This window comes from Macrotis lagotis, chromosome 4, assembly GCF_037893015.1.
Source record: "Macrotis lagotis isolate mMagLag1 chromosome 4, bilby.v1.9.chrom.fasta, whole genome shotgun sequence".
Taxonomy (NCBI): domain Eukaryota; kingdom Metazoa; phylum Chordata; class Mammalia; order Peramelemorphia; family Peramelidae; genus Macrotis; species Macrotis lagotis.
Window position 1 is genome coordinate 61,773,458 of NC_133661.1, and position 144,179 is coordinate 61,917,636.

Genomic DNA, 144,179 nt, shown 5'->3' on the forward strand with positions numbered 1-144,179 from the left:
CCACCCTACCTTCATTGATTCTTAACAATGGCCTTGATATACAGATCTTGGAGACTCCCTGTCATCCCAGGGTAATGATTTGGGGGCAGTTCTCATTGTCCAGTCTTGTGTTTTTTGCAGATCAGAACCCTTTCTGAAACTGGGATTTAGAGAGTTGCCTGGGGCCCTGGAGGATACTAACCCTTGAGAGCTCTTTTGTTTGCTAAAGCACCAGCTTAAGCTCCTATAAAACAGAAATCAAACAAAGCCCATCCAGAATCCAAATCCTATCCCATGATTCAGACTGGCCTTGAGCATGTTCAAACACCTTCTAAACACTTACTCCATAAAAGAGGAGGTAACCCACTGAGTAGAATTCTGGGCCTGCAGCAATACCTCAGTCCAAATGCAATTTTTCACTCCCAACTGTGTGACCCTGGGCAGGACACTTACCCTCTGCTTACCTCAGTTTCCTCACTAGTAAAATGAGGATAAGACTCCTTCCAAGGGCTGTTGTGGGAATCAAATGGGATCATAATTGTAAAATGCTTAGTATAGGTCTCTAATAGAGAAAGCCTTATATACATATTAGCTATTATTAGAGCTGACAAGAAAGATGAAGGATTATATTATGGGACTCTTATGTGACAGTAAGAGATCCCTATTTCTGAAATTATTTGAGACTTAATCTTTTAGCACAACCAATAAATCATTTGGGTCATTAAGCTGGGGAGACTGGTCTCTCTGTAAAATTATTGAAAAGATTAATCAATTCTTCCAAGATGTCATCTGGATGCCCCTGCTGGGTAGTAGCCAGATCTCCCAAGTGGGCACCCAGACGTCTCTGGGGAGCAATCATATGTCCTTGCTGAGCAAGCAACTGTTCTTGGCAAGTAGACTTATGTCCCTGGTGGGCAGCAGATGTCCCTGGTTGGAAGTTACATCTCTCAGGGTAGCAATCACATCTTCACTAGGCAAAAACATCGTAGACTCAAGCCCAACCTTGAATAAATTGACTGCAGTTGTCTTTTCTCGTTAAAAGAAGCCAATGATTCACATAATTGTCCTTCCTTCAACAACCTTCCTTCTGGTTTTCATGTGCCCGAGGTGACAGAGAAGAGATGAACTGCTCTACCTGGGAGGTGTTTCTCTACCTCTCTAGATAATTTCTAAAAAGAGGAGGCAGCACCAGGCACTACAAAGAACTGGGTAGAGGCAGAATACCCAGGTTCCCATTCTAGTTTTGACACTTTCTGTCTGTCCCCTGGGCAGATCACCTTGACTTCTTTTTTCTAGACCCTAGGTCCTGTTTGTGTAACATGAGCAAGTTGCATTGGGTGACCCTGGATTGCCTTCCCACTCCAAATGTGTAATCCTTTAAAACTTAGTCTCCTGGGCAAGGAATTTCTAAAAATTGATGGCACAAATAGCAGTATTGTTATCATTTGTAAAAGAGTTCAGAGAAATCAAGGAAAACACTAAAAGACATCAGGACCCTGGCTCCATGGTAAAAATACTTGAAAATATGCTTCAGTGGAAAATTTGCTTCCCTGCCTTTAGGTGAGAAGGGGATGAATTACAAGAGGCTTATACTATCACACATCGTAAATATATTGGTTTCTTTTGTTTAATTGTCCTTTCTTACCACAGAAAATTCCATTTTGGAGGGGTAGAGGCAGCAATGGGAAATGGCAATGATCTATTAAGATCAAATATTACCTTAAAGAAGAAAAGGAAGTCCAAGGTCTCCTTCATTCCACAATGAGGAATTACAGAAAGACCTAATGAAGGTATCCAAAGGAACATTAAGCTACTGACTTGCTGTATGGAGAGAAGAGACAGTGTAGGATCCTCTCATGCTATCTGTAAGAGAACTTGAAAGACGCACATAAGTGTCCCCAAGGGATCAACTCTCAACTCATTCATCAGGATTGAGCTTTGCTGAATGGTCTTCCCTCGACAATGGGTAGGGGTTGTTTGCACAATGCTCATAAGAATAAGAAGCTTCTCTTCTGTAAATAAGTTTCTTTCCCTTCTCATTGACTCAGGAGATTTTTCTGGAAAAAAAGGAAGAAAAAAAATTTAGATTGAGATTTGGAGAGTGACAAGAGCATTTCCTCCCCTACTGGGATCATATCTGAAAAAGACTGAGCCACAGCCAGATCAGCCTCTCTGGAGGAGGGGACAAAACTTGTTCAGTGTTCCCTCCCTTATTCTCCCTAACTGATTTTTCTCCCTACCTTGTTACGTTCTTTGTCCTTTTTTCTTGTCTTCTTCCTTCACTATGAATATTCCAGAAATTCTGTCCTCCTGTCTCTGTAGCCTCCCTTGATGCTATTCCCATTACTTCCAGGACATCAGTTTTTCATGACTTTTGGCCTCCTTGATGCAATGTCCTGCAAAATAGACATCTGACCTCTACACCTATTCAGTGTACCCAGTTCAATCCTGGCAAAGAAGAAATTAAAGATGTCATTCCATTCCCCGCCCCCCAAAGGACCAAAAGGCCTTTGAAATGTTACCAAAAAATCCAACTACTCTGCCCTCAGTTTCCTCATCTGTAGAAAGAAGCAGAAATAGCTGATCCCTAAAGTTCGTTCCATTTCTCCTTCTATTATGACCTTCTTATCAAGTTCTAGTTAATCTGCTCTTTCTTTTTAATGACTTGGTCCTCAGACTTAGCCAGCAGTATCTTCCTTAAATTAATTCATCATCCTCCTCCTTGACTTTCCCTATCAATATCTTTACCTGTTCCTTCTTAGAACTGTACACCTGTACCAATTTCCTGATAGAATCTTGGACTATGAGTTATTAACTGGATTATCCATGGGAGATGCACAGGGCTAATAGGATTCTCCTTAGGGCCAAGTATAAGATACCGAGTAACTGTTTCCACTGTGAACCAGTAAACTAGTTCATCCAAGAGGTACTAAATGAACTTGTCCAGGTTGGGAATGGAACATGTGCCAACTTTCTAATAGTTTCCAACAAATGGATAATACTGTTCCCCCTCTTTACTTCCAAGGGTCCCTCTTAAATAGGCCATAATCATCATGATAAAAGAGTACATTTCTTAGTGATGCTCCTTAAATTATCTTTCATGCAAATGGCCATTTCAGCACTTTCCTTGCAAGTCCATACTAACTCATAATCCATTTCCCTTAACAAATGCCCCAGTTTGCACATCTTTACAAGGGATCCAGGCACCATCATTAATCTCACATGTATCTGAGGCCACCTATCTCAAAGTTGTACAGTCCTGAATTGATGTGTCCTGCTTCTGGACACGTCCAGATATTCGCTACTCCCCAGGCAAATATCCTGGCCAGTCAGTTATAAACGTTAGCCACCTCGAACTGACTCAGTCACATGCCACTGGTATCTCTCTCCTCTGGATCAGAATCCTGTGCCACCAAGCACCTCTGACCAGGGGCTGAGAATCTAGGCCAGACCCCGGGCTACCCAATGCTAATTCTCAAACTGCTGTGAACTATGCATGGCCACTCCAACAGTCAAACCAAAAGACTGGGCATTGAATTCTGCCAGCTAGACTCTCTTCCCACCTTTACTAACACCATGTTGTCTAAATCAGAGATAGGACTCATTCCCTATACAGACTCATATAGCTATATTAATGCCACCCAATAATCTCCCCCTTTCTTTCACAATGGAGAACATTTTCACCCTGCCTCGCCTCCTTTCCATAAGGAGAAGGGCATAAGTAGGGGTGTTACACTTACATAGTCAAGGGGAAGTTACAGAAAAACAATGTACACATAGGTGAGAGATGGTAGACACGAACTGGTCCAGCGTCTCTCCTCCCTTCTCCCTTGGAAGCATCCAATGTACTACAGCAGCTTCTGAATATGTTCCAAAAAGTCCTCTCTAGCTCTGACTCCTTGAGACCTTGTCTTCTGGTAGAGAAACTGCTTAACATCTTATTTAGATCAAAACACATGCTTCCATCAGTAAACAATGAGATTCTGGATCTTATTATAATTTACATTTTGCCTTATTGCCATATTGACACACCTAGGTCACTTCTACCACAAACTTCCATTAGCATTTTACTACATGAGCAAATTCACAAGCTTGAGTCAATGGGATCATTCTCATTGGGAGTTTGCTCCATACACATACATTCAACAGTCCTCTTTGTTCTAAGACCACCCAGCATTAGGCTTAAAATAAAACAGCTTTAACCTTTGCTCTCATTACAATAGCGATGCCTTAATGATATCCTTAACCAAAATGAATTTTTTCCCCCAAATATTTCCATAATTTCCTTTTCCTAGTATATTTATCTAAGTCTCACTCCTTTCCTTAAACTAGAATTTGAAATTGCCATTATCCTAAGAATTTCCCATTCTTCTTACCTAAATATCCTCTCTCATACAGAAACTAAGGAAACTTTGTTTGGGAACAGAAATGCCAATTAACATTGATAGAGGGAGTTTCCTCACCCAGGAGTTCCTGAAGTCATTGAAGTCAAAGGTCCCATCCCTATCACTAGGTTAAAGGTGAGATCCTTCAGCAACTAGTATCATTCCTTCAAGGCAAAATTCTTTGCACCCTCACCAGTTGGCCTAGGGCTCAGCAAAGAGGGAGCATTTCCTATAAGCTTCTTTGAATGAATTACTACTATATGTCTATACTAAGTTTATATAGACTATATGTCTATACTTAGAGACTTCTTGTGAATTTGAAAAGGGAAAAAATTAACCCAATCTTCCTCTTGTGATTGCATCGAATACACTCTCTATCTTGTTTGCTTGGGTAGAAATTTAATTTGGATTCCATTTCTCCCAGATCCTGCCCCGACTAGAATGGAACCTCTAGGAAGGCAGGAATGAAATTTTTCTTAATGATCTCAAAGAAGAATTTCTTCACCTAGTATCTACTTGTGAAGCAGTCATTTAAAAATTGTGTATTATATTAAACGGGAAATGAAAGTAAAGGTCACTGATATGGTGAACTTAGGTCAATGCAAAGATAAGGTAAAAGGGAGTTTCAGGATGAAGTATCTTTCTATTGGGATATTAACTGTGGTGACATTTAAACAGAAATTTTCTACACTGGTTGTCTTCATTCAGTTTCCAAGCTTGTAAAACCAGACTTCAGAATTGTAGAGATAGGGGCTGCACTTCCGATTTCACTGATATGGAGAATTCCTGATGAGAAGCTCTTTCTGCTAAGGTTGAAATTAGCACATTCTCCACACTTTCTAGTTTCAGGCTTATTCAGTTCATTTAGCCAAATTCTACTTTCCTTCCAGGAAAATTGTTGTTTCAGTTTTTGGGTGAGGGACTGAAACTCAAATCCAAGTTAGCAATTGAAATCCAAACTGACAGCTACTTTTCCTCACTGCTTAGAAACAAAGTTCCACCCTACCTTACCATGCTGTATTTACATAATCCTCTTTAATACATTCAAACACACACACACACACACACACACAAATATATATATATAGTGAACTTGCCTTCCCAAGCACCTCCAGAAAATAAAAGGAGGCAGGATGTCTTAGTCTCTATTAGTTGAAACTTGAAGGGAAAGAGAATAACTACCTGGCCTAGGCACTTGGGTGTTTCTTTCTCCATTACTTCCTAACATTTGGATTTGTTCTTCTGACTCTTTAAGGAACATGGACACCAACTCACCACCTGAAAAGTGGAAGCCAGGTTCTTTTGGTAAGTGAAGAGTAATTTGTTCCACAAGGAATTGCTGAAGTTTGGTTCCTTTCCTATGGGAATCTTTTGTTGGCATATCTACGGTATCCAGGACTTCCAGACTTTGAATGAATTTACTCTTTAGATGAGGAGATAGCTCCTGGGTTTGTTTAGAAGATATTTTACTATTTCAAATTTCCCAGAGCGTCTGCTCTAATCAAAGTGCCATGTCAGTGGTCCCTGGGGAAAAAATGATCAATGAATGAATGCGTTAAGTCCCTTGCTAGTTTAATTCGAATCTTCTGCATTTTATTATCAAATAATACTTTGAGACTTCTTGTGAATTTGAATTAAACCCTCTTCTCTTCTGCCTTATTAACATATACTCTAATCCAAATTATCTAAGACCTGTTTATCATTTTGCTTATTCTATCACCCATGGTGAATTAAAAGTCTTAAAGGAAAAGAACTGCTTCATAGGGTGGTGATTTTCAGGAGAATGCTTTGTATCCTTCACATCTTTCTTGGTCTTATGCTGCTAGTAGTTGGCAATGGTTGAGTTGGTTTTCCTTGATGCTTGGAAATATATCTTTAAAATATATTTTCAGAGCCATCATAGAGACTATACTTGAAATGGTTCCACCTAAGTGGGAATATCTTACTACAATTGTGTGGGACAGGTCAACAAATTTTTCAAAAGCTTCATAACAAATCAAGTCAGGAAGGTTTGCATTTATCTCTGGAAGGAAGGGGAAAATAAGATGATTTGACCTATTGGATATACAACTGGCCCCAGAATTAGGAAGACTAACCAGTTAATTAGTTTGCCTCTAAATACCTGTGTCAAGAGGTATGTAACCTATAGCACCATCTAGGCCTCACCTTGAAGGAATGCTTCACTTCTTTGAAATTTAGGTGATAAGTCTATGAAAAATTGCTTTTGGAGTGGGGGGTGGGTGGACTGGTGAGCATGGATGGATATGATATAATTAAATTATTCTTTGAGAGCATGGATGTAGGATATCCATTTAGGAATATATTACAATAGGAAAACCAGAAGTAATGAAAAATTGGATTGACCTCAAAGTAGGGGGGGGGGGGGGAGAAGGGAGTGCCAGGACCATTGTAGAGACTTGAGAATAGATCTCCTGGAATATTCTGAGTGAAGCAGGAAAAGGACGCTGACAAAGTGGAAGCTGGGCTGAGAGTTGGATGGAAAGAGGTCAGAAAAAAACCATGTTCGGGAGCACAACATCCCCCTCACTCAAATCCAATTCAGGTGTTTATTATCATCACCTACGTGATGTCATGACCTTCAAAAATGAAGGACAAACATCATTATTGTTAGGGAGGGAAGACTGAAAAGACACAGTTGTGTGGAATGCTCCAGAGGTAGATCTTAGAAGGCTCAAAGACATTATTACAAATTGGATCTAGTAAGAAAGGAATTGTTTCTGTTTCTGTCAACTAACTTTGCACGTCTTTTCTTTCCTCTTAATACAAGCTTCTGCCTCATCTCTTAGAAGGAAACGTGCAGTATTTAACAAAGAACATCTGAGAATTCTCATCACCCATTTTCAGAGGAACTCATATCCTGGTACAGAAGAAAGAGAAGAACTTTCAGGGAAGATCACTATTGATGAGTCTAGAATACAGGTAATTTGAGCTTTATGACTTTTTGTGTCTTCCGTCTCTACCTCCCTCTCATGTGTGTTTGTGTGTCTTTTGGAATCCAAGTCCTGCCCTCTATCTAGCTCTTTATCCAGTTGCCCAGTGTCAAACATCCCTTGTGGCAAACTGCTGTTTCAGTGGTTGGATGCAGGAGGGCAGTAGAGGAACCACAAGTGCAGTCCAAGTTAACACCTACTTTTCCTGAGTCCTTAGATAAGAGGTCAAACCCTTCTTTACTAACTATGGTTTTAGCCCACCTAATAGACTTTGTAGGAGGTCCCTATTCCTCTACCAATGGTGAGTCTGCTTTCAGAGAACATCTCCAGAAAATAAACTCAAGTAGGGCTTTTGGTTCTGAGTGGGAATTTGAAGGGACAGTATAAATATCCTAAGTCCTCAGTGCTTCTCCATTACTTCCTATCCTTGCTTCTGATCTTTTGAGTCTCCAAGAAAATGGCCAGTAGGACACCACCAGAGGAGAAGCAGTCAGAATTCTACCAGTAAGTAGCATGTATTCTGGTTTCAAACTCTGCTTAAAATTCCATTATTATTCCTCTGGGGATGGTGGGAAAGCTTCCCTATGGTATTTCTAGTTTCTTAATTTAATCTTTCTTCCTTCAGTTGAGGGCAAAGCTGCTGTGACAATTTTAGAGATTTTTAGTAGTTCAAACTTCCCCCCAGCTTCTACTCTAGAAGACAAGTCATTGTTTACCAATTTGCATACAATATCACCCAAGAACAATGTCAAATACTAAAAACAAAGAAGGGGTTAGCTAAGTGGCACAGTGGATAGAACACTGGCCCTGGAGTCAGGAGGACTTGAGGTCAAATTCCACCTCAGACACTTAATAATTACCTAGCTCTGTAACTTTGGACAAGTCACTTCATTCCACTACCTTAAAAAAAAAAAATAACTGGTTATGGGTGGAGGTGGGATTTTTGAATGGGGGTGCTTTCCATCCTTAAGGTTGAGTTCATTGTCTTGCAAATGGAAATTAATGCCTTGTTGAAGGAACATAAGTGATGATCTAAAACATTTTTTGTAAGAAACCATTCGAAGGTTACTACTTAGTAAAGACTAGAACTGGGTGATTTTCTTCTCTGGGTGTCTTGAAAAGGTTACATCCTGTTACTCCAGTGAACTGGAATAATTTACTGCCATCTTGGGGGATGGGTTGACATTGGTCTTCAGAGATTTTATAATAAATCAGAACAGTAATGGCACACATTGGTCTCTCCAGAGGAGGAAAAGAATGAGCATAGAGCTGGTTCCAGTGTTAGAAAGGCCTGAATAATAGAAGACTTGCCTCTGAAACATATTGACTGGGGAAGTGAAAGTAATAAACTCAAAATCCCAACTAACAAAAATATCAACCAAGTATGGAAAATACTGGATTTGGCAATCAAGAAGACCTGAGTTCTCACCCAGAGGCTGACACTTAATAATTCTGCAAAAGGGAGGGAGGATGTCAATCTCTAACTGATTGGGAGGGGGTTCCAGATATAGAGAATGCATGGCCAAGTTCACTAGGCTGGGAGAAAGAAAGATTACTTGTTCACTTGTGGAGTGGAGAATGTAGGAAAAAGCTGTACAGGGAGGTTAGTCACAAAGGATTTAGGGCCAAGTTAAGGAACTTGGTCAGAAGATCACCAGAGATGGTGAATTATCAAAAAACATTAGAGCTCATTTATTCCTACTCTTTTCTACAGATGAAAAAACTGAAGCCAGAGAACTTTATTGACTTCCTATAAACTGAAAAGGCCCCTTGACTCTAGATGCCTTATTCCTTTTTCTTCTCTCTCTGTAGGTAATGATAAATGAAAAAAACCTTTTCTGTTTTTGTTTCTTGAAGGTGTTTTGGGAGGGGAGCAGGAAGGGAAATGAGGCAGAAGGGAAGAAAGGGCAGATTAAATTCTCCTTTGCCAGTGTCCAGTGGGGCCTTTTGGATAGGTGTGGAAGCAGGGAGACTATTTAGGAGTTTCTTGGAATGCAAATAAAAAATAATGAAAAATTGATTAGCCTAGAAGTGGAAAAGAAGAAGCAGGATGCCAGTGACACAGCAGAAATAAATGTTCTTTTAAATTATTTTGGAAAAAACCCCTATCCTGGGATAGAAGAAAGAGAGGAACTTTCCAGGCTGACCAATATTCCTGAGTCTCGAATACAGGCAAGTAGAGAGCTCATGTCTACATGATAAAGATTTGGAAGTACTCCATCTCTATCTATCTATATGTCTGTGCATTGAAAGTTCTTTTGAAGATTACATAAACTCTCTCTATAAGGAAAAATATTATATTACCTCTACTTTCATGCACCAAGTTGATAGGTTAATATCTATTTGGGCACCTTCACTAGTCTTCTACAATTCATCATTGTAGAATGGAAGAAACTCAATTTTCATGTTTGTTTATTTTAAATGTATTAATTTATTGTCCAATAAAAACCACCACCATTTTTCCAGTACATCCTACTACCCCCCCAAAAAAAACAGAGTCCCTCCATCTTTCACATTATCCTACATTCAGCAGTTCAACCAAATTGGAATACTAGTTTGTCCCCTTGTAATCTGCTACTATTCACACAAACTGTGGCCAGAAATCCTGAAGATTTTCCCCTCCCAAACTAATTAAAAAAAAAAAAACCTAAGTAAGAAGTCATTCTTTGTCTCATTGTTACCTAACTTTAAACACTAAATGGACATTGCCTCAGTTAAACTGAGATATGGTAAAAATCATAGCTTAAAAAGATCAAAGCCACTCACTATATTTGGGGCCAAATCCAGCTATCCAGATCTGTCTTGCTACTGGATCCAGATGACTACAGAAAAGACTGTGAGGTTGGTGACTTTGCACAATCCTCCCTCATTTAAATCCAGTTCACTTGAAAATCATGACATCTCTTTCCTGTCAGTCCTTTCCAAAAGAAAGAACAATCAACAACCACAATTTGATAGCCAGTCTCTAAATTTTGTGCATTCCCTCCTTTCCAATGCTTTGTCACCACATAAAAGAGCTGCCATAAATATTTTTCTTTATATAGATTTCTCCCATCCTGCCTTATTTTTATCTTTTGGAGACACAGACCTAGCAGTGGTAAGCTATATCACTTTAAAGAAACAAAAACTGATGTCTTTTTTTCACAAGTAAAAATAAAATTGAAGTGACCTTGATGGAAATCATTACATTTTATCTTCTCCCCACTCAGGTATGGTTTCAAAATAGAAGAGCCAGACATCACAAACAACCCCAAAAGCGAGCATCTGAAGACTCTACCAGCTCAAGAAAAAGAATGCATCTAGAAAACGTGTCTCCAAATTCATTTGTGGACAAGGACTTCTCTGAACAAGAATTTGCAACATGTAATACGTGTAGGTGCCCTTTTGGATCAGGGGAGCCCTGTCAGGAAGCTGGCCCCAGGAAGAACTGTTCCTTTGAGAGGAGGAGTAGGGCTTCAAGCACTGAGGCTGCTTGTTTATATATGTATAGCATTTCCCAAAGGCCTTCAGTTTTCGTCTCTCAAGCTCTGAAAACAGCAAATGAACTTCAACCTTGAGACCTCCCTGGGTCAGTACCCCAGGGAATCAGTGGACATCTTCCTGGACCCTGCAGGAAAGTCGAGGGTCAGAGAATTATGACTCCTGCACCTTCTCTTCAGGAGTGAAGCCACCACTGAATCAGCAACATCAGACATCGACTATGGGTCAGTTGTACCCAGGGTATAACCAGATGCCTTTTCAATATGCACAGGAGCCCCCACATCAGCTACAGCAGCCAAAACATCTGCAACATCCCACATTGCAGGGACAACAGCTGACCCCATATCAGTCACCACAGGAACTTCAAGGTCAGACAAAGCTACCACCAATGGAGAGAGAAAAGGAGCTGCCAAATAAATTGTTCCCTGTTTTTGAACAGCAAGAACTATATCCCACTGATCAATGTCAGAGAACTGTTGAGCTTGAGTCTCCTAGGTTTCTTCCTAATGAACACATGGCAGCCTCTCTGGGAGATCTGACTGCCCTTCTGGGAGATCTTACTGAACTCCAGGGACATATGACTGACACCCAGGGAGATCTGACTGAGACTTCAGATGCTCAGTCTGTGAATCTTATGTTTCTAGATGCCTTGTCATTTGTGTTAAATGATGAATTCTGAATAGCATAGAGTTTACAGATTTTGACTTTCAAGGAATATGGATTATCATTCTAATAAAATAATTCCTAATGTTTTGAAAATTAAGGGTATTTTGAGTCCATGAATTCTTCAGCAGTTCTAAGGAGTGAGATGTGTTTGAAGTTTTGTTTGTTTCCTTAGTTTATGTAGGAAAATGGATATCATTTCAAAATTAAGTTGTAGCTTACATAACAGGATGTAACACTACTAGGAGAATTACTCTACTCAATGTCTCCAGACAAATCTCCAAGTCCACAGTTTTGGAAATGTTCACTTGTCCCTCCAGAGCTCCTTCCACTTCAGTAATCATAGGGACACCATTCCAGGATTCCATTCCAACACTTATCTTCCATATTTGAGCCCTCACAAATTTTGCATTGAGAGTATCTTAGACCTGGTATCAGACCATTGTAGAGACCCAGTGCAAAACACTGTGAGAGGCACTTCGGAGCTAAGCTGGATGAACTACTAGACCCCAAATCAAGAGTATTAGGAGACTGCCATTGTGCCCAAAGGACTTTTTGTATTATGACATGTTCAACCAAGCATGACTGTATGTGGCAAAAAAATATTAGAGGCTAGGTCAGGTGGCACAGAGCCTAAAATTGACTACCTTCTTTTTCTACCTAAAAGTGGCTATCCCTCAGATACAGACTGAGAAGTGAGATTTACTTCTTCCTTGATTTGTACCTGTTGGTCAGAGATGGGTAGACCTGGAGCATATGTGGGTGGACCTGAGCCTTTCCTTTAAAGCCTCAGATGCCTCTTCTTTTCTGTCTTTCTTCACATGATCAAGGCGACTAAACCATGATCCTGAGGTGAATGACTTTAGCCTTTGGAGGCTGCATCGTGATTGAAGGTTTAGAGGATTTTCTAGACCATAGACAGTGAGCTGGCTGTACTACAATTTTTATCAGAAGAGATATTCTTCCTCTCCTGAAGGGAGGGTATTAAAATTCAGAGGAGTGAAAGTCCAAATCAAAAATCCTGAAAGTGTTCCCTCTGGTGGCAGATAACCTGCTAATAGATGGCAAGAGTCATCTATGTTTCTTAAGGACAATGTATCAAGATTCAACCAATCAATGATTACAGAACTTTGACCATGCACAAAGCATTAATATAAACAATGATCTCTGGGAGTTTACATCTCAACTCAAAAACTCAGTCATCATTTATAATAACATTTTTCTCTTGTGGCCAAGTGCAGAAGAGTCTATCCAAATGGATGACTGTTCTTCAAGGACTTAACATCAGCTCTCCTGGTATCCCTTTCCTCAGGAATATCTCCAGGTTAGACATTTCAAATTCCTTGAAACAAACTTTTTAGGGCTAAATCTTCCATTTCAATCAATCTTCAATTTAATTCAATAAGCATTTATTAAGCATCTCTTACAGTACAGGCAGTTCCTCAAGAGCCAGGGCAGGGAATATCTGACCTGTGGCTGTGAAATCATTTGCTCTTATGCTATTTTTTAGGCAATATAGACATTCAAATGAAGTCTGAAATTTTTCTAGCAGACACAACACAGTTTCTTTTAACCTCATAGTCAACTAAAAACAATTCAGAGTTCTAGCTAGAGAGAGTATGTCCTAAACACAGGAAGAGTCCACTGACCTTAAAGAACATGGGTTCCTACAAGACAGTCACAACAGGATCATCTGACTTGCTTTAGCACTGTTGTAGGAACAAAGCAAAAAGATGGCAGAGGTGGGGGTGCTAATCCAAAGCTAAAGTTTGGTAGATAGATTGAAAGATGAAAGAACAAGTGTACAGGGAATTCAGTGGTGGTAAACTACACAGAGTTGGACTAGTTACCTACAGGCCAAACTTGTGAATTCAGAAAAGGCAAGATAAAACATGAGGGAGAAATAAAAAAGGAGAAAATAAGAGTCAAGATGAGAAGGAAGATTGTTTCAAGAGAGCTCTCTTCCCTTTCCTTTGTGAACTATTTGAGAGTAGTCAACTGTCTTTTGCTTCTTTTTGTGTCCCCAGTGATCAGTACAGTGTTTGGTACATATGTGCTTAATAATTCTGATTCACTGATTGTTCAGAAGTAGAGATGGAGGGGTAGAATCATGTGAAAAGAGATGGGTTTTTATCTTTGAAGATGATGAAGGTAGTATTTTTTGGTGATGATGACAGATAAGGACATTGGTCCCTACTATAACTGACTGGGGCACATCAGATGTCTGGACAATGGGATCTGAGGAAGGAGACAGAGATTTGGCCATTCTTTGTGCAGAGTAACTACCCTCAGAAGAGGTGGCCTAGGGTCAGAGCTCAAACAACATACATCAGAACTAAACAGGAGGCCCCTAATTTCAACAAAACATGCAGGAGCAGAAAAAAAGTTCTAATTTAGGAAGTAAAGTTGAAAATAGGAATAAACAGAAGACAAAAGTCCTTCTTTGTAGACCCAACATTTAGCATAATTCCTGCCCACATAGTAAGTACTCACATGAATTTGTATAACTGTCCTAGGTTTGGGGGAGGGGTGCAATGACAAAGACAAATTCTCCATCATGTATTTTTTTCCATATATCATTGTTGGATCACCTGGGTCCTCAGATTAACATATTAGAAATCAGTAAAAACACCAACGGATACCAGAACCCAGACTGATGTCATGGCAAATACTGAATAAAGAAAACTCAGGAAAAAGTTTTCCTGTTTTTGATGAAAAGGTAGCAAATTATAAGAGGAGTTTTGTGCTGTCACAATGGGTCAATGAGTTGAATTATTTTAATTGTAATTGCTTAATTAACATGATAAGTTATTTTTGCATGGGATAGGAGATAATAATTGGAAAAAGCAATGAATTTTTTATATTATCTTTAAAATATTACACTTTTAAAAAATGAAGCTAAAAGTTTTCTCCTCAAAGCTGGCTCATAAGGACAGGTCTGGGAAAAATTTTAAATGAAAAAATCAGTTGCAAATGACCAGTCTTCAAGAAGATCCTTAACTGAAATCTCTAAGATGGCAGAACATTCCCTCCTGATATTACTTTGTATTTTTCCACTGTTGGTGCAATGGTGTGGCCATTAAAAAACACAACAAAGATAGACTGAGGCAAATTTTCCAGGCAAGAAAAATGTTTGTAACCTTAGTCAGACTTTCCCTGATCAGTTAGGTCAGTAACCAAAATGGTCTTCAAAAGTTGAGACCTGCAAAGGGGAAGGGAGAGATTGGGTAGTAGAAAGCCTTTAGATCAGCTTTAGTCAGGGAAGTAGGTTGGCTTCAAATGTGGCTGATCAATTCTGTCTCTGTATGGAATTTAATTTGAAAATCCCAATTGCTTTATGAAACTCAGCTGCCTCTAATAATCAAAAATATTCCCATGCCTCTTGGAGAGCAAACATAAATCTTGGACAAAGAAGGGCAAAGCAGGAGAACCGTACTCTTGAGGTGGACCCAGGCCAAATGATTATTATCAATTAGGTAAGTATTTTGTTTGTTAGAGCTAGCACTTGGATGCTACTTCTGTGAACTTTCTGGTATTTCTTTTTCAGTTAGCAGCAGTCACATAATCTTTATGATTCTTCGGCCATTTGTCTTCAGAAATGACAAATTAGAAAGTGCAGAGTAGGTACTAATTTATAAGCTAGAAGGAAGGTCTTCATTTGGGATTCTGTAAATCAGTGAATTCACAAGTTTGGTTTTTGCCCCTTATAATTCTGAGGTGTTTCATAAGAATGAAGAGGAAGAGTAGGAAAAAGGCAAGGTTCCATTCACCTTCTCTCTCTCTCTCTCTCTCTCTCTCTCTCTCTCTCTCTCTCTCTCTCTGGTTTTGGCAAGGAGATGGGTTTAAATGACTTGCCCAAGATGTAGGTAATTATTAGGAGTCCAAGGCTGCATTTAAACTTGGGTCCTCCTACCTCCAAGGTCAGTGTACCCCTAGCTGCACCCCATCCCCAACCCCTTCCATTCACCTTATCTTTGATGAAGCTCAAGAGCCTAGAGAAGAGTACATAGAGGCCTATAGAAAAAACAGTAGATTGAATACCAGACCTGGAGTCAGGAGTACCTGAATACAAATTTTGTCAAATTCATAAAAGAAACAAAAGTCAGTGAAAATGAAAATGCCCTTCCCATTTGCTTTTAAATTCATTACTGATTGGAAATCAATCCTAAGGAAGTTTATAGGTGAAGGCTGCCTAATCTAAAAGGAGAACAAAGCAAAGACTGTAGTAAATGTGTTTCTTTTCAAAATCCAATTTTCTGGCAAATTCTTCTCCAAGCCAAGGAAGCATTTTTTTGGTAGTTTAATTTTTGGGGGCTTTTCCAAGGTATTTGGGGTTAAAGTGACTTGTCCAAGGTCACACAGCTAGGCAATTATTAAGTGTCTGAGGTGACATTTGAACTCAGGTCCTCCTGACTCTGGGGTAGGTGCTCTGTCCACTGTACCACCTGGCCACCCTAGCTTACATCTTTCAAAAAGAGAATGATTTATTTAAATTTAATTGGCTCTTCTAGTATGCCAACCCAGTTAGAGAAGCAAGAATTCATCACCCATTAGCACTGACCTTTCCCAACTGCAGCCTTTGAACATCTCACACATAGTGGAGTTCTTAAAATAAGAGCTCTTACACACCCCTAACTTTTGTTCCCTTTAGCTATAAGTCAAAAATATTCAGTTAAATCCCTATTTGCTTCCAGGAAAAAAATGTCCACTATGGCCACAGTATAGGTGAAATATATTGTATTCAACAACAAAAAGGGAGTGAAAGGATGATGATTTCCCTAAAGAAGTTACCCTTAACATGTCTATTCTCAGGCTGTTAATGACAGAACTTTACAAACTCTTGAAGAGAAAATCATTAAAACAGAACAATGAAAAGTCTGTAAAACACTTTCCCTATTTTATCTCCTGTGGTTCTCCTCACAACCCTGGGAAGCAGTAGGCATTATAAGTTTGTTATTTTAAATACTACCTATGATCTCACAAGGTTAGGGAGCTCAGCCTGAATTTCTACTACCCAAGCAGATAGATACCTAAATCAAAGAAAGCATCAGATTTGGCCAAGGTCTCACATGGCAATAGGAGTGGATACCCTAAGCAGATCATTTTGGCTAATGTGGGGTTTTTTTTTTAATAAACTGACCTCAACTGTTATCTAGTAATAGGGGACAAATATTTCTGTTTACTTCTCCCTCACTCTGTGACCTAGGGCAAATTCTTTCCCCTTCTACTTCTTTGAATGTAAAATTTGATGGAATTAGGGAAAGAAGGACTTTAGAGAGAAGACCTCTTTGGAAAAAGCTCTTGGGAGTTTGTTCAGTCAGACCTAAGATGCAAGGAATGAATGATGCAGGGCAGAGGCTGAGGCTGGCAGTTTTAAATTGTGACAGAACTCAATACAGCTGAAAGGTCGTTTTCAAAATTTGACTAGACTCGGGGCTGCCAAGAGCCTTCACTAACCCAACTGTCAAAGTGAAGACCTGTTTTTTGTCACAGACTCTCTAAATAACTTTGACTAAATCATGTCTCAGGACTCTAAGCAACACTAGAAGATAGTAAGTTTTTTTTTTTGTTTGTTTGTTTGTTTTTTGTTAGGGGACAGAAATGCCAATTGGCATTGACAGAGGGAGTTTCCTCACCCAGGAGTTCTTGAAGTTATTGAAGTCAAAGCTCCCATCCCTATCACTAGGTTAAAGGTGAGATCCTTCAGCAACTAGTATCATTCCTTCAAGGCAAAATTCTTTGCACCCTCAGCAGTTGGCCTAGGGCTAAGCAAAGAGTGAGCATTTCCTAAAAGTTTCTTTGAATGAATTACTACTATATGTCTATACTAAGCTTATATAGAGTATATGTCTATAGTTAGAGACTTCTTGTGAACTTGAAAAGGGAAAAAATTAACCCAATCTTCCTCTTTTGATTGCACTGAATACACTCTGCATCTTGTTTGCTTGGGTAGAAATTTAATTTGGATTCCATTTCTCCCAGATCCTGACCCCACTAGAATGGAACCTCTGGGAGGACAGGAATGTAAATTTTTTTTAATGATCTCAGAGAAGAATCTCTTCACCTAGTATCTACTTGTGAAGCAGTCATTTAAAAATTGTGTATTATATTAAACTGGAAATGAAAGTAAAGGTCACTCATATAGTGAATTGAGGTCAATGCAAAGATAAGGAAAAAAGGAATTTCAGGCTGGAGTGTCTTTCTATTGGGATATTAACTGTGGTGACATTTAAATGGAAATTTTCTACACTAGTCCTCTTCATTCAATTTCCTAGCTGGTAAAACAAGACTTCAGAATTGTAGAGATAGGGGCTGCATTTCTGATTTCACTGATATGGAGAATTCCCAGATAAGAAGCTCTTTCTGCTAAGGTTGAAATTAGCACATTCTCCACACTTTCTAGTTTCAGGCTCATTTAGGTCATTTAGGCAAATTCTACTTTCCTTCCAGGAAAATTGTTGTTTCAGTTGTTGGGTGAGGATCTGAAACTCAAATCCAAGTTAGCAATTGAAATCCAAACTGACAGCTACTTTTCCTCTCTGCTTAGAAACAAGGTTCCACCCTTCCTTACCAAGCTTTATTTACATAATCCTCTTTAATAGATAATAGATACAAACACACATATACATGAATAGTGACCTTGCCTTCAGGAGCATCTCCAGAAAATAAAGGGAGGCAGGAGTTCTTGGTCTCTATTAGTTGAAACTTGAAGGGAAAGAGAATAACTACCTGGTCTAGGCACCTCGGTGTTTCTCCATTACTTCCTCATATTTGGATTTGTTCTTCTGACTCTTCAGGGAACATGGACACCAAATCACCACCTGAAAAGTGGAAGCCAGGTTCCTTTGGTAAGGAATTCTTTGTTCCACAAGGAATTGCTGAAGTTTGTTTCCTTTCTTATGGGAATCTTTCCTTGACATATCTATGGTATCCAGGACTTAGAGACTTTGAATGAAGTTCCTCTCCAGTTGAGGAGATAGCTCTTGGGTTTGTTTAGAAGGCATTTTAGTATTTCAAATTTCCCAGAGCTTCTGCTCTAGTCAAAGTGCCATGTCAGTGGTCCCCGGGGAAAAAAAATGATCAATGAATGAATGAGTTAAGTCTCTTGCTAGTTTAATTCCAACCTTGTGCATTTTATTATGAAATAATTCTTTGAGACTTCTTGTGAATTTGAATTAAATGCTCTTCTCTTCTCCTTTATTAACATACACTCTAATCAATATTATCTAAGACCTGTTTATCATTTTGCTTATTCTATCACCCATGGAGAATGAAAAGTCCTAAAGGAAAAGAACTGCTGAAAAGGGTGGAGATTTTGAGGAGAAGGTTTTGTATCCTTCACATCTGTCTTGGTCTTTTGCTGGGAGTAGTTGGCAGTGGTTGAGTTGGCTTTCCTTGATGCTTGGAAATATATCTTTAAAAAATATTATCAAAGCAATCATAGAGACTATACTTGAAAGGGTTTCACCTAAGTGCGAATGTTACTACAATTTTGTGGGACAGGTCAACAAATTTTTGAAAAGCTTCATAACAAATCAAGTCAGGAAGGTTTGCATTTATCTCTGGAAGGAAGGGGGAAAAAGATGATTTGACTTATTGAATTTATAGCTGGCCCCCCAATTAAGAAGACTATCCCATTAATTAGTTTGCCTCGAAATATCTGGGTCAAAAGGTATGCAACCTACACCACCATCTAGGAGTCACCTTGAAAGAATGCTTGATTTCTTCGAATTGTAGGTGATAAGTCAATGAAAAAAAATTTTTGGAGTGGGGGGGTGGGTGGATTGCTGAGCATGGATTTATATGATATAATTAAATTATTCTTTGAGGGCATGAATGTAGGATATCCGATTAAGAAGATATTACAATAGGAAAACCAGAAGTAATGAAAAACTGGATTGACCTAGAAGTAGTGCGAATAAAAAGAAGTGAGTGCCAGGAACATTGTAGAGACTTGAGAATAGATCTCCTGGATTATTCTGAGTGAAGGAGGAAAAGGAGGATGACAAAGTGGAAGCTGGGCTGAGAGTAGGACTGAAAGAGGTCAAAAGAAAAACCATGTTTGGGAGCACAACATCCCCCTCACTCAAATCCAATTCAGGTGTTTATCATCACCTCACCTACCTGATGTCATGATCTTCAAAAATGAAGGACAAACATCATTCTTGTTAGGGAGGGAAGACTGAAAAAGACAGTTGTGTGGAGTGCTCCAGAGGCAGATCTTAGAAGGCTCAAAGACATTATTGCAAATTGGATCTAGTAAGAAAGGAATTGTTTCTGTTTCTGTAAACTAACTTTGCACATCTTTTCTTTCCTCTTAGTGCAAGCTTCTGCCTCATCTATTAGAAGGAAACATGCAGTATTTAACAAAGAGCAACTGAGAACTCTCATCACCCATTTTCAGAGGGACCCATATCCTGGTATAGAAGAAAGAGAAGAGCTTTTTGGGGAAGATCACTATTGATGAGTCTAGAATACAGGTAATTTGAGCTTTACTACTTTTTGTGTCTTCTTTCTCTATCTCCATCTCATGTGTTTGTGTGTGTGTGTACACACTCAAAGATAAACTTTATCATAAAATTCTTCTGCCTCGATTTCCTTTTCTATATGCACTAAATTAATAAGCTAATAGAAAGCTGAGGAGCTCCACTAAAGGGTTATCTGATACTCCATATGGTTTGATGATGATCCTAGGTTTTCCTCTTTAAGGAAATATTTTATTGAATAATAAAAAAACTGTCATTGAACAATAGTTTCTCTTATCCCTATTAAATAAAACCTTCCTTAGTAAAAAAAAGGTCATCAAACAAAATACATTTATACATTTACCATATTTAGATAGCATTTGGATCCTTTGAAAGTAAACTATCTTTTAGTCAAATAGAAGGAAGTACATTTTTCAATTTCTTTCCTGGAATTAATCTGAGTTATAATGTTTTTTGATATTTTCCAACTTTCTGTAAATCTTTATGTTTTTTATGGTGCCATGTTGACTCACATTCATATAAACAGCTTGTTCATTGTTTCTCCAATCAATGGGTTTTGTCTCAATGTTTTCCTTTTCATTTTTATTTACCAATACATTAAAAATTTCCATTTAAGAGGGTAGCATATAGAAATTCAGATCTGTCTTATGTACAGCTTACTTTCTCCTTTTAAAATGTCTTAAGTTCAACTCAGAACTTTCAAAAGTGACCTGCTGTTGCTGGTCTATGCTTTTTTCTAACCTTTCTTCTCATCTTTGTTTATTTCTTTAAAAATGACTCAGTGACCCTTTTTTCCCATATCCTGTCTTATTTAACCTTCCTCTCTCACTGTACTCGCCCCACATGAATAAAAGAAAAGAATTTCCTTGAAACAAATCAATAATTCAGTAAAACATTTCTGTGTTAGTTGTCTTGAACACATATGTCTTCTTCTGCACTTTGAATCAAGTCTGTCAAAAGATGGGCATTATGCTTCCTCAGCTTTTTAGAGTCCTAGATACTCCTCCTCTTCATCAGTCCCTTCAAGTCCATCAAAATTGTTTTCTTTTAGAAGAGTTCTGACCCTGCTCACTTCACTCTTCATCCATCCCATCTGAAATTGATCATTTCATAATTTCTGAGGGCACAAGTAGGCTTCACCATCACACTACAGCTATTCAGTCATTTCTCAATTGATTGGCAACTCTTTCACTTCATAGTTTGGAGCTACTACAAAAAAGACCTGCTGTAAATATTCCTATTCTTGTAGGTCTTTTCCATCTTTCTTAGAGGCAACTAAGGGGTCCAGAAGGTAGAGTACTAGACCTGGGAAGTCTCAAGTTCAAATACTTTCTCAGATGCTTATGAGCCATGTGACATTGGACAAAACACCCTCTACCTCAGTTTCCTCAACTGTAAATAGGGAATAATATAAACTGCCTGGGTGTTGTGATGATCAATCAAGTTAATGTTTAGACAGCACATGGTAAATACATTTTAATATTATTGATTGCTTTCCTGAATGACTGAACTCATTCACAGCTCCTCCAACAATTCGTCAGTGTGCCTGATAGTCAGCAGCTTCTCTAACATTCTTCATTTTCCTTCCTACTCATATTTGTTTGTCTATGTGTATATGTGTGTATGTGTGTTTGTGTGTGTGTGTGTGTGTGTGTGTGTGTGTGTGTGAGAGAGAGAGAGAGAGAGAGAGAGAGAGAGAGAGAGAGAGAGAGGTAGAGACAGGCAGACAGAGTGAGAGATGAAACATTAGATTTGCTTTAGTTTGCATTTCTCTCACTTGTAGTGATTTAGAGAAATTTCCTTGTCAGCTGTCAATATTTATTAAGCACTCACATAAGCACTTCTACACAGGCACTGTGTGGATTCAAAGAAAGGCAAAAGGCAGTCTGCCTTCAAGGAGCTCATAATCTAATGGGGGAGGAGAGAGACAACCTAAAAACAGCTAAATAAACAACAAGGTGTAAAGAGGGTAAATAAGAAAGGATTAACACAAGGAAGAAGAAGCAAGAACTAAGAGGGTTCAGGAAAGGCTTCCTGTATATCGAAGGTGATGTTTTAGCTGGGATTTGAACATGTTTATTAATAGCTGGGGTTTTGTTGAAAATTACCTGTTCATATTTTAAACTTTTTATTTATCTTTTACAATCTTTTCTTTTCTAAATTTTGAGCTTTAGCTTCTCTCCCTACCTTCCACTACTTCACCAACCACTGAGAAAGCAATCAATATGTTACCAATTTTACTTTTAAATTCATACAAAATATATTTCCATATTAGCAATGTCACAAAAAAGAAGAAAATGGAAAATTATGTTTCATTCCACACTCATCAGTTCATCAGTTCTCACTCCGGAGGTCGATAGTATTTGTTTTATCATGAGTACTTTGGAATTGCTTTGGATCCCTGTATTGATCAGAGTAGCTAAGTTTTTTTTCTTGTTTTTAGAAAGATTATTTATTTTCAGTTTTACAATTTTCCCCCCATTCTTGCTGCCCTCCTACTACCCCCCGCAGAAGGCATTCTGTTAGTGTTTACATTGGTTCCATGGTATACATTGATCTCAGTTGAATGTGATGAGAGAGAAATCATATCCTTAAGAAAAATGAAGTATAAGAGATAGCAAAATTACATAAGAGAACCTTTTTTAGAGTAGAAAAACTTAAGTTTTTCACAGCTGATCATCACTACAACATTAGTTGTACTGTGCACAATGATGTCCTATTTCTTCTTACTTCATTTTGCATCAGTTCCTATAGATCTCACAATTTCCTAAAACCATCATGCTGATTATCCCTTATAGCCTGACAGTTTTCCCTGGCAATCACATACCACAACTTGTTTTGCCATTGCCCCAATTGATGGGCATGCCCCAAATTTCTAATTCTTTGCGACCACAATGAGAGGTGACAAAAAATTTTGGAATATATAGATTCTTTTCGGGTACAGATCTAGTTGCAAGATTTCTGGACAATATGCCCAAGGGCATAGTTCCAAATTCTTCTTGAGAATGATTGGATCAGATCACTAGTCCATGCACCAGTCATTAATTTACCTACTTTCTTTTCATGTCTTTTGGCCATATTTACCTATTGAGGAATAGTTCTCATTTTCACAGATTTTAATTAAGGGAGGTGATGGCAGCTGGGGCAGAGAGGGTCAGAAAAGGACTTTTAGGAGGGGACATTTGGACAGAGCTTGGGGAAAAAACCTAGGAGGGCAAGGAAGTTGCTTATTGAAGTACATAAAGATTTTCAGTTTCCAATCCTCAGTACTTCAACTGAAGGATAGTTTAATAAGCACCTACTGTATGGAGAGCAGCATGCAACAACCTTTGGAATATTCATAACAGACTAAAAGAAGGGCAGATAGTATCTCCTCCTGGAGAGGAAAAAAAAAGTAGTCATGTGGTCCTTGAGTAATTAAATGATTTGGGGATTTTTTTTTAGTTTTTGCAAGGCAATAGGGTTAAGTGGTTTGCCCAAGGCCACACAGCTAGGTAATTATTATGTGTCTGAGGCCGGATTTGAACTCAGGTACTCTTGACTCCAGGGCCGATGCTGTATCCACTGCGCCACCTAGCTGCCCCTGGGGATATTTTTAAGTGTGTTTCTCTGAGGTTTTCTTTTAGCTAAATGAAGAAATCTATTTTAAAGAGAAATGTCTTACTAACTTATCCTGTCAAGTTAAGAACAACACCAGTTTAAAGAAACAAAAATGCATCCCTTTTTGTGACAAAGAAAAATTGATAGTGAGGTTATGTTTCTTCCGTTCCTCACTTCAGGTTTGGTTTCAAAACCGAAGAGCTAGACAATCAGCACAACATTAAAAGCAGTTATCTCTGGTTACAAGCAAAACAAGGAAACGGATGGACCCAGGAAATTCTTCTCCAAATCAGGTTCCCGAAGAGGACATCCATTATTTCTCAAAGCATAACTTTTCACTACCAAATGCAACTAGATCTGACTCATGGTCAGGACCAGATGAGCCTAGTTGGGAAACTGCTTCAAGGAGTAGCTACTGAATAGAGAAGGGTGAGACTTCAGTCCCTGAGGCTGCTTGCTCTGGATATAACATTTCCCAAAGTCAATTCTTTGACTCCTCCCAAACCATGACATCATCAACTGAACCAGAACCAGCATCCCAGGGAATCTCCAGAAAGGACACATGTTGCTGGGCCCAACAGGGAACCCAAGGGCCAGAGAACTATGACATACACACTTCCTTTTTTAGAGGAGTGAAGCCACCATTGCACTGTCAGCAGCAGGTGTATTCACCCTATCACCCTTTAACTTTTCAATGTACACAGGAGTCCCCATGTCAGCTACATCAGCCAAACCCCCAACAACCACATACTCAGAAGCCACCAGCCCTGCTGCCCTAGGTGCCCCAGATTCCCACCTTCCAGCTACAGCAGCTCACCTCTTCTCTGCAACAATCGCCTCAAGAGCATCCAAGTCAGACAACTGTCTCTCCACTGATGAGAAGGGAAGAACAGCCAGATAAATTATTCCTTTCTTTTAACCATCAAGAACAACTGAAACTCATCAATCTACACAATAGAACTGTTGGGATTGGGTCTACAATGCTTCTTCCTGATGGACATCTGCCTGCCCCTGAAAGCTGAATGAAGAGGAAGAGTAGGAAAAAGGCAAGGTTCCATTCACCTTATCTGTCTCTGTCTCTCTGTCTCTGTCTGTCTCTCTGTCTGTGTCTGTCTGTCTCTGTCGCTCCATTGCACCCTCTCTGTCTCTCTCGTGCTCTCTGTCGCTCTCTGTCTCTCTCTGTCTGTCTGTCTCTCTGTCTGTCTCTGTCGGGAGCTCTCTGTCTCTCCTCTCTTTTGTTTTGGTAAGGCAATGGGGTTAAATGACTTGCCCAAGATGTAGGTAATTATTAGGAGTGCAAGGCTGCGTTTAAACTTGGGTCCTCCTACCTGCAAGGCCAGTGTCCCCCAGCTGCACCCCATCCCCACCCGCCTCCATTCACCTTATCTTTGATAAAGAAAGACAAACCAAGAGAACCTGTACTCTGCAGATAGAGTCATACTCTTGGGATGGACAGAGCCCAAGCTGGTTCTTCTCTGTACAGGTAATCCAGTGCAAGGAGCTGACTTGACCTGGTTGGGTAGCAATCACATTCTTCTGTTCTGCATTTAGTTCACATTAGCAGAGATCTTCTTTGGAACTACATTGAGAAATGGGGTTTGGCAAAATGGTAGAAAATAGGCAGAGCACTCAGGTCAAAAAGCCCGGAGCTCAAATTTAGGTTTAAATTTTATTATTTTGTGCGACTCTGGGCAAGCCTCTGTTTGCCTCAGTCTCCTCAATTTTAAAATATAGATAATAAATAGCAGCTACCTCCTCAGTTTTGTTATGACGATCAAATGGGATTTTCAAAATTGCTTAGCACAGTATGAATAACATAATTGTGGCCATAAACATGAATATTACCTTTCTCTGGGAGGCCAGGTGGTGCAGTGGATAGAGCAGTGGCACTGGAGTCAGGAGTCCCTGAGTTCAAATTTGGCCTCAGACACTTAATAATTAACTAGCTATGAGGCCTAGGGCAAGCCACTTGACCCCATTGCCTTGTAAAAACAAACAAAACAAAAAAAAAGAATATTATCTTTCTCCATCTGTGGATTTTTTTTACCACCCCACTCTCAAACAGTACTAAACCTTGGGATGAAGTAATGTTTTTATCCATTCAATTCAAGGCAGAATTATTATGGGTCTATTTCCAAAGTGTACTAGATGCAAGGACACTTATTTTGTGTATTAAGAATGCAATTAAGCTACTTGACTGCAAGGAAGTTTCATTCTGCTTAAGGCAGGGATAGAAGGAAGGATGGAGCAGAAGATAAAACTGCTATACAAGTAAATAACAATGATAGATAAACAAAATACAGGATGGAGAATTTGTCTTTGTGATTGCACCCCTCCCCCCAACCTAGGACAGTTATACAAGTCTGTGTGAGTATTTACTAGGTGGGCAGGCACTATGCTAAATGTTGGGGCTACAAAGAAGGACTTTTGTCCTCTGTTTATTCCTATTTTCAACTTTACTTCCTAAATTAGAACTTTTTGTTCTGCTCCTGCATGTTTGGTTGAAATTAGGGGCCTCCTGTTTAGTTCTGATGTATGTTGTTTGAGCTCTGACCCTAGGCCCTCTCTTCTGAGGGTAGTTACTGTGCACAAAGAATGGCCAAATCTCTGTCTCCTTCCTCAGATTCCCATTGTCCAGACATCTGATGTGCCCCAGTCAGTTATAGTAGAGATCAATGTCCTTATCTGTCATCATCACCAAAAAATACTACCTTCATCTTCAAAGATAAAAACCCATCTCTTGTCACATGATCCTACCCTTCCATCTCTACTTCTGATACAATCAATGAATCAGAATTATTAAGCATATATGTACCAAACACTGTACTGATCACTGGGGACACAAAAAGAAGCAAAAGACAGTTGACTGCTCTCAAGTAGTTCACAATGGAAAGGGGAGATAGCTCTCTTGAAACAATCTTCCTTCTCATCTTGACTCTTAGTTTCTCTTTTTCTATTTCTCCCTCAAGTTTTATCTTGCCTTTTCTGAATTCACAAGTTTGGCCTTTAGTTAACTAGTCCAACTCTGTATAGTTTAGCACCATTGAATTCCCTGTACCCTTGTTCTTCCATCTTTCAATCTATCTATCAAACTTTAGCCTTGGAATACCACCCCCACCTCTGCCATCTTTTTCCTTTGTTCCTACAACAGTGCTAAAAGCAAGTCAGATGATCCTATTGTGCTCTTTAAGGTCAGTGGACTCTTCCTGTGTTTAGGACATGCAATCTCTAGCTAGAATGCTGAATTGTTTTTAGTTGACTAAAAGGTGAAAAGACACTGTGTTGTGTCTGCCAGAAAAACTTCAGACTTCATTTGAATGTCTATATTTCCTAAAAAATAGCATAAGAGCAAATGATTCCATAGTCACGGGTCAGATATTCCCTGCCCTTGCTCTTTAGGAAGTGCCTGTGCTGTAAAAGATGCTTAATAAATGCTTATTGAATCAAATTGAAGATTGATTCAAATGGAATGTTTAGCCCTAAAAAGATTGTTTCAAGGAATTTGAAATGTCTAACCTGGAGATATCCCTGGGATACCAGGAGAGCTGACTTTAAGTCCTTGAAGCACAGTCATCCATTTGGATAGAATCTTCTCTACTTGGCCACAAGAGAAAAAGGTTATTATATATGATGACTGAGTTGTTGAGTTGAGATGTAAACTCCCTGAGATCATTTATTATATCAATGATTTGTGCATGGTCAATGTTCTGTAGTCATTGATTGGTTGAATCTTGCTACATTGTCCTTAAGAAACATAGATGACTCTTGCCATCTATTAGCAGGTTATCTTCCACCAGAGGGAACAGTTTCAGGATTGCTGGTTTGGACTTTTACTCCTCTGAATTTTAATACCCTCCCTTCAGGAGAGGAAGAATATCTCTCCTCCCAAAAAAAGTTGTAGTAGAGCCAGCCCACTGTCTGTTGTCTAGGAAATCCTTTAAGCCTTCAAAGATGAGACAGCCTCCAAAGGCTAAAGTCCTTTACCTCAGGATCATGGTTTATTCACCTTGCTCATGTGAAGAAAGACAGAAAAGAAGAGGCATCTGAGGTTTTAAAAGAAAGACTCAGGTACACCCATATAAGCTCCAGGTCTACCCACCGCTGAGCAACTGGTACAAATCAAGGAAGAGGTACAACTCACTTCTCAGTCTGTATCTGAGGAATAGCCACTTTTAGGTACAAAAGGAAGGTAGTCAAGTTTAGGATCTGTGCACCCTGACGTAGCCTATAATATTCTTTCTCCAACTACAGTCATGCTTGGTTGAACATGTCATATGGGAAGTCCTTTGGGCACAAAGGCATTCTCCCAATTCTGGTGATTTGGGGTCTAAGTAGTTCATCCAGCTTAGGTCCTAAGTGCCTCTCCCAGTGCTTTGCACTGGGTCTCTACAGTGGTCTGCTACCAGGTCTAAGACACTCTCAATGCAAAATTTGTGAGGGCTTAAATATGGCAGATAAGTGTTGGAATGGAATCATGGAATGGTGTCCCTAGGATTACTGAAGTGGAAGGAGCTCTGGGGGGAACTAGTGAACATTTCCAAAACTGTGGGCTTAGAGATTTGCCTGGAGGAACTGAGTAGAGTAATCCTCCTAGTAGTGTTACATCCTGTTACTTAAGCTACAGCTTAATTTTGAAATGATATCCATTTCCCCACCTAAAACAAGGAAAAAAAAAACAAAAGTTCAAACAAATCTCACTTCTTGGATCTGCTGAAGAATTCATGGACTGAAAATACCCTTAATTGACAAAACATGAGGAAGTATTTTATTAGAATGACAATCCATATTCCTTGAAAGTCAAAATCTGTAATCTTCATGCTGTTCAGAATTGATCATTTAACACAAATGACAAGGCATCTAGAAACATAAGATTCACAGACTGAGCATCTGAAGTCTCAGTCAGATCTCCCTGGTGGTCAGTCAAATGTCCCTGGAGTTCAGTAAGATCTCCCAGAGGGGCAGTCAGATCTCCCAGAGAGGGTGCCATATGTTCATTAGGAAGAAACCTAGGAGACTCAAGCTCAACAGTTCTCTGGCACTGATCAGTGGGTCAGAGTTCTTGCTGTTCAAAAACAGGGAACAATTTATTTGGCAGCTCCTTTTCTCTCTCCATTTGGGGCAGCTTTGTCTGACCTTGAAGTTCCTGTGGTGGCTGATATGGGGTCAGCTGTTGTCCCTGGAATGTGGGATGTTACCAGAGTTTTGGCTGCTGTAGCTGATGTGGGGGCTCCTGTTCATATTGAAAAGGCACCTGGTGATACCCTGGGTACAACTGACCCATAGTCAATGTCTGCTGTTGCTGATTCAGTGGTGGCTTCACTCCTTCACAAGAGAAGGTACAAGAGTCATAATTTTCTGACCCCCCTATTTCCTACAGGGTCCAGGTAGTTGTCCAATGCCTGGAGTTTCCCTGGGGTACTGACCCAGGGTGGTCACAAGGTTGAAGTTCATTTGATGTTTTCATAGTTTGAGAAGAAAAAAGAAGACCTTTGGGAAATGCTATATGTATATAAACAAACAGTCTCAGTGGTTGAAGCCCTTCTCCTCCTCTCAAAGGAACAGTTCTTCCTAGGGCCAGTTTCCAGACAGGGCTCACCTGATCTGGAAGGGCACCTTACATGCATTAGATGTTGCAAATTCTTGTTCAGAGAAGTTGTTGTCCAGAAATGAATTTGGAGACCCGTTTTCTAGACGTATTCTTTTTCTTGAGCTGGTAGAATCTTGAGATGCTCGCTTTTTGGGTTGTTTGTGATGTCTCGCTCTTCTATTTTGAAACCATACCTGAGTGGGGAGAAGACAAAATGTATTGATTTCCGTCAAGGTCACTTCAATTTTATTTTTACTTGTGAAAAAAAGAGATAAATTATTTCTTTAAAGTGATATTGCTTACCACTGCTATGTCTGTGTCTCCAAAAGATTAAAAAAAAAGGCAGGATGGGAGAAAGATCTATTTAAACAAAAATATTTGTGGCAGCTCTTTTTGTGGTGGCAAAGCATTGGAAAGGAAGGGAATGCCCAACATTTAGAGACTGGCTATTAAATTGTGGTTGTTTGTTCTTTGTTTTGGAAAGGATTGACAGGAAGGGGATGTCATGATTTTTGAGTGAACTGGATTTAAATGATTGAGGATTGTGCAAAGTCACCAACCTCACTGTCTTTTCTGTAGTCATCTGGATCCAGTAGCAAGACAGATTTGGACAGCTGAATTTGGCCCCAAATATAGTGAGAGGGTTTGGTCTTTTTAAGCTACGATCTTTACTAGATCTCAGTTTAACGGAGGCAATGTATATTTAGTGATTAAGGTTAGGCAAAAATGAGAAAAAGAATGGCTTGTTACTTTGTTTTTTTAAATCAGTTTGGGAGGGGAAAATCTTCAGGGTTTCTGGTCACAGCTTGTGTGAATAATAGCAGATGACAAGGGGATGAACTAGTATTCCACTTTGGTTGAACCATTGAATGAAGGATGATGTGAAAGATGGATGGACTTCTAGCTCAAGAATTTCTCCTTTAGTCTCCAGAAAAGGGAGTCATAGAAATCAGACTTATCTTTTGGCTGAATTTTGGCAACTGAATGGAGGATCTAAAATGAAACAAAGAAACAAGTGGCAAGGAGATTATTTAGAAGTTTATTTCAGTAGTATTGGCATAAATCATGTGGGTCTGAATGAGGATGGTAGGTATGTGAGTGAAAGGGAGAGATACAAGAACAGTATGTAGGTAGAATCCAAGAGACTTGAGCAAGTGAGTGAAGGATAACCCTAAGGTTTAAACTTGGGTGAATAGGAAGTAGCTTCTGAAGCTGCAGAAGAGGCTGAGGCTTGTCTCTGGAGAGGGGCTGCTGTCCACTGTCAAAGTGCTCTTGCAGTGACTCACAGTCCTTAGCATGCTGTATAAGAAAATGAAATTCTTATATGAGTAAGTTTACTCGAGCCTGTATGAGAACATGTCCTTCCCCCCTGGAACATGTCCTATGTGATTTGACTGCATTCTTAGAGTCCCAGGAACTAGCCATTCCTTGGAACATAAATAGTACTGAAAATAACTGGCTATTCTCACAGTACTGACCTTAATTTTGTTGTGTCTTGTGGCCCCATATGACATCTTCCTAACATCATAACACTTACTGACTTCCTATGTTTATGATAAGAATTCTGGGATCCTTTCCAATTGAATTTGGCAACAAACCTTTGTTCTCCCCTAATAAATATCCTGAGACTCCAATCATTCTTTATCAAGGAGAAGAAGCAGAAGAAAGGGAATCCCACCCATGGAGAAGACATTGTGCCTTTGGCTCTCCCATTCAGGACTCGTGGCTGTTGAACCAGAATTATCTAGCCAAACAGATTAAGAGTTGGTGCTCCCCTGAATTGGTGATGTTTACTTTATCTTTCTCTTCTACTTTTGTTATAGTATTAATAATCCTTTCTCATATATATACATATATTATTTGCTATATGGAATATTATTGTAAGCAATCTATTCCTTGCATTATTAAAATACTTTCATTTTCAACTGTGTGAGAGAGTCATTTACAGGAAGGAACCCGAATCTCATTAAAATCACAATACATTAATTGGCATCACAAACAGGATTCGTTGTGCAAATGCCTCTATTTCATAAAACAGCAGAGATCCCCATCCCTGTTGAAGTACTGGGATGGGAGCACACCCCCCCCCCCCACTTTTTCTTCTTTAGCAAAGGTTTGGTCTCAAAATACGGACTGGTGTGAAGATTGGGGAAGCAGAGTGAGAGATGGAAAGCCTCCCCAGCTTCCTGAGTGCTTAAGTAAAATTACCACAGAAAAGGTGATGAATGGTATTTGCAGAAGGGGGATGGGCTCTTTTAATGGCATGGGAAGGCATGTCAAGCTTTGGATAAGAAAATGGGAGATAAAGGAAGTTTCTACCTTGAATGTGGAGCCTACTGCTCAGCCCCCCTTCCTCCCCTCCTCTTCCCTCCTTGTATCCCTCATTAGAACATTTTAGAATAGTAGATAGGGACCAAACCCCAGTAAGGGAGATCAGACGGAGGAACTATTGGTCTCTCATAAGATTAATTATAAATTGGAACAATGGATATACAACTGTTACTAAAGTTTGTTTGCTTCTTTGTTTTGTTTTGAAATTGGGGGGCGAGACCTCTTTGATGGATGGCAATCATAGTATATTTAGAAATGGAATGCCTATTAAAATTAGAGGCTTGGGAGGAAAAGAAATTTAGGTAAAACAAGTTAAAATAATGATGAAGGTAGGTCACTTACCAAAAAAAGGAGTATTCAGTGATGATTGTTTCCTTTCTCCCAGAGTACATATTAGTACATTTTAAGGGGGATGACTCTCAATTTACCTGATGAGAAATTATTCTTGCAAAAGTACAAAGACTATTACAATCTGTAAAATTTTAAGTATACAATGGAATTAGGGACATTGAAAAATCTTGCCCAAGAACTTGTCAATAGAACTATGCCTATTTAGCGGCAAAAGTAAGGTTTTAAATAAATCATTGGATCTGGTCATGAACAGTATGTGTTAAAATAAAAGAAGAGGAAAGGAAGGGTGAATGAAGTCTGAAATATGCTTAAATAGTATGTTAAGAGAAAATGCAAGTTGTGTAGTCTGAATACTGGATTTAAGGACCAGTGAAGAGAATAATGAAAGGGGGTGCAAACAAAATGAAGAGGAAGAGAGAGAAAGTTAGGTTCTTTCTAATTTATGGAAGCTAAAGTATGTCAGATGAAGGTATGAGCAAGTTTGACTTTGTATAAATAAGATATTGGTTTTGGAAGTTTTGAAAATTGATTTTAAAATTAATGTAAAGTAGGAAAGAACATAGAGAGTTATGAATCAACTAATAAGTTATGGAATTTCTTCTGGGATTGGCAACCCAGATTTGTACTAAATTGAGATGTGTTAACAGTGATTGGGGCAATTAAAAAAAATTAATATTAGACTGCTACCCGTGGGAGAGAACTATATTCCTTTTGAACAATTGCTAGCTGCATATTGGGCATTAGTAGAAACTGAACAGTTCCCTTTAAATCATGAAGTTCTGTTAAGGCCCCAAACAAATATCATGAGCTGGATAAATGGAGACTCTGATCTCTCATAAGATAGGACATGCACAGAAGTCCAGTATAATTAAATGGAAATGGTACATACAGAACAGAACTAAACCAGGAGAATCTGGTGTCTCTCCCCTGCCTGAGAAAGTATCTGAATTAACCTCAGTGCAGTCTCTACTGACCACTCCCCCCAAGAAGGCAGTTTCACCAGTCAAATGGAATCAAGGATATGATGCCTTGAGTCCTGAATAAAAGAAAAACACTTGGTTTACTGGATGGCTCTGCTAGATATTTAGGACAAATTAGGTATTAGAAGGCTGTAACAAATAATATTTTAGAAAGAACAGGAAAGCAGTCAGTGGACAAAACTGATGGCTGTATGTCAAGTATTGAAACAAGAGAAGGGGAGACAATGTCATAGTAATTTTTTTTTACAGATACCTGGGTACTGGCAAATGGCCTAACCACTTTAAATGACCATGTGACATGCAAAAAATTGGGATTTTTATGGGAAACAATTTTGGGCTTATGAAATATGGAAAGATAAATGTATTTGGGTCCAGTATACTAATGTGTCTGTGTTTCATGTAGATGCCCATGTGAAAGCTAATTTGGTGGAATGTGAGTATAATGCCCAAGCTGATGAACTCTCAAAAGTAGAAGGAAAATCCCTGCAAATGATGCCCCTGGAGAATAGGGATGATTTGACGCTAGGAAAATAGATTCACATCACCGCAGAACGGGAATTAAGAATTATACACAGTGGAATATAGATAACTCTACTTATAATATAAATGTTACTACTGAAAATAGATACCAGTATTTAGTCTGCTCTAATGCTTCCACTATAGTTAACATAACTACATGGATACATGGTGTTCTTACATCTTACAGGTGGGCCAATATTGGCTAGAGGAATTAATATTTCCTTAGATATTTTTAAACAGATAACTCAGGAGTGACCCCAATGCCAGCTCTTCAGTCAGTGCTCCATACCTCAAACTGTAACTGGAGAATTGGCTAGAGGCACTTTGCCTGCCCAAATTTTGCAGATTGATTATATAGGCCCATTACCTCTAAATCAAGGGTGCTGATATGCTTGTACTTGTGTAGACACTTATTCAGGAATACTAATTGCTTGCCCATATAGATGGGCAACCCAAAAGAATACTCGTAAGACTTTTGATATAATTTCCTTATATTATGGAACCTCTATACAAATTCAAAGTGACAATGGAACTCACTTCAAGGGAAAGGAAATTGATGCTTATTGTGAATATAATAATATTGAATGGATATATCATATCCCTTACTATCCACAGGTGGCAGGCCTCATTGAAAGGATGAATGGCCTGTTAAAAGAAAGATTAAAGAAATTGGGTGATAATAACTTAAAGAAATGGAAGGAAAATTTATTTGAAGCTTTGAGACAGTTAAATAATGGACCATCGGCTGGTGGAGAAGGTACTCCATTGTCTAGAATGATGACTCCTAACTTACAAATAAGGAAAACATCTAACACTCCTACCATACAATGGTGGAAATTTCATAACAATGCCAGGAAACCTTGGCGGGCCTCACTTGGGTCCGCAAGTTATGATTTATATGTAGTACATGATATGGAAATAAAAGCTCAAGGCCAATTATCCTGTAATACCAGTACTGGGGTCAAACTACCTACTGGATATTATGGTCAGCTATTCTCTAGATCCAGCTTGGCCAATAAGGTACAGGTACATGTACTGGGAGGAGTAATAGATAATTATAGAGGAGAAATTAAAGTTTGTTTGCATAATTCCCATGTGTTTGAAACCTACTCCTGTAAGACTGGAGAGGGGATATGTCAGATGGTTATATTACCATACCTCATTGGACAATGGACAGAAAAATCCAATCCCCTGATAAGACTACTAGAGGGGATCAAGGATTTGGTAGCTCAGATGACATGCAATGGGTACCTGAGAAGATAATCCCAGGAACCAAAGTATGGATAAAAGGACACCCTACAGAAGCTCCTAGGCCAGCTGAATTAATAACCCAAGGGAATAATAATACAGCTATTATTTGTTAATCAGGAGATGACACTTGGCATCATGTTCCACTAACCCAAACTTTTATTCACAATTAAGTGTTTTATAGGTTTCTGGTTTTATGCTGAGTATAGACTTGGACTCCTTGAGCTGGGTTGAGATTCTCCGGGAACAAGATCCAATTGAAATGTTGGTCATCTATCGTTCCTTCACAACAGGGAAATTACACCTGCCCTGCACTCAACTTTTGTAACATTGCTAATTGGACTATCACTAATGCTACATCTTATCAGACTCCTTTGTACTATATCCTGAAAGGGCCTTCTTCTGTGAACTTAAGTTTTACTATCTCTTTGTTAGTAAACATTTCATGTTGTATTACTCCTCTTCCCTTTGCATCCCCGGCCTCACAGTGTAACAGATTAATTAAAAGTAGTCCATCAACAATGGAAAAAGAATTAAAAATTATACACAGTGGAATATAGATAACTCTACTTATATTATAAATGTTACTACTAAAAATAGATACCAGTATTTAGTCTGCTCTAATGCTTCCACTATAGGTAACATAACTACATGGATACAATATATATCATTGTTACCAGAGACTCCACCTTCAGTAGTATGAGTTCCTAAATCTTGTGTAAATGTATCTATTGCTCAACATAAAACTGTACTTTATTATAATGTATCCTTCCCACCTTTATTGCCCTGTAATAGATTTAAAAGAGCTTGGTATGTACCCTACTTGGTGGAGCTGGAACAGGTTTGGGTATAGTAAATTCTATAGATCTTGAGACCTTGGCCAGCAGACTGTGCAGTGCTGGGCAGGATGCATCTCAAGCTTTAACAATTAATGCTAATTGGTTGCCCACAACGATCCTGCCACACCAACGTACTCTAAAATACCAAGGCCAATTCTTACAAGTTTTTAATGATAGCATTCTAGCTAATATACAGATGGATACCCAGATAAGTGCCCTGTTTAAATGGACCAAATGTTCTTTGCAAAATATGTACACTTTAATACAAAAAGAGAATGCTTAGAGGTTACAAGAAGGAGATACCCATATCTGGGACGTGCTGCTCCCAAATATGATGAAATATTGGAAGCAAAACAAACCTGAACGTGGTGTAGTGGGGCTGTAGTATATTATCAAGTCTATATATGGAAAATTGTGTCAATTCCATGTGATTCCTTTTGTGTTACATGATTATTTTGCTTTGCCACATGTATATAGCAACTATGTAGATAAAGACAATGCAACTCATACTTTACAGGACTGTACTTTTACTAACCAAGGTATGGTGTGTGGGATGATGACCCAGCAGATAGAGCCCTGCCTTCTCTCACACTCCTCTAACCTATGTGACTTAACTATATATCCTTTCTAACTTTTCAATGTTATATGAAGTATCTTCCCAATACATTTGTTTAACCTCTAATGATAGTATTGATTTAGCCTCTGTCTCACAGAAACCCACTTTTTCTGGATGTTTTACTAATATCTCTTTCCTACACTGGCAGGGTGATGATTTTTACTTTTCCCCTGATACAGATGTTATTAAGAATTTGACTTTGGTACCCAAATTGTTTCCTTTTCCCTACACTTCTTTATACTAAATATTTTAACAGTTTAACTATTCCTATATTATTGTTAATGATTTTCTTCCTATTATGCATTTGTAATTGTTATAATCAGTTTACTCCCATAGACCCATCCTCATACATTTCTTGTGACCTTAAGGCCAAATGTATAAGAAAATGAAATTCTTCTGAGTAAGTTCACTTGAGCCTGTATGAGAATGTGTCCTTCCCCCCTGGAACATGTCCTATGTGATTTGACTGCATTCTTAGAGTCCCAGGAACTAGCCATTCCTTGGAACATAAACAGTACTGAAAAGAACTGGTTATTCTCACAGTACTGACTTTAATTATGTTGTGTCTTGCAGCCTTATATGACATCTTCCAAACATCATAACACTGACTTCCTATGTTCGTGATAAGAATTCTGGAATCCTTTCCAATTGAATTTGGCAACAAACCTTTGTTCTCCCCTAATAACTATCCTGAGACTCCAATCATTCTTTATGAAGAAGGAGAAGCAGAAGAAAGGTAATCCCACCCATGGAGAAGACCATTCTGCCTTTGACTCTCTCATTCGGGACTAGTGGCTGTTGAACTGGAATTATCCAGCCAAACCGATTAAGAGTTGGTGCTCCCCTGAATTGATGTTTTCTTTATCTTTCTCTTCTACTTTTGTTATAGTATTAATAATCCTTTCTCATATACATATATACATATATGTAGTATATATAATATATATACATATAATATATATTATGTATTATATACATATATACATATATACATATAATATATACATATTATTTGCTATATAGAATATTACTGTAAGCAATCTATTCCTTGCATTATTAAAATACTTTCATTTTCAACTGTGTGAGAGTGTCATTTACAGGAAGGAATCCGAACCTCATTAAAATCACAATACACATGCATACATGCTGGGGCTTGTGGAGGGACCTGTCAGGGGTGCTGAACCTGATGCTCAGAGCAGAGGAGCTTGGCAACCCCTACCTTGGCTTGACTCCTTGGCTCCAGCAATTGCTGTCAGACTTTTTTTTTTTAGGTTTTTGCAAGGCAAATGGGGTTAAGTGACTTGGCCAAGACCACACAGCTAGGTAATTATGAAGTGTCTGAGACCGGATTTGAACTCAGGTACTCCTGACTCCAGGGCTGGTACTCTATCCACTGCACCATCTAGCTGCTCCTCTGTCAGACTTTGACTAGTCAGTCCCTACCATCTGCAGGCCTCTCCAGGAGGATGTCATTCTATATAGCCTCCTATCCTTCCATGCTGCCCACAGCAGATTAGACTTTGATCTGGACATGCCTCCTGCATCCTCCAGGGAGGAGGCTGCTCTCTTGGCCTTCACCCTCTATACTTTTGGGCATTATATAGCCCAACTACCTATAGCTGGTTATTTCTTATGACCACTTAAAGCAGACAGTCCTTTTCAGGCCATAGGGCTTAAGATGTCATTCACTTGAAACTCTTGTTGTGAAACAAAGCACAAACCAAAAAATCCCCAAATCTCCCCCCACAAAAAACAAAACAAAGGGAAAATATATAAATGAGTTATTAAGTAATTTTATGTAGAAGTAAACTTTTGTATAACCTATATGAGATTAATTGCCATTTTAGAGTTGAAAGAGGGAAGCATCAAAGGGATACAACCTTAAATAAAGTTGTAGTTGAAATAACTCTTGATGGATTAGGAAACATAAAATCATAGATAAAATAAAAAACAATGTCTCAGTGCTCCACAGAATTCTGAGAGTACAAAGAAAATGTATAAAAGTATGCTTGGATCTACATTTGATTCCATCAGTTCTTTCTCTCAAGTTGAGGAGAATCTTTCAGCATGAGTTCTTTGGAATTGTCTTGCAGCATTTTATTGCAGAGAATAGCTAAGTCATACAAAGTTCCTCAGTGTATAATTTTGTTGTTTACTGTGTCTCGTGGTCTCCTAGTAATTGCTCACTTCACTTTTCATCAGTCTGAATAAGTCTTCTCAGGTTTTTCTGAAAGCAGTCTCTTTGGTGTTTCTTCTGATCTTTGAAAGGCCAGATAGTAGGGTTGAGTTGTCCTTCACTTTAGTCTTTTGTAGCTGTGAAATAAAGCACACACTAAAAAAAACTCCAAACAAAAAACAACCAAAAGACTAATCCCCCCATCCACACATGATATGAATATAGTTAGTTAAGCCATTTCTTTTCTTTTACAATTAAATTTTAAGTTCACAATTCTCTCCTATCCAGTTTTTTAGCATCCACTGAAATGGCAATAAATACAGTACCTATTATACATATGAAATCAGAGTCATGCATTTTCCAACATGCCCATTCTCTGGCCTAGGTTTTACTGACTATGCATATTTTGATCAGCTAGATGGCACAATTTTCAATTAAAAAGACCTGAATTCAAACTACTTATTAGCTGTGTGACCCTGGAAAGTTACTTAACCTAGTTTAGTGAGACTATTTTCCTCAATGGTAAAATGAGTTGAAGAAATGGTAAACCACTCAAATAATTTTGTCAACAAAAGCCCCCAAAGGAGTCACAAACAACCAGACACGACTGAAAAATACTGGACAGGGAAGAAGCATTTTTGAAGGGGATAGAGAAGGTGGAGGAATAAGGGCTTGTGACAGGATAAGAGGGGAAAATTTCTTAGAACATGGATCCTGGAGAACTTTCTAAGTGGGGAGAAAATACTTCTCCACTTCATTTTCTTACACTCTTCTAAAAGCAAACTCATTAACTTCAATGTTTACATATTCTTTTAAGACTGTGTTTTTATTGGCTTTTCTCTTTTGTCCCCTTATAATAGTGATATTATATTTTTTGGGTAAAAAGCATGGGAGGTAGAGGGGGACAACTAGGTGGCACAGTGGATAGAGCATTGGCTCTGGAATCAGGAGTACCTGAGTTCAAATCTGGCCTCAGACATGTAATAATTACCCAGCTGTGTGACCTTGGGCAAGTCACTTGATCCCACTACCTTAAATTAAAAAAAAAATTTTAAAAGGCATCAATAAATCAATTTAAATACACAGAAAAAAAAACAAGGAGTTTCAGAATGGAATACAGCAGAAGAGACTAGTGTTATGGCTACCATGTTAAAGTTGGAATACACTTAGGAAATAACCCAGCTTTCTGCAATTGAAAAATTACAGTTTTACATACAGACCTATATTTTCTGTTATTCTTTGCACAAGAATATGTTCATGTTTGTTAATATTGGTGATAAAAAAAGAAAAAGAAATTATTTTAAAATCTCTCAAGTTTAAATTTTATTTAAACAGTATGAATGAATGTTTGACTTTGATAGTCTATTTGTTCTGGGAAATGTGAATGGAGAACGGGTAATATGGAGAAATACATTTAATGTAAAAAAAAATTAAAAATAACTTCACATTTTACAATTAATGCTAATGCCTTGGTTTCACTGATGCTGTCCCCAAAATACTCTATTCCTTATATCTAAAAGTGTTGGGCATACATCATAGCTGCTTCGAAGTCATCCTATGACCTAACACCAGGATTAAAATACCAAGCAAAATTATTGTAAATTTTAAAATTAAGTTTAATAACAATGAAAGCTGCAAGAAAGTAGAATGGGCTTCCTAGGAAACTTATGGGTCCCTCCTCACTTCAAGCAGGGATGTGGCTACTTATTTAAAATATAGCTGGGTGACTAGATGAGAATCAGCACTGATATATTCTTTTGAAATTTTGTAGAGTGCTTTGTAACTCTAACACCTTTGATGGATGTTCCATAACTCTCACAGGTTTGCAGGTTTGATTCCAGGGGGAGCATCCACAACAGGTTCTAGAATATGTACTTGAAAAGCTGTTGAACATCAACTGGTTTGCTTTTCATAAACAGTCAGCAGGCACAGTTCACTCTCAGAAAGTTCATCTTAAGATGGAATGGTAAGAACAAAGCAATACATGCCTCCCATGAAGCTAATGTTCTCCAGGTACTGCTCACTTCACTCAGTATCAGTTCATGTAAGTCTTTCCAGGATTTTCTTAATAGATATACAGTATTCTTGAGAAGAGTAATTGTACATTTCAAAATGTTTAAAGATTTTGTTATAACAAAGAACTGTAAACAAAATGGATGTTCATTAATTGGTGAATGATTTAAAGATTTATATATGGGCATATAAGTTATTATTGTGCCATGAACAAATTTAAAAGGGATTATTTGAACATGCTTGGGATACCTTAGAAGAAAGGAGGAGAATCATGAATCTAACATTAAAAAGAAAAATAACTCTGAAAGTTATTATCAAACCAAACTAAGGTCCATCCTAAGTGCAAGGAGTCTAATGTTTGACTATCTTGGCAAAAAGAGGTGGGATGAGACAAGTATTTTCTTTTTTTTTTTTGCAAGGCAATTGGGTTAAGTAACTTGCCCAAGGTCACACAGCTAAGTAATTATTAAGTGTCTGAGGTCACATTTGAATGTAGGTCCTTCTGACTCCAGGGCCAGTGCTCTATCCACTGCATCACCTAGTTCCCTCCCACCCCAGACAAGTATTTTCAAAGAAGGATTATACATACATTTGTTTCTAGCGATCAAAAACATTTTGAGATGAGACTCAATAGCAGAGAGGGGGCGGAAGCTAACAGCAACATTTTGTTTTTTTTTTCCTTTTATTTGAATTCAGTTTCCAAATGTATGATTTCTTGGTCCAACCTCCTGAGCTCCTTCTTTTCTCCCTTTATATAAGACACAAATCCAGTTGGGGCACCAGAAAAGGTAAGTCTGATCTTTACTCCAAGAGGCTGACTCCGTTGGGATAGAAAGAAATCTGTATCAGGAGATCTAGTTTTCTGTTTCCTTCTGGGTGGGGAGAGGTCAGAATCAGAGTCTTGTTTCTCATTTGTTAGAGGAGACAGTTCTGAGTCTGAGGCCTTCTGCTTGCTCTTCCAGGAAGAGAAGAATCTACATCATGCTTCTACTCCTTCATTGAGTGCTTTGTCTGGAATTTCCTATGCCTAGGTAGAGTCTCTGGATTCATTCAGATGTTTCTTTGACCTAGGAGAGGAAGGTGATGCATTTTTATGTTGAGAATATTCATCCCCATGTGTACTGCCCTTCTCCTTCAAATCGAGACAGGACTTAGCAGGAGCTTTAGTGAACGGCAAAAATCAGGAGCTAAATACAGGCAGTTAGGATGGACCTTTTTGGATGGCAATGAGTCTGGGGAGTTGTGATGGCCTATTCCTGGAAGGAGTGACCTCTGGGCAGTAGGGAAGACCCCTCCTGGGAGAGGAGAAATCTGGGGAGTCATAACTGGCTCTTCTGGGAGGGGATATGTCTTGCTTTTGTTCTCTCCTAAGAGTTTCCTCTTCTTATTGGTCTGGATTGCATCCATTTGCTTCACTTCTAGGGATTCATCAATGAAATTCAGTCACTGAAGGCAAATCCCCCTCATCTTCCTATTCTTTTTCTGACTTAATAGAAATATTTGGCCAGTTCACATCATTGTCCCCACTTCTCATCCTTTTACCTCCCAACTAATTGGACTTTAGCTGCTTTTAGCAGTGCTTTTGACTCACCTCCGACCTCGCATTGAAGGCTACCTAGGAACCCCCAAATAAACCTTCAGATAGTCAGCCTTGGAGATAGGCAGAACAGCTAGTTGCCATGGCAGCAGGAGAAGCTGGAGAGACTCTGCAATCAATATTTTTTAAATTTGGTTATTGATTTTTTTAATGTTTTGAAGCATGTATGTTCCTCAAAAAATGAAACCGAACTCAATTCAACCTCCTCCAAAAATGTCCCCAACTTTAACCAGCCCTTTCTTGTAGGAATTTGCCCTCCCTCCAATTATAAAGGAAAAAGATTTCCTACTAAGGACTAGCTCAGGGGAAGATGTTTATTTTAGTACTCAAGAAAAATAAGTGTGAACTCAAACCCCACCGAATGAGTGAAAACAATTTGCTAGAAGGAAAATGGACATTGGACAAAAGAACCTAAACTTTCTTAACCAGAAGGCTTTAAGAGGCTAACACCATAAAGTTCGAGAATGTATTTATTCTTATTAGAAGGAATTTCTTCACCTGGGACTTCCCCAGCTCAGAGAAGTTACAAGTCTAATCTCATCCCTACAATTCTGAAGTTTTGCTTTACAAAGCTGCCAGTTGAATGAACAGGGATGATGTGTGGGAAAAGACAGGTTTTCCTTCAGCTTCGATGCACTAGATCCTTAGCTGATGACTCTAAGGTGGCGAAGCACTCTCTTCTGAAATTTCTTTATCTTTTCAGTTCCCCCCAAATCACTCCCCAACAGATTGTGAAAAATTTTGAATTTTGCTCCAAATTCAATATAAAACAAAATACTTAAACGGCTAAGTGTTTTGTTTTTTGTAATTTTTTTAATTTTAAACTTAAAATACAAAATGAGAAAAGAAAAAACTGCTATATATACAGCAGTCCTCTCCCTCTCAAGTTGTCATCCAATTTTCCCAGGAGATAAGTCAAATGTTACAGGAGTGGGGTGGGGGAGGGGGGGGAAGGAAGATATCTCTGTGGGACACAAGGTACCTTGAGGACAGTTAGATGTACATCAGGAAGAAGTCAAGTGGATTCAAGCTCAACAGTTCTCTTGGATACATCCATGCTATACAGTTCCTATTGGTTCAAAGTAGGGAACAATTCATACAACTAACTGCTCTTTCTCATCACCAATGATGATGGCAGTGCCTGGTCTCCAAGCTCCTATGTTGAGATGAAGTCAGTTGCTGTACCTAAAAGCTTGAGGGCTGGAGCACTGAGGCCTCATCCATGTAGTTCTGCTGGGCTCAAACCACTTAGAACAGTTCTATTGGGAGTGAGGCTACTGTAATAGAGGTGGGTTGGTTCCTCTGCACACTGTAAAGGCAGTGGGTAATCTTTTGAGTATAACTGTTCAGTCTTGCTTCTGAATAAACAATGGTAAATTTATTTCTTGAAAGAAGTTCTGTGAATTTTTGTTCTCTTGCCCCCATGCTCCCTGCACATCCCAGGAAGATCTCACTGACTGGGGTTTTCCTGTGACATTGACCTTGAGAGAACATAAGATTGAAGGTCAGCTGATGGTGCATTCCAGGGTTTGGGAGGAAACAAAATGAGGGTTTGGGGAAACACAAATTGATATAAAAAAGCAGACTCAGTGGTTGAAGCTGCACTCTTCTTCTTAAAGGAATAGCCACTGCTTGGGTCAGTTTCTTGAGCATCAGGAATATTGATTATCCTGAAGAGTCAGTCTCTCTCTCTCTCTCTCTCTCTCTCTCTCTCTCTCTCTCTCTATTTCAGGATAGGGTTTTTTTCAAAATAGTTTTTAAGGATATTTATTGGTTCTTTTGATATTTTATTTATTTTTATTCTTGTTCTTTTCCTTCTTTTTTTCTTTCCTGGTTTTTGAGGGTTTCTTATTTTTCCTTGAATCCCTCCTTGAAGTCTCTGCTTTCTTAAGTTGATCTCTGGTAAGCACACAAGAGCCAGTTAAATATTTATGACTCTCTTGAGGCTCTGGACTAGAGCACTTTTCCATATTCATCATAACATCTTTGTACTTTTTCTTTCTTTTTATTCCCTTTTTGTCTGTTTTATGCTTTTCCACAAGCATCTCATTTTCAGAGGATTCAGATGAACTTGGGAGTGGACTTTGAACCCTAGTACCCTTTACTCCGAACATTCTGGTTACATCATCCAGATTCCTGGAATCCTTGGGGGACCTATAATCAGCCACATGGTCCACTCGGATAGTTCTTCCTTTTATCTTGATCCCATTAAAATTATCAACAGCCAAAATTGTGCTTCTCTGATCCTCATAGCAAAGAAAACAGAATCCTTTGGACTTGCCAGTCTTCTTATCTCGTACAAGATTGATGTTAACAATTTCACCATATTGTGAGAACACACAGATGATATCCCCTTCAGTCAATTCATATGGGAATCCACCCAGAAATATCCAAGCACTGTCCTCGTACTGGGCATGCCAGGACACCTTGTCAGCCACCCCAAGCGTCACTTCTCGCTCATTCAACTCCTTGATGAGTTTCACCTTGGTCAAGGCATTCATCTTGAGGAAATACTAAAGGTTGTCTTTCTGTGTTGGCTAGAATGAGGACCCTGCACAGCATAAGAAAGTCAAGTTTACATTTCCTCTATTTATTGAGGGGAAAGTACCTCCCACAAAGGATTGTCATAGAAGGGTGGGGTCTCTTACCTAAAAGTTCAGGAAAAAGTAGGTGTGAACTCAGACTTCAACTGTAAACCTTCACCAACAACTGAAAAACAATTTGCTGGAAGAAAAGTTGACATTGGTTATTTAGATAAGCTTGCAAATAGGTTATAAGAACCTGAAACTATAAAGTGCAGAGAAGATGATAACTCTATTAGTTGGAAGGGATTTCTTTGCCTGGGGCTTCCCTAGATCAGAGAACTCACAAGTCCAGTTTCATTTCTATAATTTTGAAGCCTTGGTTTACAAGGCTGGTAGTTTAATGGCTAAGCCTGGTGTGGGGGAAAAGACAAGGCTTCCTTCAGATTCAATGCCATCATTGTGGATGGTCCTAAGATAGCAAAATACTCTCCCCCCTCCAAATTCCTTTTCCCCCCATCCTCACCCCCCAATTTACCCCAAAGAGAATGTGAACAATTTTGGGTTTTATTCCCAATTCAATACAAAGCACAATACTTAAGCATCAAGATTGTTTTTTTATATTAAAAATATTTTAAACTTTAATACAAAATGAGAAAAAACAAAAACATTGCCATTTACACAACAGACCTCTTAAAGTGTACGCCTGATTTCCTAGGTGAAGGTCGTGGTTGGAAGGAGAGAAGGGCAGCAGAAAGAAAAGAACTCATGTTAAACCATGTCCAACAGTTCTCTTGGATACATTCATGTAATGCAGTTCTTGTTGGTTCAAAGCAGAGAACAATTAATCTGATTGTTCTTCCTTGTCACCAATGGTAATAGCAGTTTCTGCTCTTCAAGTTCCTGTGATTGATGTTGAGATGAAATCAATTGTTGTCTCTGAAAGGTGGGGGTTCTTTTATATACTGAAAAGACAGTGGGTGTGATTACTTGAATATAACTGTTTCACTCTCTAGTCTTGCTCCTGAACATGCATTAGTGGCTTCACTCCTTCATAAAAGGAGCTGTAGGTGTTATAATTCTCTGGACTTTGGGTTCCCTGAAGGGTTCAAGAAGTAACCCACTAGCTAGAGCATCTCTGGGACACTGGCCTGGAGAGAACACAAGGTGAAGTTCAGTTGATAGTTTGGGAGGAGAAAAAAGAATGCTTTGGGAAATTCCATATCCATAGAAACAAGCAGGCTCAGTGGTTAAAGTTGTACACCTCCTTTCAAAGTCACTTCTTGGGATAGATTTCTGCCTGGACTCACCTTTCCAGAAAGGGCACCTGGATGCATTGGATGTCATAAGTTCTTGCTCAGAGGAATCCTCTTCCAAAACATTGGTCCCTCAAGGGGATCAAATTCTATGGATTTGGAAGAGCCAAAGAAAATGACAAGGGAAAACTGGAGAAAGAAGGAGCTAGAAGAGTAGAGCTAGGTAATGCACCAACTGAGATCTATGAGGAAGCAAATGCTATCAATCCTTATATTCCTCATTATATTTCCTCTGAGCCACAGTAAACACAGATCCTTTTAAAAAACCCACACTAAAGCATCAGAGACCTCAAGCTGAGAAACAAAATGAGTACAACTCACCTGAAGAATGGTATAAGAGGGGTGTAAAAGAGAATTTTGTGAATACAAAATGCTATAATGGAGCATATGAAAATTGTGGGGTTATGCCTCACACACAAAAAAATCAGCCTTAAGAGATCTAGGGAAGTTGGTGCCAAATTCAGAGAAACTAACAGAGCCCCATATGAATATATACAACTTTGGCTTATGTTTGACCAAGATAGTGAAAGAGATCAGGAAGATTGTGGAAGAATATGCCAAAGTCAGCCTCGATAAATGTTCACTGAAAGCTCAGAAATCCCAGGAAGAATCAGCCTCAGGAAAGTTCATGAAAGGAGTGAATTCACCCAAAACATCAACTGGAAGAAGAAACAAATTCTCAGAAGGAAAGAGACCATAACAATGAAAATGAGAATGGGGATATTGCTATCAAGGTGAGGGGAGAGGGAGGAGGGAAAAAAAATGTAGAACCCCAAATATTACAGAAAATGAATGTTGAAAACTATTTTTAAATATAATTGGGGAAAACATAAGGAAAAAAATTAAAAAGATGAGGATGAAGTAAGCAGATATATAGTCAAAATTGAATGTTGACTCCACAAGGATTAGTTTTTTGAAATCTCAATATTTGAGAAGACATTGCTAAATATTTGAGAAACTTAGATCCCTCAAAAACAAGAGCAATGGGAGCAAGTCCCTATGGAAATGCCCCAGGGCTTGTTGTTGTTGATTCAGCAGAGTTGAACTAGAGGTATTTACACTTCACTCAGGCCAAACCTCAGACCCTGGAGGTGAGGTCTTTCCTGGGAACATCCTAAATTGTCTTCTTGTAGTTGTCCTATGTAATGGAAGAAAACATGACATCAAATGAATAATGGCATGACATGCATACAAGGTTGATTATAGTGAGGGGAAAGACATCTTTGTCATTGCCTTTTCCAGAACCATTATTATCCCATGGCCTGATTTAATGGATATAGGACATCTGTTTCCTATCCGGGTAATGGCCTATATCCTGTGGTCTTATGGATGTGGGTACCTCCAATATCAGTGAGATACTACCACATCCCATCAACATTGAGCAAAGTGCCAGTATATGCTTTTCTGGAGACAAATTGGCAACAACATGGAGTATCCAAACTTAACTATCAATGATTTACTCAGCAATAGGGTGATTTTATGATGATTGTCTTTCAAAGCTGACCTGTCTCATATTGGACTACTCAATAATATGGTACAATTTGCCCACAAGATTTTGACAGTAGGACAAACCTAAGTGCTTTACCCTGTGGTTATTTCTGCTATTCTTAGCAGGTTTTCTGTCACGTGTTGAATGTGTATGTGTCTATATGTGTGAAATTTGTAGAGCTGAAAGTTTTTTGACTTACTCTGCCATCTTCCGATAATCTTATCCTTAAGGGACTAAAAGAAAAGTTTCTAAATACTAAAGGACTAAAGTCCAAAGCACCCAGTCTTAAACAATACTCTCCAAGTGACACATAACCTCCTCATGATGGCAAGATGGCCATATTTCTTAAGGACAATGTAACAAGAATGAACAAATCAATAATTATGGAGGACCTACCTGACTGCATTAATGCTATGCACAAGGTAGGTCCTCCATAATTATTGATTGATTCAGTCTTGCTACATTGTCCTTAGGAAATATACTTAGTCATCATTTGTAATGTCCTTTTTCTCTTGTTCAAGGAGAGGAGAGCCCATCCTAATAGATCAGATCTCATGATACCCTTCCACAAGTCTTCTTCTCTTCTTGTTAGACATTTAAAATTCCTTGAATCAAATTTCACAGGTCTTAGTCTTACATTTGAAGCAATATTCAATTTAATTCAATAAATATTATTAAGGAGATGCATTCTTCAAAGATGGTGGGGGTCAGAAATTTCCAGGCTTTCAGATTTCCTTCAAAGAGAGAAAATCACTATAAAATGATAGTAGAGCAGCAAAAATAAAGGGATAAAACATTGTCTTCCTAAGAAAATTGGAGAGGATAACAAAAAAAATCAGGTCTTCCAATGTAGACACTCCAGACTGCACAGAATCAGCAAACAGCAGGCCCAGGAACAACTCTATCAAGAAACCAACTGGATCTCAAGAAATTTTACTTTTACTTTTGCCTTACTCACAGACTCAGGAAGTTTCATCTCAGGAATTTTTTAACCTCACAAACTTTCAGCTAAGGAATTAACTAAGTGGATGGGGGTAAAATGGTGAACTTGGAATCTAGAAGACCCCAGTTCTAATTATGAGTGGAAAATTATTAGCAATGAGACCCTGGGTGAATGATTTAACACTGTCTGCCTTCATTTCTTCTTGTAAAATGAAGATGATAATGTTTATCTCAAAGATTGTTATTAGAATCAAATGAAATTATATTTGTAGAGTCTAGTTAGAATGAAATTTTATTAATTTTGATTCATAGATTCCCCCTCCCCCACTTATTTTCTATACCAATGTAGTGATTCAGGATACTCAATTATGTATTTTGCTTGTTTGTTTTCTTATTGAGTACCTTATGAAAGAGAAATTCTTAAATTAACCTTAATTAGTTTAAAGGGATCCTGCTGTATTCATCTGTATTACAAAACTACCCAGCACATCAGCGGAGACATTTAGTAAGTGGAATTTAGAAAGTTTAAATGTCATGGGTTCAATAGGAGGAATGGAGAAGAAATTGATTTCCATTAAAAAGGTCCTTTCAGCTTGCTACTCCATTCTTCTTGGTATACTAATTTTGACCCTAAGAAACTCATGAAGAAAAAGCAGAATCATAAAAACATGGTTCTTGGTTGGTTCTTGAACTTTGTTATTGAAAACCAAAATGACACCTCTATGTTTGAAGCAAATTACAAACATATAAAACAATTGAAAGTGTATCAAACACAGTACCCACTTTTTATCATGGATTGTTGCAACAACTTTGGACACTACTGAGGCTGGGAGCTCAAACTGCAGATCTTCCTTTTGCCAAAGCAAATAGACATCATCTCTACAACTGAGATTCTAGAAAGAGATCTGAATCCCACAAGACATCAGTGACTTAGACAAGACCACAGAGACGTTAAGTTGTTGAAACAAGACCTGAACCAGGGTCTTCTCAATTTAGAGGTCAGTCCTCTACCCATTACACATCCTCACATTTACAGATGGGGAAACTGAGGTTCAGAGAAGTTCAATGACTTGCCTATGGTCACAAAACTAGTAAGAACCAGGGTGGGTCTTCATGATACTCTCTCCAGTCCTGCCTCACCCAGGAGGTGCTGATGATAAGGAAATTGCAGGTTTAAAGGTGAGCTTCTTCGGCAACAAGGGTCATTCCCTCAGACAAAAATCATTCCCTGTGTGCTCCACAGTTAGCCCAGTTCCAATTCACAGGGAGCACTTTCCTAAATATTTGTTGACTATCTGTCTATACGAGATCTGGAGTAAATCTAGGGATAAAACCCAAGTCTTCATCTTGTAATTGCCTAGTATATTTTTTGCATTATTTAGATGGAAGTTTTCTCTTGAAGCTACTTCTCCTCCCATTCCATGCCCCAAGAGAATAAAACCTGATGGGCATAGCGCTTAATTTGTGGGCACAAAGAATATCCTTTAACCTTGTAAATATTTATGAAATAGTCACTTGAAGAGAGAATTCTGGGAAGATGCAGAATAGGTCAAAAAAACTTTCAGTTCTCCAAAATTCCTCCACATAAAAAGGACAGACCATCACTTTAGAGTAGCAGAAATAAACACCCAGTAAAGTAGTTGTCTTCCTAAAACAATTTGAGAAGCCCCCCAGTAAAGTCTTCACCTTCATGGACCAAAGTTTGGCCTGAGAGAAGTGCAAATTCCCCCAAGACAACTCTGCAGAATCAACAAACAAGAAGTCCTGGGGGCAGTTGGGGTGAGAGACAGCCTGCACTTAGAACTTTCATTTTTAAGAAAACTTGGGCATCTAATGGCTAAGTAAGAGAATACTGTATGCATTGTATGCATTCTAAATTCAAAAAAGAAAGAGGTAAGACTTTAAAGGGAAGGGTGGGTAAGTAGGTTAAGGAATAGAAAGTCTTGATATGGGGGGTAAAAGAAAAGCACAGGAGTGAAGAAAGAGAAGGTAAAGAGGGTTAGAAAAGAATAATGCAGAAAAAAGGAAAGAGGAACATACACCGAAAGTAATTGTAGCTTAGCATGTGAAAGGGATGAATTTTCCCATAAAAAGGAAATGGATAACAGATTAAAAATTTGAATTGAATAATGTGTTTTTCAGGAAACAATGTAAAAATGAGACATACCTGCAAAAGCAAAATAAAGAGTAGGAGTAGAATTTAGTATGTAAATAAAAGCAAGGATGATAATTATGTTAGTGAAAACCAGAAATTTCATTCACTGTGTCAGCCAATAGAATTCAATGTTGTTTTAGACCATTTAAAATACCTAGATAGAATGAAATAAATGAGCCAAAACACAGAAATTATATGAACATAACCATAAAATATATTTTATACAAATAAACTCATATCTAAATAACTTTGAGAATATTTATTGTTCATGAATAGGTAAAACAAATATGATTTATTGGATGACATTTTAACCTAAACAATCGATTGATTCAATGCCATCACATAACTAAATAAAAAATTATCATATTGAGTTAAGAAAAATAATAACAAAGTTCATTTGGAAGAGCTAAAGGACAGGAATTTCAAAGAATCAGGGCAGCAGATTCTGCAATATCAAACCTTAAGCTATACATACATATATATATATATATTTTATATATATACATATGTGTGTGTGTGTGTGTGTTTGCAAGGCAAATGGGTTAAGTGGCTTGCCCAAGGCTACACAGCTAGGTAATTATTAAGTGTCTGAGACTGGATTTGAACCCAGGTACTCCTGACTCCAAGGCTGGTGCCTTATCCACTATGCCACCTAGCCGCTCCAACTGAATAGAAATTTAAAAGGAACAAAAGTATGTATGAGGTAAGCAAGGAGGTGGAAGCTACCTCAGAGGCACAGAGATCTAAATGTTCACTTAAGCATCATTGTGCCAGCAAAGAAATGGAAAAATGGTAGATGTCAGTCAATTAGAGAGTAATGAAAAACAATTGTGGAACATGAATATGATGGAATATTACATTGCCCCAAGAAATGCTGAACATGACAAATTCAGAGGATGTCAAGACTTGCATAAAGTAATGTAGAGTAAAAGAAGAGGTCCCAAGGTAAAAAAAAAATATTCAGTGGCTCTAAGACAATTAGAGAGGCAGTATGTAATTTGCAGAATGGTTGTTGATCTGCATGGGAAGAAATATTGTTCTCCACTAGAAGTTCCCTGTAAACATGAAATCACAGCTATCATCATATCTATGATTCCTACTATAACAATGTCAAGAATCAAAAAAACAGAAAAGGGGCAAATTCAACACTTGGTAAATATCATGACCAAACCCTAGTGTCCTCTTTAAAATGAGGAGCTTAGACTAGATTGTGTCAGAGTTGCCTTTCAGTTCTAAAGGCTATTGGGGAAATGTATGAGGAAGTTATAGCATATGAATGTAATGATTCAATATTAAACAGAATTCAGAAGAACTTGGGAAAATATCAAAGCATCACAACTCAGAATAATGCTAGGATTAATACTGGACTAAGAAGACTTACGAACATGACTGCTTCTCTTTTTTGATCAAGGGGCTTACCACCATAGAAGACAGATACCATCACATATAGACAATATATTCATTGACTTGGCTTAAGTTTTGTTACTAAGAAAAGATTTATTTGGCTTAAGTAGGAGATAGTATTGGGCAATAAAAGTGATTTTTAAAAAATAAAAATATTATTAAAAAAAGAAACCAAAGATTGATTCCATGTTAAAATGAAGAATGACAATAAGACTTTAGAGGAGGTGCTCAAATGTATAATAGCCTTTTAACAAGGTATATGGAGAGGAGAAACAATATAGGCTACTTTCATGAAATCTGTGAGAGAGGCCTGAAGATTATATGTATGTAGAGATACACACCTGTGTGGATATGTATGTGTACATATATGTTATGGATATTTATGAGTTCTCTACATACCTGTGTTCTTTCCTCATCAATATTGATCTTTTCTAAAAGTTTTCTTTCTCCTGCTTCAGAATAAATTGGTTCCTTTGAACTTAGTTAATAAAAACCTCATTTATTATTTCTTACATACCATATGTTTCCTTCCTGATGAGGCAGATGACTGTTCTAAAAGAAAAGGAAAAGAGGCATTGAAGAGTTACTTTACAGAAAAAAATGAAACTCTTTCTCCCTTAGAAGACTGGTCTCACAGTGGTAGCTGCTTCAATACCCTGCCCCCCACCCCTTGCTTTACCTGGTGTAGTTTACTTTTTCGTCTGACCAGTCCTTTTGTGTTTTTTCCTCCTCTTCTGTCTGCACTATTTGTAATCTAGAAGATCTATCCTCAGATCCCTCTCTTTCTAGGTTGACAAAAATTGTGCTAAGCCATATTCAATTAGACCTGTGTGGACTTCAATAAAAGTTCTCCAATCCTGGAATAAGTCTTTCCCGATCCTTCAGGACTTCTTGTTTGTGCCTCTTCTTAGACCTATTTTTCTTTTCTCGTTTTGCAAAAAATCCCCCACCAAACCCAGGGTTGCTGACATTCTCTTAGGGGGTCAGTGGGGGGTGGGGAGGAATGGAAAGATAAGAAAAAGGAATAGAGTGCCTTGACATCTTAGAGTCATCAGTTTAGGGTTTGGTGGTATTAATGCTGAAGGAAGATTTGTCTTTTCCCACCAGCCCTTTTCATTCAGACCTTGTCAATCAAAGCTTCAGGACTGGACTTATAAATTCACTGATCTAGGCAAGTCCCAGGTGAAGAGATTTCTTCTAATCCATAATACAAATTAACATCTTCTCTGTTTTAGTCTCTTATAGTTTCATAATTTCAGCCTTACTATTACCAGACATTTAGTTGTGGGTTGAATTTTTTTTTTTAGCCAATATCAACTTTTTTTTTTTCCTAGCAAAGAGGTGTTTCATTTGTTGGGTAGGAGGGGTCATGAGGGAAGTCTGAATTCACATTTACTTTTGGCTGAGAGGTCCCACCCTTCCATGACGTAGTCCTTTATAGGAGGTACTTTTCCCTTTAGAAATGGAAGGAATACCAACTACTAAAGAAAGAACTGGTTAAGGGTGGTGAATTTTTGGAGGAAGGTGGTATTTACCCTTAGAACTGAATTGTCTTCAACTTCAATAGTCTTCCCCTTGGACCATAAACATATCATTGAAGGAGCACAAGTGTACTTCAAAACATTTTTGAAAAAGAGAGGGATTGTAGTATCCTTATTGCCATTTCGAGGTTTGCAGCAACAGCCACTATTGCTAACATGACCTCCCTGAACACCCCATTAACTGTACGGCTGGGGCCATTGCAGTTTACAATGAGAAAGGGGAGATGTCAATGGAGAAAGTGAATGTAACCCATTATGTATCCGGGAAGATGCCAGTTTATGCGCCTATGGAGTCCTCAGATTAGGAATATGAAGACTTTCAGTTCAAGAAAGCCAAGGAACAAGAAGCAGAGCCCAAGGAAGAGGATGATGAGTGTCCTAGTGACCGACCAGCTTCAGTGCTTACAGAACCACATGAAGGAAGATGTTGAAGAAAAGTTGACTTGGTACTGGAAACCAGTAGAGCTTCAAGTGGTGGAAGAAAGTCATTCTAAAAATGGGAGAAAGGGGGGCAGCTAGGTGGTGCAGTGGATAGAGCACCAGCACTGGAGTTAGGAGTGCCTGAGTTCAAATCTGACCTCAGACACTTAATAATTACCTAGCTGTGTGACCTTGGGCAAGTCACTTAACCCACTGCCTTAAATAAATTTTTAAAAAATTTAAAATAGGAGAATGGAGTCAGAAGTGAAGAAGAGGAGGAGGGCATTGATGATGAGGAAATCAAGGGGAGGCGTCATCGAGCACAGGAGAGTTCAGGAGCTGAAGAGGATCAAATGGGAGAAGATTGAGAAGCCAAGAAGGAGAAAGCAGAGATGGAAGGAATGGGCAGGCTGACTGACTGAGGAGGAAAGAGAAGCTGAACACTGAGCAAAAGGCAAAGTTATCACCAATAAAGTTGTGAAGGGCAAATACAAAGTTCTTACAGAAGTATTATCACTGAGGTGCTTTCTTCATGGATGAAAATGAAGAAGTATACAAGGGAGATTTCAATGCTACCATCCTGGAGGATCATTTCAATAAGACTATTTTCCCCAAAGTTTTGCAGGTCAAGAACTTTGGATGGTCAGGAAGAACCAAATACACCCAACCTGTAGATGAAGACACCACTTCCTTTGATTCAGCTTGGGCTCAGGAGAGTGCCGGAAATACCAAGTTCGTCCTATAAAAGGCAGCTGGGGTACAAGATATACTCTTCCAGGAAGAGGAAAACTACTTAGGCTTTAAAAACCAACTTCCCTGCTATGACACATGAGGAAGTCTGCAACAAGGCCAGTCAGGGTTGGAGCCACCTTTCTAATTATGAAATAGATCTAGAAAATAACAGAGCTGTAGATGTTGGAGAATCAGTTTTAGACACAGTCCTATTTTTCTGTTCTTCTTTATACAAGAAAGTGTTCACCTTTGTTATCTATGATAATAACAAAATATTTACTTAGATACAATTTAGATCTGTTATATTCAAACAAGTTTTATTACATAATGAATGAATGTGAGTCTGATAATGTAAATAAAGATACATAGGAATTGAACTCTTCACAGAGTACTTAAAAACACCTACTCTATTAAAAAAAATTCATGAATTCTCAGCTATAGCTATTTTAGTGTAAAATTCTTGCCAAGGTTTTTATTTTTGACACTGGATTTGTACAATATAAAGCATTATGGAAATAGCAATAAAAGAATATTTTCTAAAAAGAAATAGAAGGAGCAACTTAATTCTCCAGGGAGTATCCCTGGAAAATCCCTTGAAACATGCAAGCTAATTCTAGGAGGAAGACTTCATGCAGTCCATCTTATTGTTTCTCTGGACATAAAAGGACAAAGAACATGAAATGAAAAAAGTTCAGAGATTTTTGAATTTTTGAGAACCTAAAATATTCAAAAAAATTTTGAGAATCCAAATATCCCAAAAAAGTAATATTCAAAAATTAGAACCTGAAGGGGAAGACCAATTGGAAAATAACTGATCAATTTACAGTAAATAAATGGAATGGAAACATTTCTCCTCTAGGAAATTTCAAAAATGGTAATTTTGGAAAAGTCTTGGAAGACCTTTGTGAAATGATGCAGAGTGAAGTGAGTAAAGCCAGAAGAATGACTACTACAACCTTATAAAGGCAAAAAAAAAAAAACAAAAACAAAAACTTCGCAAGACTGAAGTTCAGTTCACAGTATCTCTAGGATTGTAGAGGACTGCTGGGCCTGGTCCTCCCTGCTGGACACATCGATGTGTGCAACGTGCAGAATAGAGGGAAAAACAGCTCTAGGTGAGGATAGTACTTTAGTGGACCAAAGACCAAATTCATCATAGAGCCAACCAGATCTCCCAAATGGCTGTCTGATTGAATTTCTCACACACACACACACACACCCCCCCCCCCCCCCCCCCCCCCCGCCCCCAGCCAAGCTAGTGTCCCATTTGACAAGTTTGGTCATAATAATCTCCTATCCAAGATCTCATATCTAAGACACCAAGCTAGTGTCTATTTTCTGAAAGGGGAAGAGTTAGTATGAAAAATTCTCCAAATCATTAATATTTAGAAAAATGCAAACTAAAGCAAAACACATACACATACATGCACACACACACGCAAAGAAGACAATAAAAAGGAAAATGAGAAATATTGGAGGAGGTGCTGGCAAACAAGTCCTCTATGGTTGTGATGGGGAGGGGAGCTGTGAGTGAGTAGTCATTCTGGAAAATAATCTGACACTATGTCCAAGGGTCACTTACCTATGCATAACCTCTGACCCAGCAGTACCACTATTAGTCCTATTTCCCAAAGAAAACCACCCAGCTCCCTCCAAGAAAGAGGTTTGAACCTATAGGCACAAGAGTATTTATAGCAGTTTTGGGATAATAATTTGAATCATATCCAAAAATTAGAAACTGAAGGGGGACACACCTATTGGAAAATAACTGATCAATTTATAGTAAAGAAACGGGACGAAAACATATTTCTACTCTCGGAAATGACAAAAATGGGCAATTTTGGAAAAACCTAAGAATATCTTTGTAAAATGATGCAAAGTGAAGTGAGAATGACTGCTAAGATCTTATAAAGGAAAAAAAACTGCAAGACTGAAGTTCAAGATCATAGTAATTCTAGGATTGTAGGGGACTGGTGGGGGCCTGTTGCCCTCTGCTGGACATATTGATAAATGCAATGTGCAAAATAAATGACACTTTTTTCCAATAGGGATAATTGGAGGAATTTGAGTATTCATTTTCATATTTGTTTTAGGGCCTTGGGTTTTCTTTTTGCTATTCCATTTAGGGTCAGTGTAAGATCAGGGTGGGGTCAGTAATTGGGAAGGTGAGATAGGAAAGCAAATGAAAAAAGAGAAGTCATGGAGGCATTTTCAAAGAAAAATGTCAGAAAAGGGAAGGCTGTAAAGAAAAACAGTCACATCCACTTTGAAAGCTACACATGTGGATTGTAGAATATTTTAAAAGAAGAATAATGTGTAACTCAATTGGGTATAAAAATCTATCTTACACTATTGGAAAATAGGAGAGGAAAGGGATGGGAGACAGGGGGACAGGGATAGAAGAGAAGGAAGATCATTGGAGAGGGTAGTCAGATATAATACACATGATTTCTCAGACAATCAGATAATCAGCATGAGTCTCTGTGGGGCAAGAAGATATCCCTGGAGGGGATATGTTCCCTTAAGGCCAGATACATGACCAACAGGAATTAGCCAATGTAGATCTATGCCCAACAGTCTTGGATACATTTATGTAAAGCAGTTCTTTTTGATTCAAAGCTGGGAGCAGTTCATTTGACTGCTATTCCTTGGTGGTGGCAGTGTCTGCTCTCCAAGTTCCTTTGACTGATGTCGAGATGAGGTCAGTTCTTGGGTGCTCCTCGGGCAGTGGGTGATCATTTGAATATAACTGTTTCAATCTCCAGCTTTGTTCTCAAATGTGCAGTGGTGGCCTTACTCCTCTGTAAAAGAAGGTCTATGTGTTAAAGATCTCTGGTCCTTGGGTCCTCTGTAAGACCCAGGAAGTTGCCCACTGGCTGGAGCTTCTCTGGGACATGGCATGGGGAGGGCACAAGGATGAAGTTCAGTTGATGGTCACATGGTTTGAGAGGAGAAAAAAAGGATAGCTTTGACAAACACTATATCCATAGAAATAAGCAGGCTCAGTGGTTGAAGTTGCATCCTCCCCTCAGAGAAGCAGTCATTCCTTGGGCCAATTTCCTTACTAGCCTTACCTGCCCACAAAAAATACATGAATTCATTGGGTATTGCTAGTTCTTGCTCAGAGAAGTTCTCTTGCCTTCTTCAGCTGGAAGCCTCAGATACCTTTGTTTTATGGATTGCATTGTTCTTCTGTTGTGAGACCACACAGTGGGGAGAAGAAAAAATGTAATTATGCCTATGACTGACTTCAATTATATTTTTACATTTTCTTAGAAAGGGGGTAAGTTATTGTTTCTTTCAATGGTATCCCACTTAACATGACAGTCAAGTTGGTAAGACATTTCCCCCTTTGGCAGATTTCATTATCTAATTAGAAGAATGACTCAAGTTGATATAACTTAAATAAATAACCCACGACCTCATTCATCAAGGATCACTTCCCCCACCCTACCCTTGTTGACCCACTGGACTCTACTATACTTAGAAGGGTCCTTATTCTAATCCATGATTCCATCATTCCTGCTCTCCCTCCCTTTCCATCCATCTTCTCTCTTCCCTTGGTGGGTCTGATAAAGAGGAATTGTGTAAAATACATAAGAATTTTACTACATTTTGAATGGATCAAGTTTTGAAAGCTCAAAAATCTTTGTAAGGTTTAAAACATTTTTAAAAAGATTTTTGGTGCTTCTAACTCTTAAGGAATGTCTGATTCGTAAGACAAGAGGAAGAATTATGATGTGATAAATTAGTAAATGGTCACTTAAAGCTGAAAATTACTATACAGTTTGAAAAGTAACATTTTAATAAATCATTGGGTTTGTTAACATAAATATATTGGAAATATTCAATTAAATGAATAATCTGAAGTATGGGTGAACAAGAAAAGGAAAATTGTGTACTCTGGAGCCCCTGGCTTTTCTTCTTGCTATCCCCCGTATTCACCCCACTTCTAATAATTTTTCTCTTGATTAATTTTTACCCTCTGTCTGTTAAACCTTCTTGTGAGATTCATCTCCTCCAGGCTACAAGCCATACATCTCCATAGCCAGAGCTAGACATCACCCACCACAATACCAGAAGTTAGAAATTCTGAGATGCTGCCTGTCATTTTCCAGATCTAGCTCAACTTCCTCTCAAATGGGATCTGCCAGGTAGGAAAGCACTATGTCCCCTTCAAGTAGGAAACAGTTCTGGAAGTTGAGATCTCTGTCCCCCAACCCCAAATGGATTTGGGTCCAAACTGTTCTGGAGAGAAATGATAAAGAGGAGGTGGAGAGCAAATAGGTAACTTGTATTTTTCTATGTTCACTTTTTGCATACAAAAATTCATCTTGTGTTACCTAAAAGAATATTATGTTTCTTGTAACATTTCTGGGAAAATAAATAACTTTATATCTTTCTGTGATGTTCTTAGATTGATAATGACAATTTCACATATTATATCTGGTCGGACACTTGCAATATATCAAGTTCTCTATATCTTGGAAACATTCCCATTCAAAAAGTCAAAGCTATCCTGCCCCCGACAAGGATCAGAAATATCTTGGCCTGGAAGGGACAATAAGGTATATACAAAGAATGTTTGAGATAACAAAATGTTGCTCAAGTAATGAGGACTATCCTTTACTATTTCTGCCATGATTTTCTAAACTTCACCTGTACAGAAGGCAAAGAATTGGTCCCTCCAAAATATATCCTTACACCTTCCTTAAATCCTCCCAACTTACTCCTCTAGCTTGACTTTCCCTTTAAAAGTTTCTTTATATACTCTCCCAATTTGCTAGTTCTTTCTTGGAATTCAGTCTGCTTGCAGAAACATAATAAACTTATAGGGCTCTTGTATCTCTGGATCACTGAGTCAGGATTCTTTCAATACCAATCAAACCCTCAATTCCATCAAATTCACTTTTCTCTGCAATTTCAGAAACTTATTTTAGCTGTGAAATTTTTGGCAAGTTATTTTATCTCTCTTTGCCCCAGTTTCCTGATTGTAAAGAGGAAAAAGAAAAATGCTTCTTGTTGTGAGTTCGTCAAGTGCTTAAGACACTTTATGGTATATTCTAAGCTACTACATTCTTATTATTTCTCTAAATGAATATAATTATTCCTAATATCTCCAAAGGGTTTTAAAATGTCAAAGACAATAAGATCCATGATTTTATATGTGATAATTTGGAAATGCAATTGATGTTATCTGAAGTTTATTGTTTATATTATTATTGCATTTTCAAATTGTAATATATTTCTAAATTATATTCTAAAATTTGAGAAACCATTGTAAAATCTGAAATGCTAAAACCCCCAAACTTCCCTTTTAATTTGTATGTTGTCAGACATAAATTGAGCTCTTAAAAAGATGTGATTAAACAAGTAGAATATTTGAAATATATTTAGTTATAAAACCTATACTACTGCTGCCACCACATTGATTTTATTTGAAAATCTTGATTATAAAAGGGTATAAGGTAATTTAAATATGTAGCTTCAATATATTAATGATGTGTCAAGCATTGGATATTTCATGTATTTCTGGGGGCCCTGAATATGTAGTTTCAATTTATAAGTAAAGCATTAATAAAGTGCTAACTGTTTGTTAGGGAAATATTAGGAAAGTCAATTAAACCATAAGTTATGGTTGGTGAAATTTGGCTATTTGAGGTAAAAATTTCCAGAACTGTAATTTGTTTTGAGCTTTGATTACTGGACTAATTATCTGAATTGTCACAATCAGCAGTAGAAAATGTCATATGTGATAGTCTGGGAACTGCTAAGATGGATGTCTGTGTCTGGGAAAGGTTGTGGGGACAATCTAGGATATGGCCAGGGCAAGATCCTCCAGACTCTATTTCCCTATTGTGCTAGTTCCTTACCGAAAAGGAAAATTCTTCTCCTAGCCTTTAATTGTGACTACGTAATTGGCTGTCAGATATGAGTCATGCCTGGAATCAAACAGAGCTAAAAGATTTTTTCCTAACGGAGCTAAGGGTATTTTTCTCCTATTATAACTATATCCCACTTTTTAAATGTAATTTTTTAAAAAAATAAACAGAATGGCAAATTTTGCTGTTCCAAAAAAGCAATAGCATTAGACAGTTTTCTCTAAGGTACATATACAGATGTATATGATTGGTTTCCAAATTTATCTACCATGGATATTCAGACTTTAAGCAGTTATGGAAATAAGTTCTAAGGTCCTATTAATTAAAGATTAATTGAATTTTACATATAAATTGTCAGAAAGTACAGAGGGGTAGAACCCAGAAGAATTAATCCTGACCTAGACACACTTCTATGGCTTCAAAACCTTGTTCCAGATAGAGGTGTTTGTCCAAATTTAGGACTTGAGCCTTTTCTGTGATTTAGCCGAAGCAGAGTCTATCCAAAGGGATAAGTGCAAAGGAGTGTTGATATGACAAGCTCAGGGCATGGCTTGCTTGCTGGGCCTTAACTCTGTAAAATAGGATATTTAGAGCAGTGATTGTAGTGTGGAGCCCTGTCTGTGTTTGTTCTCCCTTAAGTTCCTAGCTTTTGCAGAGCAAGTCCACTAGTAGTACAATGCAGATTCCTTGAAGGGAGGGATGCTTTGTCTTAGTTTGTGGGTTACCTAGCAAAGAGCCTTTTGCAGAACAGGTCCAAGAGGCACAATGACATATTTTAGCATCCAGGACAGAACCTGGAGTCCAGAAGACTAATCTTCCTGGGTTCAAATATGGTCTCAGACACTTACTAGCTGTGTGTCCTTGGAAAAGTCACACTCACTCATTTACCTCAGTTTCCTCATCTATAAAATGAGTTTGAGAAGAAAGCATCAAACTCCTCTAGTAATAAAATTCAAACAAGGATGAAGAATCAGACACAATTGAAAAATGACTGCATATCAAAAAGTTGACAGGGGACGAAAGAACCCAAATAAGGATGACGCTAAGAGGTTAAAACTTAAAAGTACACAGAGGATGTTGACTTGCCTTATTAGTTAGAAGGTATTTCTTCATCAAGAAATTCCTAGGGGTGGCTAGGTGGCGCAGTGTTTGATAAAGCACTGGCCCTGGAATCAGGAGTACCAGGGTTCAAATACGGTCTCAGACACTTAATAATTACCTAGCTGTGTGGCCTTGGGCAAGCCACTTAACCCCGTTTGCCTTGCAAAAACTTAAAAAAAAAAAAAAGAAATTCCTAGAGGATGTCTCTCAAACGGGGAATGGCTGAACAAGATACAGTAGATGAATATTATCGATACTACTGTTCTATGAGAAACTTTGAGTGGTTGGATATTAGAGAAATTGTTGAGGAAATACAGAAGTGAAAAAGAATAATTCTACAGGGTTTACCAGCAGGATACTTCATCCATTTCTAAGAAGATAGCATTTAATTCCATCAGAAGTAAAAGACAAGTGAAGCTTAGAGAGATTTAGGATTCTGGGTTCAGTAAAAAGGAAGATGACATTCAGTTTTATGCAGACAGTAACAATCCTGCTTTTATGACACCCTGAAGGCTATTTATGGGTCAAAGACCCATGGGGCATCTCAACTACTCAGTGCTGATAGAGCCACATTGATTAATGATAGGGACCTAGATTCTAGAGAGATGGGCTGAACACTTCCATAGTGTTCTTAACAGACTGTCATCAATCAATACAGAAGTCATTGTCCTTTTACCTGAAGTTGAATCAATCCATCTCTAGCTGAAGTTCCAACTGAAGAAGAGGTTTTGAATGCCAGACTCTTTCATGTGACAAAGCATCTGAAAGCATCTGGTGTTGATTCTATTCCAGTTGAGATTTATAAGGGGGGGGGGAGGTGTAATGCTCAAACAAAAGCTGACTGAAATTTTCCAGGTTATATATATATGCACAAGGAGGTTATCTCCCAGGAATTCAAGAATGCCTCTATCATTCGTCTCTGTAAAAGGAATAGAATGTCCCATGACAATCACAGGAATGGTCATTGCTCTTTTAGTCAATGCTGGTGAGACTCTTGCTAGAGTCTTTCTCAGTAAGGCTGATCTTCACCTGGAAGATGGTTACCTTCCTGAGAACCAACGTGCCTTCAGAAAGGGTCAAGAGACAGTCCATATGGTATTTGTTGTCGAGAGTTGAACAAGGGTCTGTGTACATTGTTTGTAGATCTGACCAAAGCCTTTGATACTATCAGTCATGAGGGTTTATGGAAAATTATGTCAAAATTAGTTTAAATCTTTGTTGGATGCATTGTCTCTGCTGAGTGGGTTACTCAGCTGAGATTCCAGGATCTTCCTCTGCAGAGTCTGCCTAGATTGACAGTTCTCTCTCTCTCTCTCTCTCTCATCAATAGCTTTGTCTCTTCTCTGCTTCTAAGGATCCTGTTTGTGTCCCCAAGACTTAACTCTATGATACAGTAAGCTTCAACGAGGGGTATTCAATCACCCTTTGCCTTTACACTTCCTCCTGGAAAAGATAAAATATTCCATTTTTGAGGAATTCTAATTGTTATAAAGTTTTCTGAAACCGAGCTAAACCTGCTTCGTAACTGCCACCTAGATAACAACTCAAGTAACTAAAGACAATTATCATATCCAATCTCGGGTCTTCTTTAAGCTATTTCTAATTCTTTCAACTAGTCCTCCTGTGACATGGTTTCCAGGTCCTTCCTCCTCCTGGTCACCCTCTCTGGGCATGCATCAACTTAGCAACATCTTTCCTAAATGTGGAAAGGAGAACTGATTCTGATATTCTGGACCAGGCAAGTTTGACTTTCACAGAACAGAGTGTGCAGGCAGTCATAGATTTCATTGAGAAATTTGATAGATTTCATTGAGAAGTTTGAATGAGGCTGTAATGGTTTTCTAGCAGATATAATCACTGATATATTAAATTTGCAATCGACTAAAAAAATCTTGAGATCTAGGTACAAATTTCATAGTCTAAACTTGTTTATCTGATTTTCTAAGTATGGGATTTTACATTCAGGATCCTAGATTGAAAAAGGCCTCATAAATTAACTTGTCTAATACATTCATTTTTATACATGAGAAAATGAAGGTCCTGATTTTATAAATTTCATTTTATTAAATGTTATTCCTAATTGCAGGTTATCAAGATTTTTAGTGTTCATTGTTTGAATCTAACTGTATTTGCAAGGATAGAGATAGCAATCCAGACTTTTTTGGATAGAAACCAAACATCCATGAAGGATAGTTTGGTGGTATCAAGATACTAGGTCAAACTCCCTGTTCTCTACCTGCCTTCTTCAAGGGTAACAGATTTCCTTGATATAAGAATAGAACAGTGACTAATGTGAGAACTGGATTTCTAAGCTTAATTCATTATAGCACAGTTTAATTTCTGAATTAAGTATAGAGACAAAAAATCATGAATTAGGCAGTTATGGGACAAAATTAAGTGTAAGTAGGTCAATTTAAAACAGGCAGAATCAATCTGGCTAATTTAGTAGCCAATTGTGTATGTGTGTGTGTGTGTTTGTTTTCTTCTCTCCTTTGTTCAGTTTAGTTGACAGTTCAAATGTTAGTCACTCCCCTATTGTCTTCTCGTTTTTACAAACTTCTACTTGAACATTCAAATTATTTTTCTTAATTTTCTTTCTGTTCCCTGATGTTTCTTCTTCCTCTCTCTTTCCATTAAGACAACCAAGGCATAACACATCCACTTCAGTTTAATTAGTTTCTCTCTATGACCACCAATGGCAATAGAGATAAGAGAATAGACACATATCATTTCTCTATATTATAATGTAAATAATTTAGCATCGTTTAGTCCTTTATGATAGTTCATTCATAGTCATCTTTTTATATTTCTCTTAACTCCTGATTTGTACTTTTAAGTTTCTTCATAGCTTTGCCTGTTCATCAGGAATGCTTGGAAGTCCTTTACATCACTAAAAAGTCCTTCTCTCCCCATCACCCCCCACCCCCACCCCAATAAGAATATTCACTTTTGCCGAGTAAGATATTCTTGGCTGTAAAAGCCTTTTATCCTTTGCTTCCTAGAATATTGGATTCTAAGCTCTGTACTCCTTTAAAATGGAAGTTGCTAAATTATGTGTAATCCTGATTGCAGCTCTTTGGTATTTGAGTTCTTTCTTTCTGACTACTTAGAATATATTGATATTTGACTTTGAAGCTCTGTATTTTTTAATTGTTTAAAGCTAATTCCATAAAATATTATTCATTCCAAGATATAACTTCTACATTGACTGATATAGTAGTTGGGTGGGAATAAATGATAATTGGCCTTCTTCATCAAAGAGGACTATGACAGGATACATGTTCGCATGACTTGCACATTATGTTTATTATAGAGAAGGAATGTTGTGCAAAGACATCCTTCTCACTTATTTTTTCCAGAACTGTTTCATCTCAGCCTGATTGATAGGAAACAGGACCTATGGTGATATCAAGTTGTTGCAGGAGTCCTTAGCCTTGTGGATATGATTTCCCTTCCATATCAGCATGGCCCCACAGTACTCCAGCAATGCCGGGCAAAGTGCAAACATATGATTTCCTGTCAATAAATCAGAGACAACACAGTACATCCAAGCTTATTTCTAGATAGAATTTACCAGTCTAGTGGTTTCATGGCAATTCAGTAGTGTGGTACAATTGGCAACAAACTTTCAATAGTAGGACAAAGCCCCTAGCCTGAAAAACCACGTTTCATGAATTGCACGACACCATTGGTAGAAGACACTTTTACACTAGAATTTCCATAGATAGAATAAACCACAAGTCTTGGCACTAAAACAAAAAAAATAAAAACTTATTGCTCATAAAGATATTATGCAGGGTAGTGACATGACTTACAGCTATGCATAAGGAGATTACTTCAATAGTTTCTATATTTTTTTTTAAGGATTTTGCAGGGCAAATGGGGTTAAGTGGCTTGCCCAAGGCCACACAGCTAGGTGATGATTAAGTGTCTGAGGCCAGATTTGAATTCAGGTACTCCTGACTCCAGGGCCGGTGCTCTATTCACTGTGCTACCTATCCGCCCCCAATAGTTTCTATTTTATTCCTTCAATATAAAATTGACTGGATCATGAGATTTGCTATTATCCATCACTTTTTATAATTTCCTTTAGGATATATACTTACATAAATGTTCGAATGTTTAACTAAACTTACCTAAATCAATTACTGTTTTTTAAAATCTCTTTTAACCTATCTTTTAATATTTATAGTAATATTTTTCCTTCTGAAATAGTAACTTTTTTTGGCACTCTCCATGATTTCATTGGTGCAGGAGATACCTAGCAAGGACTTTCTTCTGGCTATGCAGATCTGTACTCTCTCTCTGCATCAAATCCAGTCTCACACATAAAATAGCTGGGTGACTCTGACATATTCCTCACTCTTTTTCTTTTGTTTTTTTCCAAGGCAATAGAGTTAAGTGACTTGCCCAGGGTCACACATGTAATTATTAAGTATCTGAGGTCACATTTGAACTCAGGTCCTCTTCACTCCAGGGCCAGTGCTCTATCTAATGTGCCACCATGGCCCGTTCCTTAACTTGTTTGTCTTAGTTTCTTCATCTCTAATATGAAGACAATAACAGCACCTATCTTCCAGGGTGGTTGTGAGAATAAAGTTTAGTACCATGCCTGCCTCATAGTAAATATTATATAAATGTTAGGAGGTGGTAGTAATAGTAGTAGTAGCAGCAGCAGCAGCAGCAGCAGCAGCAGCAGCAGTAGTAGTAGTAATAGTAATATTAGTAATACTAGTAGTACTAGTGGTAAAATGGGGATAATAAAAGCAGCTACCTCCTAGGATTGTAGTAAAGATAAAAAGAGGTATTTGTAAAGAGATTTATAAACTTTAAAGTACCAATGGCAGCTATCGTATTTACATAGGAAGAATTGTGGTGCAGTGAAAGGAATGCTAGATTTGGATAAATAGAAATCCTGTCACTTTGGGCAAATTGCTCCACTTTTCTAGCAATCAGCTTCCCCATCCATAAAATAAGGGGATCAGAGTAGATGATCTCTCAGATTTCATCCTGCTGTCTCTCTGTAAGTGCCAAACAAGTACAAACTGAGGTCTGAGTGCCCTGGGGGGGGGGGGGGAGGAAGCATGAAATTACTTAGGTGAATCCCAATCAATATTTATTAAATACTAAGTACAATCTGGGCGCCAAGGCAGAAAACAATCCCTGTCCTGCACAAGCCACAGGCGGGAGACAACATGCCAGCAAACAGACTTTACAGTTGATTCCACAATGTCATTAGTCTTTGAGGGCCAGCTATCAGCACAAGAACTTACATCAAACATTTCCATTTTGCATTTTTTTAGGTTTTTTCAAGGCAAATGGGGTTAAGTGACTTGCCCAAGGCCACACAGCTAGGTAATTATTAAGTGTTTGAGGCTGGATTTGAATTTAGGTACTCCTGACTCCAGGGCCGGTGCTCTACCCACTGCGCCACCTAGCCACCCCAATTTTGCCTTAATGGGGTTTGCAATCATTTGAGGCTATACTACCATGATTTTTTATACATAAATCATCATATACCTATATATGAAGACAACTAGGTGGCAGTGGATTTAGAACACTGGATCTGGACCTGAATTCAAATGTGACCTCAGATTTTGCTGACTGTGTGACCCTGGAAAAGTTCCTTGACCCTATTTGCCTTAGTTTTCCCATCTGTAAAATGAACTGGAGAAGGAAACGGAAAAGCACTCTAATATATTTGCTCAGAAAACTCCCAATTGGGTCATGAAGAGTCAGACACGACTGCAAGTGAAGAGTTAACAAATATACATATATGTGTCATGGTTATACATTATATATGTGCACTATTTTATATATAATCTGTAACAATATATGTAAATAATATCAAGATAAAATAAAAATAAAATTTAAATAAAAATAAAGAAAATAAAAATACATAATTATTCATAATATATAATTCATATACTATATACACGTGTGTGTATACCTATAGATACAAATATAATCTATGCTTATGCATGTATATATGTACAGGAAGGCCATGCAGTGGGGGAGGGGCGGGGCTTCTCTCGGCTCCCTCACTGCCCGCCCTTGCCTCTAGCTGCCTCCATCTATACACGTGTCTATAGATCTACACTTATAGTTTAGTATACAGTTAAGACTACCGGAAATGTTTTGCTATTAGATGGAATCCTCTGCACCAAAGTTAGAATCCATGAGGCCCAAGGCTTCCGGATCTCTGGAGTCACGCTAGCGCGCATGCGTGTTCCCTCTCCGGCCCCGCCAATCGGATGCGCCTCAGTCTCTGCGCCTCGGTAAAGACAGTCCCTTCCGCTTTCTCCCAGCACTTCTGTTCCCGGGTCTTGGGGGCGGCGGGGAGGCCGGCGTGTTACTTACTTCCGCTTCCGGCGGTGTCCATGCGGAGAGGAGGACGGCGATCTCTCTGGTTGCCAGTAACGGCCGCGGGCGGACAGAGAAGGAGCGGAGGGAAGGTAGTGACGGGGCGGGGGGCGGACCAGCGAGCCGGGCTCTGCCGGGGTCGCGGCCTCGGGCTCGTCCCGCGGCTTTTCGACCGGATTCACCCCCCCACCGGGCCTCCTCCCCGCACCCCGAGCTCGCGCCCCGCGCGGCAGCCGCTCCTCCCCCAGCCCAGCCCGGCGCTGGGTAACGGACGCCTTCGGGCCCTCGGGTTCGCGGCGGGGGGGGGGGGGGGGCGTCGGCTGTGCCTCGCTCCAGTTCGTGCGGCCCCGCCCCCGGCGATTCCCAGACCCGGGAAGCCGGGCTCGGAGCCGCCGCCCGCGCTCATGACGGGGCGGAATCAGCTGTAAACTTGTGAGGTTGCCGGCGTGTTGGGACGGGGGTGTTGTCTCCCCGGTGCCCGGATTGCAGTTAGCATTTAATAAATATCGGCTGCGACTCACCCAGTTGGTTGTGGGGATAAGGAACATCCGGACGATTTGAGATTCTGCGGGGGGGGGGGGGGGAAGGCCATTTCCCCAGCTTGTCTCTCATTTCCCCTCCTTTTCTTTTCAGTGATTTGTCTTTCTGACCTGGAAATGAAAAATCAAACCATCTCTTTGCTATTGTTTGTGTCTTATTTATCACACAAGTTTTCCCCAAAGTCACCTTATTTATAGATGAGAGAAGACAAGGATAGTTGGATAATCAGAATCACAATTCAGGGAAGAAAATTTCCATGGACCAAAGTGTTGGGCATGATTGAATGCCATAAATTTTAGTAGTGATCAATATAAAGGTTAAAAAAAAAAGCACAAGTTTGGGATGTGATTGGAGTAGGAACAGGTGGAGAATGGCAATGGCTAAAAAGCAGACCAAAAATATTGGAAGTCTTAGTGAATTTAAATATGGGTCATTGGTATGATGTGGCAATTTAGCAGACTAATGAAATTTTAGATTACCTTGTTGTGTATAAGAGGTGGTCATGGTTCTGCACTTATGCTTTGGTCATTCAACTGGAGACTATTGAACCTAAAAGAAAAAAAAGGCAGAGGATTGTGACTAAGATGATAAAGATCCCTACAGTCATTTGATATGACGATCATTTGATACAACAAGGGATTTTTAGTTTTAAGAAAAAACTTAGACTGTAATTGACAATTATTCACATACTTGAAAACTTCATATGGAAGGAGGAGTAGATATTCTGTGCTTATTGCTAAGTAGTTGAAACAGAAGCACTGGAATAGAAGTTGCAGAGGTAAATTTAGACTTGATGAGAACCAATGAATTCCTCCTTATTGCAGGTTTTTAATCATAGTATGGAGGGTCACTTACCAGATATTTTGTTCCTGTTACCTCTAAAGTTTCCTGTAACTGAAATTTTTTAAAAAAATACTGTTAATATTTTCCTGAATTTTATTTATACCAATAAATCGACTCAGTTCTTAAAATTTTTGGGAAATGAGACCTTTATCAGAGAAGTATAGTAAAAATTCCCCCCCCCCCCCCAGTTTTTGGCTTTCCTTCTAATATTGGCTACATTGGTTTTGTTTGTGCAGAAGCTTTTAGATTTAATAGAATCAAAATTATTCATTTTACTTTCCATAAGGTGTCTCTTGGTTTGGTCACAAATTCTTCCTTTGTCCATAGATTGGACAGGTAAACATTCCATGCTCCCCTAATTTTGTTATGATATCATCTTTATGTCTTTTTTTGCACCTTTTAAGGTCCATTTTGACCTGATCTGGGTATATGGGATGAATTGTTGCTCTATCCCTAATTTCTGTCAAACTGCTTTCCCATTTTCCCTGCAGTTCTTGGGGAGCTTTGCATTTATCAAATATTAGATAACCAACATCATTAACCTAACTCTATGTTGAGTATGAAGTCTGTTCAATAGATCCAACACTGTATTTCTTAATCAGTACCAGATTGTTGATTATTACTGCTTCATAATATAGGTTGAGATTCAGTACAGCTAGTCTACCTTCATTCATTTTCTTTTCCATTTATTTCCTTGCTATTCGTGACCATTTTGTTCTTCCAATTGAATTTTGGTCATGATTTTTTCCTAACTTTGTAAAATACTTTTTGGTAGTTTGATTGGCATATCATTGAATAAGTAAATTAATTTAGGTAGAGTTGTCATTTTTACCACATTGACCTGACCTACTCTTGTGCAATTAATATTTTTCCAGTTGTTTAGTTCTAACTTTATTAGCGTGAAGTGTTTTTTGTAATTATATTCATATAGTTTCTGGGGTTGTCTTTTCAGGAAGGCTACCAAATACTTTATGTTGTATACAATTATTTTAAATGAAATTTCTCTTTGTTGCTGATGGACGAATTCTGAAGTTACTGATTCTGTGATTCTGCTAGTTTTCCTAATGTCTGTTGTATGTTTCAGAACAGGAAATGAAAAATTAGACAGTATAACACCCCCCCCCCCCCCATTAATGGTGATAGTGTTCCCTGAGGAGTATTGTCTTTTGGGGGGGGGTGCGCTGACGGACAACATTCAGCTGTTTAGCATGGATTCATGCCATTGTGCCTTGAATCTAATTTTTGGAAGGGAAGAATGAGTAGTACACAGGCCTCTTAGTTCTTTGGAGGCAAGTATGTTAGGTTTGTTTGGAAGAAATCAGTGGTCTGTATGAGCTTGGATGAATCAATGAGTTCTATTTAGAGCATTCATTGAAAACTGAGTGAAGTTTTTTTTTTTAGCTTATTTTCAAGTACATGACATGCTTCCTTTGTTTGAACTTGGGAGTCCAAATGATGCTTAATTCTTTATATATTCAGCTATTAAAAGTATGGAATGTGGTATCAGGAGATGTCTTAATTCAAATTCTGCCTCTGGTGTTTATTAACTTTGTGACCATGGGAAAGTCATTTAAGTTTTCTAATCTTTAGTTTCTTTATTTTTAACATTAGAGGATTGGATTATACAATCCTTATTTATAGACTTTATGGAAGAGTAAAGTTGGGAATAATTTTTAGTACCTCTTTTATGCTCCATTAGATGTTCAAACACATAGTCTTTGTATGCAGATAGGGATTTTTTCTTACTTTTTGCCTGATTGGTCAAATCCAGAATGATTGACAGATGATTTCTAATCATCTTTTGATACAGGTGACTGCTGATTAATAATAATCATCATGGAGGACAAGGATCAGAAAAGACATAGGAAGAAAAACAGTGGGCCAAAAGCAGAAAAGAAAAAGAAACGTCATCTGAAGGATCTAGGACTTGGAGATGAGGATGATGCTCGAAAGAGGAACCCTCGGGCTTTTGCTGTACAGTCAGCTGTTCGGATGGCAAGGTCCTTCCACAGGTACAGACCACTTTGATTTTTCATGACTCCTTTGTTTTTTTTCTTAATGGGATTTTCTTTTATTTTTCTACTTACATGCTATGAAAGGTTTTCAGCATTCATCCACATGTATAAGTTACAGAATTTTCTTCTACCCTCCTTTCCCACCCCCTCACATCTGTGGCAAGCAGTCTAAGTGAATATTGTACATATACATTTGTGTTTAACATGTCTATATATTGGTCAGTTTTTGTTGTTTTTTGTTACCTTCATCTGATTGTGGATGGTATTGTCCGTAACATGTCCCCCAAGGTTGTCCTAGCTCTCTGAACTGATGAGAGGAGCTGTATCCATCATAGTTGATCAGCTCACGATGCTGTTCTTATTGTGTACAATGTTCCCTTGGTTCTGCTTCCTTTGCTCAGCATCATTTCTTATAATTCTTTCCATGCTTCTCTAGAGTTTGACCATTCATTGTTTCTTTATTTTTTTATTTTTTATTTTATTTTTTTAGGTTTTTGCAAGGCAAATGGGGTTAAGTAGCTTGCCCAAGGCCACACAGCTAAGTAATTTTTAAGTGTCTGAGACCAGATTTGAACCCAGGTACTCCTGACTCCAAGGCTGGTGCTCTATCCACTACGCCACCTAGCCGCCCCATTCATTGTTTCTTATAGAACAATAGTTTCTTATAGAACAACATAACATTCATATACCATAACTTGTTCAGCCATTCCCCAATTGGTAGACATCCCTTCAATTTCCAATTCTTTGCCACTACAAAAAAAAACTGCTATGAATATTTTGGAACGTGTGGAACTTTTCCCATTTTTTATGATTTCTTCTGGATATATAGGGTTAGTATTGGTATTGTTGGGTCAAAGGGTATGAGACTCCCTTGTTTTTTATAGTGAATACTATGGGATGGAATGATTTAATTTTAGAACTGTAAAAGACCTGATATTAGTTTTGTTTTGAGTGAAATAATGTCCTCCATATAATTGTAAAATTATTTTACTTAATAACATGAAAAAGCTTTATCATTGTCACTTAACAGTAACATTATTAAAGAATTTTTTTTAAAGGTTTTTGCAAGGCAAATGGGGTTATGTGGCTTGCCCAAGGCCCATAGCTAGGTAATTAAGTGTCTGAGGGCGGATTTGAACTCAGGTCCTCCTGACTCCAGGGCCGGTGCTCTATCCACTGCGCCACCTAGCCACCCCAACAGTAATATTATATGAGACTTTCATTAGGACCCAAATTTTGAGTTGTCCTTTGGCACTTAATGATCTCTTTGCAAAATATTGATTGCTGTGACTGCAAGTAAGGACCTTTTGATTTTTTTCCACTTATGTTCATATACTTTTGTTTTTCATTAAGCATTTATAATGAATTTAGAAATATGTTTTAAAGTTTTTTTTATTCATATCTACATGACCAATTGATGCCCCGTATCAGAAAACAATTGCTTTTATCAAAAGGAAAGGAGGGGTGGCTAGGTGGCGCAGTGGATAGAGCACGGGCCCTGGAGTCAGGAATACCTGAGTTCAAATGCGGTCTCAGACACACTTAATAATTACCTAGCTGTGTGGCCTTGGGCACACAAGGCCTTTTGCCTTGCAAAAACTTAAAAAAAAAAAGGAACAAGAAGGATTTTGAGATAAATTTACCCCAGAATAGAGCAGTCATCATTTTATTCCTGATTTATATATGTATATATATGCATATATATATGTATGTGTTAATTTCTTGTTCTTACTTTTTTACATATAGAACTCAGGACTTGAAGACAAAAAAACATCACATTCCAGTGGTTGATCGAACTCCCATGGAACCCCCACCAGTGGTGGTTGTGGTGATGGGTCCTCCAAAAGTTGGAAAAAGCACTTTAATTCAGTGCCTTATTCGAAATTTTACAAGACAGAAATTGACAGAAATTAGGGGTCCAGTAACAATTGTGTCAGGTATGAATAATGCTGATATTTTTCACATGTGCCCATTTCTTTGTTGTGTTTTCTTACCTACATCAGATTTCAGATATAAGATATTTCACAAATAGGCTTTGTTTTTGGTTTACTCTGGAAATGAAGTGATATGGTATGGAACAGGATTGTTTTGTGGTGAGGAAGATGATTTTAAGCTGTTTGTAAAGGGTGAATGGTGTCTTGAATCTGTTACCTTTTAGATTTTGGTTGAAAAAAATACAGTTGCAAAAATGCAAAATAGGAAAGGCATAGATAGATAGAAACTTGTAATTTTTAGAAATTGTTAGAGTTAGTAGGGAACTCTGATGTCATCTGATTCAGCTGCTACAACAAATGGTTCTCAGATCTTTGCTTAATGACCTCCTCAATGGGAGAACTCACTGTCCAAGGGCAATCTGCTTTGATTGCTTTTATTGTTAAAAGGTTCCTTCTTTGCCTCTTTACAACTTCTGTCCATTGTTCCTTCTTCTTCCTTTGGAATCCAGATTGAACAGATCTGATCTTCATTCTGTAAGGCAAATCTTCAGATACTCTATACCTTTCCCAACTGCCTTCAGTTTAAACATTCCTGTTTTCTTCTACTGATTTTCATATGAAGGGAGACTTTCCCTGCTCTGGATACTCTCCAGTTTGTCATTTCCCTCCTAAAATGCAGGCAGATGCACTATATTTCAGGCAAGGTCTGAACAGGTCAGGGACAGCCTTGATGCCTCTAGTTCTGGACATTGCCTTTTCATACAGCTTAAGATCTCATTAATTCTCTTTTCTTCCACATCATAACATTGTCACACCAAAGTCTACTAAAATTACCAGTCAGTCAGCTCCAAGTGCCAGGCCTTATGTGAAATGCTAAGCATGCACAAAGACAGGAATAGCCTTTATACTGGAGGAGTTTACATTTAGCCAGGAAAGTTAGTAAGTCCATCTTTATGTATGTACTGAATAAAGAGAAAGTATATGATTCAAGGTCAGGGAGGGTACTAGCGTCTGGGGGGATCAGAAAAGACTTTATGGAGAATGTGGTTCCTGATCTTCATTTTAGGTTGGAGTTTTGTGGGGGTGAGGAGCTGAGAAAAGCAGTTAGTTGGATCATAGACTAAGGTGCTAAATGGTCACAAAGACTGGAAAGATGGGTTGGGATCAAGTTGTAAAGGATTTTTTCAGCTTTACAAAAAACTTATTTGATCCTAGGACATTAGAGGGACGCTGGAATTTATTGATTAGGAGCATGACATGTTCAGATCTGTACTTAACATAATTTTGGCAGTTGTGGGAACTATGGACAGGAATGTGGAGACTTGAAACAAAGGAGGAGATCATCTTGAAAGCAGTTCTAATAATATCAGTCAGTTGAATTAAGGATGTGGTTGAATAGAGAGAAGGGAATGAATGGGGAAAGTTGTGAAGATAGAAATGGCAGGATCTGGAAGATTTCATATTTGTGGTGAAGTAGAGTGAGGATCTTTTCCAGACAAGTTTCTATCTATGCCTTTCCTATTTTGCATTTTTTGCAGTTGTATTTTTTCAACCAGAATCTAAGATTTGACATTTATCCCAAATTTCATTTTATTCAACAAGTTTCCTCACTGGTTATGATGTTTTTTTGTATCCTTAATTTGTTAGCTTTGTATTAATCCGGCTTTATGCTATCTGAAACTTTATTGAAAGTGATTGAAAAATAATAAAATTACAAGATCAATCTCAGATTTCTGGAGCACCCCAATTAAGACCTCATTACAGACTGACATATATCTGTCCATTCAACCAATTTAATTTTACTATAGATCTTATAAACCAGTATACGTTTTTGATTTCCATTTCACTTTGTTGTTTTGCCAAAGAGGTTTCCAGTCTCTTGTGCTGACTGGCATCAGTGAAACTTTGTTGAGAAATGGTGAGTCTTAGGGGCAGCTAGGTGGCGTAGTGGATAAAGCACCGGCCCTGGAGTCAGGAGTACCTGGGTTCAAATCCGGTCTCAGACACTTAATAATTACCTAGCCGTGTGGCCTTGGGCAAGCCACTTAATCCCATTTGCCTTACCAAAAAAAAAAAAGAAATGGTGAGTCTTGCGGAGCAGCTAGGTGGGGCAGTGGATAGAGTACCTGCCCTGGAGTCAGGAGGACCTGAGTTCAAATTTGGCCTCAGACACTTAATAATTACCTAGCTTTGTGGTCTTGGGCAAGTCACTTAACCCCACTGCCTTGCAAAAAGACCCCCCCCAAAAAAACCCAAACAAGAAATGGTGAGTCTCTGTTGATATATTTCTAGTCTTTCCCATCTGTTTTTAACAGAACCACCTTTTCCTGTCATATCTTGCCTTTACTGTTGAAATATCTTTCGAATTGATCTCTCATTCAAAAGCACAATTCTCAGTGTCATTTTCTTATGTGCATAAGCTCCCTGTTTGACTTTCAAGTTCCTTTAATATCTGAACTCAATTTACCTCTCCAGCATCTTCTATCATATGTGACTCTAAATCCTTAAATTACTCTCCTTTTTTTCTTGTCCCTTTGCCAAGGGTGCCTCAGTACCTGCAATTCATTCCCACTTGTCATCTGGCTCTTGGAATTCCTCATTTCCTTCATCTTTGTGTCTACAGTGTCCCACACATAAGAGACACTTGATTACATTCTTTTGTCTGTTTCCTTTTTTTTTTAATTATCAAAAAGCTGGTTGAAATACAAATTAGGTTGGAGTTTCCTCAGAGTCAGATTTTTGTGATTTCTATTCTTCTAATTTGTAATTGTTCAGTTGTTTCAGGTGTGTCCAACTTTTCCTGACCCCGTTTTTTGGGGGGGGGTTCTTGGCAAAGATACTAAAGTGGTTTGCCATTTCTTTCTCCCTTTCATTTTAAAAATTAGGAACTGAGACAAAGCTGGTAAGTGTCTGATGCTGGATTTAAATTCTCTTATGAGTCCTGATTCTAAGCCAGTCGCCCTGTTCACTGTGCCACCTAATTGCCTCCAGCTTGTTACTGATTTTTATTTTGCTCTAAACATAGAAACATAGAAAGTTCGTTTGGGAGTGATTTTTCCTTGGTAACTATTTCCTTTTCTGTTAGATTTATCAGTCACTTTTTTTGTGAATTATTTTGGTGCTCAGGGTTTTTAAGCACTTTCTGACTCTCTTTCTGAAGAGAATGTTCTTTATATATCTGTATTCATGAGGTTTCTGTATAGTGTACAAACCTTTGGTTCATCTTATTTCTTGATCTTTAACCATATTTTCTTTTTTTAGGTTTTTTTTACAAGGCAAATGGGGTTAAGTGGCTTGCCCAAGGCCACACGGCTAGGTAATTATTAAGTGTCTGAGACCGGATTTGAACCCAGGTACTCCTGACTTCAGGGCCGGTGCTTTATCCACTGCGCCACCTAGCCGCCCCTTTAACCATATTTTCACTGTATTTTTTTTGCTCCAGTTGCATTGACGTCACCAAGTGTTGAAATATGTAACAGAGAATTGTCATAGAATTTTTCTGTATTAACATCTACATCAGTAGTTGAAGTCATTATATTCATGATGTTCTTTTTGCAAATATCCATCATGGCGTGTCTTATGAAATGACATTTCTCCTTGCCTAAGTGTGTGTGTGTGTGTGTGTGTGTATTTCAAGAATGTCAATACAACTATATTTCACTTTTTCTAATAGAATGCTCATTTCTTACCAAAGATCTTCTTTTTAGTGTACCAATAACTAATTTATATAGCTGTTTAAAAACTGAATCTGTTTTACATAGTTAATATATTTAAACAATTCTTTCCTAGAAAAAGCTGTTACTATTGTATGTCAGTCTTTAAGAACATATAATTAATTGACATTTTCTTCCATATTCGCATAGCATATTTGAATATTTTTGTGGCATATAATTTTAGTTTTTCATTGATGCCTTTTGCTAAAACTATAGTTAAATATCTATAAAATTTCCCCTCCGCTCACCCCCCCAATAGAACATTTCTTGAAATAAAGAAAAAGTTAAGAAAAGCCATGGTCATAGTTGGCCACTTTATGATTGAGAAGAGGGAACTGAGATACCTGTTCTTTAGAACTGAGATTGGTTAATATTTAATTGCTGCTATTTAGTAATGATTTCATTTACATTCGTACAATAAACAATTGGTAAATTGGTAAAAGGTAAACAATTTTAGTTCTTAAAATTTAAATTTTTCTACGTCTTTTAGGTAAAAAACGACGACTCACCATTATTGAATGTGGATGTGACATTAACACAATGATTGATTTGGCAAAAGTGGCTGATTTGGTAAGTTTATAAGGAAAAGCTCAAGTCTCTTTTGGAGATTTAGATGTGTCTAAAACAGAATTATTCAATTCTTTCTCCCCACTCCCCATTTCTCTATTTTTCTTGAAGGAACACCATTCAGTCTCCCAATTTCAAAACTTCACAGTCCTCCTTGACTCTTCACTCTCCCACTTACATATCCAATCAGTTGACAGATCTCATGGGTTCTACCACTGTATCTCTGACCTGCCCTTTCTCCTCCCATGGTCACCACCCTAGTGCAGACTTTCATCTCCATTCAGCTCTGTGTAATTTAGTAATTGTCTTCCTGCCTGAAGTCTTTCTCCTTTCCAGTCTGTATTCCAGATACCTGATAAAGATTTTCCTCTTTTTACCCGATACTTCACCTTCTCTGTCCATGTCTTTGCAGTAACCTGGAATGTACTCTCTCCTTACCATTGCCTCTTAGAATTCCTAGCTTCTTTCAAAGATCAACTCAAATGCTACCTTTTCTTGAAGATTTGGCCTAGCTTTCCCATCCCCTATCCCTAAGTTTGTGCTTTTTCAATCCCCCAAATAAAACATTACCTTGTATATGTTTATTTTTGAGAGTATGAACTCTCTTAATATAATGTAAGTGCTTGAAGACAGAGGCTATTTCATTTCTAGTAGCCAGGTGGTGCAATGCAGAGATCTATGAATTTGGAAGGAAAACCCAAGTTTGAATGCTACTAGCTTTGTGACCCTGGGAAATTTAATCTGATTCTTCCTCTGTAAATTGAGGCCTTGCTTTGTTGGGAGCCAGGGTCTCTAAGCTGCTTGACACAGTCTCGGCAAGAAGACTCAAGACAGTCACACCTCCTGTCAGGTTTTCCAAGGACCCTGTGGAGGCTGGAACCCTGCATTGCTTCACAGAGATTTTATGAAATTCAACTGAGATAAAATAAGGAAAGTGCTTTGAAAATCGTAAACAATAGATAAATGTTAGCTGCTCTTTGTTTCTTCATTTTCTGACTGAGGACCTACTAATTACTTGAGAAATGTTTATTGATTGATTAGAGTATTCATATTTATCTTATTTTTCCGACTTATTTTTAAAAGGTGTATGTAAAATGCATTTTAGTAAGTTTCATTGTATCTTAAAAAGGTAGAGGAGTTTGATATATAAAGGAGTCTTGTGTCTTTGGATAAGTGACAAACTCTTTTAAATCATCTCCATCATTTTTCTTTTTTGAATTTTTGAATTTTTTGAATTCTAATTTGAATTTGTGTTTGAGTGGTGTATTTTTGTAAAGACCACCTATATAAATTTTCAGTCTAATTTCTATGCTTTTTCAAATGATTTTCTGGACCAGCACTAATATAACAGTTCTTAAACAGTTTGATGGAAAGTCATGGGGAAATCTGATAATTTCTTTAAACAAAATTTGTCTTCCTCAGAGTGAGATTGGAAAAAGGCATTTGGTTTACATGGGATTCTACATTCTTTATTATATTTTATTGCCATTCTAGTTTAAATGGAATGCTCAGATATCTGTAGTTTATTTTAGATCTTAAAAGTACTTCTTTTTAGTTTTTGCAAGGCAAATTGGGGTTAAGTGGCTTGCCCAAGGTCACACAGCTAGGTAATTATTAAGTACTTCATAAAGCAGTTGCTTTTCTTAAGAGTAAAGAATCCCGAGAAAATTCTGTTTTTATCTATTTTTTTTCTAATACATTCAAATCCTTGAGGTGGAAGATTGTGAATCTTGATGGGTATCGAGGTCCTTTGAGAGTAGAACTGAAGATTTTTTCCTTGTCATTGTGATTTTCTAAAGAGAAACTTGAGTCAGTAGGTCAATTTCCTCATTGGTTGAACAGTTCCAAAGTAAATGACTGCTGTTTTCTGTTTCAGGTTCTCATGCTTATTGATGCCAGCTTTGGATTTGAGATGGAAACATTTGAATTTCTAAACATCTGCCAAGTGCATGGATTCCCTAAAATTATGGGTATCCTCACACACCTTGACACCTTTAAGAATAACAAGCAGCTAAGGAAGACCAAGAAGAGATTAAAACACAGGTTTTGGACAGAAGTCTATCCAGTAGGTATCAAATTTAGAATTTGGTGCCGATAATTACATAGCTCTTTAATTGCCTTGACCCTTGACCTTTCTAACTTCTAGACTTTAGGACTCTTCCTTGTAAAATGAGGGAACTGGACTAGGTCACTTCTGAAATCTTAGCCCAGTGTCTGGCACAAGGTAGGTTCTTAAGAAATGTTTATGGACTGACTGTTTAACTCTAAATATATTATCTTGTTACCCTTTTGAAGAAAAATAAGCTCTACTGCTGGAAGAGACCTTTGAAATTGTTTAGTCCATCCTTTCATTTTACAGATGAGTAAGCTGGAGCCTAAAGAATTAGCTCCACTGTTCTCATCTTGGCAGTCTGAAGAAGAGTGAAACATCATCTTGTCTTTGGTTTTACCCCCTAGGGTGCCAAGCTGTTCTACCTCTCTGGGATGGTCCATGGTGAATATCAAAATCAGGAAATTCATAATCTGGGACGTTTTATCACAGTTATGAAGTTTCGTCCTCTCACATGGCAAACCTCTCATCCTTATGTCCTTGCAGACAGGTAAAGGTACTTTTCATTTAATTCATTTTATCAGAAAGTAGGAGTGATAGCTAACTTCAGGAAGCAATAGAGACCATGATAATGATAGTTGTTAGCAAGTATTTATATATTGTTCAAGGATTAAAGAGTGCTTTCCATGTAAAGCTCATTTGAGCTTTCAGTCTTGTAACTTCCAAATTCTTGGTTCTTGCTGTAATACCACTATACTCATGAGAGGTATCCTCATCTTACTTTTTTTTCCCCTCTCTCAGGATGGAAGATTTGACTAATCCAGAAGATATTCGAATGAATATTAAGTGTGACAGAAAGGTGTCTATTTATGGTTATTTAAGAGGAGCAAACTTGAAAAATAAGAGCCAAATACATATGCCAGGTACCCCATCTTGCTCTATTGAAATATTACTTTGAGAACACTTCGATGCAAAATGATTTCTTAGGAAAACTGAAGGCAGCGATAAATATCCCAGGACATAATAAGTCCTTAAAAAATAACAACCTTAATTCTGTGAAACTTCTGCTGTACCTAATAACAGGGGAATCCTTTTTAAAAAGTATGGTATCTGGTGTCAAAAGGGAGTTTTTCCCTATTGACATTTATGACGTTTTTTATCTGTTTGATAAGAGCGCTTTTTTAAGCACTCAGGTTTTGAGTGTATAGTATAGTTTTCTAGTAGATTGATTATCTTTTGTCTAAATGCTGTTTCTTGCCTATGATTTTGTGTCCTAGGTGTGGGAGATTTTAATGTGAGTGATGTCAGTTTTTTGCCAGACCCTTGTGCTCTTCCAGATCACCAAAAAAAGAGAGGTTTAAATGAGAAAGAGAAGTTGGTTTATGCACCTCTATCTGGAGTTGGTGGTGTATTGTATGATAAAGATGCAGTTTATGTTGATCTTGGGGGCAGTCATGCTTTTCAGGATGAAGAGGTAAGGAAGGACCTTTCTCCTTTTGAGTTTTCCCTCATTTTTTTCCATTTTAAAGTCATTTTATAGCATAAAACAAATTTAAGAAAAGTTTTTTTTTAAATTTCGTTTTGACCTCCTGTGTAAACTCTATAGTTTTTGAGAGTAAAAGTTATTTTTTACTGGCCTTCCATTTTTATTTTTTACCCCAGCTGAGCATTAGGATTTAGGGGAAGGGTTAAATTAGATTATATATTATTCATTAGACAAAAAGACTTTGTGATTTTTATCATTTCTCACATAATTTTTAAAGTTCTTTTTAACCAACAAATTTTTCTTTGTGATCATGTGCAGTTTTTTATAATAATCATCATCTCTCCTTGGCTTTATTGACAGGAGGAGTTGAGGCCAACTCATGAGCTGGTCCAGAGCCTCATTTCCACACATTCTACCATTGATGCCAAAATGGCTTCAAGTAAAGTGTCACTTTTCTCAGATTCCAAACCCTTAGGGTTAGAGGAAGTAGAAAACCAAGGGTAAGTTTTCCTTTTGTTTCTTTAAGGAGACCTATTCTTCTTGTGTCCCAAAATTGCTGTAAAAGGTGTGATTGCTTTGATTGCTTAAGCCATTGCAAGAATCCCATAAACTTTCTGGCTTCATAGTCCCTCTGATGATTAATTTGGTGGTATGAATTTCAACATGGAGAATCATTGTGACCTTAGATCCAAGATCTTGGATTCAAGTTCTGTTTCTGATATATGCTGACTCTGATACAGGTTCTGAATGAGAGCCATGAACTTAATTTTGTTGTCAGTAAGTTACATTTCACTATAATTAATTTAGTTTGTAATCCTGTATATTTTACTTTATACATTTTAACTTGCTATTCCCAAGAGTCTATATACTTCCCCAAACTCTCAAAGAATCCATAATGTGAAAAACATTCAGGATCCTTGCTCTGATACTCTTTTAGAGAAGGTGCCAGTTAGCTTCTGTAGAGTAAGTTTCTTCAGTCAGGCATTCCCTCTATGAAAGAAGTCATAGGTCCAGGCCCTGTCCCTCAGTGCCTATTCTTATCCTATGGTGATTGTGTTTCTTGTGAGAATTCATGTTATAAGGGGTTGGAAACTTGTTATGTTTGTGGAAGTTACTAGCTAAGTACAAGCTTATCGTTCTTATGTAGAAATAATTCTTGTTGTATAATGTACTCTCAGTAGTAATGCTTATAGAAAGTGTTAATAGTTCCCATCTCACTTGTTCTGTGCAAATAAGTTGCTTTGTAACTTGCTTGGGAATACAGGTTTTTGATGCCAAAAGAGGAGAGACAAATAGATCCTGAAACAGGTCGAGTTCGTCGGAAAGCAATCTTTGGGAGTGAGGAAAATGAGGATGAAGATAGTGATGGTGATGATGATGATAATGGTGGTGAAGATGAAGAAATGCTTGAGGAGGAAACAGTAGGAAGTGAGTCTAGTGATGATGATGCAAATGAGGAAGAATCTGATAATGAACTTCTCTGTAAAGAACAGACCATTAGGAGAATCAAACGTCCCAAACTAGAGGAGATGGAAGAAGATGTCCAGATGGATCTTCCTGCATTTGCTGATAGTGATGATGACCTTGAGAGGAGTTCAGGTGAGGAAGGGGAATCTCACGAAGCCGATGAAAGCAGTCCAGAAGGTGAATCATCTGAAGAAGCAGAGAGTGATGAGGAAATCTCAGAGTCTAAGGCAGTGAGAGACACTGCTAATAAAGTGATCCCAGGAAAATCCCAAAGTAGCCTGAGTTTAGAAAAGGCTTTAGTGATGAAAGCAGCCCTCACCACTACAGACTCTGGTCATTGTACAGCTGAGGAAGCATTTGCATCAGATGCAGAATCTGAAGAAGAGTCTTCTCTTGATTCACTAGAAGAAGGTTCAGGAACAGAGCAAGGTGCTAAGAAGAGACTTGCGAAGCACCCACATCGGAATGGAAAGGAGTCCAAGGATGTAAAAGATGAGAGTCTTGAGGTGGAAGATTTATTAAAAGAAGAGGAGGAATATAATGAGGAGATTGACTTTTCAACAGAAACTGCAGGTAGATTTGAAGTGTTTAACTCTGAATTTCCTTGTCTAGTCTAATCATTTGAGAAAAAAATGAGACCTGACTTTTGTGACTTGGTTAAGAATGAAAAGGTAATGATCACAGAAACTTGGAGCCCCACAGGCTGAAAGGCCATTGACTGGTGTATTGTTGATTCTTCTAGGTGCACTCAAGTGGAAGGAAGACCTTTCCAGAAAGGCCGCAGAGGCCTTTTTGAGGCAACAACAGACAACTCCAAACCTTCGAAAGCTTATTTATGGGACAGGTATGTCCAAAAATCAAAAACTTTTGGTCTAGGCTCTAGACTCTAGCACTAGCTGTCTGTTAGCTTCTTAGCATGTTGATTTCCCAAAGGGGTGAGGAGGAAGCAGCCTGAAGTTTTGTTTTGGGGAGGAGTAGTTCATGTTCATAGATGGCTAATATACTAGGTAAATTAGTGACTTTCCATGATCTTTTTTCAAGTATTTAATATTTACTATCTTTTGTTCTCATAACACCTGTATTTCAGGATAGCCATTTCTTCTGCAAAACCCACTTAGAACAGAATAGAAAAGAAGGGGAGAAGCTCCTTTTTTTGTTGTTGTTTTAAGTATTTTATAATAAACTCATAAGGGAATTATTTTTATTGACATGAGATGGCATTTTCCAGGACTTGCCAGTGCATAGACAGATTAGAACTCAGAGCTTTTGGATTTTTCATTTTTGTCCTATCTCTGGTTAAGTTCTTAGTTTGAAGGTGGTGATTATGAAGTTGTGTTTTTCATACTTTTCCCCACTGGTATTTCATTTAGTGGCCGAGGATGATGATGATGAAGGTGAAGAAAATGAAGAGCTTGGAGGCTTGTTCCGTGTCAGTCGGCCAGACAAAGAGTCCAAACGAAAGGCTGACTCTTTGGACTGTTCCAAGTTTCCTGTGGAAGCACCACAGGATTGGGATTTAGAGGAGGTAAGGTGGGTAGGAATGCAGATAAACCTCTGTACTTTGTTCTTTGAGAGGCATAGGAAGATTCACTTCCAGGTGGACATTGGAGTGGTGAATTATTTGATAAAGTTAACTATCAAAATCCATCTGCCCTGTTATAAGAAGTTGTGAGCTATAATAAAAGTGTTTACATTTTCACAATTTTTTTTTGGTAAACACAGAAACCCAGGTAATATTAGCATTAGAAGAGAACTTTAGTAATCATCTAGCCCATTTACCTCATTTTTATGGCTAAGGAAACTGAGGCCCAGTGATTTTTTAATACCCACAGGGTAAAAAACTGTCTATAAAATACAGAAGGGTAGGTTAGAAAATCTCTTAAGGTCCATCTTTAAAATTCTGTGATTCTCTAGATGTGACGTAGTGGATTAGAGCACTGGCCCTGGATCAGAAGGACCTGAGTTCAAAACCGACCTCAGACACTTAATAATTACCTAGTTATATGATCTTATTGCCTTGGGGGAAAAAAAAGAATTTCTCTAGATGGATGACTATTCCTCTCTGGCTTTAGTTTAAATATTTGTTTTGCTCTCAATGAAATTTGTGTTTTAAAAATCTGTGTTTTTAATCTTGGAAGTTTTCTCATCTGTGTACCTTTTTTTGACCATGAACATTTTTTAATATTTATTTTTATTTTTGTACAAATGGTTTTTTATACATTACTAAAATATAATTGAGAGTAGACAATACCCCCTCCCCCAAAAATATTGACCCTCATGACCAATAAAGGAAAGAGAAAAAAATTAAAATAAAAAAATAATAATGGGGCATCTAGGTGGTGCAGTGGACAGAGCACTGGCCCTGGAGTCAGGAGCACCCGAGCTCAAATCCGGTCCCGGACATCCATCAATCACGTAGCTGTGTGACCCTGGGCAAGCCAACCCAACCCCATTGCCCTGCAAAAACAAACAAAAAAATATAATAATAAAAATGTGCTTCAGTTTTTGTTCCAACACCACCAGCTCTGTTGCAGGTGGATCACATTCTTTATGATAAACCCATCACAAAAGCTGCTTACATATTTTTCCACTGTTGCCATTGCTGATCACAACTCCCTCCATTTGTACTTCCCCACTATCATACACTATATTTTCTCTCTTTTCACTCTGTCCCTTTTCTTAAATGTGCTGTAGGGTAGCTGAGGGGTGCAGTAGACTGATCACTGGCCTTGGGGCCAAGAGGCCCTGAGCCCATCTACCACTCTTAAGGCCCAGCAGCCACCCCGTCCTGTGGTACCGGACAGGTCATCCAATCCCAACCCCTTGCAGGAAGTAAAAAAGAAAATGTGCTATATCTGACCACTCTCCTCCACGGTCTACCCTCTCCTCCATCACGCACATCCTCCCCTTCCCCCTGTACCCCTTCTCTTATTCTTACTCTAGATGTCTATACCCCATTGAATGTGTGTGTGGGGGTGTATATTATATATAAAAAAATATTTGTACATATATGTATATATGTTGTTTCCTCTCCAAGCCACCTTTGATGAGAGCAAAGGTTCCCTCATTCCCCCTTGCCTTCCCCCTTCCATGACATTGCAATAGTTCGTTGTAATAAAAAAAATCTTATTATCTGAAATATCTTAGCCTATTCCAGTTCTTCTTTCTCTTACTCTCATTACATTTCCCTTTTAGCCAATGACTCCATTTTTACAATATATTATATCTTCAAATACATCTCTCCTGCTTCATCTATAAAAGCTCCTTCTATCTGCTCTGTTAAATGAGAAGTTTCTTATGAGTATTATCAGTATCATTTTTCTATGCAGGAATGCATGCAGTTCATCATTAAGTCCCTCATATTTTTACCCTTCTCCACTCTGGTTTACCTGAGTCCTGTATTTGAAGATCAAACTTTCTGTTCAGCTCTGGCCATTTTAACAGGAACATTTGAAATTCCCTTGGTTCATTGAAACCTGGAAGAGGACTTCAGTTTTACTGGGTAGTTGATTCTTGGTTGCATTCTGAGCTTTTTTGCCTTACAGAATACTATATTCCAAGCCCTTCGAACCTTTAATGTAGTTACTGCTAAGTCCTGTATGTTCCTGACTGCAGCTCCACAATATTTGAATTGTGTCCTTCTGGCTGCTTGTAATATTTTCTCTTTGACTTGGGAGTTCTGGAACTTGACTATGATATTCCTGAGGGTTTTTTTTTTAATTTCTGGGTGAGGTCAGTGGATTCTCTCCATTTCTATTTTGCCCTCTGCTTCTAGGATATCTGGGCAGTTTTCCTGTAGGAATTCTTTAAAAATGATGTCAAGGCTCTTTTCCTGATCATGACTTTCAGGTATCCCAATAATTTTTAAATTACCTTCCTGAATCTGTTTTCCAGATCACTTGGTTTTTCAATGAGATGTTTCACATCGTCTTCTAATTTTTCATTCTTTTGATTTTGAAGTATTGTGTCTTGACTTTTCATAAAGTCAGCAGCTTCCTTTAGTTCCACTCTACTTCTGAAGAATTTGTTTTCCTCAGAGAGCTTTCTTATCTCTTTTTCCATCTGGCCAATTCTGCTCTTTAAATCATTCTTCTCCTCAATGACTTTTTGAACTGTTTTATCTATTTGACCCAAGCTGGTTTTTAGCATGGTATTTTCTTCAGCATTTTTTGGATTTCCTTGACAAAGCTGCTGATTTCATTTTCATGTTTTTCCTGCATCTCTCTCATTTCTTTTCCCAATTTTTCCTCTATCTCCCTCACTTGATTTTCAGAGTCTTTTTTTGAGCTCTGTCATAACCTGAGCCCAATTTCTGTTTTTCTTGCAGTCTTTAGATGCAGGAGCTTGTACTTCCTCATCTTCAGATTGAGTATTTTGATCTTTCTTGGGATCATAGACAATGTATTTCTCAATGGTGTTCCTCTTTTTTCTCTGTTTACTCATTTCCCCAGCCTGTACCTGGTCTTGGGGTGCTTCCTGAGCTTTTGAGTAGTATTGGGGACTCCCCCCCCAAAAAACTGCAAGGATCTCAGTGTGTGAAGCTCTGTCTTCCCTCCTTGTCTGTGAATGACCACAAGCTCACCTCCTGCCATGGGGCTGAGGTGGAGGGGTCCTTCTGTTCAATTGGGGGTGGGGCTAGACTGTGATCAGGATTTGAATCTGGTCAGAGCCCCAGAGTCCTGTTCCAGGTACAGAGGACAGACCTTGGAAATCTCTCTCCACTCCCCTACCTAGGCTGAGCACTCAAGGCTCAGTTCCTTGGGGACTCCTGCTTACTAGATCTGCCTACTTCCAGTTCCTGCATCTGGGTTGCCGGGGCCACGCTGCTTGCTGAGTACTCTGAGGGCTGGGCTTTGCATGCTTGCTCTGGCAGAGGCCCCCCCTGCTGATCTTCCAAGTTGTGCCCAGTGCTCCCTGTGGTTGAAGTCAGGAAAGTGCCCCTGATGCCATGAGCCACGACTCCCAGGCACCCAGGGCTGCCCAGGGAGGCTGAGGTTCCTTCACTCTGGCAGGCTGCCCCTCTAACCCCATGGAGCTGAGCCTTTCTACTATTTTACAGGTTACCTTGGGCTGGAGAATTGCCTCACTGGATCTTCCTGTGGGTTCTGTCTCTTGAAAATTTAGTTGGTCATTATTTTATGAGTTTTGAATTAGAGAGAGAGAGAGAGAGAGAGAGAGAGAGAGAGAGAGAGAGTGAGTACCTAAGAGAGGCTCTTCTCCTGTTGCCATCTTGGCTCTGCTCCCTGACCATAAATATTTTTAAAATGTCTAATATTTACTGCAAAATGTGTTTAGGAGCAGTGCAACTCTTGATACCTACAATTCACACAAATTGACAGTTTCCAAAGGAGGAAAATCAACAATGTGCCCCCCCCCCCCCCATAATTAATTAGATTTGTCTGGACCTTTGATTGACTGAATAGATGAACATGGTAGGCCCTTCCTAGATGAAAACATTAGGATACTGGTCAGAATGTGTTAATGGTATTCTCTGTGCTGGCTGTTTTGATAGTAGTTCTAACATGAAAATAATAGATTAGAACTCTTAGTTTCTGCTGTAGTTAAATTGCAAGTAGTAATTAAAGCTTTAGACTATAGAGGTTGGCTAAACTCAAGTTTGAACTGTATTTTAAAACAGAAGTATCAGAAGAGTTACTTTCTCTAATTTGAAGAGAGCTTCCATTTAATTTTTGTATCTTACACCCCTATAGTCTCTCTCATTATTGAGAATAAACCTTAGACTCTTGTTAGTGCTGTTGCTTTTCCTGTTGTTAAACTCTTCTCTTGGATAAAGTGTAATAATTGTGTTTAGAATCAGTGAGATGTAGATTCCAAACCCAAGTCATTGATTCTCTCCAGGAGTGGACAGGACAGGCAAACAGCAGTAGAGGGTTGAGCTGGTTATTATTGGAGTCAAGTTGTAGGAGACCTAGTCCGAGAGTTGTTACGGTTTAGGGATAGGAAATTTAATCCCTGTGGTACCATTAGGAAAATTAAAGAGCAGCCCAGTTTCTGGAAAACTGAGCTAGAAGGGAAGGAACAGAATATTATTTGGGCTTGAGGTAGGGCCTTAATCATCTGTAAAATTAGCCTGAAATTTTAAAATGCAGTTATAAGAGTGAGCTAGTTTTCTTAACTGGATCAAAAGATCATGATTAAAAATAGTTCATATTCATGACTTAAAATTTTTTCCCCCAATAATTCTATTTCACTATGATTAGTTTCCATAGTAATTCTGTGAGGGTTTTTTTAAAATGGTTTTTTAAAATATTCTGAGTAATGTTATTGTCTTCATCTAATTGTCTTGGGGCCTGGGACTAGGACACATCAAAAAAGGATAAGAGCCAGCCTGTGGTTTAAGAGGAATGTTGGGGCAGGTTGTGAAAAATGTCTTTGCAGAAATGTTCTCTTGCTGAAATTAAATGAAAATAGGAAAAATGTGGGGTGGGGCAAAGTTTCAAAATTTATTAGCAAGTTATCCATTTAGCTAAGGCATCTTAGACAAGATAAAGGACTGGTCATATTACCATACTATATCCACTTCATTAGTCATGGAACATCTCTGCTTAATTCTTCTCTATTCCTTTCCCTCCGTGGTGCTCCATATTGAGCTCTGTACTTAAAGGCAGGTATTAAAGGGAGCTTAGCCTTTTAGGACAAATGAAAATGGGGTGAGATTGCTTGGAAAAGTAAGAGCCAGATGCAAACGGAACAATATTGCTGTTTGGTAGCTAAGAAGTTGTATGAAGTGTTTGATGCCCATTAGCTAAATACTGTTAATTTTTTTTTATTTTTCATGTGAGGTGATGAACAACATTCGAGATTGCTTTGTGACTGGAAAATGGGAAGCAGATAAAGATGCACAGAAACTTTTGGATGATGATGGTAAGTAAACAACCAAAAATTTAGTACCTACTTCTCTTGAGTGCTTTGGCACCTAGAAAATGCTTTCGTGCCTGTTCTTTCACTTGAAAAGTCAGGGACTGATAAACTGCTTCTGTATCATATTTTGAATCTTTGACAATCTGAAGTTACTTGTCTTCTCCTCTAATGAGCTCTGACCCCAGAGCTTTTTTCTTTAATCTGCCTCTTTCATTAATGATTCAATCTAGTGGCTATTTAGCAATTATTGAAGACTAGACACAGGTGTTGTCATATATATCTCAAGGCATAAAGGGAACATTCCCTGCTTTCATGAAGCTTGCATTCTAATGAAGGAGACATGTGCATATGTACCATAGGTGTATATAGTCAAATACAGGATAATCTTGGAGGGGAAAATTTGGATATCAAGGGTCTTAACCTGGGGCCTTTCTTTTTTTATAACTATTTCAGTATTATATTTGTTGCTTTGTAATCCTATGTGCTTTGTGCACTTAAAAGCATTATTTGGGAACCATTTTCATAAACTTAAGGGGTCCATGACACAAAAACATTAAGAAATTTTGCACTAGCACTTTCAGAACCAAACTTTTGAAATGATTTAAGAATTCCGGAAGCAGAAGAGAGAAGAGCTAGCATGCCACACTTGGGGGAAAGTCATACAGAAAGTGGTCTGTGATGGGACAGCAGAGTGTATCGAGGAAAGTAATGTAGAAAGGGACTAGAGTGGGGAGAACATTAAGGCCAAGTACTTGTTGGCTTGTGGAGAATGGATTGGCAAGGGGAGAGATAGGAGGAGACTGTTGCAGTGATCCTGGAAAGATGAAGAGGGCCTGGAGTAGAGAACTTGTCCTTAGTAAACTAGGTTTAACTGCATGGTTTGCTACCATTAGATTCTTCAAATTCTTGTACTTCCCTCATTTATGCTTTGCCAACCTCAGTCCTTGATTATCCCCCACCATCAACAGTAGTAAAGGCAGTCAAGACCCTCTCTGGTCTTATAGAAAGGTCAGTGATCTGCAGTCATTTCATTGTAATTATTCAAACCCCTCTCCTCAACCCATCCCCATCCCAGCCTTGCTTTTTTCTAATCAGATAATTTCTCTAATTTATTGAGAAAATTGCTGCCATTCATAGACTTTCTTTTTGTATAATTTACCTCAAAATTTTTGTCTCTACCTTTTCCTCTTTTCCTCCTATATCTGAGGAAAACTTCTTTCCAAGGTCAGATGGTTGATTTGTGGTTCATTCTCATATCTTCTTGTTTCCTCTGAGAATTTATCCCTTTTATCATTCTAAGTTAGTATAGTAACTTTAAAAAAAATAATTCTAGGGGTGGCTAGGGGGGCGCAGTGGATAGAGCACCTTTCCTGGAGTCAGGAGTAACTGAGTTCAAATCTGACCTCAGACACTTAATAGTTTTTACCTAGCTGTGTGGCCTTGGGCAAACCACTTTAACCCCATTGCCTTGTAACCTATAAATAAACAAACAAATAAATAAATTTCTTAAATAAGCAAATAAATAAATAAATTTCGGAACTCAAAGGATCAAATAAAATGAGAACCTCCCTACACACAATAAAAAAAGAAACTGAACACATCAAAATATGGTTGCTGTTTATCAGTATTGTATGATTGTATGTAAATGTTACGACAGCGTGCTCGCTTGGTTTTGAATAGTGGACAATGCTCTTGAGATTCCCCAGTCATCAATGGAGTGAAACAAGGATGAGTCTTTGCTCCCTTGCTTTTTAGCTTGATGTTTTCAGCCATGTTTGCCTTCACTGAGGATGATCATGGCATCGAGTTCAGCTACTGCATTGATGGCAAATTCTTCAACTTGAAAAGGCTACAAGCCAAGACCAAAGTAGAGGGAGTGTTGGTGCAGGATCTTCTGTTTGCAGATGATTGTGCCCTCGTTGCAGCCTCTGAAGCTGAGATGAAACAAAGAATGAATTCTCTGTTGCTTTTGCTAATTTTGGTCTAACAGTTAACACTAAGAAAACCAAGGTACTTCATCAGCCAGCAGCACCATGACATCCTTATGTGGAATCACTGATTATAGCAAACGGAGAAGTTTTGAGTACTGTGGACAAGTTTGCTGGCAGTGTCCTTTCCGAGGAGGTACACATTGACATTGAGGTTGACACTTGTATTGTCAGAGCTAGCTCGATGTTTGGAAGGCTCCAAAAGAATGTATAGGAGAGAAGAGATATTAGACAGACCATTACCTTGAAGGTCCACAGAGCCATTGTGCTGACCTCATGGCTATATACCTGTGAAACCTGGACAATCTACCAGCACCATGTCAGGAAATTGAATCTCTTCCACTTAAATTGTCTTAGGGAGATTCTGATGGTCACCAGGCAGAAGAAGATACCAGACACTGAGGTCCTTTCTTAAACTAAACTACATAGCATTCAAACATTACTACAGAGAGTGGAACTATGATGGGCTGGTTATGTTGTTTGGATGCCAAATATATACTTGCCAAAAAAAATTGAAGAACTTTAGAATTGATTGTGGAGCATGGGAGACACTGGCACAGGATCACCCAGCAAGCCATGCCCTCATCAGTGAGGGGGGCTGCACTCTCCAAGAAAGGTACAATTGAAGCAGCTCAAAGGAAGCATGACATGTAAGTTTATAGAGTATTTTGCCCAACCTGTAGTAGAGCATTCCAAGCTCATTGGGCTGATCATCACAGTCAGACACTGTAATTTGACTCAGACATAGTGATGTCATTTTGGTCTTCAGTAATGAAGAACAAGAAGTATTTAAGTTGAACATTTAACTTTTAAAATTGCCCTGCCTGTCCATGGTTCCTTTCTAGTCTTCAGGTCTATGCATGATGATCTTTTTTCCCTTTTCTGTTCTCTTTATTCTTACTCTCATCCCCTTCCCCATTGGGGGGAAGGGAGGATGCTTATAAAAAATATGCAGATTCAAGCACATTACCTCTTCATTCCCTTCCATTATAGTCTTTATGTCTCCATCTCACATATATGTTCAACTTTACCTACATTATCTGTCTGCTAGTTTCTTTACCATATTTAAATCTTTCAAATTCTCAGTTGGTCCTAGAAATATCTCATCTTCTCTTTCACTGCCAAAAATATCCTAAACAGTATCATCTGCACAGGCATCAAACACAGGTGGCCCTCAAGTACAGCCTAACTAGATTAGGAAACATGTAGCAAAATATATAAAACTGCAATAAAACCTGCACAATTTTACTTTTTAAAACTAAATGCCACCTAGCCACCCCAGGAGAGGATCCTTAGGTATGGTGAAATGCCCCCCATTTCTGTTTGAGTTTGACAGCTTGACAGCATGCACTGAGCTTCCACTTCCTTCACCCATTTACAGCTTCTGACAACCCCTCACCTGACAAGGAGCACTATCAAAGGTTGCTAGTGATTTCTTCCTGCCATAATAGATGGAATTTGTTCAGGCCTTTTCATTTACACCTTCCCAGCCCTCAACAGTATCGACTCCTTCTCAATGCATCTCTTCTTTTTCTCTGAACAACCTTCCTTACACCTCTTAGTGCAAGTCTTCTGAATGTGAAATCTGTATCTGTGTAATCTCTTTCAGTAGGTTGGAGTTTTCTTTGTAATTCTCTGCGTTTTATGTATTGAAAACATTCTGAAGGGGTCCATTGACTTCACCAGACTCTGGATGAAGACTGACACACAAAAAGTGGAGGTCCCTCCCTTAGTTGGCGAGGTGCTGGGGGCTCAATCTGAACTGTGAGCAGGTTTTGTTCCTCCTGTCAAATACCTGTAAACTCTTTGAGGAGAAGGACGGCAGTATTTTTGCCTTTTTGTTCATGATAGGTGCTTTACAAATGGTAACTTGAAAGAAGGTAGAGAATGCAGAACTTTGACTGCTAAATGAAGGAAGAAAAAGGTGGGGCATATTTCTATATAGTGACTCTTGAAAGAAGTGTTAGACTGATGGGGGCTCAATCTGAACAATGGGAAACTGGTAGTTTGATAGTTTTCTTTTGATGCTTCTGTTTTACAGAAGAACTCTATGGTGACTTTGAAGACCTGGAGACTGGAGATGTGCACAAGGGAAAATCTGCCAAAGTAAAGGAGGAGGAGGAGGAGGTATGCTTATGCTTTCATCCCCTTTTAGAGAGGCACTAGTTCTAGCAAATAAACCCCTAGTGCAGATGGAAGATTTACTGACTATGACCAGGGGAAAGGAAGGGTTAGTTTATAGAGAAATATGGTGGCCTGTTGAACCTTCCTCTATGAAAAAAATGGGGCTTAAAGCAGCAGTTAAATAGTGTTGATTGTTATTATCCTTCTTGATTAGGAATTTTTGAATTCTTTTTCTTCATTTCGAGGGGATCATACAAATTTGGAAACAGCTATAAAATTGATTTTCCTTTAGTTTAGCTTTGCTACTTTATTTTAGTAACTGATTAATAGATTCATCTGGATGAGGGTGGTCAGTGAAATGCTTTGACACTATTCTTAACTCCTCTTCATTTAACATTTTTATTAGAAATCTGAAGGAGAAACAGATACTACTTTTAGCAAATTTATGGGTGTTAAATATATTGGAAGACAGGGCTTTAAAAATCTTGATAGTTTGGGGTGGCTAGGTGACGCAGTGGATAAAGCACCGGCCCTGGAGTCAGGAGTACCTGGGTTCAAATTTGGCCTCAAACCCTTAATAATTACCTAGCTGTGTGGCCTTGGGCAAGCCACTTAACCCCATTGCCTTGTAACATAAATAAACAAACAAATAAATAAAACTCCATTTGCCTTGCAAAAACCTCGAAAAAAATCTTGATAGTTTGGAAATATGAATCAAGTTTTTAAAAATGAAATTTAATAAGATCAAGCTCTTCATTCTCTCATCTATAAAAATAAAGATATGAGACTAGTTGTTTTCTGAGGCTTTTTTCTAGGTCTGACAGTCCAGAAATCTGAATGTTAAAATCCTATATTTAAGAAAATCGGGGGGCGGCTAGGTGGTGCAGTGAATAGAGTCTTGGACCCAGGAGTACCTGGGTTCAAATCCGACCTCAGACACTTAATAATTACCTAGCCATGTGTCCTTGGGCAAGCCACTTAAACCCATTGCCTTGGGAAAAAAAATTTAAAAATTAAAAAAAAAAGAAAATCAGATATATACAGCTCTAGATTATGGGATTTGTGATCAGACTTTAGGATTTTTTTTTAGTTGACTGCAAGTTTAAGATCAGTGTTGTCTGCTGGATAAACTATTCTAGTTTTAGTCTAAACGTCTAAAATTCTTGAATGAAGTCTGTGATTGTCTGACTCTTCTGTTCTGTGCAAGTTAAACATAGCAAGTCTGCAGTGTTGGATTCAGTTCTCTTTTCCACACTTAGGAAGGATAATTGCTGAGCTGGTGCATGCCCAGAGAAGACCAAAAGGAGGTTGAAGGACCTGGAAACCATGTCACAGGAGGACTAGTTGAAGGAATTAGAATTAGTTTAGAAAAAGCTTAAGATTGATGTAATAATTGTCCTCAGTTATTTGAAGAACTGTTATGTGGGTGGATGTCACATTCAAGGCAGTTTTGACTCAGTTAAGGGAGGGGAAACTTTATAATACTTAGAACTCCTCAGAAATGGAATGTGCTATCTGCCATGAGGAAATGTTGAGGCAAAGGGTGACTGATCCCTTGTTGGGGGAGGGGCTGCTCATCTTTGAACTATGGCCCTCTGGACTCCTTAGATGCTTCATTTTTCTAGGGGACTTTTCAGGCAGGGGTTCTAACCAATATCAGGTTAAATTAAATTTTTTTAAAAAAACAAACCCATGAGCATCCTGAAGGAAGAATTGAGGCTGCTGCCTATATATCTAGCTGACTCCTTGCAAGATGTTTTCAGACTTAACCACATGAAAACTTTTCTGGGCTGCTGGCTATCCCATATTTTGTCTTAAAGCTGAATTTACTTATGAAGATTTTGTAATTGCATATTTTTATTCTTTTTGTCTTATTTTCTCTCTACTACTTAATGCAGGGTTTCCTCTATTTCTTTGACTTGTTTCATTTTCATTGTTCCTAATAATAAACTGATAATCCAATCTAATCACATACCACTAGTGGGTTGGTTAGCCATTCCCCAGTAGTGAAATATGAAGCACTCTTTATTTTTATTTAATTATTTTGCTATTACAGATATTCCTATTGCAAATACTTCTTTACAAATAGGTCTTTTCCTGTTTTCGGTATCTTCCTTGGGGAGCTTTAAATCCAAAAGTAGGATTGTTTCAAGCAAACATTTTTATAACTAGTATAATTTCCATTTGTTTTCCAGCATGATTGCAACAGTAGCAAATTACATACGTCTTTTTTTGGTATGCCTATCAATTATAAACTTTTCTTTTTTATCATCTTTACTATTTAGATTGTGTGGGGATTAATTTTTCTCTATGGTGATTTTTGAGCCCCTTTTAAAGACAGCCATTGATAGTTGATGTTTCTTTTGAGAACTGTTCATATTCTTTGACATTTTATCTTTTTTGTTGAATAGATTTTAATTTTAGCAATTTGTATTAATTTCCTCTAGATTTTAGAAATCAGATTTGATTTTGAGAACTATTTTGTGCAAAGGTTTGTTTCTTATTTCAAGAAAGCAGCTCATGTGAGAGATTCTCAGGTTAAAACCTTTAGCATTGTAACATTGAAAATCAAGGAAGAATCAGGGCAGGGGTGTTAGGGTAGAAAAGGAGAAGGGAGGAAGAATTTGACAAATCCCCAGAAGCCAGGCCAGATGGTGGGGTAGAAAGAGGACAGGGGTGTAAATGTTCTGCTTAGGAAGGAAAGTGGAAAGAAGCAGCAATGAATCATGTATGCTTTCAGGGAAGTTGTGGTTCATTCATGGCCTTCAAGATAGTGGGTCAGGAGCTGTGGGTCATGTGAGATACGAATGCCCCTCTTTATTAGGAAGGCTCAGGTTTAACTTGAACCTTTTTCACTTCTGTGTTTTTTTCCTCCTGATCTTTACATTTTTGATTGTTTTCATCTTAACGATTTTTTTCCCCTCTTTGGAATTGAAGGTTTGGTTTGTTTTTCCTTTTTGCCAGGTTGAAAGTGTAGAGGAGGAAATTAAGGAGGAAGATGTGCCAAAGGTAGAGGAAGATGCGAAGAAAAAGCGTCTGGAGAAAAAGCGGAAATTGAAAGAATTATTTGATAATGAGTATGATGAAGGAGAAACCACATATTTTGATGATCTTAAAGGTGAAATGCACAAACAGGCTCAGGTAAACTAGTAGAGTATGTCAGTCCCACTTGTAGACTATGAAGTTCACAATTATTGGAACCAAACTCTTTGTTCCCCCTTTTCTCCTTTTTACTCCACTTTGCCTTTTTAGTTCTTTTCCAGTGCTTCTAATTTGTGAAGAGATAAATAGGATTCAATGTAATAGGACTTGAAGTCATCAGGTGCTAGAGGTAGGAGATTCTGAGTTTCATTATGGCCCCAGATACTCTGTGGCACCTACTTTTCAGGGTGGTTCTGAGGATCAGTTAAGATAAGATTTGTAAAGAGCTTGTATAAAGCCCAGTGCTTGGCAAATAGAAGCACTAAATAATTGTTATTGTCATCATTATTATTTAAGAAACCGAAAACACTATAACTAATTGGGAGGTTTGTGATCCTACTCTGCCATCAGCTCACCTTTGGGACAAATCTCTGGCTCCCTCTAGAATTAGGCATAAGCCAGCTGATCTCTAAGCTCTCATCCAGCTTTGACCTTCTGTGATTATAGGAAGTTTTCATCACATAAGGAACATAAGTGGAAGAAGTAGAAAGCAGGGCAGTTCAGCCTGAAGCTGCGAGTTCTGTGAAAGGGAATGTCAGGGAGCAAGTGAGCTCTTTAGGGGTGGGATGCAGTTTGCAGGGGGGGTGAAACAGGGAGCCATGCACACACAGCTAGAGGTAAGGCCTGGAAACATCCATAGCTTTGATGAGGGCTTAGTCATAACTTGCTATTGAGAAGTGGTATAAGCTTGGACAGAAAGTTAGTCTAAAATCTAACTGAACATTGTTCGATTCCAAAAATTCATTAAACATTTATTGAGCATGTTGTCTAGAATCTTATGCTTGGTACTAGGGGAATTGCATGTTAGGTCAAGTAGTCACCCATCAAGCATGCTTTAATTGCCAAGATAAAAATACCAAGAATGAGAGAATCCCTGCTCTGTGTTGGGATAAAATATCTTGTCCTCATAAAATATCCCCTCCTCATGGAAGTGAAGTGAAATGAGCTTCCTTGGTGGTCTACATCTTCTCCGTGAAGTCAATGCAACTGTATTAAATAACTTGTCCTGTGCATGGGAAGATTGCCAGATTGTTTAAGTAAATGCAGAGGCTCATTCTGATCTCTGCAGTCCTACAGAAGTCTTGTTGGAGCCATTAAGGTGATTACCAGACTGTATCAATTAGTTCTGACATCAGTGACAGCCACCACAGAATCCAGGGCTGAAGTTTTCTAGTAATAGAAAATTTGCAGTATGAATAACTGCTTTCTTCTAAGTGGCGAACATGAGAGTGAACAAGAAAAACAGAAGCAAATACCAGAATTTTAACGTGAAATATTTATTAAAGCCTTTGATTGCGATCTGAAAAATGGGAGTTGTAGAAAGGGATGGGATTGAAGATACTCATACACAGATGAACTTTGCATGAGAGACTATTGGTGAAAGATGAAATTATGAAATGACATAGTGGGAATTGAGGCATAGAATGAAGGAGAAAAGGCTCCCATAGATTTTCTCAGAATGATCAGTTTTACTGAGAAGGAGGAAGAAGATTTGAGGAGAGAAGAGCTGTGTGAAGTACTGCAGAGAACCAGGGAAATGCAAGGTTTTTCTGTAGTGGGGCAAGACCCAGCTTGTTTTGCAAAGAATTGTTTGGACACATCAATCTTGGCATGGCTTGGCAATTGTGAAATGACCAAAGAGCCACAGAGGGCAAAGAAAACTCTTCTGAAAAGGGGCATGCTTTGGTTCAGTACAAGACATATTTGAACCATGTTGCAGTTTTATTCTGAATAGTCAGAAGAAATGTGGATAGGCTCTTTTTAGTCATCCAGATAACTTCCCTGAAGAAGCAAAGACAACACCCAGATTTATATTATGGAGAATACAGTTCTTTTTAACATTTGGAATAGTACTTGAAGACCATGGTTCTTAAATTTCTACTGATATAATTTTCACTATTTTTAAATGAGGATACTAATATTATGATTTTTGTCTCATATGTAGCTTAACCGGGCAGAGTTTGAGGATCAGGATGATGAGGCCAGAGTTCAGTATGAAGGCTTCCGTCCTGGGATGTACGTCCGGATAGAGATTGAGAATGTCCCCTGCGAATTTGTGCTTAACTTTGACCCACACTACCCAATTATCCTGGGTGGCTTGGGCAATAGTGAAGGCAACGTGGGCTATGTCCAGGTAGGCATTCTGTGTTGTTGGGCTTTGTCATTTTATGCTACTTGCCGTATGACTCCAACCCACCTTTCTTCCAGTCCCTTTCACATGTTTATATTCTAGCTGTACTGCACTTGTGGCTTGTTGATGTTTCTGTGCATTCCTATGGGCCTTCTCTAATGCCTGGAAACCTATACTTTCCTATGTTTCATCTCTCTTTTGTGGGCCCTGTTCAGGTGCTGCCTTGGAAGTTATCTCTAATTCTCCCATTTGAAAGTGATTCTCACCCTCTCAATTTTATTTTTTTTAAAATCCTTTATTCTCAAAAACTTCATTAATTTATGTTTATAAGATTTTTATGACATCTCCTCTTTGTCTCCTCCCTTTACACCCTCTCCCCCAAGTTTAGACTTTTAAAGAAAACAAAAACACAATGCTCACAACAAATACTCACAGCCCAGCAAAACAAATCTCCATATTGGCCCTCTCCAAAAATCCTAGTCTCCTGGATTTTAATTTCCAGCACCTCTGGCTGGAGGTAAATGTTGGCATTCATCTTTTGTGGTTTATGACTGTAATAATCAGAGTTCTAAAGCCTGTGCACAGAGTAGGTGATTCTTTAAAGTAAATTGATTGAAGCTTTAATATGTGAAAATTCAGGTCTGGGTGAATTTTCTGATTAATTTCTAATGATCCCAATGAATGTTTTGTTTTATTCCTTAATTTAGATGCGTCTGAAGAAGCACCGTTGGTATAAGAAAATTCTTAAGTCTCGGGATCCTTTAATTTTCTCTCTTGGATGGAGGAGGTTTCAGACTATCCCATTATATCATATTGAAGACCATAATGGACGACAGAGGCTTCTGAAATACACCCCACAGCATATGCATTGTGGAGCAACCTTTTGGGGTAAAATGGTTAGAGTGATTAATCCACTAGTTAATTTAAATTTTTCAGGTATTAATGGTAGTTTTTCTTCCCTTTATCCAATTTCATGACACACATATAGAATATGGTGAATATCTACAATTTTAAAATGACTATAGAGAGAAAAGAATTTGAGGATCTTTTGTTGAAAACTTAGCTGACTGATTTTGCCATCTGGGAGAGTGTAGAAGTTCTTCCTTTCCTGAGTATGTGGTCTGTCAGGTCCTCAGAGAGACAGTATATGATGAGCTGGATATGGGGTTACCTTAGAGAGTTGTGCCTCTTGGCTGCTGGGGGCATCATGAAATAAATCCTGTTTCTCTCCCTTCTCGAACTTTTTGGTTCATGGTGCTTCTTTTTTTTCCCTTTACTTTTAGGTCCCATCACCCCACAGGGAACTGGGTTTTTGGCCATTCAGTCTGTCAGCGGCACAATGGTAAACTCAGATGCTAGAATAAATCTTGCTTATGTTTGAGAAACATTTCTAATGTGTGAGGTTAATTATGAATGTGGGAAAAACTTCTGCAGTGAATTTTTAACCACATGTGGTTTGGCATATTTTGTTTTTTATTTCCATTTGGGGAGGGTGGAATATTAAACTTTCTATAGAAAAGCAAAGTATTCTTTTCATCAGAAGTTCTTTTCCTCTCCTGAATAGCTCATTATTAGGCTCTTTCTTAACCATTTTGGGGTTTCCCCCTTTGACAAATTGTGAACCTTTTTCAGAATAATGTTTTAAAATTCATTGCAAACTATATTAAAATACATTTATCAAAATAATTTTTAGGAAGTCATGAGTCCCCTGAAATCTCTATATTGATGGGTGTTGGTGGATCCTAGTTTAAAAACCCTGCATTAAAAGGATCACTAAACTTCTTTATTGACTTGATTTTAATTCACTGAAGCCTAATCTTTCCCAGTGGCTGGTAAATGGAAGACAATTCTGTAAAATGTCAGACTATAGATACTCATTTTTGTATTGTCTTTTTTAGACTGATTTCCGGATAGCTGCCACAGGAGTCGTTCTTGACTTGGACAAATCTATAACAATTGTAAAGAAATTAAAACTAACAGGCTTTCCTTTTAAAATTTTCAAGAACACCTCATTTATTAAGGTTTGTATGTTCAAGCTAAAGCAGAAATGAAAAGAAAATGCCAAACAATTCATTACTTAATGTGAATTGGAAAAGTGATCCTGTTTACATTTAAACTTTACAATATATTTTAAATTTCTTTGTGCCTATAAGAATTCTTAGAAATTTTAAAGGGATAGATGGAATAGGAAAGAAATGGATTTTAAAAAGTTTTGTGTTTTAATCCTGACCTTCTTGATGACTTTCTGACTTTGGACAAGTTCATAGAAACAAAAATTGAGAGTAGAGAAGAATCTTAAGGGGACAGTTAGTCTCACTCCCTCATTATACAGATGATGAAACTGGACCAGCAGAATTTACTTCAAGGTCTCTGATTCTGACTTGAGTCCTCTTTTCCCTCTGCCACACTCATTGCCTGTAGTTACTTAGCCTGCCTGAGCCCAAGATTCTTCATTTGTAAAATCCAGATAATAATGTCTGTGTTGTTTACAGAAGAGAATTGTGAAAAATCTGATGAATCTGTAGGGATCTGCAAATAAGCACACATGGAACACTGGACTTATTGTACAAATTAGAGCCAGAGGCATCCAGGCTGAAAGTCGTTAGCTAATTAGAAGTACAACAGGATCCCTTGGTTCTACTCATTGGTAAATTTTCATTCTCAATATAAGCTTTTTTGGTCTCTGATTGAGTAAGAGTAGAGAATAGGTTTATACAATAAATGCCCATGCTTATTATTATTATTATCTGTATAGCAGATTTTTTTCCCTTTCCAGTGACATCATATTAAGACTTCTCCTGAGGTCTGTGCTGTAATGAAACAGCAGAATTTCAAGTGGCACACACAATGTCCTGATTACCTAGCACTTAACTTTTTCTTTTGGTCATTTTTATGTTGACTATGGATTTTGATTATTTACATTTTATTCATATTTTTAAAAAATAACTTTCTCAATCATTTATTTAAATTGACTAAAGCATTAGGAGGCATGATTCATTTTTGGTAAAAATCACCCACAGGGAATGTTCAACTCTGCCCTGGAAGTGGCTAAGTTTGAAGGTGCAGCAATCCGGACCGTCAGTGGAATAAGGGGGCAGATTAAGAAGGCTCTTCGAGCCCCAGAAGGTGCCTTCAGAGCCACCTTTGAGGACAAGCTGTTGATGAGTGGTAAGTAATAAATACTCTGATCTGAATCAGGTAATTTACTTTTTACTAGTATTTTAATTCATGGTACTTGAGATCATTATTCAGAAATGACTTTTAGGAGTCCACAGTAGTTTGAAAATCTTATGTTGTATTTTTGCTATTGATCAGTATAGCCTAGGTTCTCTTTGTTTCAAATTTATGGTGTCAACCTTTTAAAATAAAATTTAATGGGATTTTAATGAGCAGGAATGTTTGATTTATTTTATTGTCCATGCCTGTCTTTTCATAATATTAAAATCACAGAGAGTTAATATGTGAATTGTTGGTACTTTTGCTCCTGGAATATACTGATGAACACAGGTAATTATGGGATGGTAATGGGAAGAGACTTTCTCATCTACTTGTTCCCCCAAATTCCTAGCATTGTGCCTTGTAACTAGTGAGCTCTAAATATTTTGAGAGAATGAATGGACTTGTTTTTTTTTCATTGATTTAAATAAGAATTTTTCTCTTCTAGATATTGTCTTCATGCGAACCTGGTATCCTGTTTCCATCCCAGCCTTTTATAATCCAGTAACATCTTTGTTGAAACCAGTGGGTGAAAAAGATAGTTGGATGGGAATGAGGACAACAGGCCAACTTCGCCTTGCAAATGGCATCCGACTGAAGCAAAGCAAGGATTCTCTGTATAAGGTAATGCAGAGTACTTGGAGAAATAGGTAGTACCAAGGTAATAATAGTAATAGTAATAATAATAGTAATAATAATAATAATAATAATAATAATAATAATAATAATAATACAAATTAGGCAGCATATAATTTATTTCATTCACTCAATTTTTTCAAAGCATTTACATGCTAGTATGGTATAAATATTATTATGAACTCTTGCCTAGGGATCCTGATAAATATTTACTGAAGTTAATTGCTAATACTAATAGCCTGAGTATAATCCCAAATAAATGTCTACTTAACAAGATTACTTGTTTTTGAACCCTCCATGCCACTTTGCAAAGTGCATGCCTATAAGAGATGCTCAATAAGTACGCTACATAGATTACTCTTCAGTTGTATCTGAAGGTGAAATTAATGCTTTTTTTATAGTAAGAGAAATTCTTTGAGGATATTAAGTGCCAAAGTTTAAAAAAATATATATTAAATATAACTTGAAAATATTGTGCTGTGTGGGTTTTTTTTTCAGCCAATTGTGAGGCATAAGAAGCATTTTAATTCACTCCACATACCCAAAGCCTTGCAGAAAGCCCTGCCTTTTAAGAGCAAGCCTAAGAACCAGGAGAAAGCTGCCAAGGTGCCAAGGGATCGGGTGAGGCCAGCTGTGATCAGAGAGCCTCATGAAAAAAAGGTAGGATGTTTTAGGAATTATTTGAATTGTCTTCTTAGGTCATTTCATGATGCATTACTTAGCTTTCCAGTGCATCCCCATTTGTGTCTGGGAAAAATCTAGTTTTCTCAGAATTGGGTGAGGAACATCATCTCATGCCTCAGAGCAGAGACCACTTTTTTGAGGTCTTCTAGTCATGTCCATTATTTAGAATTCATTAAGGGGAAGAAAGGAGTTCCCAAGATTAAAGCAGACTTCATCTCATTTTAGGGTAAAAGTATTTTTGTATTTGTAACATTCATGCAAATAGGGTTCATTCATGCAGATTACGTGGTATTTCTGGCATTCATCAATGTGAGCAGACTGGACTGTTTCCATGGTTGAAACTGCTTTAAGTGAAGTAATTAAGACATTGGGTAGAGAACATTTTTGTTTTGTTTTTTTAACCCTTTTATGACCCAGGGAAAAACAAACTTGTCCCCTAAAACATAAGCTCTCCTTAAAGGCAAGAGTTTTTATCTTGTCTTAGTTTTATTTGAGGACCAGCTCTTGTGGTGCTAACTCAGAGTGGCCCAAAGAGTGCCCATAAGTCAGCGCTTTCCAGCAGAGTAGTTAGCAAGCTCCGCTGCCTGCCAAGGCAGATGCAGGTGGCACATGTGACCATCACCTTGTGCCTAAGAAATGCAGGTGACTCTCTTTGCACTCTTCCTCTGCTAGGCTGCTCTGCTAACTAGGCTTCTCTGAAGCCATGGCATGTTATGTCTCAAACACTGTACTGACACCTTGTGTCTCTTTCCAAATCAGATCTTCTCCCTTCTTACGGCTCTGGGCACAGTTCACAGTTACAAGATGACCAAGGCCAAGGACAAGCATCGCGAGCAGCATAAAGAGTACCTCAAAATGAAGCAGAAAGAGGAGGAGGAGAAATTCAAGCGGCAGAAGGAGGCCAGGAAAAAACTCTTCCGAATTCGGGGCCAGAAAGAGCAAAAGAACCTGAGGTCGAGCCTGAAGGGGGCAGGGGCGTCTGGGCAGGCTGCCTTCTGAGGGCTCTGGGCAGGGTAGCTGCTGTTTCTGAGGAGCATTTCTAACATGCTGACAAGCTTGGAGACAGCAAGCCAAAGAAAGGCTGGACTCGAAGCTGGACTTGTTGCTTGAACTGCCCCAGACCACGTCTTACAGAAGAGAGACCCAGAGGAGAGCTGATGATGTGGCATGCACATGGAGCATTTGGAACACGTATAGATAGATAATTTATGCTTTTGGGAATTGTTTCCTACAACACTTGAGGTATCACAGTGTAGTGGGCTCACAGGGCTCACTACAGAAAATCATTAAAGTATTTTCTTGTGAATTGTGTTGTGGTAGTTTTCATTATGGAGAAATGCCTTATTTTCAGCTGACCTTATTTTCATGATAGGTCCTCTAGAGGGGGAAAGTCAGCAGCTATTTTTTTCCCCCTTTGGTTCCTTTCAAATTCTTTTATTCTGTGAATCCTTTGGATAGTTTCATTTAGTTATGCCACATGACCTTCTTTACATGAAGATTTTAATGAGACTTGAGGGGTTTTTTAGCATTCATGGAGTTATGTTAGGCAGTATCTGTTGTTTAGTTGGTTGGTATCCTCCAAAGAGGCCTGTCTTCACAGCCAGGAATTTAGTGAAAGGCTTTTATTTTAGTACTTCTCTTTTTGGAATGTCTTTTTTGCTTATAAGCATTCTCAGAAATTTTAAAGGGGGTAAAAATGGAATAGAAAAGAAATGGATTTTAAAAAGTTTTGTGTTCTCATCTTGATGACTTTCTGACCTTGGACAAATTCATAGGAACAAAAATTGAGAGTAGAAATAAAATTGCAAATAATTAAATAATAATTATCGAATTCATAGGTTGTCCTTACAAATAACTTGGCAGTATACATCCCAAGATGGAAAGAATTTTGTCTTCTCCTGTGCGTATTTAAAACATAGGATGACCTCAGGAATTAGGTGAAGCTTGGGGAGCCAGTAGGGCCATTCTTGTCTTTTCTCTGCCCTAGTTGGCTTTACTGGGGCTGTGTGTATCTTCTTCCTTTTCAATTGCATTTCATCCTCCATGAATATCTTTGGGGTTTTTTTTTTTTAGGTAAATAGGGTTAAGTGGCTTGCCCAAGGCCACACAGCTAGGTAATTATTAAGTGTCTGAGACCAGATTTGAACCCAGGTACTCCTGACTCCAGGCTGGGCTGATGCTCTATCCACTGCACCACTTAGCCACCCCAATATCTTTGTTTTATATGAAATGAGTAAGGAGAATGATGCTGAATGACTGCAATGCTAGCAAACTGCTTTGATGAGATTTGAGGGTCTACCCTATACCTTCTACTCTAGAGGTGAACTACAAAAACCTTGCCTGTCTTTTTTTCTAATGTTTGATATATACTTTTAAATAGATCAGCTTCATTTCCTTGTCTCAAGGAACACATATTCCAATGGGAGGGATAATGTAACACATGTACAAGTAAGGTGTATACATGGGATAAAATGGAGATAGTTAAAGAAGGTGCTAGGATTAAGGGGATTTGAAGGAGATTTGAGGTGACAAGGGAAGCCAAGATGCAGAGATGATGGGATATTCTAGGCACAGGGGAGTTAGGAAAATGTCCTATGTTGGGAGATGATGGAGTGTCTTGTGTGAGGAGGCCAGTGTCAAGTCACTATCGAAGAGTTTACACAGCAGGGAATAAGATGTAAGAAAACTTCATAGAAAGTATAAATTTACATATATGTATATATACATATATATAATTTGTTTAGCCATTTACCAATAGGAGGAAAACTCTTAGTTTATACTTTTTATTACAAAAATAACTGTTAAAATGCATATATCTATATATGTGCCATCCATTATCCATCTGTCTCCCTCCTTTCCCTCTTTCTCATTTCTCATATAGCCTTAGTAGTTGCAGTGCCAAATCAAAGTCTAAATCACAGATTCCTTCAGACAGTTGGGAGGCACAGTGGGGGTAGAGACCCAGGTCTGGAGTCTTGAAGACTTGATGAGTTTAAATGTGACCTTAGACTCTTACTGCCTGTGTGATCCTGAGCAAATAAATCACTTAACCCTGTTTGCCTTGATTTCTCATCTGTAAAACAAGGTAGAGAAGGAATTGGCAAACCACTCCAGCATGGAAAAACCCCCCTTAAAAAGGGATCATGAAGAGTTGGACATAACTGAAATGACTGAACAAATTACCCATATGTCTTAAGTCAATTATCTATTTGGACTTTATTTTCATTTACAGTTATTTTTATTTTATTTCTGCCAGACTTGCTTTTCATTTTTCCCAGCAAATACCAGATTAACTCCAAATGTATACTTGCATATGATTTTTTTTTTATCAAAAACAGAAAGATGAATGGACAGGGAAGAGAATATGACTAGAAAGAAATAGGGAGGATCACTCAATAGAAAATGGGTATTTGATGATATAAAATTAACAGCATTTTGTACCCAAATCTAATATGGTTGGGAGCAGGTTAATTGGGGGGGGCAGAGGGGGCTGATATTGGGGGGAAAGGGAAATCTTCAAAGCAGTCTTTGGTAAAAGACTATATTTATGATCCATAAAGATTCATATGATCCATATGATTCAAATTTATTAAAAAAATCATTCTCCAACAGATAAATGAATATATAGTTTGAAAAGGAAGAAGTCTCAGCTCTCAATGTTACCATATGACAAATGATCCAAACTTAGGGAATTTTAAATTGAAACAAGTGTGAAGTTCTGCCTCATACGCACCAGATTGGCAAATATGACAAAAGAAAAAATACAATGTTGGAGGGCCTGTGGGGAAAAACAGGCAAGCATAAAAAGGTACTGTTGGAGCTGTGGACTGATCCAGCCGTTTGAGGGTTATGCCACTAAAGTTACTAAGTTGTACATATCCTTTAACCTAGCTAGGATTTAGCTTCTTAGTCTACACCCTACCTAGAGTATAAGAGGGAATGACCCCTAAGTTTAATTATGGCAGCTGTTGGGGCGGCATCTAGAAACCCAAGATGTCCATTAGTTGGAGAATGTTGCAACAAGTTGTACATGGATGTGATGGAATAGTATTGTGCTGTATGGAAATTTAGGATATGATTTCAGAGAAACTGGCAAGATATGTATGAACTGTTGAGTAAAGTCAGAACCAAGAAAACTATAGAGTAACCTTAATTACTTTAAAGCCAAGCATGTTGAAAGATTGATCAATGCAATGACGAGTCATGATTCCAGAGAACACAATGATAAAATATACTACTGGAATCCTAAGAGAGGGAATGGACTCAGAAAGTAGATTGAATCAGTTTTGATTTTTTTTACCTTGTTTGGTTTTTAATGTGACCAATGGGGGAATTTATTTAGATTGACTTAATATTTGCTCTATGGGCTTTATTTTTCTTTTTTAAATGGGGTAAATGGTAAAGGGAGGGGGTGAAGATGACTTGGTTAATTGAAAAAGCTTAATTTAAAAAAATGACTTTGGAAAACCTTAAAAACTGATTAACAACAATGACTAATCATGATTCTAGAATTCTAGATTCTAATTCTGATGATTAAGGATGCATATCTTCAAGTTTGTTACTCCCCACCTTTTTTTTAATTGGGGGAAGTGAGATGAGAAGACAGGGAGAGAAAATAAATTTTTATTGAAAACATTTTAATAAAACCAACAAAGAGGACAGCTAGGTGGCTTAGTGGATAGAGCACTGGCCTTGGAGTTAGGACCTGAGTTCAAACGGATTTGACCTCACACTTAATTACCTAGCTATGTGATCTTGGGCAAGTCACTTAACTCCATTGCCTTGTGAAAAGGAAAAAAAAACCCTAACAAAACCAAAATGGATTTGTATTATGCTTAGAGGTTTTAATTGGGACAATTTTATCTCAGAATTTGAGTTGAAAGGGACCTCAGAAGACATAAAGCAATATGAATTTGTGAATCCCTCAACAATATCCCCAGCAAATGGTTATCCAGTCAGATCCTTGTCCATGTGATCTTATTTGGTTCATGCAAGGGAGTTTCCCCCTTTACCCTGACATATATGTATATATTCGCCTGCCACACTGTCTGAAATTCCACCATTAGAGTTACTGACTTTTTTCTAAACTCCCCAGTGATGGCTCCTTGGGAAAACACTGACTCTTTAAAGGTAAAAATGAGATCCCTGGCAGCACCCAAAACAGAAACAAAACTAACTTTAGGGAATCAAGGAAGGGAGATAAATATCACAAGTATGCACATTAGGGTCTGGAACTTCATGGGAAGCAAACTTTGCTACTTGGCTAAGGGCCACCTCTTTATGGCATATTAAATGTGTACCAGAGTGGGCAGGAGATGAGATCTCCCCATTCTACTCTTTGTAGCTTCTTTTGGATCTTGCCATATATTCTCCAAGAATTTAATGGGACCAGAGGAGTAGAGAAATTGTCTTTTCCAGTTTAAACCTGCCAGCCCTCCAGAAATGAAAAATAATGGTAGGTCAAGGATAATATCTTTCTTATCACTCCTCTTTTAATAATGCTTTTCTTCCCTCTCCTTCCCCCTCCTTCCCCATCCTTTTTGCATAAAGCACTGACTATCCCCCACATCTAGAATTCTCCCTTTCTCTTCTCTACCACCTAGCTCATCTTCCCTCAAGCTACAACTCAAGTCCTTTTACTTCTTTTCTCGAGACAAAATTGCAGAACAAATATTGAAAGGCCTTATATACTTCTCTTTGAATCAGCCAACTTCTTCCCTACTCATTTGTTCACAAAAATCTCTTCACTAGATCAACTGGGAGCCTGGGATGTCTTTTCTCTGTCTCCTTGGAAGGTCCAGATATCCAAAATATCTTGGAAATCAACAAAGGTCTGACTTTTCCCTGAGATTAAGACAGAGACTACCTCTGATCATGCATGACCATGACCTGTTCTAATGGCTACACAGAAGTCACTCAGGAAGTATGGTCTTCAGAAGGTGCTAGATTTAATTTATTGGGTTTTTGGGTTTTGCCAGGCATTGGGGTTAAGTGACTTACCTAAGGTGACACAGCTAAGTGTCTGAGGTCGATTTTGAACTCTAGTCCTCCTGACCCCAGGGCGGTTGCTCTATCCACTGTGCCACCTAGCTGCCCCTTAGATTCAATTTAATAAACATTAATTTCCTTCTATAATAATAATAATTATAACCTACAGTATATGAAACTTAAGTAATTGCAAAGCCCTTTAAATATGTTATCTCATTTGACCTTCATTGATTTATTAATCCTGATTCACAAATGGGGAACCTGAAGCATAGAGGGCTAAGCAACTTAACCCAAGAGGAAACAACTAGTAAATATGCAAGGAAGGATTTGTACTCAGGACTTCTTGACTCCAAGTTCCATATTCTGCACTGTACCAGACTATGTTAGAAGGCTGTATGGCATAGTGGATAGGGAGCCTTCCTCAAGTACCAGGAAGATCTGAGTTCAAGTCCCCCCCCCCCCCCAAGCCATGCAAAGTAGTCTCTATAAGCTTTGATTTCCATCAACTGTAAAATGGGAATAATGATACTTCAACTACTTTGTGGGGCCATGGAGGGAAACTATTTTGTCAGTCTTTGAGAACTATCAAAATGTGACTTTTTTTTGACTGTCTGGACCATTTGATTCCATTAATGTATGGAAAATTATTTGCTGATTCATAGCTACTGCATCTTTTCCTTTCTAAATAAAATATGATCTTTACCTTTCCTAAAATAAAGTCATTAAGTTATTTGAACTCTGTTCCCAGCACAATGAAAGGGGCAAAGTTTTATAACCACACCTCTGGAGAAAATGGAGCTGAAAATGAACTCGGTCTTCTGGCTCTTTGCTGTTGTGGGCTCCTCTTGGAGTGCTGGTGAAGGTGAGGAATCCAGGGTCTCTGATCTCTGACTGCTCTGTCTGCCTATGGTCAAAGAAATAAAAAAGCAAACTTTGCTTCAGAAAATAGCTGTCTTGATATGGTTGTTCCTGCTATTAATCTAGGTGACTTCAGCTCCTAATCAGTTACCAATTATTCAACTACTCACCTTGTCTAACACTTGCAGCTTTTCTCTTGTGATTCTGGTATTGCTTGTGCTTTTATGATTTGGAAATGACTTTTTTTAAAACCACTATAAAGATTACCTAGAGTAGGCACTAACTAAATATCAAGCCACATGGCCAGCTTGTCATTCTCTTTTTAAATTCTCAAGGACTATTTCTTAGTCCTTTAAACTTTTTGGATGGATCTGAGGGTCAGTTGAGCTAGTCATCCTAAGACTCTTAGCTGGCAGGTCAGTTTCGAAAGGATTACATTTTCACAGTTCAAACTTGGCCCTAGCAAGAATTGAGAAAATACATGGCTCTCCCTTTGTCTGTCTCTGTCTCTTTGTCTCTGTCTCTCTGTTGAAAAACCAATGGGTATAGGAATACTGCATATATTTCCACATAGGCTTAATGTGTTGATATCTTTTGAGGAACTGCTTTTTTTCCCCCCTCTTTGTTATAAGGAATGGCTTTCTAGGTAAGGAGATGGAGAAGTAGATTCATAAACAAAGGTGCTGTTAAAACAAAAATAACAATAAATTTTAAAAATCCTTTAATTTTGGCCCAAAATGAAAGCATTTCTTTCCCTTCACTGGATGAATATTTTTATTGGGGAATGAGTGGGAAGTTTTCACCTCTCAACATTAAAGCCAAGTCCCCTGACTTTAGAAAGAGAAGATGAAGACTGAAAAAAAATTAATATTGACTATCTAAATATTAATAGCTATAACAATCCTTTTTGCTGAACCTGTGATTTCATTGATCAAATTGTAATAATAATAATATGAATATATAATGTCAAAGATGATAGCTTCCAATTGTTTTTAGAGTGCTTTTTACAGATGAAAATGTAGTCAGTCATATGTATAACCTCATTTGATCTTTGTAATACCTCTTCAAGAAAGGGAGGTGGTTATTCTCATTTATAGTGACAGAAACCAAAATCCAGAGGGTAGGCATCACTTGTCCAAAGTCAAAAAGCAAGTTCATGTGGACCAACCTGCCCTCACTTTTTAATAGAATCCATTAGCATCTTTTCCATCTCTAAAATCTCAGAGGAGAACTAAGAGGAGTCTGGATTTCTGGGTACAGATTCTGGTTCTGTCACATATAAGCCACATGACTTTAGAGAAACTCTTTAACACTTTTGAGTCCCTTTTCCTTACCTATAAAATGGAGTGGATGGGGAGAGAGTTGTAGAATAAAAAAGCTGGAGTGTTCCCTCCAGCTCTTCCTCTTAGGTATTCCATTTGTCTGGAATTACTTGTGTGAAATGCATAAAGGAGTAGATCACTTGAATGTCACCTTCCTGAGGACAGGGAGTTTCAGTCTCCTCTTTGTATCCCCAGGGTTCTTCATAAACACTTGTTCAATTGAATCATGTTGCAGCCATTTGTGGAATTTGCCTTTATATCTAAACTATATAATTACTCTCTGTACTCTGTGCACCCAAGAGTTGAAGAATAATTCTTTTAGATTGACTTTATGATGTGGATACTCCTATCTAGTACTAAGGGTAATTTATGGTCCTGATGTTTACATGGGGTGGGGTGGGGGAGGAGTTTGGGAGTACATTATGCTTGTCCTTGGATAATGCAGTGTCATCTGCAATGTGCCTTCAATTATAATGACTAGTATCTTTTATATACACATAATACACATATTCTGTGAATATGATTTGATAGAAAAGACTGATGAGCATTTCTGATTGACAGTAATGTTTTATTTACATTGGCTCATCCTACCCCTTCTAGGTCTGTTACTGGATTTTAAATTCAAATAGAGTATAGCTTTTTTAGTTAGTAATAGCCAACTATTAAGCATTACCTAACACTCTATCCGCCCCCCACCCCCACCCCCCACGTAGACTTGTAGACAGAGCCAGAGAGATAGAGAGAAAGGACCCTTGGGAGAGATCTGCCTTAGTTTTGTTGATTGATGCTCTTCTATATTGTATGTATGTGTTAGGTGGTGGACTCAAGTTGGACCAAGCGCTGCTCACCCTATACAATCACCTCTCTCAAGAAGGCCAGCTGCTCTACATCTCAGCATGTTGTTACAAGGTAGAAAATGTCTAAGAAAGGCACCCCTTTTCTTTCCTGGTCCAGGCTGGTCCATTTTATGGGAACAGTGCCATCCTTGGAGTCCATTTGCATAATGGGAAGGAAAAAACCCAGATGCCAATGCCTCTTCTTTTGGTAGGGTTTCCAAGGTTCCTTTGCCCTCAAATTTCTCCAATGCAGTGATATCTTTTCCTTCATCTCCCCGGATCCTGGGGGTGGGATGTCTGTCATCCAAGAGGTGAACAAACATTTTTGTGGATCAGTATATATCTCGTCTCAACTTGCTCTTGTTGCTGACATCTGAGCTCATGCCTCCTCTTTGTCTCTATTTCATTCCTTTTCCCAAATCCATTGTGTTTATTTGATATATTTTTTAAACCAGCCTTGTGCATTTTTTGATATAGTTCCTCTTACCAATGCATATTGGCATTTGCTTTGTAACTAGTATACTTAAACAATAGCCTAGGACTCTGAGAAGCTAAATTACTTGTCCAGGACCACCCAGCCAGTGTGTGTGTTGGACTTCCTGACTCTAGTCCAGCTTCTTATCCAGGATGCCTTTATGCCTTTCCCAACCCTTCGTTCTTTAGATGAAAGTTAATGAATGTTTTTTGACATAATGAGTATAATTTGTTAACCTACTTTATCAAACAATCAAACATTTTGTTAAAGTTTTTTTGCCTCCTTTTACCTTTCCTGTTCTATGAATAGGGAGAGTTGGGAGTTTGAAGACTAGGCATTTTGAGAGTCTCCTACCAAAAGCTCAATGAGTAGGATGTCATATTTATTAGAATAACCTTTTCAAGCCTTAGTGGCGTCTGTAACATGTTGGGATGATTTCTGTGGTTCCCTCTAGCTCTAAATTTGGGATTCTTTGACCTGGATTTGAGGACTTGTTTTGACATGGATTAGCTGTGGGGTCCTTGACAATTCAGTGAACCACTGTACCTCTATTTATGATTTTTTGAGTTAATATAGCATCACTTTTCCTCATGCACTATATTTCAGCAAAATTCGAATGCTTATGTTACTTGTCCATGTCAGTAAATCTCCCATTTCCATTGCCTTTGCAAAGCTGATCTCCAACCCCCCAAACCTGAAATGATAATTTCTTTTTTTTAATTCATTTATTTTAAGGCAATGGGGTAGTGACTTGCCCAAGGTCACACAGCTGGGCAATTATTACATGTTTGAGGCTGGATTTGAACTCACATCCTCCTGATTCCAGGACTGGTACTCTAGCTGCTCCTGGAATGATATTTTCATTCCCCTCTGTAGCTCCTTTGAAGATTTAACTGAAATGAAACCTCCTACACTAGACCTTTCCTGAACTCTTTCTCCTCCCTTCCTGTAGTTGTTATGTTTGTTCTCATTCCTTGAAATTACTTGTATTTCATTTGTACATGTTTTGAATTTGCTTATCTTTTCATCTGCTCTTCTCTTTTCCCCTCCAGAGTTTAAGCTCCTTAAAGGCTGGAACAGATTTTATTTTTGTCTTAGGACAAAAATTATTATAGTATATGCTATTATATACTAGGTGTTCATTAAATGTTAGTTGAGGCAAATTTAGTTAAACCATAGTGTAGTGGAAAGAGTTTTGGACATGATACCAGAAGACCTGGGTTCTAGTACTGTTTCTGTTATTTATAACTTGTGCAAACTTGGGCAAACCATTTCATCTCTTAGAGAGAGCCTCAGTTCTCTTGTGTGTAAAATGAAAATAATAACACCTGAAATGCCATCCTTTGGGAATCATAGATTTAAAGTCAGGCACTTAGAGGCCATCTAATTCAACCCCTTCTTTTTACAAATGAGGAAATTGAGAACTAGAGAACCTCCTGGGACCATAGATTTAGAGCTCAAAGGGGTATTTGTGGTCAACTGATCCTCTTATTTTATAGATAAAGAGACTAAAGCCTAGAGAGGTCAGATGACTTGGCCAAAGTCACACAAGTAGCAAACAGCAAAGTCAGGGGACTTCCTCAATGTCACAGAGACAACATAGGGCAGAGGAGGTTGACTTATTCTAGAACCTGTTTTCTTCAGCTCTGGGGTAAAGAAAAGCATCATCGGACTTAAGGGAATGTGGAACCTTGAATTAGGTCTTAATAGGAAGAGGGCATGAGAGTGGTAGAAGGAATAGAATTAACTGGGAATAAGATTGCATGTTTGTGCTGATGTGTGTGTGTGTGTGTGTGTGTGTGTGTGAGAGAGAGAGAGAGAGAGAGAGAGAGAGAGAGAGAGAGAGAGAGAGAGAGAGAGAGAGAGAAGGGGGGGAACAGAGGGAAGGAGGGACAAAGGCAGAGACAGGCAAAGACAGACAGAAACAGAGATCAAGAAAGTGAGACAGAGTAAAAGAGAAAGAGGGGGAAAGAGACAAAGAGAGAATTAAGGCTAGTTCCACAATGCCTCATTAATTTGCTTTGCAAAGGATGGAAGAATATATAGATACAGGGAGTATTCTTGTTGGCATTTTTGGGAAAGGGCTCCTTATTTGTTTGTCCTTTATTTTTGAAGAGCAGCCCAGCTACCCCCAGATATCCTCTAGATGGCCACAAGATGATGACCCATAAGATTGCATTTACACATGCTGACTTCCTAATGTCTGGCTGGCACAGAGGTTATGTCTCAGGAACAAATTGAGCACTCCAAAGAACTTATAGATAAAAACCTCCTTTGCCAAGAATGGCTCAGGAAGTACCTGAGATTGGATGAATTTTTAAGCAGCCAGTTTTAGAAATGGATTCTGGCAAGTAGCCAAAGGAGTATTATATGGATACTAATAAGAAAATGAAAAATTATATTAGCCTTTTCTGTCTAATAGGTTTTATAAGGAATTAGAGGTGCTCTACCCAAGGAGAAAAAAATCTTTTATAAATCACTCAAATATAAAATCTTTAGGGACAAAGATGAAGGTTCATCCTGACAAGGGTCCCCAAATCTTGACTCACTCAGACTATTTTTATACCCTTACGGAGTCTGATCCCAAAGTGAAGGAGTTATTCTTTTCTTGAATTCTCTGACTCATTAAATCAGCTATACCTCAGAACCAGAGCAAAAAAATCTCTTAAAGCTTGGAGTTGTCTCATGTTTAGAGTTCCCCTTAAAAAGATTAACAGAACCCTTCCAGAAATGTATTCATCATACAAAGAAGAGCAGCTGTTTTTATTTTTTCTATTATAGAAGAAATACTTTAAAAACCACATTCAAGAAATTGCCCTTTGACAAATACTTAAAACCTGATACAATAGCTCCTGTTATTCTCTCTTGAGAGGTCCTTTTTGCCAAAATAGGACATAACTTAGGCTCATTTTCCTTCAAGAAATTCCAGAGGACACCCCCCACCCCGCAGAACAGGGAGCACTGAGACCCAAGAACTCCTAACTTTTCCAAGTTTCTGCCAAGACTATATTATAGGAATGCTGCTATTCAAAGAAAACCCCAATTTTAGTTTCCACATATAAGGCAGTCCTTGGTATTATTTAAAGAACTGCTTTTGAGGAAAATGTTTTACTGATGACTCTTTTGGGTATTGATATTTCTTGTTGCATTATCATCTACACCACACACATACACCCTTATGAGGAGTATAATTAAGCAAAATAAATCAACACATATATAACTTACTCTGTACCTGTTTTCTATGTTATGACCCAAAGGGGAAACATTCAGCCACTTTTTTTCTGGCTCTGTGTTTCCTATCCTTAGAGGAGTGACATAGAGTATAGATAGAGTGATTGAAAAAAACAATGAAAGGAGGGGAACACAGGAAATATAAGATCACTGTATTTTAGAACAGAGAATTTAGAAAAGAGAATTTAACATAATCCAGAAAGTTCTTAAAAGGCCAGATTCAATCTAGTCATTCAGAAAACATCTAGGCATTGGACACACAAATGCAGAAATGGAATGCTCTCCCCTTGAGGATCTTCTGGGGAATGAGGCTATAACAGGTATTTAGATAAGCCAGTATCAAAACATATTAAAACAAATACAAAATAGTTTGTCTACATGTCCATTTGTTTTTGCTTCTTTCTATTCTTTGAACATTAATGCCTATTATTCCTTTTCTAAGTGTCTATCCCAGGAGATAAATGGAGGAAAAATTAGGGCAGGTCATTTTTTTTCTCTCTCTACCAGAATCTATGTAGACAAATTCATTCGAGAAATATGGGCCCTGCTCACAATATCAAATACTCAAGTAATGCCCTAGAGAAATTTCTAAGTAATTCAAAATTGGGATGATTTTTTTGAGAGGGACACTTAATTTCACTATAATTGTACATTAAACAAAAGAAAACAGCTTACAAAACAATCCTAATTCTTACTGGAAAAATTATTGTTGAACTTTTGCCTTTATGTGGGTCTATACCTGTGATTTCATTGTTGGAAATTCCCTTCACTAATGCATATAGTGTAATTGAGGGTGACTTGGGGACTCTGCAGTTGTAATTTGTTTATCCATAATCAGAGTCTGTATTTGCCACAGGAAGACCTTGAATCTAAGTTGTCCAGACTATGAAGGAAGACTGGTCTTCTATTGTGATGTCCTACTTCTCCTTAACTGATGACCAGGTTTGGGAAGGATCCTGGAGAGCAGCTAGAGAACAGCATGGATGGTGAAGAGTCTGGTATTCATGCCAAAGAAGGACCAATTCAAGGAATTAGGATGTTTAATCTGGAGTAGATTCATGGGGTCTATGATAGTTGTCTTTAGTATTTGAAAGGCTCCCCAGTTACATCGTATTCACCATTTAAAGAACCATCTCTGTTTCTCTGTCTCCATGTCTCTCTCTTCCTCCCTCCTTTTGCTTCTCCCTGTCTCTCTCTGCCTTTTTGCCTTTCTCTCTCTCTCCTCACATCTCCAGTGTTCCTCAGTAGCCATCACAAGGGCATCCTTTATAGGATCTATCAGCCCATTGACCTCTGTCCAAAAGTAGACTAGGAGATAGTGGGTTTTCCCTAATTGGAAATCCTTAAGCAAAACAGGAAGATAAATCATCAATATGTGCAGATATGTTGTAGTGGAGATTGCTTTTTTTTCCGGTGCAGGTTGAATTTGATGGTTACCAAGAAGTCCCTTCCAGCTCTGAAATTCTGTGATTCTTTTAGGAGAGAAAAGGAAAGGTTCAGAAAAGTGGGAACATATGACTACTGAATTTCCTTTAAACAATCCTGGTCATATAATTTTTGGTTTTATGAAGACTCCCTATGTTCCAAAGAGCTACCTTTACACTTGGAAATCTGAAAGAAAAAAAAAATCTCTCTCCTTTGCCAAGAAACACTTAAGAGAACTAATTCTCTGTTCTTTGCCCTTGCTGTTGACCTCATTCAGGGAGATGAAAGGAGAGAAAACAATTAGTTTCCTAAGAAATTCTATTATGTGGGAGGGATGTGGACACTTGATCAATATTCTAGGGTTACAGGCCCAGCTGGCAGAGGGAGATCTGTCTTTCAGATTGACTGATGTCCATTAGTCCCAACAGTCTTTTCAAAGGAAGTATAGGGGAAGGTACTTTTTCCCTTCTCTCTTTTAAGTTAGTGTTCCAACCCTTTGCTGCATAAAACCATAAATAAAACATTTCATCTGAGAGAGCAACTTAAAGAGATTCACAGAGATTTTAAAAGACCAAATCTGTCCAAGTGTCCATTTGCTTTTCTGGGCTAGCAACAGTAACCTGGCACCCTCTACCCTTGGAAGGTTAAAGCCTCTCTGGACATTATTTCTTCCAATTCATTCATCCTCTAGGTATCTCTCAGAAGATAAGTGGAGGGCAGGGGTTTGGGGGGGGGAAGTGGATCAATTAATTTTACTCCCTCTTTTCCTAGAAGTAAACAGGCTCAGATGAGCCCAGTCAGACCCAGACAAGATATTGGGGTCACCATCCCTTGATAACCCTATTCCTTAGAGCTCTTACCCCTGAGGCAGGTGGGACCAAGCCCTAAGATCAAGTCTTTTGTTTCCCTAGTGCCAACCCCAACCACTGATGACTGTAGGCCCCGGTTCTCCTGACTCACCTGCCAATGCCAGTATTTCTCTTAGCACTCGCTGTGTCCTCAACTTGAAGTTCTTTGTGGCTGGAGGAAATAGCTGCAGGTAAGATGACCACCACATTTATGAAGTGCTAAGCATCAGGATAAGCTCTGGGGAGTCCTGATTAATAAGGGAAGTGGTCATCCAGAGGGACACTATGGGTGGGAAGTGGAGGCCTTTGAGAGTAGATTAATGGACCTGATCCAGGATCAATGGTGGGTAGGGTGGGGTGTTGAGGAGCATAAGGAGGGAGGGCAGCCAGGTTGTTGGCGAAATTATCACCATGGTGGAAGGGTAGGGAGCAAAGACAAGTATGACTGGTATCTGCCTGAAAGAATGGGCTGATTCAGGACAGGAAGTAGGGAGCACCTTCTGGGGGATGGGGGTTGTTGGAAAGAAAGAGACAAATGCTGTACTCATATAATAGGACAAGGACACCCTTTTTCAATTCTAAACTTCTACTTTGCTTAAATTTTAAAAAGTGTAATATATTTTATTTCAATATTATCTTTAGTTTTGGAATACACACACACACACACACACATCTTCTATAACAAAGCATATAAAAAGAAAGAGAAAATATTGACTTTTAATATCTCCCAAAAGCTGGACCCACCATACCGTGTCCATTCAGTAATCCAAAAACCCAATGTGTTCTCAACAGGATACTGTGTTTTTGTGATTGTTGCTATTTTTTTGGCAGAGCTGATTTCATTGCCTTCTCCTTACACTGATTTCTAATTCTGCTCCATTAAGATATTTCATTCTTCCTAATCTGGAATAATTTTCCTTCTAATTATTCATTCATTCAGCAACTATTTCTTCTTTTATAATTTTTTTTCCAATGAACAAACATTTCTTCTCTTTCCCACCAGAAGCTAGGTAGATTCCAGGCCTCATATCAGGAAAACTCATCTTCCTGAATTCAAATCTGACCTCAAACATTTACTAACTGTATGACCCTGGGCAAGTCACTTAATCCTATTTGCCTTAGTTTCCTTATCTGTAAAATGAGCTGGAGAAGAAAATGACAGATCTGTCCATCATCTCTGCCAAGGAAACCTCAAATAGTATTACAAAGAGCTAAACACAAGTGCAACAACATTTTCTTTCTCTCCTTATTCCAGTCCCCTATCTAAGAAATGTGCCTAATCAGGCAAAACAAATGAAAATATTGGGTATGTATAATATACGTCACATTCTGCATATTTAGTCCATCCTCTCAGTATTAGGATGTAACAGTCTTCATGATCAATCCTTTAGAATCATACTTGACCATTTCATTGATCAGAGTTTTTAAATTTTTCTAAATTGACCATTTAAAATATGCTCTTGTTGTATAAATTGTTCTCTTGGCTCTTCTCATTCCACTCTATATCAGTTTAATTCAATGAGTACCCTTCTAGTTTTCAGTACTTTTCCACTACAAAATGAACTGCTCTAAATATTTTGTTTTTACTTTTTGACTTCTTTGATGGGTTGGGGGGGGGGGAGATACAGGCTTAGTGATGGTATTGTAAGGTCAAAAGTTATGTACAATTATGTTATGCCCATAAAAGTTATGCCCAATTCTCTAGGCCTGGTTCCAAATGTTTTTCCAGAATGGCCAGGCCAATTCATAGCTCTGCCACTAGCTGAACATTAATTAGTCTCTTTTCCTGAAGTCCCTATAACATTTGAACTAAAAACTATGTGATGGGGTATAAAGAAACTTAGACCTAGAGTTAGGAAGCCTTAGTTCAAATCTGGCCTCATATACTTAATTGTATGATCCAGGATGAGTCACTTAAGTTTCAGTTTCCTCACCTGTAAAATGGAGATAGTAGTGCACTTATATTCCAGACTTGTAAGAATGAAAGTGCTTTGTAAAGTGTTTATAAATATTAGCTATTATTTTTTTTGTCAACTTTGATAATCTTAGGGGGATGAGGTAGAATCTCAGAGATAATTTGCATTTCTTTAGTTATTAGTGATTTGGAACATTTTTTTAATATGGTTTTTCATAGGCCTAGATTTCTTCCTCTGAAAGCTGCCACAAAAATAGGAGAGATGCCTTAAGTTTGAAGATGGAGAAATGTTTTCCCAATTAGAAGAGAGAGGAAGGGGGAAAAAGACCGAGGTGGGGTGGAAGAGAGAGAGAGAGAGAGAGAGAGAGAGAGAGAGAGAGAGAGAGAGAGAGAGAGAGAGAGAGAGAATTTTCAACATAACAGTTTGCAAACTATAAATTCATGAACTCAACTGAGTAATTCTAGAATGGATTAATAAAGATATGGTTGACAAACATCTATCTACAAAAGGTGATTACAAAGAGCCAGCCTGGTTTCATCAAAATCAAGTCATTCCAAATGAACCTTAGTTCTTTATTTGAAAGATAATACCTAGCCCTTATATTGTTTTGAGCCAGACACTGTGCTAGGCACTTTATAAATATCTCATTCACTTTTCACAATATCACTAGGAATTAGGTTATATTTTTTTCCCTCATTTTACAGCTGAGGAAATGTAAATAGAAGTTAAGTGACTTTCCCAGAGTCACACAGCTAGTATCTGAGGCTGGAATTGAATTCAGGTCTTTCTGACCCAGCACTGTATCCATTGTATAGCCTGGTGGAGAATGATGTAGATGTCATTTAATTGGGTATGAGCAAAGCTTTTGACAAAATATCTCATACTATTCTTTGGAGAAGATAAATATGGTCTAGATAATAATATAATTAGCTAGAATTTGAACTGATTGGATGAATGGACTCAAACAGAAGTCACTAATGGTTTAATGACTTGAATATTACAGGTGGTTACCAGTGGAGGGTTCCAGGAACATGTGCTTAGCCCTGTGATGTTTAATAGTTTTGTCAGACTTAGATAAAGAGCTCAGTGACATGCTTATTAAATTTACATGACACAGATGTTGAAGGGATAGCCAACCCACAAGATTGCAGTCATTATCCAAAAAAAGGTTTTAACCAGCTAGAATAGGAGGGTTCTTGACCTTTTATGTATCATGGAACCCTCTGATGAAGTTGATGGACCTCTTGTCAGAATAATAGTCTCAATTATATAAAATAGAATATATAAAGTTACAAAGGAAACAACTAAAATTGAAATATAGTCATCAAAATTTTTTTTTAAATCACAAGTTCATGGACCCCAGGTTCAGAAATGTTAGACTTGAATCTAAAAAGATTGGTTGGACCTAATAAGATGGCATTAAGTAGGGGTAAATGTAAACTCTTACACTTGAGGTTTTTATTTTTTATTTTTTATTTTTTTAGGTTTTTTTTTTTTGCAAGGCAAATGGGGTTAAGTGGCTTACCCAAGGCCACATAGCTAGGTAATTATTAAGTGTCTGAAACCGGATTTGAACACAGGTACTCCTGACTCCAGGGCTGGTGCTTTATCCACTGCGCCACCTAGCCACCCCGAGGTTTTTGTTTTTTTTTAAGTCAATATTATGAGTACAGGGCAGTGGAGCCATGGTTAGGCAGAATTTTGTCTGAAAGGGTTTTGGGAATTTTGTTGGACTGAAAGCTCAATATGAATCAGCAATATGACTTATGTTGAGAGGCCTACCTTCAAGCAATCAGTGGGTGACAGATAGTTTGTCTGTCTATCCATTTGCAATTTCTCAGAGATTTTTACTGTTTTTTTTACTCATGTCTTGGACATCTAATCTTGGACATCCCACAGAGTTCTCTCTGGGTCCCTCTTCTCCTCTCCTTCACCACTATTTCCATGTTGATCTCATCAATGGCCATGCATTCAACTATCATTACTATTTGTATATTTCTTTATATTTATTTCTATGTTATATATTTATATAGCCTATGCAGGTAACTCTTAGATCTATTTGTCTGGCCCTAACTCTCTGTCACTTCCAGTCTCTCATCTTCAGCTGCCTATTGGACATCTCAAGCTAAAGATGCTATAGACACCTTAAACTCATTATATATCCCCCCTGCCAAAAAACCCCAAACCCACATTATTATCTTTCCACCAAAGGCATCTCCTATTTCAAACTTTCCTATTACTGTTGCAGATACCACATTCCTGCCACTTATCCAGGTATCTTCCTTGATTCCTTACTTTCTCTCACTCCTCTTATATCCAACCCTCATTCTGTCATCTCTAAATATCTTCTCTCCTTTTCTCTGACATTCCCACTGTCATGATGCAAGCCCTCATCACCTCATCCCTAGACTATTACAGTGCTCTTATGGTTGCTTACCTTGCCTTAAGTCTCTTCCTACACCAATCTTCCATTTAACTCTCAAGTTGATTTTTCTTAAATATAGGTCTGACCATATCATTTCCTTATTCAATTAATTACCCATTGTCTTTGGGATCAATCATAAAATCCTTTGTTTCACCTTATAGCCCTTCTTAATCTGGTCTTTCCTATTTTCATTCTTCTTAAACTTTCTTATTCTCTACATATTCTGGCAAAACTGGCCTTGCTATTCTTGAGCAAGACATTATATTTTCACTGTGGCTTAGAATTTTCACCTTCTTCATCTCTTTTAAATTTCAGGCAAAGGCTCACTTTCCAGCCTTTCTTAGTCTTAGTGCTTTCTCTGTGTTGATTAACTCCCATTTGTCTTGTCTTGTTGGTACATAATTGTCTGTATGTTGTCTCCCTTGTTAGCCCATGAACTCTAGAGGGGGCAGCTAGTTGGTATGGTGGGTAGAGCACTGACCTAGGAGTCAGGAGAACAGGAGTTTGAATCTGGCCTCAGTCTTGACACTAACTGGCTGTGTGACTTTAGACAAGTCACTTCAAACTGATTGCCTCCTCATCCTGATCCTTATGTGTCCTCTGGTCTCAGATGACTCTGACGGAGAAAGTGAGGCTGGGTGAAGGCAGCATTTCCCGGGAACTCCTTCCCCCCAAAACTCCAAAAGCATCAAATTATGACTCTAGCCAAAATTTAGAGGAGCAGAAACCACAGAGAGACTGAGTGATACATTTTCCCAGTCCAAGATAACTTAGAAGTTCTTCAGGAAAGGTGTGTTAAACCAGGAACAGGAGTCAGAAAAAGCCTTGGTCGCAGCACAGTCCTGGAACAGCTTGAAGGGGTGGGGAGAGAATTCTACTATGCCAGAATGAGTGTGGAGTGAGGGAGCACTGGCTGCAGATGTAGTGAAAATCTGGAGAAAGCAGCCTGCACACCTACAGCAAAGGCCACAGACAGTAAAGGGGTCAGGGAAGACTGCAGAAATTTCTCTGCTGCCCCTCAGGGTAGAACTCTGCGTTTTCCTACACTCAGATCCAGGTTGCAGTTTGGGCTTCCATACTAAGATAGCCAAGCAGGACTCCTCCTTACAGCTCCAGGGCAGAGGGAAGTGAGGTGGTCATCTACATATCAAAGCACAAGCAAAAGAGCATAAAACCTTGGAGGAATAAAGTTCCCAATGGGGTGTGTCCCCCCCCAAAACCCCCCAAATCCTTGGAAGTGCTGTAAATTAGTCTTGGGCTGAGGAAATGAATAATCAAAAGAAAAAAGAAGAATCTGACCACAGAGAATTACTTTTAGTCCCATGGAAGATCAAAACACATACTCAAATGATGACAAAATCAAAGCTTCCACAGCCAAAACCTCCAAGAGAAATAGAAAATGGGCTCAGACTATGGATGAGCTCAAAAAAGACTTTGAAAAGTAATTAAGGGAGGTGGAGGAAAAATTGAGAGGAGAAATAAGAGCGATGTAGAAAAATCATGAAAACCAAATCAACAGCTTGGTGAAAGCAATATAAAAAATGGTGAAGAAAATAATATGTTAAAAACCAGTTTAGGCCTAATGGAAAAAGCAAATGAGTAGAAGAATGCCTTAAAAAGCAGAATTGGCCAGCTGGAAAAGGAGATAAAAAAGCTCTCTGAAGAAAATAACTCCTTCAAATGCAGAATGGAACTAAAGGAAGCTGATGACTTAGCAAGAAATCAGTAAGAAATAAAAACTCTTCCAAAAAAAGACAAAAATTAGAAGAAAATATGAACTATCTCTTTGGAAAAGCAACTGACCTCGAAAACAGATCCAGAAGAAATAATTTAAAAATTATTGGGCTATCTGAAAGCCATGATCAGAAAAAGATCCTAGACTTTATTTTTCAAGAAATAATACATCAAAATTGCCCTGAGATCTTAGAAGCAGAGGGGAAAATAGAAATTGAGGGAATTCACTGGTCACCCTCTGAAAAAGATCCCAAAAGAAAAACTTCCAGGAATATTATAGCCAAATTCCTAAATTCCCAAATCAAAGAGAAAATTCTAAAATCTGCCAGAAACAAAAAATTTAGCTACTGAGGTTCCATAATCAGGATTACACAGGATCTGGCAGCATCTGCATTAAGGGCTCATGGGAATTGGAATATGATATTCTAGAAGGCAAAAGATCTTGGTTTACAACCGAGACTCAACTACCCAGCAAAACTGAACATCCTCTTTTAGGGGAAAAGATGGACTTTCAATGAAACCAGGGACTTTAAAACTTTCCTATTAAAACAACCAGAGCTGAACAGAAAGTTTGATCTCCAAGTACAGGACGCTGGTGAACCATAGAGGGAGTGGAAGAGAAGGACTTACTATGAGGAACTTAATGTTGAATTGTTTGTATTCCTGCATGGGAAGAAGATATTGATAACTCATATGACCTTTCTCATTTATAAGAGCTGTTAGAAGAAGCATATATAGAAAGGACATAGGAAGGAGTGGAATATAATGGTATAATATAGTAAAAAGATGGAGTCAATGGGTGATAAAGGAAAGTACTGGGAGGAAGGGAAAGGGGATGAAAAAGAAGCTAAGAAATTTCACATAAGAGTCAAGAAAAAGCTTTTTTTCAGGGGCGGCTAGGTGGCGCAGTGGATAGAGCACTGGCCTTGGAGTCAGGAGTACCTGAATTCAAATCCGGCCTCAGACATTTAATAATTACCTAGCTGTGTGGCCTTGGGCAAGCCACTTAACCCCATTGCCTTGAAAAAACATCTTAAAAAAAAAGCTTTTTTCAATGAAGTGGAAAGGGGGAAGGCAAGGGGGAATGAGTGAACCTTTATTCTCATCAGAAATGTCTCAGAGAGGAAATAAAACAGACACATACACACACTTAATAGGGCGAGGAAATCTATCTTACCCTAGAGAAAAATGAGAAGAAAGGGATGGGATAAGGGGGAATGGGGGGAGGGAAGGGGGGAATAGGTGATAGAAGAGAGGGAAGATCGAGGGAGAGGGTACTCAGATACAACACACTTTTGGACAGGGTCAGGATGAATGGAAAGAAAGAATAGAATAAACAAGAGTCGGGAGGAACAGAGTGGAGGTATAGCTAGTAATAGCAACTGAGGGAAAAATATTGAAGCAACTTCTCTGATGGACTTATGATAAAGAAAACAACTCACCCCAGAGACAGAGCCATTGGAATCTAAACACAGCCTGAAGTACATTTTTTTTTCTCTCACTATTCTTGAGGTTTCTCATCTTCTTGGTGGGGAGGGGGGTTTATGTTTACTCTTATAACACATTCAATTTCAATCAATGTATAGCATGGAAATAATGTAAAAACTATCAGACAGCCTTCTGTGAGGGAGGGGGAGGGAAGGGAGGGTGGGGGAAAATTGTAAAATTCAAAACCTTACAAAAATGATAGATAGATACTACTATTGTATATAATTGGAAAACAAATAAAATGTTAATAAAAAAGAAAGTGAGGCTTGTGTCTTAGCATAGCACCCCCCTCACTCAAATCCATGTAACCTCCCTGTTGTTGTGGTCTTCTTCAAAAGTGAAGGACAAAAAAAACCTCAACAAACTGAACTCTAGGAGACAGGATTGTAACCCCATGGCTTAGCATAGGAAGTACTTTGTGAATTTTTTTGACTTGACCCTCTGCAGTTAGTTCCCAAATTTATACATCCAACCCTAATCTTTCAACTCCACTACAGTCACATATCTAAGCCACTTCCTGAACATTTTGAATTAAATGTCCCATCAGAATCTCAATAATTCTTTTCTTATCCAAACTTCCCTCTTCTCCATCATTCTCACCCCAATTCACAACCAACCATTGCCAAGTGTCCCTCACTCTTCATTCTCACTGCCCCCACATAGCTAATCTGTTGCCAAACTTTGTCGTTTCTACTTTTAGCATCTCTTCCCTGTATGACCACAGAAATCTTCTGGTTCTCTGCAGGTTTCCTTCCTTGAGTCTTTCCCCTATTCCAGGCCATTCTCTACCAAGTTCAGTTCAAACTGTGTCACTCATTTGCTCAGTGAACTCAAGGTAGGCAGGACCAAATACAACCTGGCCCATCAAGTCTTTATACCCGGGTTCCTTTCTGCTTTTCCTATGTTTTAACATTTAACTCCCTCCTATGGGAGTCTAGCTTCCTTTGCCTACTCATGGTTCCTTGAACATCACATTCCATCTCTCACTGGGTCTTTCCTTGGAATACTCTGTCCTCTCAATTCTCTTCCTATCATTTGGAGCTAAGGCAAAGAGTTGGGGATGAGAAAGATGTTTAGGGGGTGAGGAGAGGGACAAACAGGCAGAGGGGCTAGTATTGGAAAGGAGTAGGAAATAATGCTGGATGCCTTGGCTAGGGTAGGCTTGGTCATGGAGAAAAAAGTGAAGAATAGGTTGGGGTGTTTAGGGTGATTCCAGTCACAGATATGGATATTGCCAGTTCATTGGCTACTTGAGCATGGAGTTTGTCTTATTTAGAGTTGTATCTTTACATAGTCTGTAGGAAAGGGAATAAGCATTTTTTAAAATGTATTCATTTATTTTCTCATTACTACATAGTTTTATTTTAAAAGTATACTATTTTGCTCCTCCCTCAAAGATAGAGAAACCTCAAGAAAAAAAAAGTGTGCTTCAGTCTGTTTTCAGATACCATCAACTGTCTCTAGGATGGATCACATTCTTTATCATAAGTCCATCAGAGAAGTTGCTTCAATATTTTTTCCCACAGTTGCTATTACTAACTATATTTCCTCCACCTTATTCCTCCCCACTCTCATTTATTCTATTTTCTCTCTCCTTTCACCCTGTCCCTCCTTAAAAATGTGTTGTATCTGAATACCCTCTCCCAAGATCTTCCCTCTCTTCTATCACCTATGTGTGCTTCCCTCTCCAATCCCCCTTATCCCATCCCTTTCCTCTCCTTTCTTCCTCTAGGGTAAGATAGATTTCTATAAACTATTGTGTCTGTCTATTTTTTCCTCTCTAAGCTGCTTTCTGTGAGAATGAAAGCTCACTCACTCCCTCTCTCCTTCCCCCCTTAAACTATTACTAAAGCTTTTTCTTGCCTGCTTTATGTGAAATATCTTATTCCATCCTTACTCTCCTTTTCCTTCCTCCCATATCATTCCTTTCTCACCCATTGATTCCAACTTTATAATATATTATACCTTCATATTCAGCTCCTTCCTGTGCCTTGTCTATATTTGCTCCTAATTGCTCTAATAAATGAGAAGGCTCTTTTGAATTATTAGTATCATCTTCCCATGCAGGAATACAAACAGTTCAACAACATTAAATTCCTCTTAGTAAGTCCTTCTCTTCCACTCCCTCTGTGGTTCACCAGAGTCCTGTACTTGGAGATCAAACTTTCTGTTCAGCTCTGATTGTTTCAACAGGAAAGTTTGAAAGTCCTCTGTTTCATTGAAAATCCATCTTCTCCCCTGAAAGAGGATGTTCATTTTTGCTGGGTAGTTGTCTTCTAGGATCTCAGGGCAATTTTGCTGTATTATTTCTTGAAAAATGAAGTCTAGGCTCTTTTCCTAATCGTGACTTTCAGATAGCCCAATAATTTTTAAATTATTTCTTCTGGATCTGTTTTTGAGGTCAGTTGTTTTTCCCAATAAGATATTTCTCATTTTCTTCTAGTTTTTCATTCTTTTGGTTTTGTTTTATTGTTTCTTTTCTTTTTTCTTTTTTTTAGGTTTTTGCAAGGGAGTGGGGTTAAGTGGCTTGCCGAAGGCCACACAACTAGGTAATTATTAAGTGTCTGGGGTTGGATTTGAACTCAGGTCCTCCTGACTCCAGGGCCAGTGCTCTATCTACTGCACCACCTAGCTGCCCCTGTTTTATTTTTTCTTGATTTCTTACAAAGTCATCAGCTTCTCTTAGCTCCATTCTGTATTTGAAAGAAATAATTTTCTTTTTATCTCTTTTTCCATATAGCCAATTCTGCTTTTAAGGTATTCTCCTCAGTGATGTTTTGAACTGCTTTGGGAATAGGCATTTATATAGAAACTACTGTATATCAGGCTATTGGGCCAGGCACTTTATAAATATTATCTCATTTGATTCCCATAACAACACTCAGAGGTAGGTGGTGTTATTATCTACATTTTTCATTTGAGGAAACTGAAGCAAACAGAGGTTAAGTGATTTGCTCAGGCCATGGTTGAATTCAAGTCTTCCTGGCTCTAGGTCCAGTGAAATATGCTCCATGGCACCACCTAGCTAACATAATTCCTTGAACATAGGTGCTCATCAAACTTTATCAAATTGAATTCAATCTAAAGGTCTTTAAATTCAGGAATCACCTCATTGGAATCCTTTAGACAATTTTCTTTATCTGGCAATGGCCTGCAGATTGGATTGGAAGGAGGAGAGACAGTAAGGCATAATACTGAAATGGAGCATTGAACAAGACAAAGTGAATTTTATCTAGGAAACTGAATTTAAAATATTTTTATTAAGTGAAATGAAGAATGTGATAGAAAAAATCAAACCAAAACAAAGTTGAATTCATTGGCTTCCTAAGACTAACCTTGGCAGGGACCCACCACCACTCTTCCTGCAATAACCTCTATGATCTGCATCTTTCATTTTATCCATAGAAATCAGAAAAAAAGATTGCTTTGCCATTCTTAGGAGAGTCGGTACATTTAAGGTATATTTAAGAGAGCTATTTCTCTGCATTGAGATTAGTGAGAAGCCAGGGATAAGGGGAGGGAGCAGAACCAGTGAAAGGATAAACCTCATTCCCATGTGAATCATTCTGAACAAAGCCCCCCCCCCCCCCCACCCTCTAGCCCTCAACTCTCAGAAATAAGTGACTTCAGCCTCTGAAGGACCCTCAGGATCAGTGGCCATTGCTATTCCAGACTCTTTGTCTTACTTACTTAAGCTGAACCAAGAATGGGGCATGGAGAAAGGCTCTGTTCATTTGGCATAGTCCCACACTGCAGTCCTGGGGAAAAGCCAAGGACTAGAAACTTGGAATTTAAATCCTGAGTGTAATGGCTGGAGCGGGAAAGGGCCCTGAATGAATGGACAGCTCCCATCAGGTGATTGAATGGACAGTTCCCAGGACTAGATAGATTCTGGGAAACCATCAAAGAACCCTTCACTGAATACAAATTTTTACCCAAAGTTAATAGAAAATGACCAGCTGTGGTAACAAAGGCAGAGATAGTACTGGTTCTGGCTCTGCCCAGACCCTATTGGGATTTGGCTCCCTCCCTTATGAGATTCCTGGGCCACTGGAAATGGAGGAATTTGGAATTAGAAGACCTGGATTCAAATTCTGACTCTAATACTACTCAACTAAATGGGTGGTGACTGGTAAATCATTTTATCTCTAGATTTTTACTTCCTCAGCTTTTAATAGATTGAATTGAAGCAGAAGAGTGGATTGAGGTCTGAACAGTTTGGATGCTATTAGCTCTGCAACCCTGGGCAATTCACAGTCTCAGTTTCTTCATCTCTAAAATGAGAATAAAAATGCCACCTACTTTACAGGGCTCTTTTGGGATTCAGTTGAGATATGATAATGTCAAGCAAGTCAACAGGCATTTGTAAGTGTTTACTTTGTGTATCAAGAGTGCACATACAAGCAAAAAAGAAACAAGACAATTCCTGCCCTCTAGGAGCTTATGTTGAATTGGGAGAAGACAACCTCTACCAGGAAACTGAAGAGGAGTTTGGGGAATGGTGAAGAAACAAGTTTGGAGAGTTGGGAGCATAGAATTTTGGGATGGAGTGAACACAGCTGTTAGTCACTTGTCTTAAAAGTGGATGTTGTGGAAGGACAGATCAATCAGATTGTGGGGCAGCATGATTCCAGAGGGAGAAGATTTAAGAAATAGTTGAGAAAGAAGTTCTGTGTTGGGAGTGTAATCCAGAGAGGAATAAACCTTAAAAGTGTTTGGATAAGTGTTAACTATTCTTATTATTACTATAATAACAGACATATGTAATGACTTAAATTTTGCCAGAAGCTTTCCCTTGATTTCATTTGAACCCCAGAGGAGCCCTCTGAGATGGAGTCCACAGATATTCTCTTCCTCATTTTGTAACTGAAGAACCTGAGGCTCCAAGAAGTTATATGTCTATATGATCATTTAAGTGAAATTTGAACCTTGGTTATCTGAACTCTAACAACTCCACACTGCCTCTGAAAGGAATATTCAAAGCTCTATCACCAAGTGAAGAAGCAGAGCTTGTGGTAAAGAGAAGAGAACCCTGGGCCTATAATCAAGGAGACCCTGAGTTCAAATCCAGCCTCAGGCACTATTTAGCCGTGTGTCCTTGAGCAAGTCACCTATCCTTTGTCTGCCTCTATCTATTAAATGGGGGTAATAATAGTACTTAATCTCCCAGGGGTTGTGAGGATTAAATGCCTTCTTAATAAAGTGCCTCTTTGATCCATAATATAAATGCTAGGCATTATTATTATTATTAATCTGAAGCCAGAAGACCTTTCTCTTAAAATTGACTTCTTTGTTTTATAGTCTGTAATCCTGGATAAATATTTATCATTGAGATTTTCTGGACCTCTATTGATGAGACTGTAAAAAAAATGAGAGTAATCCCTACTCTTCTCTAAATGACAGGATGGTTACACAGATAAAATGAGATTAACGGAAGAACAGGAACACCCCTGTCTTACATTTATTTATTCCAGTGGTCATATGTATCATCTCTCCCAACAGCTAGCCCCTTGGTGGTAGGCAGGAGATGTCTTAAAACTAGCATGAGTTAACAGGTTCTGTTGATTTTGCCAAGGTCACCCAGCTAGGATGGATGACCAGAACCCAGGTCTTTTTACCCTTGGTCCAGGTGCCATGTGTGAGGGCTTGTGGCTACTAGCAAAGGGTCCTCTTTATCTCCTTCAAATCTACTCCATCATTGCCAGAGGCTGGTTTATCACAAATCTTTGAAAGGGCAAGCTCATCCCTGTCATTGCTGATCTTCAGTTTCTTAACCTAGAGTAGTCCTTAGGGGAGGCTTAAGGGGACGCTCCTGGAGGGCATGACAGAAGCATCCTCAATCAGCTTGAACTGAGCCCGGGTCTTTGCCAAGGGTCTGGGCTTGCAGCATCCTGAGGAATCACTCAGGATGGGTCCCTTTGAGAGCTTCCTGTCACTGGCCGGCAGGTGGCAGTGCTGAACTGACTAATGGGTGAATGGTTGCGCTGCCTCTATCCTGACCCAAAAGATGAGTGGTTTTTACTAGGAGGTTAGGCCTTTTTGGTAGCATTCTTGGTAGCACATTTGGCATAACTTTATTTGAGCTGCTTTTATGGTTTCCAAAACTAGCAGAGGACTGTTACCAACTTTTATCTTTTCTCATAGGTGTGCCTGGGCACATCCTATGTCTTTATTGACTTTTTGAGTCTTATTTAAAAAATTTTTAAAGTAAAATTTCATTACTAATTTAAAAATTTGACTTTAGTTTGATTTTAATGTCTTGGTTAGTTTGATTAATAGAAGTAATTCCCTTTATGACAGAGTACTCAGTAAAAGTTTGTCTTTAAAAAAATCCTTGAATCCAATGACCAATATTTGCCTATTTTAATTTCCTTGTCAGTTGTCTCTAATATGCAGAATGATTGGCATAGAACTGGAGAGGACCTTTTTTTTTTGTTCTTATGTCATTCCAGTCTTATCAGACTCTTCATGGTCCCACAGGGAATTTTCTTGGCAGAGATCCTGGAGTGGTTTGCCATTTCTTTTTCCAGATCATTTTACTGAGGAGAAAACTGGGACAAAAAGAGAAATCTAGATGAGAGGTTCCAGTATCCCTTCTTCAGCAGTGAGATGGTGCGATGGACAGAGTGCTAAGCCTGGAGTCAGGGAAACTAATGTTTTTGAGTTCAAATCTGACCTCAGCCATTTACTACTGTGTAAGCCTGTGCAAGTCAAGACTCTTCACCCTGTAAGCTTCAGTTTCCTCATCTGTAAAATGAGCCAGAGAAGGAAATGGCAAAACCACTTTGGTGTCTGCAAAGAAAACCCTAAATGAGGTTACAGAGAGTCAGATATGACTGATAAAATACCACTGGCATGAGAATTCCATATTGATTCTAAACTACCTCGCCTTTCCTGTAAGTAGGACACCTGATGGAGAACTGGCTCCTCTGGCCCTATGCTGAACTCTACATTCACAACTACAACTGTTCATATCTTTAGGAAGTTTTCAGTTAAGTGTAGATGTTCACACTCAGGCCCATTTTGAAGACACTTGGGTTCTTACTCTTGCATTCATAGTTGTGCTTAAATATATGTATACACATACACACACGTGCACACATTCACATACCCACTCTCGCTCTTTCTCTCTCTCTCTCTCTCTTGCTCTTGCTCTCTCTCTTACTCTCTCTCTCTCTCGCTCTTGCTCTCTCTCTCGCTCTCTCTTATTCCTTTCTGATCCTGAACAACCCTTGGGTTCATGCTTCACATGGCTTAAGCTTAAGCCCTAGATCTCTAGGTTTCTTCCCTGAATGTTCCATTTGGCTAGGCTTTAACATTCAATGCAATTCTGGAGGCAATCCTTTGGTCCACACATTCATTTAAGACAGAGGGGACCTTTGGTCAGAAAGAAAAGGAATTGTCTTTGAAAATGAGAGCAGGTGGTGGTAGAGGCCTGGAACTTGTCACTGGGGTCATTACCAGAGAGAGAGAGTTCAATGACCCTATTGTGTTCTCTTGGGTTGAAGGTTAGCTTGCAGCCTGTGGACACTAAGCATCAAGACCCTTGCCAGCTGCCTCTGCCCAAATGAAAAGACCTATCTTGAGAGGGTCATTCAGGGTTACTTGTCTTCAAGAGATCAGAAGAGATTCAAGAGATTCAAGAACAGCCCCACTCTGGAACGGAGAGAAGTATCATTGGATTATAGATTTAGATGTGGGAATGACTTTATAAGTTATCAAATCCCACTCTTACTGTTGAAAACACTGAGGCAGACAGAGGATAAGTGATTTGCCCAAGTCCACACAGCTATTGAGTGTCTAAAGCAGAATTTGAACTCAATTTTTCCCTGACTCCAGGTCCAATACTCTATTTATTACACCATGTTGCCTTTCCAGAATTCATAATAACTACATACTTTGCTACTTACATGAATTTGTGATTTCAATGGACTAGTGTTCCAATCTCTGGTATTGATCAAAATCCCATTTGGACCTTCTCAATCTATGTATTTTCTATCCTGTTTTTTTCTATAAATTGTCCCCAAAGGATCCTGGAAACATTTCTCTGCTTCTTCTAAAACCTTGAGGGTGTCAGACTGTGTCTAATTTCATTGTACAACCAGCCTACCTCTTCCTGTCATATATCTACTGTGGAAATCAATTTGGTATTATGTTGTAGACTACTTCTTTCCATTGCCCTTGGAATAACTCTGAGGTCTTGGTGTTCCAGGAGTCACAGTCATTTAGCATCACTGGTCTATGGGCATGCTTCATTTTATTGTGCTTTGCTTTATTGCTTTATGCAGGGATTGTGTTTTTTACAGTGAAGGTTGATGGCAGCTCTGCATTGATCAAGTCTATTTTTTTCAACAGCATGTGCTTACATTTTGCTTTTGTGTCATTTTTGTTAATTCTCACAAATTTCAAATGTTTTCATTATTATGTATCTGTTATGGTGATTTGTGATCAGTGATCTTTGATATTACTATTGTGACTATTTTGGGGCACCATGAACTGTCCTCACATAAGATGACAAACAATCAATAAAAGTTCTTTGTATTCTTATTACTCTACCTGCTGACCATCTGTCTCTCTCCCTGTCCTCAGACCCCCCCTTTTCTAAGAAACAATGACATTGAAATTAGACCAATTAATAACTCTACAAATGGCCCCTAAGTGTTTAAGTAAAAGGAGGAGTCAATGGATGTGGCAAACTCTTTTATTGTCTTATTTTAAGAAATTGCTGCAGCTACTCCAGACTTCAGCAACCACCATCCTGATCAACAGCCATTGATATTGAAGTAAGACCCTCCACCAGCACAAAGATTATTCTGACTTGCTAATGGCTTAGAATCACTTTATGAGATCTATACATCTTTCTATCTTTCTTTGACTCTTCTGTAGATGGTATAATGAATAGAATGCTGGAATTGGAGTCAGGAAGATCTGAATTCAAATGTGACAATTCAAAAAATTAAAATCAGACACCAATTTCCTATATGCCTGAGCAAGTCAAAACTTCTCCGAGCCTCCATTTTCTCATAATAAAAGCACCCATTGATGGGGTTGTTGTGAGGTTCAAATGATGTAATAAAAATATAAAACATTTTGTAAAATTTGATGTGTCATATAAATGCCAGGTATTATTATTATTATTATTCTCTTAAATACCCAAATGGATCCAAGATGTTATTAATTTGGATTTTCCCTCTGCTAATTAATGTAAATTATAACTATCCTTTCCTACCCATACTGTATGACTTTTGCCCTCCTACAAGTTTGTTACAGATGTCAACCTAACATTTTGGGAAACCTTCCTTCCTTTCTTCTGGCATTGTGAGTATACCAGTAAATATTCAGGTTATCTTCTGATGTTCCCTCATTCTTGCCATCTTTTTTTTCCCTTATACTTTTTCCTGTTGAGATCCTTTCCTCTAGATTGTCTTTGAGCTTCCATATTTGTTATATGTTGCAGCCTGTTTATAACCACATATTATGGACACATAAAACCATGTGTCCTTTCAATGACTTCTGAATGATCCTTATTTTATATTTTTTTTAGTGTTTCGTGTCTTGTTCCATTGGCGGAATATTGGTATAAAAAAAGATTGGTCTTATGCCTTTGTTTCTGGAAGAAGTTTGGGGTCATTAAAGAAGATTTACATTTTCCTCAGAGTAATCTTTTTCACTCTTTTCCTTCTGACTAATGTTGGGACTAACTTCTTGTTTATCTTAAATTATCTCTTTATGCTATATACATATAGGTATATGCATGCATACACATATATTCTGATGGACAAGCTCTATAGTCTGTGTAACCTACTATATGTTATATTCTGTGTAATAGATATTCTTCCTTCACTTGGTTTTTTTTTCTCTGCAGATGGCTAAGCCAAAATCATTAGAGTAGGTATACATTTCCTTCTAGAGGTACTGCTGTGTACTGGGGCTTGATGCCACCATGCAATATCAAGTCCAAGAAGTATCTGGAGGACCTTACCATCAATAGAGAATTCCTTTTTGACAGGAACTCTACATTAGGTCTGAAGAATGATGAATACTTCTGGAGAGAATGCATTTTCTAGTTTTATGCCTTGGTTGCTGATGTTAATGATCAGAAGATCCTTGAACAAAATTCTTTCTTTTGTTACATCTTTGGAAAAATCTTGACATATGAACAGAAGACACTTCATTGGAAGAAGGTCTTCAAGGTGGCACTTTGTTCTACTGAACCAAATCCTTCCTTTTATAGTGAACCAATAAATGCAATGAGTTCTTATATTCCCTTCATCTTTCGGTAAATTTTGGGATATTGAATATGTGTTCAATTGTGGAATATCCCTTTTGAAAACCTGTCTGTTTCATACTAATACCCTCATCCTATCCAACCAGTCAGTTTTAGACATCTTACCATCTGTCCTGTTGCTTTTTCTTCTTCCTCTCCCCTAAATAGCACATTTTATACTAAACAATCCACTCCAATATACTGATTAAAGTGAGTGCAAATATATTGATACCAACTATATCCCAACAGCACCAGACCATTCTTCACATCCCCTCCAACTTGGATTTCTTGCCATCTGCCCTGCTGAGGGGTGGCTTCCCCCCAACTTCCTTTTTCATTTCTTGCTCTGGGGATGGTAATCAAATCAATATTACCACTTATTCCAGATGGTTCATAATAATTGACTCCATTCACCATTTATATGACTCCCCAGACTCAAACTCACTCTCCTATATTGATTGTCTCACCATGAACTCCTTGAAGGTAGGTATTGCCTACATTTGTAATTCCAATGCTTAGCATCCTTGATATACCCTAAATGTGTAATAAATATTTGTTTTTAAAATTTTATCATTCATTCATTGATTCATTCATCAAGTTTGTCTGATATGTATGTCTACATGATTCTAATCAATTTTTTATACAAATGGAAAAGTAGGCATCTATGTCAGAAGTGTATGTTCTCTTCGATGTCTTTTTTTTCTCTCCCAAAAAAATAAAACCTGAAATATTTTCCATACTTTTGGTATCTTCCCTTTCTTCCTTTAGTTTTTTTGTGAGTGATCTATCTTGCCCTCATAATTTTGTCGAAACAATTATAAATCAGCTCAATAGGCTTTCTATCCAGCTGCATATCAGAAGCTCCTCCCTGTGCATTTTCATCTACTTTGATTTTCCAAATGATAATTAGATCATACTCCTTCACATTGCTATGGATTTCACTGAGGAGGCTTTGCAGTGGTTTAGTCCTACAATGTCATTTGTGAATAGGAGCTTACAGAGAACTCTTCATTATTAGGTAATTCTTTGATTCAGATTCCATGCAGCATGTTAGCACTAATCTTAGGGGATATCTCTTAACTCAGGACAATCCTATGTTATATGTTATTAATTAATATCCAGTATTTGATTCTTCTTTCCATTCCTCCCTTCCAGAGTTTGTGTGTGTTTGTGTGTGTGTGTGTGTGTGTGTGTGTGTGTGTGTGTGTGTACATGCACCTGACCCCTTACCCTATCTACTGGTGCATCTGGAAGCCTCTCCTATGTTACATGTGAGATGATATGCTCATTGTTTCAAGTTCCTCCTTAGTTTCAAGAATTTCTTGGTGAGAAGGGTTTGCCTTGTGCCCATTTAGCTTCCTCAGCCTCCGAGTAGTTGCTTAAAAGTGGTGATTTTATTTGGTTAGTGGTCACCGGATATGGAACTCATTCATAAGACAAAGGGTTCAGGCTAGATGACCTCCAAGTCCCTTCCATCTCTAAGCTCCATGACCCCAAGATCCTTTGTGGACTAATGCAGTTATCAGTGGCTCTTCACAAGTGGGCTTTAGGGGAGTGAATGTGAACAGCATTGTCTCCTTGTTTCATTCTGTAAATTTGAACTCTTCATTGTTGACATAATTATCTTCTTCTTACATGTTTTCACCAGAAATAGGGTTTCCTTTGTGATCTTTCAGCATACAGTGTGAATGGATAAGGATAGACTTTGGACCTATGAATTTATTGGTATGTGGAACTCCTAGATCCAGATGAGAAATTTTCTTTACTAATGTAGGTTAGCACCTTCTATGCTTCTTAAAGTTTTAGAAGGTTACCTAAGGAACTGAGAAGTTAGGTGACTTATGTTGTCAGTCATCCAACTTGTGTGCCAGAAATTAATTATAAGAAGTACAAAAAAATGAGCACAAACACATCCCAGCCCTCATGTATGTATATATAAAATATGTATATATAAAATATTACATAGTAAATGTATAGTAAAGATATATGGTAATATATGTGTAGAGATGGATGGATAGGTAGATGGACAGGCAGATGGTCAAATGAATGGATAGATCAATAGATAGATAGGAAGTAAATGGAAGGCTATCTTAGAGATAAAGCAATATCAGTGGGGATGAGGAATGGGCCAGAAGACTGAGAAGGCCCCTTGCAGAAGATACAATTTGAGTTGGGCCCTGAAGGAGGTTACATTTAACGAGTCTCTTTCTGAGCAAGCCTTGAATCCAGGGCTTCTTGACTTTGAGGCCCTCTTTCTATTCATCTTTCCAAGTAAAAGAACTTAGAAAATGCCTGAAGAATTAGCATATCATTGTATATGCATTATCTGTGACCCGAACCCACAACTTCCTCATTTTGAGATCCACTCTATTTACTACACCTCATTACTCATTATCAGCCTGTTTCTTTAGGTTGTTTTTTTTTTTATGTTTGAATCATCCTGCCAACTAAACGGTAAGCCTGTGGAAACCAGAGATCTTTTTCCTAAGTCATCATGCTAGATAAGTTCAATTCAACAAACACTAATTAAGAGCCCACTATGAGGACACCATACAAGGTGATGGGATTACAAAGTCAATCTTTATTGTCAATAAATGATAGCTTATTTTAGAACTCTCCAATGTACTTAAAACAGATATGAATTGGGAAAGTCATGGCTAAGTAGAAATTATCTATAAAAGATCTGTAAGCTTGTTCAGTTGTTTTCAGTCAGGTCTGATTCTTGGTGACCCTATTTGGAATTTTCTTGGTAGAATTACTGGAGTGGTTGCCATTTCTTTCTCCAGCCCATTTTACAGATGAGGAAACTGAGGCAAATATAAGTTATGTGACTTGTCCAGGATCACACAGCTAGTCAGTGTCTGAGGCCAAATTTGAACTCAATGGTGAGTCTTCCTGACTCGACGCCTAGCAATCACCTAGCTGTCCTTTATTAAAACTTGATATGAGGCAGAAGTGCTCCATGATTTTTTTTTAGGTTTTTGCAAGGCAAATGGGGTTAAGTGGCTTGCCCAAGGCCACACAGCTAGGTAATTATTAAGTGTCTGAGACTGGATATGTACCCAGGTATTCCTGACTCCAGGGCTGGTGCTTTATCCACTGCACCATCTAGCTGCCCCGACTGTGCCACCTAGCCGCCCCTGCTCCATTATTTTTAAGAAGAATAATGTGATCCATAATGTTCAGAGTGGGTTAAGTGAAGTTCTGCTCTACTCTGCCCTAGTCAGATCTTATATGGAGTCTTGTGTCCTATTCTGGGCAATCAATCTTAAGAAAGCCATTAATAAATTAGAAGAATCATGAGAAGATGATAAATGATCTCAGGATCATAAAAGGATTGGTTGAGTATCTGGGATATTTAGTCTGAAGAAGAAAAATTTGGGGAATAGAGCACAATCCCTCTGCTGTAAGTAGACAGTGACAGTGGAGAGGGTGGTGAAAGAGGGGAGGGTAGAGAAGGGGAAGGGAAGAAAGTATAGGATTAAGAGAGTAGAGAAAGAGAAGATGGGGGTAGATAAGAGGGAAGGTAAAGGAAGGGGAGGAGAGAAAGAAAACTCCCCTTCATACTTCAGTACTGACTTTATGATTTTCTCAAAGTCCTCATCTGTTTCCTCTTTCTGTTTGGGTGGTATGTAGTAAATTCCTATAATAATATTACTTTTGCTTCTGCCTCTGTTGACATCTACTCAGATAATCTCTTTCTCTCTCTGATTTCTGACTTCCTCATATGAGTATATCTTTTTTTTAATTTATTTTTTATTTTTTTGTGCAAGGCAATGGGATTAAATGGCTTGCCCAAGGCCACACAGCTAGGTAATTATTAAGTGTCTGAGACCGGATTTGAACCGAGGTACTCCTGACTCCAGGGCTGGTGCTCTATCCACTGCGCCACCTAGCTGCCCCTATGAGTATATCTTAATAAATAATATTACTTTCTTTCAAGTCTTAATCATTCCTATTCCTTTGGAATAAGCTATACCGCTCCAGAGTCAAATGCTAGTCATAACATTCATCCCAACAAGTTTTAGTGTGAAATATGAAAATTTGCCTTATTGTAGGATCTCTGACCTCTTCTATCTCGGACCTTCTGTGATAATGTGTCCAGTATAGCTATCTGTGATGGTGACTCACCTCTCTTTGCCTGGTAGAATTTAAGAGACAATTCCTCCCCCAGGAAGGGTTTTAGATTGTACTGTATTCATTAAATTGTAGACTTCTCAAGGACTCTTTTTGTATCTCTAGTACTTAGCACAAAGTTGATGTTTAACAAGTGTTGATTGATTGACTGCTATAAAGATAGTATACAAAAATGGTATCTTCCCTTGCATCCAGTGGACTTAGAAAAATGCACTGTTGTTATTATGCTTATGCTTCCTTTTTAACAGTTTTTAGCATTTAAAATTGCCTTGCTGGTATCATGAAATGAGGCTGGAGACAGAGGGCTGAGGGGGACAAGGAATCTATTATGTTGATCTTTCTCAGGCCTCATATGTTTCCAGAGGTTTTCTTTCCCTAGGGCTTGATGAAGAGCACCCTTCCTTTCTGTTTCTGATTTTCCCTGATTGCTGTAATCCTCCTGCCCTGTATACACAAAAGTCATTGAGGAGGTCAAGTTCCCTAGTGAGATTTGATTACACATTTGTGGTGTTGTCTTGTAAATGCAATTAGGAAGTGTTCACTTAGGACATCAGCTGCTTCCCTGGCAGCCAGGACTGAACTTTCAATTTACCCCCATGATTTTCTTTCCAACTTTGCTCGCTCCTTAGGAATTGTCTTTTGGTGTTCTGCAGTTATGGGAAAGACCTTTGAGGATTTCAGCACTTGACTCCTCTCCTCTCTTGGCTGATCTTTGGTCCTTTGCTAAGCTGATCTAACAGCTGTGCTTCCCTCTCTCACTCCAAGTATCTTTCTTGCCTCCCTTTAGGGTGAGGTCCTTGGCTGAAGCTCTTATATAGAGCAGGCCAGATTCTTTGGGGGAGATGAAAAGCCTTTGGCTACACTTTGGGGAGCTCACCAGAAAACTGCCTCAGCCATTTTCTTAATTGAAAATTTTAAGTGGAGGGGAAATTCAGGGAAAAATTCCAGGAATTCTATCCATTATGATAATCTATAGTCAACAGAATGAAAGAGATTTATTAATGATCCTGGCTTCTAAGCCTAGTTCTAGTAATACCAGAATGACTTAGAGTGGGATATATAGACACTCAGAATTCTGTGGGTCAGAGGGGGCTTTGAGGTCATCTGGTCTCTTCTTCTGTTTCTGGACAAGACAATTCCTGGCAGAAGATTCTGCTCTGTTTGAGAAGTTCCACAGTTTATCACAGTTTATCTCATAATAATGTTTAACTCTGTCTAAAAAGTTTTTTTCCCCTACTTCTCCAAACCTAAACTTAAACTAAGATCTTTTTGTCTCAATGTCAGCTCATTTCTTTACATTATCCCCCCCACCAGAAGAGATGAGAAATTAGCTAAGTCACCTATATCCGGAAGATACCAAATCTAGCCTCAGAGACCTATTAGCTGTATAACCTTGAGCAAGTCACTCATCCTTTCTTGAACTCAGTTTCTTCATTGGTAAAATAAAGGAGTTGGATTTAGAGAACCATAGATTTAGAGCTAGGGAGGGTCTAGAAGTCATTGAGTCCAACTCCCACATTCCAGAAATCAATCACAAATTTGCTGAGTCCCACTATTAGTCAGTGACTGAGATTTGAGTACAGGTCTTCCTGAATCCAAGTCCAGAGTTCTGGTCTCCACGAAGCTGCCTCATTTTAAAGTCCCTCTTAGCTCCAATCCTATGAACCTAGATATAAGATAGCTCTTTATAATCAAGGGTTGACTAATTGATCTCTGTCCTTCAATTTTTTTTTTGCCACTAATTATCCTGTTTACTCAGGTTCCAAATCTTGGGAATCATCTCTGGTTCTTTTTTCACTCATTCTCCAACATTCACAAAGTTGACAAATGCTTCTGAAGACTTTTAGATTCACCCTTTACTCCTTGCTGACTGCCACCATTGTAGTCTCTGCTCTCATTACCTCTTGCCTCATTAATACTTTAGGGGTTTCCTAACTGGTTTCCAGGCTTTATCCCCTTAAATAATCTCATTTTCTACTGCTAGTCTGATCTCCTTAGAGCATAACTCCAAAATGATTTCACCAATCAAAATCCTTAAATGGCTTCCAAACACCATGAGAATAAAGGCCAGTCTACTTGGATTGACCTGTAAGGCCATTGATGATCAAACTATTTCCCAGGACTCTTTCACATGTATCCTAATTTTTAGTCCATACCAGGTTATTTGCTGCTGGTTCTTGAGGTGAATGACCATGTTGGACCTGGAGTCAGAAACATTTGAGTTCATATGGCCTTGGATACTTCCAAGATGTATGACCCTGGGAAAGTTATTTAACCTCTGCTTTCTATAAAATAGAGGCAATAACGCACCTGCCTTGAAGGGTCATTGTGAGGAACAAACATGATATTTTTAAAGAGGTTAGTAAAGTGCTTAAAAAGGCTTTTTTCTTCTTTCCTTCCTGAAATGCTCTTTAGGGTTTTTTTTGCTATTGTTACCGTTGTTTGAGTCAATTTAAAAAACTTAGCTTAAGTTCTTTCTCCTCTGACTATTGAAATCCCACCCATACTTTGAGGGGCATTCTGTAAAATGGTGGAATAGGTTAGAAATTTCCATATTTCAAGGCCCAGATATTAAAAACTTTAAGGAAGAAGAAGAAGAAAATAGTGGGATCTTTGCATAAAGAAGATGAATCTGGCAAGCATGTCAAGGATGGATTAGGAGTAGGAAGAAAATGAATGTAGGGACCTATTAGGAGGCTTTGACAATAGTCTGATCTCTGTTGGTTATAATGAGGGCAAGAACAGTTAAAAGTGTTAGCAATAGCATTAGAATGTGGGGGGGGTGGATTTAAGAAAGATTATTCAGGTAGAACTGCCTGGAGTCAGTGGCTACTTGGATATAGGAAATGAGGCTAGAAGGGAGAGAAAGATAACACTGAGACCAAAAGCATGGGTAACTGAGTGAATGGTCACCATGCTGCCATTTCCATACCAGTAATGGCAAAAGAAAAGTCAGTGTGATATCAGGATAGCTTCCTGAGCTTCCTACAGAACTAGGCTAGGGTCTGGGGACTCAGTAAGATGGGACCCTGAAGCAATATTGATGAGAGCTTATTTTGGGGGAGGGCATGAGGGTGGATTAACTAATGATCGCCAGATTCTATAGGCATCCACATTGTTGATGCAAGCAGGTGCCATAATTGTGGATCAGGTGTTTAAAAAACCTTGTCCCTACTTTCAAGAAAGACTTTTGAGGTAGGTAGAAAGTCCTAAACCTCTGAGACTAGCATGATTCTGCAAGGGTATGTTATCACCTTAGTTTTTGTCCTTTCTTTAGCCCTTAGCAAATTGGTCCTGTTTACTTTGGAATTAGCCCTAGTCTACCTATTCTATTTATTCTGTTTTCAAGGTTTAACTTGTTCATCAGAGTAATCCTTGCCCCTTTCCATCTTTTCTAGGCTTCTCCTACTTAATTCTGCTTCTAGCCTGATATCCTCTTACATCTGATCTTATTCTCTAGTGTTGGAGGTGGAGGTGGAGGTGACTGGATTTTTTTTCCTCTGCCTAGTATGTAGGTCACATAAAGTTTTGGTTTCTCCCTTCCTGTCCCGCCTGTTCTACTGTGGTCCTCAGGTGACCCTTTAAAGAAATCTTCCTTGGAAATAGGGGCTTTTGGTCCAAGTCTTAGTAGCTAAAATAAATGAGCCACTTTCTTTTAAATAGTTACTCAGGCTGAAGAATTATTTGGGCTTATTCTATGATATCTTGGAGTTCTAAATGCAAGGAAATAAACCACAGCTGTTTGCTGACCAAAAGCTGATATTTTGTACTTGATTAGTTAACCAAGCGATTGACACGTCCTTAAAATCGACTTCCTTCTGACAACCAAGTTAACAAACATATTAAACCAAACAAGGATTGATTTTTGTCTATGTATCTGAGACTGGTCCCTCTTCAAACTTAATAAATCTGAAATTAAAGCTGGGTCAATAGATGTCATCCTGGGAAACAGGTTTTTTTTTTTTTCCCCAGCAGAGCCACCAAACCGAACCACAGAATCCTAGAGATTGAAGGAGTCCCAGAGGAATTCTAGTCTAAGCTATATCCAAGATATGGGTCTCCTCTAGAATATGCCCAACAAACA

At 38.4% G+C, this 144,179-nt stretch overlaps 2 protein-coding genes and 1 pseudogene across 6 annotated transcripts; 2 read left to right on the forward strand and 1 right to left on the reverse strand.

Moving 5' to 3' along the window:
* Positions 1-30,190: 30,190 nt before the first annotated feature.
* On the reverse strand, positions 30,191-67,874 carry LOC141520965 (RNA-binding motif protein, X-linked 2-like). 4 transcript variants are annotated; one of them, XR_012477813.1, is made up of 5 exons: positions 45,014-47,012; positions 44,450-44,525; positions 42,784-44,352; positions 41,796-41,910; positions 30,191-30,430 (listed from the first exon to the last, which is right to left on the reverse strand). XR_012477813.1 is itself a non-coding variant. In XM_074232969.1 (5 exons), the coding sequence occupies exon 5, from the start codon at positions 44,300-44,302 to the stop codon at positions 43,589-43,591; it is 714 nt and encodes a 237-aa protein (XP_074089070.1). In that variant the 5' UTR covers positions 44,303-44,352; positions 44,450-44,525; positions 45,014-45,226; positions 52,147-52,181; positions 67,666-67,874; the 3' UTR covers positions 42,253-43,588. The 4 variants fall into 4 exon arrangements, 2 of the variants coding, with proteins under 2 accessions (XP_074089070.1, XP_074089071.1); XR_012477812.1 differs by lacking the exon at positions 30,191-30,430 and adding an exon at positions 39,507-41,271; XM_074232969.1 differs by lacking the exons at positions 30,191-30,430; positions 41,796-41,910 and adding exons at positions 52,147-52,181; positions 67,666-67,874 and having other exon boundaries at positions 42,253-44,352; positions 45,014-45,226.
* LOC141522658 (microfibrillar-associated protein 1A-like) lies at positions 53,843-54,387 on the forward strand (annotated as a pseudogene).
* On the forward strand, positions 67,654-104,423 carry BMS1 (BMS1 ribosome biogenesis factor). Of its 2 annotated transcripts, XM_074232967.1 has the most exons (23): positions 67,654-67,760; positions 70,862-71,063; positions 72,813-73,003; positions 77,204-77,283; positions 79,157-79,345; positions 79,738-79,880; positions 80,132-80,253; positions 80,608-80,804; positions 81,177-81,316; positions 82,081-82,856; positions 83,026-83,127; positions 83,654-83,808; positions 89,087-89,168; positions 93,195-93,280; positions 96,242-96,418; positions 98,424-98,612; positions 99,317-99,497; positions 99,893-99,951; positions 100,508-100,630; positions 101,630-101,777; positions 102,274-102,449; positions 102,960-103,121; positions 103,905-104,423. In XM_074232967.1, the coding sequence occupies exons 2-23, from the start codon at positions 70,888-70,890 to the stop codon at positions 104,142-104,144; spliced, it is 3,894 nt and encodes a 1,297-aa protein (XP_074089068.1). In that variant the 5' UTR covers positions 67,654-67,760; positions 70,862-70,887; the 3' UTR covers positions 104,145-104,423. The 2 variants fall into 2 exon arrangements, with proteins under 2 accessions (XP_074089068.1, XP_074089069.1); XM_074232968.1 differs by lacking the exons at positions 101,630-101,777; positions 102,274-102,449; positions 102,960-103,121; positions 103,905-104,423 and adding an exon at positions 101,102-101,256.
* The last annotated feature ends 39,756 nt before the right edge of the window (positions 104,424-144,179 follow it).

Excerpts from the sequence above, each read along its gene's own strand:
- LOC141520965 (XM_074232969.1), bottom strand. The coding sequence starts at position 44,302 with ATGAATGCCTTGACCAAGGTGAAACTCATCAAGGAGTTGAATGAGCGA.
- BMS1 (XM_074232967.1), top strand. The coding sequence starts at position 70,888 with ATGGAGGACAAGGATCAGAAAAGACATAGGAAGAAAAACAGTGGGCCA. Across the intron at positions 71,064-72,812 it reads ATGGCAAGGTCCTTCCACAG|AACTCAGGACTTGAAGACAA; the intron begins GTACAGACCACT and ends TTTTACATATAG. Across the intron at positions 103,122-103,904 it reads GAGAGCCTCATGAAAAAAAG|ATCTTCTCCCTTCTTACGGC; the intron begins GTAGGATGTTTT and ends TTTCCAAATCAG.